This window comes from Pan troglodytes, chromosome 6, assembly GCF_028858775.2.
Source record: "Pan troglodytes isolate AG18354 chromosome 6, NHGRI_mPanTro3-v2.0_pri, whole genome shotgun sequence".
Lineage (NCBI taxonomy): Eukaryota > Metazoa > Chordata > Mammalia > Primates > Hominidae > Pan > Pan troglodytes.
Genome location: NC_072404.2, coordinates 26,130,135 through 26,274,313, shown reverse-complemented (window position 1 = coordinate 26,274,313; position 144,179 = coordinate 26,130,135). Strand labels below are relative to the sequence as shown.

Sequence of the window (144,179 nt, the reverse complement as noted above, 5' to 3'; positions counted from 1 at the left end):
TTAGAGTGATATGATACAAGAAAGACTTGATTGGCCATTGTTGGCTTTGAAGATGGAAGGGGACGATGAGCTAAGGAATGTGGGTAGCCTGTGGAAGCTGGAAAAGATAAGAAAATAAATTGTATCCTAGAGCCTCCGGAAAGGAATGCACCTCTGTCAGCAACTTGTTTCTAGCTCAGTGAGATCTGTTATGAACTTCTGAACACCAGAACTTTAAGATAATAAATTAATTCATGTGATTTAAGCCACTAAGTTTGTGTTAATTTGTTACAGCAGCCATAGAACAGTAATGTATCCTCCAAATGAATCTCATCAGCAATACTTTCCCATCCAGAACTTCCCTGTAAAACACTTGAATGATTTTGCTGTTCCTTTTAAAGTGAAGACCATATTGCTTGATAGGATCTATCTACAAGGCTCTGCCTGGACTGCCCTTCCACAGCTCTACAGTCACATCTTCCAAGCTCACCTTCAATGCTTGTCTACACTCCAGCCACACCAGCCTTCATAATATCCTATGGTTCCTTCTAACACAGGGTGTGTTGCCCCTTTTCTTTTCAATTGGTTAGCTCCTGCTCTTCTTGCAACCCTCAGGTGAAAAATGACTTTTTCAAGGAGGCATCTCTGACCTTTATAACAAACAGTTTCTGATTCAAACCTGTGATAATGCTGGATAATGAGCCTCTCTTGTAAACAATTATCAAAGGTGTGATTTCACATTTGTTCATGTGGTTGTTTGATTAAAATCTGCAACCTTTATGTAATTGCCCAGTTCTTCTTGCTTGCTGCACAGATAAAACCAATTCACTGAGACAGTGATATCGCAGTAGAGAAAGAGTTTAATAAACATAGAGCTAGCCAAGCAGAAGGACAAGAATTTATTACTCAAATCAGCCTTCCCTAGAAATTAGAGGCTAGGGTTTTTACAGTTATAATTTGGAGGGCAAGGAATTAGGAAATGGGTGCTACTGATTGGTTGGGGATGAAATTATAGGTGTGTGGAAAACAGTCCTCATGCACTGAGTCTGCCTCTGGGTGGTGGTCACAGGACCAGTTGTCTTGAGTCATGGGTCTGGGTGGAGTCAGTCAGTGGCCAGAATGCAAAAGTCTGAAAAACACCTCAAAAGACCAATTTTTGTGAGGTTATCTATAGGAGCAATTGGGGAAGTCACCAATCTTGTGACCTCTGGCTACATGACTCCCAAACAGCAAGGAATTATAGAAAAGGAAGCTGGGGGACAATGACTGGTTGTTGTTTAACTATGCCTACATTTTAGCAGAATTCAGGCCTCTCTCATAATCCTAATCTCATGGGCTTTCACTAATTAGTTTTACAAAGGAGGAAAGGAGGGGGTTAGTTTTAGGGAGGGGCTATTATCATCCTTGCTTCAAAATTAAACTATAAACTAAATTCCTCCTGTGGTTAGCTTGGCCTGTGCTCAGGAATTAGGGAGGGGAGCTTGCCTGTGAGACTAGAAGCAAGAAGGAGTCAGCCAAGCTAGACTTCTCTCACTTTTGTGAAGGTGGTCTCATGCTTAGCATGATTCCGGGCATGCAGCAGACATTCAGTAAATATTTGTTGAATAACGGAATGAATGAATGTAGCTGGATCTCCAGAAGATTGAATCCCAGAGTTGTTTTGGTTTAATCCCTTACAGAATCACCCTCAGGGAGAGAGGAATTTTAATGTTATTCTCTGATCAAAGGATACGCTAGAAAATAGCTCTACGAAATGTTAACTGTGTTTCCTGTGGGATTTTTGGTGAGAATTTTTCCATCATGTTCCTCAGTTTTCTGTTTTGAAATAACTTTGCTTTCCCAGAGAGAGTAATCTGTTTTCTTTCTTTTGTAGCGGACAATTAGGATATCAGTGCAAATCCATAACTTTCAGAACCAAAGCACACATAACCCAGCTGCTGGAAGAATTGAGAGCTGATGACTTGTAGCCAAGGCCTCCTCCCATCCATGCCTCCATTGCCCTCTCATAAAGAGAGCCATTTGGGTCAATGTGACTCACTGCACTCCAGGAACAGCTTGCAACCAATGATGGCACAATCTGGGTAGTGGGGTGAGGGGCATAAAGGTTTTTGTTATTCCAACGGGAACAACTCTGCAGAGCCATCCCTACTTTAGTGCTACCCACCAGGGAGCCTTTATTTGCTGGCTTCACAGCCCAACTCCCCTCTCGACCCATCTGGTTTTCCTCACTCTCCTATAGGTGCTGTTCCCCAGAGCACTCACCAGGAAACCCCATCAATACAAATCTCTCTCTAAAAATCTCTTTCCTAGAGAACACACTTATAACCTTCTCTTTCTCCAAAATGATAATTGAGTGATTATTTCCTCCTTTTATTTTTCCTGGAATATAAGAAACCCAGCTAAAGAAGCTCAGATAGTTCCCTTGACCCCCTTCATGGGTGGGAAATGGAGTGGTTCATTTCACTCAGCCCAATCGCTGGCCACTCCTCGTGGGAGGGAGTGTGTGGATGAGTGAGTGTGGGAACCGGAGTGAATGAACACTGAAACTGGCTGGTCACTTCTCTGTGGAGGGAGCAGGCTCTGTGTGGGCCCTGCCACAGCGTCCAAGTGTTTTACAACCAATGCTCTTTCAGCTCTGCCGTCTGGGGATGGCCAAGTGCCAACCAGCTCAGTGGAGGCTCAGGAAGGCAGCCCCTGCCCTCTTGGCACCCGAGTTCTTGTCTGGTGTCCAGGAAGAATCAGGTCACATGAACTGTTTGAAAGCTGATGAATGTGGCCAGGCACGGTGGCTCATGCCTGTAATCTCAGCACTTTGGGAGGCCAAGATGGGTGGATCACGAGGTCGGGAGTTCAAGACCAGCCTGGCCAAGATAAAAAAAATTAGCTGGGCGCAGTGGCAGATGCCTGTAATCCTAGCTACTCAGGAGGCTGAGGCAGGAGAATCGCTTGAACCTGAGGGGCGGAAGTTGCAGTGAGCCAAAATCGAGCCTCTGCACTCCAGCCTGGGGGACAGAGTAAGACACCGTCTCAAAAAAAAAAAAAAAAAAAAAAAAAAAAAGTTGATGAATGTGGAACACTTTATTGAGTGGCACTTTATTGGGTGGCTCTTGGCAGAAAGTAAGGTGGGAAAGGGAATGGGAAGGTGATCTTTCCCTGAAGCCTGGCCTCTCTCTGATGCTGCACCATCTGAAGTTAGCCATGTCTATCCATAGTCTCTGATGCTTAATTGCTTCTTTGCTCACTGCTCAGCCACTTGTATCCTCGACACTCAGTCACTTGAGTTGCTCTGCCTGCTGAAGTCTTTTATGGACACAAGATAGGGGTGGGGCAGGCCAAAAAGGCAATATTTGGGCAGAAAAACAGGGTCAGCTGTTTTCATTTAGGGCTGTGGTTCCAGGCTTAAGAGTGGGGTTTAGCTAGGAGCCCAGATGTTCTGTATCGTTTCCCTTCTCTGAAGAGGCACATTTAACTGCCCTTAGAATATGGACAATGACAAGTCTTAGCTACTTCCTGCTGAAAGGGGGCGTTGTTTGGGGAAAATGACAGCCAGATTCCTCCCAGAGGTCTACCCAAGGATCCCCAGCAAAAGAAAGCCATCGTCTGAGGCTCCAGCTGCCTGCCTCTTTGGAGTTTGATGGCCTCCAGGCAAGAGAAATAAACAAGTTTTACAAGGTGACGTGTGCGTGGGTCAAATATGTGTATTATGCAGGGAAAGAATTGGGTGCCAAAGATTACAGAAATAAGAAGCAAAACATACTAATCATTCTGAAAACAATATTGTGCCTCGTGGTATAGAACAGAACAAATGTAGGAACAGCAAGTGTAGGCAAGACTATAAAGAGGATATCCATGGAAGGTTTATTATTAACACTTATCTTTTGAGATTTTTAGCTTGAGGTCTCCGATCTCTTCACATTGGTACTTTGGGTGCTCTTCTGGGTTGACGGGTAATCCCGTCAGCTTCTCAGGCCTTTATTTGGGTATAATGAATCCAAGAATCTACTTTAGTGACCTTTACTGCCGCAGGAGTAGAAAGTACAGTGTAAGGTCCCTCCCAGTCTACGCCAGAGAGGGAGAAAAGGAAAAAGTGTTTTTACCAGTACCAGGTCCCCTGGGTTGAACAGAGGTGGCCCTAGTTCATGCGACTGGGCCTCCGACAGTTGTTTCAATTCCTGTTGGAAGTGAGCCAAAGAGGTTATAATGTTTAATTAAGTAATTAAGTCGGAGTTCTCTTGGTCTAGCAAGAGATCATTGGTGAGAAACGTCTGTCCATACATCATCTCAAAGGGACTCAAACCTAGCTTTGAAAGGGTGGTGAAGATAGCTTGTCGCCCATTCTGAAAGACAGGGAATGGGGGGGTCCTTCAATTCCCTTCCTTCTTTCAGCAATAACCCAGGGTATGAGGGAGAGAGAAAGCAGGCATCTCCTTTCTCTTCTGTCTTTGTATCCCCAAGTCCCAGCAACCTTGGCGGGTGCCACCCGTGCGTGCCAATGTGGGTTGCACCCATGAAGCAGGGAGGGCCTAGAGAATAGGAATTATCCACACTCACCTATGCCTCTACCTCCCCTACTATTGACAACCTTCGAGTCCCTGGGCCTCATTTATGCCTTGGAGCATGACCTCCTTCCATGAAGCAGGGGTTTAATCGGCAGGAATTAGTCCCGCCCACTTACACTGTGCCTTTTGCCTGGCTTTGGAGCCCTCAGATCTGGTTTTCCTTTCTAGGGCTTCAATCTGAAGCTTGGAATCTAGTTTGAGACAAAAGGTTATTTCAGGAGCTGTGCGGATTCATTTAGATTAAGTCCTAGATGGGTCTTGCCAAATTTGCAGTTCTCAGCCAGCAGGGGTCGCTCCTTTGTTGCCTCCCAATCATAAGCAGAGTGCTGAGGTGGGAAGGGGATCCTCTCTCACTTGGAAAAGAAAAGAAAAGAAAAGAAAAAAAAAACAGCTTAAAGTGCATAAGGAAGGAGACCTGGGGAAAGACCTTCTTGCTCTATGGAAATGGGTTCCTTTAATCACTGTATCCCTCACCTGATAAGGACCCCTCAGTCATGGGAGGAAAGGCTTCGCTGGCGCTGGTGTGCTAACATATCTGCAGTTTAACATTGTTAAAGAAGAGATAGGAGCAATTTGAAGCCGTGAAAGAAGAAAAGATACAAAGATACCACAGCAAAGTCTGAGGGTCTTGGCCGATGCCTGTTAGGGTGGTTGGGGACAGAGTTCAGTCTTGGGACCTTCCAACAACACTGAGGAGTAGTCTCAGCCAGATTCCTTCGGTTCCTCAGCACCTTATTCTGGTCCTAGTCAACAGCTAGACCTCTGTGAAGGGAAACAGAGTCACAGAACCAACATTCCTTTCACCCAAAAGAGAGACATTTCCATATGAACTCACTTGTCTGACATAACCTGGGTGAGCCGGCAGATGAGACGGGTTAGTTCCCTTGACCCCTCTGTGGGCAGCACCTGGAGTGGCTTATTCCACTCAGCCTGTCGCTGGCCACTCCTTGTGGGAGGGAGTGTGTGAGTGAGCAAGGGTAGGAACCAGAGCGAACAAATGCTGGAACTGGCTGCTCACTCCTCTCTGGAGGGAGCAGGCTGTATGCGGGCACTGCAGCAGCAGCATCCAAGCGTCTTACAACCAATGCTCTTTCAGCTCTGCCATCCAGGGACAGCTAAGTGCCAGTCAGCTCAGTAGAGGGTCAAGGGGGCAGCCCCTGCCCTCTAGACACCTGGGCTCTTGTCCAGCATCCAGGAAGAATCAGTCACACTCACTGTTGAAAGGTGATGAATGTGGAAGACATCATGGAGCGGTGGCTGGCTCTCAGTGGAAAGGGAGGCTGGAAAGGGGATGGGAAGGTAATCTTTCCCTGAAGCCTGGCCGTCTCTGGCCAGGCCCCTCTCGGAAGACACACTGTCTGAGGTTAGCCATGCCTATCTGTAGTCTCCAACACTCAGTTGCTTCTCTGCTTGCCGCTCAGCCACTTGTATTACTCTGCCAGCTGAAGTCTTTAATGAGCACAGGATAGCGGCAGGTTAGGCCAAAAAGGCAATATTTGGGTGGAAAAACGGGATTAGCTGTTTTCACTTAGGGCTGCAGTTCCAGGCTTAAGGGTGAGGTTTGGCTGGAAGCCCAGCCCTTCTGTATCACTAGCCCCCTTTTATTTTTCCTGGAAGATAAGAAACCCAGCTAAAGAAGCTCAGATGGCTCATATGATCTACTTATTCACACATGCGGCCTAGGCTGTCTATTGGCATACCTGTTTGTCCAGATGCTCTTTTTATTTATATTGTACCATTATTTTATTGGTACCTCAAGTCTGAGGGAGAAGGCAGGATTTCAATGAAGGCAAACAAACCAAATAAATAGGAGTATAATCTGTTCAGAACACCAAAAAAAAAAAAAAAAAAAAAAAAAAAACCCACTAAGCCGCAGAGAGTTGGGTTTACTTTGGGCATGTAGAAATTCCTTGCACTAAAGGGAGGTAGATGTGCCCTGATACCGGACATCCTGGTTGTTCTTTCTCCAGTGGCCTGCCATTAGGGTATGCTCATGACTGCTTGAAGTAAAACCCAGACAGAAAAAGGGTGTGAGTGCATTTGTCTTTTTCTTTAAATTTGCCTCTTGCCTAACAAGCAAATTGGGAGGAAAAAAAATGCTAGCTGTAAAATGGGAAACTCAAGAGGCAGATGGTCCATGGCTGAGTCAATCTTCCACATCTTCTCCCTCTTAGACAGTTGCCTGTAAATAACCCTCATCGTGATTTCGATTCTGCACCAATTCAAGCCGTGTATCTCGTGAGAAATGAAGCAGAATGCTGTGTTGCTCTTATAAAGTGGGTATGACTGTGTCAGTTCCTCATTTTTCAAACCCTTGTAACCAAAATTACCAGACACAAAAATAGCGTGAGGATTAGATAGAAACATTTCTTGATACTGTTCAGTTCATTTACATAAATCTCATAGGTTCACCATTTTTAACAAGGAGAAAACAAAGATTTTGGTACTGTGTTGTGGCTGGAGTAGGGGAATTATTGGGTATGCTTATGTATCCAATAGACTGCTTCTTAATCCCCTATCAAAGACATTTGTATTCTTTGATCTTGTTTCCTCATTTGAAATTTAATTTCATAAAGTAAAATCAGAAACATGAACTTTCTTGATAATGGTGAGGGAAATTCTGAGATCTTTTTCCCCCCTTACAATGCAGGTCTTCCTTGAGAACACTAAATCCTTTGATAAGAGAACAGTTTACATAGCCTAAGGCACATTTAATCTGGTGCACTACTCGTTAACAGCAAACTATTTGCTGCCAGAAGTCCTCATATGGTATTCAATGTAGACCTCAGAGACCATGATAACCAGCACACTTACCTGGGTAATGTCTGAGTATCCTAGCAGAGAAAAGAGTTGGAGTGATTCTATAGATTGTTTCTCCATAAAATAGAACTGATCTAATAATTTAAGTTAGCAAAGAGCTAAATCATAAGAAAAAATTTGCTTTTTAAATCAGTTTACTCTGATAATGATCCTAAGAAATGTGGCTTCTTTTAGAAGTAAAGTATTTAAAAACAAACAAACAAACTTGGGAGATTAAGATAATTACTTAGCAAAGTTAAGATGTTGTTCTGGAATGTGGCTTGCAGAAATGAATCCTGATGCAAGAACGTCACCCCAGCCCCTAGGAAGGTAACAGGAAGAAGTGGTAATAAAAGTTTTGACCCAATTATATTTTTTAAAAGCCCTATCTCATTCTCCCAGTTTGCCTATAAAATCACTAAGTAGAGAATGGAAAGCAAAAAATAAAAGATTAAAAAAACTTAGAAGAATGTTATTAGGACATGGTATCATTGCCTGCATTGCATTAGGACTGCAGTGGGTTCTGACAGTAACCTGGTCAAACATCACAGGTTAAGGGCATAGTCCCCTACGACTGCCCACATCACAGACACCAGCTGAAAGTTCAGGGGACCCTAGGTCATCCTCGCTTCTGACCATCTGGCTCCAAATTCAGGGGTTCTCATTACCCCTTCCAGTGTGATAATTTGCTAGAATGACTCACAGAACTTAGGAAAGTATTATGCTTATGATTATAGTTCTATTATAGCAAAAGACATACCAATCAGAAGCAGCCAATAGGAAAGATGCATAGGGCAAGGTCTGAGATGGTCCTAAACACAAAGCCTCAGTTGTCCTGTACACAAGGAGTCAGCTCGTGTTACCTTCCAGCACATCAATGTGTAACAATACTTATCACCAACCAGGAAAGTTCATCCAAATTTTGGTGTCCAGAGTTTCCCCTGGGATTTCATTATGCACGCTTGATTGATTGAATCATTGGCCATGTGGTTGAACTCAATCTCTAACCCTGCTCTCCTTCCCAGAGGATGGACTGGTATCACCTAGCTTAAAACCTCAACTCTCTACTCATGTAGTTGGTCTTTCTTTACATCTGGCTTGACCATCACTGTGAATCACTGAATTAGCTTAAACTATCAAAGAACCTACCAGGAGTTAACTCATTAGTATAAGCACAGGTGTGGTCCCAGAGGCCCACCGTGAATATCAGAGACACTCCTAACACTCTGGCAGTTTTAAGGGTTTAGAAGATAACTTCCAGTAACCACAGAGAAAAGCCAGCCAAATTCTTCATTTGACAAAAGGAAACCAAACTATAGGAGAGTTCCCTCATAAATAAAAGGACATAGAAGTTTGACATAACATTTAAGTTTTTAGAGTATTTGTGTAATTATGAATACCTGAATAATTCTGGGGCACAAATTCTGTCTGTGCTTAATGAGCAAACTTCAAGGTGAAAGTATGGCATTCATTGCCCCAAATAGTAGCAAATTGCGTTTTGAAGAGCTTTTTTATTTCTGAGAGTTTCAAGTAGCCAACATCCATTTTCATTAAACAAAGAGTGGCTTGAATTACCAGGACAGCAAAAAATTATGGAAGGTGTTAGATGGCTTTATGCGATAGAGAATATGACAATTTTTTTTGGTAAAATGTAAAAAAAAAAAAGTTTTATTTTGATTCAAAATATACCTCACTGTATAAATTAATCTAATTTTTTGAAAGTAAATCAACATTTATTTTGACTTATTTTATGTTAATCACCATCTTGCACAAGAAATATGGTCCACTGAAGGATACTGAAAAACTAATATGTTCCAATCTATGATTAAGACAGTGATATTAATTCACTGAGTTTTATATTTAAATGTTTACAATTAAATATTTGTATAATGCTAATTTTATTTCTTTTTTTCTAACAAGCTACTTTACAATATATGGAATTTTAAGGCCTGGCTGCTGAATAAGCAAATCACAGATATTGTTCATGTGGATCCAATTATGAAATAAGTACTTCTAGCTTTATATTTTAGGATTTTTCATTTTCTACTTAAACATTTCCAAAACATTAGGTGGTGTTAATCTTATTTCATTTTCCAAAAAGATAATCACAAAAGGTATTCCTGAATTACTTTGTAAAGTCTTAGCTCTTTGAGCCCTAAAGCAAGCTTTTAAGCTTCAGTCTTAAGCAGTACCTAAGTCTAAAGGTAATCATTTTCTCAGGCATTTTTAGATTTCAGAAAGGTACTTCCATTTGGAAAACCCCCAAAATAATTTTTCCTCAAAGATATTCAGGAAGATGGTTTGCACAAGGGCATATTGATTAAAGAAAAAAAGTACTGACATGAGAATTAAATGTGGCTGGAAAAGTTACTTAAACGAAAAGCATGTAAGGGTTTCTTCCACTTCTTTTCTTTCCTTCCTCCCTTCCCCTCTTTTCCTCTCCTCCTCCTTTCCTCTTTTGCTTATTTTCAACCATATGATGCTTAGCAAGAGAGAAGTTTTAAGTTTGCAAATAGTAGACATTTCTCCTACTTGTTATTTATAGATATTTAAAATGTTGTTATTCGTCTAACTAAAGTCATCTCCTTGTTAAGTTTTAGCACCTTTTGAAAAAAAAACATTCAAAAATCTTAGATCACTAGAGTGAAGAGTAATAAAGCTTTTTATTTTTGTTTGTGTTAAGTTCCAGAAGCAGGAAAATGCTTCATTATTTGGTTGGGTAATAATGAAATCCAGAATATTCTACTATTCATATTCCAAGCATGCAGCCCTGCGCAATTCAGGAAATGTGCGGGTATTGAGCCAAGCTCCTTGTAAAAGCATTTCTCATTTGGTTCTTGTCATCAAGTGAAGTGGAAGCAGTAGGCAGATCAAGACCTGGGAAAGGGCCAGGGTGATGAGTGGAAAGGTCACTTGAGATCAGGGCCTTCCCTAATAATCATTGCAAAAGAAAGGACACTCTGGTATTTCTCCAGATATTAGCAACTTTGCTCATCTCTGACCTCCACAGGCCTAGAAACAATTCTCAGCTTTTTCTTTCTCCCAGTACATTCTCTGCTTTCTCAGTTAAGACATCATCTTAATTAAATATCCTCCTAGAAAGAATGTGATTAGTGAATTCACACTAGTAAGTTAAACTGACTGAGAAAAGCCAACTATCTCCTTATCCTCCCAAAGGATATTACCCCTCAGAGATGACACTTTGGTTCAAAGGAATAAAGGTTTAATAATAAAATTTTAAAAAGGCAAAAGAGATGATGGCCATTTTGTAGATGGTTTGATTATAACCTGGCCAGCAAGAGAAAATAACAGAAAAAGATTAGAACTAAAAGAAACAGATGAGATATGATAACAGATTTATAACAATCAATAACTTCCTTAGATATAATTTATATCTAGTTAAAATAAATAATGATGAGAGAGGGTGGGGATTTTTTTTTTTTATTGAATAGAAAAAAGGAAAGTTTATAACACATCCAGGAATAATCTTCCAAAGCATGTACATGGCCTATGAATAAAGCTGCAATAATATATTGAGAGGTATAAAAGAAGAGTTAAATATGCAGAGTTATATAAGATAAACTTGTACAGGAAAACTACTTTTGTTTTTAAAGAAGCCAATTCTTGCTAAATTAATTTTTAAAATCCTAACATAACTACCAATAGGACATTTTTTGGGGGGTGATTAAAATAGTGAATGCATGTAAGGTGCTTAGAATAATGCCTGGCACTTAATCATTTGTGTTTCTCCTTTTGTGAATTGTTCATGTCCTTTCTTGATTTCCCTATGATGTGTTTATCCCTTTAAATTAATTTCCCCAAGGTCACATAGCTAGAAAATAAAAAAAAAAATCATTCTAATCTTTTCCTCATCTATCAAAGGAAGATAATAATCATATCTACTCCTAAGGTTATTTGAAGTATTAAATGAGATTAGGTAGGCAAAAATGCTTTACAGAATGCTTGGAACATGGTAAGAATTCAATGTCATTTAATTTAAAGTATTGTTGTATTTACAACTGGTTTATAACTGTTATAAATATTGAATGCATAGTATTATTATTTTTTAAAGGGATAAACGTCATACAGAAATCAAGAAAGGGCATGAACAATTCACAAAAGAAGAAATTCAAATGATTGTCAGGCATTTATTCTAAGCACCTTACATGCATTCATTGTTTTAATCCTTACAATAACTCTATAAGGTAGGCACTATTATTATTTTCATTTTTATGAGATGAGGAAATGGATGCACAGAGAGGCTAAGACACTTTTGCATAATCACACAGTTAGTAGCATAATATTTATTTCTCAGGCTGTTTCAGTAAATATAAAAATATAATTTGAAAATTCACTTGCATGTCAAAAAACCTTTTAACCTATTTTAATAATTACTTTATTATTAATAATAAAATATTAAAATGTATTTTGATGGAAATTGATTAAATTATTTCCTCTCATGCTCAGCAAACTTAAGAAAAGTGTAAAAACTAAATTTTTTTGTGTGACTTGAGTCATTCTATTTTATTTAATTTCTCCTACTAAAGAAACTACAAACATTTGGTGCTTGTGGAGAAGGGAACTGGGTGACGGGAGATAGGATTAGGAGGAACACTTTCAGAAACTGAAATCTTTTCAATGATGGTCTAAAATACCAAAATTACTAGTGATAAAAATAATATTAAATGAACAAGCTTTGGAATCAGGATTATGAGTTTATTTCATAAATTACAATCAACTTTTAATTTATACAAAAGAGAAGAAAATCCCTCTGTAAAGTTCAGTTCCACTATTTAGATTAGGAGGGCATTGCATTGATATGGCTTTTATCCCACTCTTAATTTTCATGACTAAATAATCTATGACATAAAATATTATAAAACCAGCTGCAGGTAATATGCCATTCTTTTTCCCAACAGAAGAAAACACTTAAAGATATTAAATATGTAAGAATCCTTTGCCTTTCACAGCTTCCCCTTGTTGGGTACGTGTTTCCTTCTGATAAACTACATGTTCACAGTCAAGTGACACTGATTAAATTATAATGCAAAAAATTTTGTTCTCTTTGTCGTATTCCTTTATTAGAGAGCTAATAACCAATTGAATCCATTAAAAGTTAGGATTTGGTAATGATAAGCAAAAAATAAGTAAATAAGAAAACTAAAACAAAATAATAAAATGGAAAACCAGCAACCTAAAGACAGTAAAAGAATAGGAAATTATATGTAGAAAATTCACCTACTCGTGCTGGGCACTGTGGCTGACACCTGTAATCCCAGCACTTTGGGAGGCCGAGGCTGGCGGATCACTTGAGGTCAAGAGTTCGAGACCAGCCTGGCCAACATGGTGAAACCCTGCCACTAGTAAAAATACAAAAATTAGCCTGGTGTGGTGGTGGGCACCAGTAGTTCTAGCTACTTGGGAGGCTGAGGCAGGAGGATCACTTGAACATGGGAGGCAGAGGTTGCAGTGAGCCAAGATTGTGCCACTGCACTCCAGCCTGTGCAACAGAGTGAGACTTCATCTCAAAAAAAGAAAAGAAAAGAAAATTAGCCTACTCAGTTAAAAAGTCTCAGGTATGGGGAGGCACTTCGTAGTTTAGACTTACATGACACTAAGAGGTTCTAAGTGTGAGGAGCTCAACAGTAGTATCTGGAGCCTGCTGGGATCCTTACTTACGTGTGGCAGTTCTTCTCCAGGCAGAACAGCAAGGCTGAGAGTCCACAGTGGAGATGGAGAAGCAGGATGTTTTAAGGGAATGACCTTGATGCAATGGTAATCTTCCAGTGTACAACCAGGAGAACTATCCCAGAGGTCACAGAATAGAAAGATTCAGAGACTAAACTGAAACTGTAAAGTTTGTGGTTAATTGAATCAACGTAAAACAGAGGGAGATGCAAGAAAAAAGATATGGTGTAGGTGAAGACACCGGAGAGGGTAGAGGGTTAAAAGAACCATGCTATGTGAATTCTGCATCACGCAATGTTTCTAGGTCTTATCTCTCTTTCCACCTTATCAGCTCTCTCTATTGTCTGCATGATTACAAGAACCAGGTTTGATTGTGAGCAAGGGACTCAGCAGATGGACAGTGCCTGGAGTCAACACTTGCACTGTAGAAGAGACACAGGGGCAAATCGGCTTGGTCTCAGCAGTAGCTTCCACATTAACTTACTGAGCAGCTGTGGATTCTATCTGCACATCTCAGGCAGAGGATACCTGGCCAGAATGGGTGTCACCAGTGAGTTGAGGCAATTTAAACTCTCGTGCCTATTCAGTGTCCCATGAATATTATATTTGGCCTCTCTCTGAACCCATCAACATTTAACACACCATGAATTTTTGCTGCCTTTGGGCTTTCCATCCTCACCTTTGTTTAACACACTGATGTGCTGCTTTCTTTCCCTATGTCTGACATAGTTCACAGGTCATTAACTTGCTATCTATGCTTAATACCTACTATAAGCTTCTGTGTCTCACAAGCTCCTTTTATACTTACATTTATATTGAGTATTTCTTAAGAGTTGTATCAACTCTATTTGCTTTTCTTGTCTTTTACAAAAGAATTGAATATTGTTAAATAACACAGCAGACACCCCTTACAAGGAGGAAGGTATGAACAGAGAAGAAGAGCTTGGGGATGTGCAGAGGGTGGACTTCTGTGTGTTTGTGGAAATTAGTTCCACAATGTGGATTGCCCTCTGGGAGCTGACAGGGAATGGGCAAGGTATTCCTCTTCCCTCTGGGTCCTTCCTATATTCCCTCTCAGTTCTAACATTCTGGACTGGGTCTCTATTGGTTTTCATGGATGATTTATAGCCAGGCACTGAAGAATACTCTCTACATAGCTGTATACTTTAAAAACAGTCCTTTCATAAGCTATGTTATGCTGTTCATTCCTGTACCATTACATCTTTCCCTGGAGCTAATAAATTATTTACTTTGCATCCACAAGGCTTAACTAGAAAAACGTACCAAAAATCAGAGTGTCCAAGTATTGAAGAAAGGGGAATACAGACTTTGCCAGGCAGATGACTCCTAAATTGTTCAAGGTACAATTTAGACACAGTATTTTGATTGTGAGTAAGACATAAAACTGGAATTCATCAAGTGTCCTAGCCTGTCATTCCTATGACTACTCATTTGTGTTTTCTGTTCAAGCCATACATTTGATTCTGACCATTCAGCCCTGTAAATTCCAGCTGAACTTTAGCTAAGTTCTAATATAAGAGAGAAAAATCCCCACTATTACTTACAGTATAAGACTTTCTTCTTTGTTTTTCATCTTGGATCATGGAAATCACCAAAGTTTTACTGTTGTGTCTTAAGATTCTGATCCGAGGGGGTGGGTAAGTGCTAATCCAATATATTTGGTAATTTCTATTTTACCAGGCAGTTCCTCTGTAGTATGTCTGCCACACTAAGACAAATACATTTTAAAAATAAATATTTTGCAATTTGAATTTTCTTATCAAGGTAACTTAATAATCATCTGAAGACTGTTATTAAGGTCAAAAGCTGAAGATGTCCAGACGCATAAGTAACAAAATACTTCCATGAAAACAGATGCCAGTTTCATCATAGGAAACCTGACTGCTAAAAGCTGCACTGTTCCGAGTTACATACTGTTTTAATCCCAAAAGTTGGTTTTAACCAAGGTGTATTTTATTCTTAATTTTTAATGGGAACCAGTTTTCTATATTTTCGATAAATTTTTCTATTTGGAGAAATTACGAGGAAGATTATGAGGAAATATTCAAAGGTTTTAAAAATTAAAGTTTCTTTTTATGAATATTTGATAATGAAACTGGTTGTGTAAAGTGATGCAAAATAGTGCTAAATTGATGTTAATGTGTTCTTGTGAGCATGTATTTTAGAATTTGTGTACTGAATAGCACTTTTCCTTGAGTGAAAGGAAGCTGAGTGTTTCTGGGGTGGGAAATTACAGAGCAGTGAAGATTTCAATGCAAAGAATAAGTATATACAAGATAATATATATAGTTAAATTCAGAAATGTCAAATAGGTTTTATTTTTGTATCCCATGTAGTAAAAAAGCTTAGCAAAGTGGCTCATACAAGGTGCTACTGTGCATTTGTTGAATAAATGAATGTAACATTTTACCTTATTATTTTATCCATGTTTTTGCAAAGAATTTTGGGTGAAACAAGAGGTTCTCTTTTTCTCTGCAGTAACACACAAGGGAAAAAAGGACCACAGTCTTCCAGAATTGTTCCAAGAACATTAAGGAAGGGAGGAGGATTATCTGTGATTATACATTACTGGAATCTCCCCAGAACTAAAGCAATTCCCTGTGTTGTTGTCCTGGGAGAAAAATACCGACTGTGATCCTCAAACATCATTCTACCCTGCCTCCTAAGTACTCTCCCCCACTGACTCTTGTCCTCACTCCAGGCCTCCCTTACCCTAGCAATTTCTCCCACTTCTTGACATGGCTAATGAAAAATGGATTGGAAGAGTGTTCATGTCCGAATGATTGGCCCGTAGAGACAGAGTTTAAGTAATTAGAGATAGCTTCATGGAGGAGGTGGAATTAAAGAGATGGGGATTTGATAGGTGAAGGAAAAAGAGCATTGCTTGTCAAAGGTTAAGCAGCATAGTGAGAAACCACAGCTTAGGGGTTGTGATTGCACCTCCTGCAAAATATGGATGCATAGGTAGAGTGAGGTTATACCATGGAGGGTTTTTAAAGGAGTTGGGTTGGATCAGAATTCAAAATAATCAATAAATATAAAGCACCATATCAACAAGCTAAAAGAAGGACAAAAGCCATGTGATCATGTCAATAGAGGCAGTAAAGGCATTTGACAAAATTTAGCATCCATTATGAAACAACTCTCAGCAAATTAAAAACAGAAGATAATTTCCCCAACTCGATAATAAAGGGAATATATAAAAAGTCTGGAGCTGGTAACTTAATAGTGAAAGTCTGAATACTTTCATCTTACAACTGAAGACGATGCAAAGATGAAAGATATCTGCTTCCATCATTCCTATTCAACATTGTACTGGAGGTCCTAGCCCCAGATGATGGCTAGGACAGATGATTTATACAATCATCCAAAACTCTACAAAAAAGCTACTAAAATTAATCAATGAGTTTAGTAAGGTCACAGGATAAAAGGTCCATGCATGAAAATCGTAATTCACTATAGTGACAATAAAAAATAAAATTAATAAAACAGTACCATTAAAATAGCACTAAAATATCAAATACTTAGAGATAATTCTAACAAAGTATGTGTAAGATATGTATGTTGAAAGCTATGTAAAATTAGTAATAATAGGTTCAGGGAGTACATGTGCAGGTTTGTTACGTGGACAAATTATGTGTTGCTGGAATTTGGTATACAAACAATTTTGTCACTCAGGTAATCAGCATAGTACCTGATAGGTAGTTTTTAAAATCCCCATCCTCCTCCCACCCTCCACTCTCAAGTAGGCCGTGGTGTCTATTGTTCCTCTTTTTGTATCCATATATACTCAATGTTTAGCTCCCACTTATATAAGTGAGAACACGTGGTACTTGGTTTTCTGTTCCTGTGTTAATTTACTTAGGATAATGGTCTTCAGCTGCACCCATGTTGCTGCAAAGGACAGGACTTCATTCTCTTTTTATGGCTGCATAGTATTTCATGGTGTATATGTACCACATTCTCTTGATCCAGTCCACTGTTGATGGGCATCTAGGCTGATTCCATGTCTTTGTTATTGTGAATAATGCTGCGATGAACATATATGTGCATGTGTTATTATGGTAGAATGATTTATATTCCTTTGGGTATATATACCCAGGAATAGGATTGCTGTGAGGAGGGTCAGGATCAAAATGGTAGTTTTTTCAGTTCTTTGAGAAATCTCCAAACTGTTTCCCACAATGGCTGAACTAATTTACGGTCCCACCAGCAGTGTATAATGGTTCCTTTTTCTCCACAATCTCGCTAGCATCTATTATTTTTTGACATTTAGTAAAAACATTTAGTCATCTATAAGCCATCCTGACTGGTGTGACACTGTATTTCATTGTGGTTTTGATTTGCATTTCTCTAATGATTTGTGATGTTGAGCATTTTTTTCATGTGCTTGTTGGCCATGTGTATGCGTTCTTTTAAGAAGTGTCTGTTCATGTCCTTTGCCCATCTTTTAATGGGGTTGTTTGTTTTCTGCTTATTGATTTAAGTTCCTTATAGATTTTGGATATTAGACCTTTGTCAGGTGCATAGTTTACAAATATTTTCTCTCATTCTGTAGGTTGTCTGTTTACTCTGTTGACAGTTTGAGGGTGTATTTGTTTCTGTTCAGAAGTTCTTCAGTTTAACTAGGTCCTATTTGTCAGTTTTTGTTGCAATTACTTTTTCCTAGGTTTCCTTCTAGAGTTTTTATAGTTTTAGTTTATACATTTAAGTCTAATCTATCTTGAGTTGATTTTTGTGTCAGGGAGAGGTCCAGTTTCAATCTTCTGCATATGACTAGCCAGTTATTTCAGCATCATTTATTGAATAGGGAGTCCTTTCCCCATTGCTTGTTATTGTCAACCTTGTCAAAGATCAGATGGTTGTAGGTGTGTGGCTTAGCAGGCTTTTAAAATAGAAACTGAAAAAAGTATTTAAAAATGTATATGGAAAAGCACATTACCTAGAATAGCTAAAGAAATTTTGAAAAAGCAAAGCAAAGTTAGATGATTCATATTACCTGATTTCAAGATTTACCATAAAACCGGAGTAATAAAGCCAATGAATTTTTGTAGAAGGCTAGACATATAGAACAATGGAATAGAAGAGAGCCTAGATATAAAAACATGCACATGTAGTTAATTGATTTTTGACAAAGGCATCAAAGTTATTTCACGAAGAAAGAATACTGTTCCTAAAAAATGATGCTGGAACAATTACACATTTGAAAAAGGAACTCAAACCATATTAAAAAACAACTCAAAATGGATCATATGTCTCAATGTAAAACTTAAATTTATAAAACTTCTGGAGAAAAATGTAGGAAAATAGCTGATGACCTTTTACTCTGCAAAGATTTCTTAAATGTGACACCAAAAGCATGAGCCAAGAGAAGAAAAAATAGACAAATTGGATTTCATCAAAATATAATACTTCTCTAGAAAGATGTGATAAAATTTTTTAAAATGTCAAAAACCGGGAGAAAATATTTATAAAAACTTATCTTACGAAGGACTTAAATCCAAAATACACAAACGACTCTTTTATCTGAAGTAACAAAAAACAAATAACCAAATTAAAAATTCAGACTAAAGGTTTGAACAGATATTTTTCCAAAGAGAAGATATGAATGCTGTGTTATCTATTATTACATAACAATTTACTACAAGGCTTGGTGTCATAAAATTATGATAAACATTTTTTATCTCACAGTTTTTGCAGCTCAGTAAAAGAGGAGCAGCTTTGCTGGTTGTTCTGATTTTCATTGACGTTGTAGTCAACATGTTGGCCAGGGCAGGAAGTCATTTGTACCTTAACTGGGGCTTGAGGATCTGCTTTCAAAATGGCTCACTTGCAGCTGGGTGCTGGCTATTGTCAGGTGGCCTGTGTGCTTTGTCACATGGATCTCTCTATAGAGTTTTTGAACATCCTCATAACATGGCAGCTGGCTTCCAACAAGGTGGGTGAGCCAAGAGAGATCAAGGAGGAAGCACCAATGGCTTTTATGACTGACCTCAGAAGTGACACACCATCATTCCTGCATATTCTGTTTGTTACACAGCCTACTAAATTTAGGAAAAAACTACATAGGATTGTGAATATCAGTATCTAGGGATCATTTGAGGGTTCATTTTGGAGGCTGGCTGCTGCAGATAACAAAAAAGCACATAAAAGAAGCTCAGCACCTTTAGTCATTAGGGAAGCACAAATTAAAACCACAAAGATTCAGTAGTACGCACCTACTAGGATGGTGTACTAGTCCATTCTCATGCTGCTGTAAAGGACTGCCCAAGACTGGGTAATATATAAAGGAAAGAGGTTTAATTGACTCGCAGTTCTGCATGGCTGGGGGGGCCTCAGGAAACTTACAGTCATGGAAGAAGGGGAAGCAAACACATCCTTCTTCACGTGATGGCAGGAAGGAGAAGTGCTGAGCAAAACGGGGAAAATCCCCTTATAAAACCATCAGATCTCATGAGAACTTACTATCATGAGAACAGCAGCATGGGGGTAAGCACCCCTATGATTCAATTACCCCCCATGTGGTCCTTCCTATGACACATGGAGATTATGGGAATTACAATTCAAGATAAGATTTGGGTGGGGACACAATCAAACCATATCAGATGGCTGTTTAAAACCTGACTCTACAAATGCCTACCAAGAATGCTGAGCAACTAGAACACTCATACATTACAGCTGGGAACATGAAATGGCACAGGCACTTTACAGAACAATTTGGTGGTTTCTGATAAAGTTACCATACACTTACCATTCAATCTAATAATCCTACTCCTAGGTATTTAAATGACAGAAATATAAACACATGTCTGCACAAAGAGCTATCTGAGAATGCTTACGGAGCCTTTACTCATCATCACCAAATATTGGAAAACTGCAAATAGTCACCAACCAGTGAGTGGATAATCAAATTGCAGCACATTCATACAGTGGAATCTTACAACTCAGCAATAAAAATAACTACTTGTACATGCAAACATGGTTGAGTCAATAGCATTATGAAAAATGAAAGAAGCCATACACAAAAGAATACATATGAGATAATTCCATTTATGTGACATTCTGGAATAGAGAAACTATAGGGAGAGAAATCAGATCAAGGGTTGCCAGGAGCTGAGAGTAGGGAAAGAGGATTGATTACAAAGGGGTATTGGAATATTGATGGAAATATTCTGTATCTTGATTGTGGTAGTGGTTTCACAACTATATAGGCACATTTGTCAATATCTATCTAACTATACTCCTAAAAAGTGAATTTTTCTATAGAGTAAATTATACTACAGTAAATCTGACTTCAAAAAAGGAAATGTAATTTATTTATTTGTTTGAGATGGAGTTTCCACTCTTGTTGCCCAGGCTGGAGTGCAATGGCACAATCTCGGCTCACCGCAACATCTGCCTCCCAGGTTCAAGCGATCTTCCTGCCTCAGCTTCCCAAGTAGCTGGGATTACAGGCATGCGCCACCATGCCTGGCTAATTTTCTATTTTTAGTAGAGATGGGGTTTCTCCATGTTGGTCAGGCTGGTCTCAAACTCCCGACCTCAGGTGATCCACCCGCCTTGGCCTCCCAAAGTGCTGGGATTACAGGCGTGAGCCACCGTGCCCGGCCAGGAAATGTAATTTAAATATTATGCTAGCTTCCATATTTTAATGTTTCTATGAAAAGATTAGGTTTGGGTCAATATTAAGAAAAAGGCTATTTTTTCTAAGGGGAATTAAAGTAAGAAAGCTGTTGGCTATTTAAGAGAAATCAGTGATATCATGGAAAGGGAGGTATGTTACGGTTCTTCAGAGAAACAGAACAAACAAGATGTGTATTTTCAGAGAAACAGAACAAACAAGATGTGTATTTCCAGAGAAAGAGATCTATTTTAGGGAATTAGCTATGTGATTCTCGAGTCTTGGCAAGTCCAAATTTTGATGGAGGCAGCTGGCAGGCTGGAAACCCAGGAGAGTTGCAGTTTGAGTCCAAAGGCAGTCTGCTGGTGAAATAGAACAGCCGAGGCAAATGAAGTCCAAAGGTAGTCGCTGGAGAATTCCCTGTTGCTCTGCAAGCTCAGCTTTTTGTTCTCCTCAGGCCTTCAACTTATTAGATGAGGCCTACTCACAGCATGGAGGGCACTCTGATTTACTCAAAGTCCACAATTCAAACGTAAATCTCATCCAAAAAACACCCTCACTAAAACATCCAAAATAATGCTTGACCACATATCTGGGTGCTGTGGCCCAGTCAAGTTGACACATAAAATTAAGCATCACAGGATGGAATTGGTTGACTGGAAGGGGCATAAACAGCCTTCTAAATTGACAGATATGTTAAGATATAGTGGTGGGGTTATGTGGATGTATACATTTGTCAAAACTCCTCAAGCTGTAAACTTAAGATTGGTGTGTTATATGGTATGTGAATTCCATATAATGAAAAAAAATTCAAAAGTGGTCCTGGGCAGCTATGTCATCACTGATATGATATCTCATACAGTGTGTTTGTATGTGTGTGTGTGTGAGTGTGTGTGTTGTGTGTTAAGGATGGAAGATAAGTGATGGAGAGTTTCCCTCCTGTAACATTTTTCTCCATTTGCCTCTTCCTTATTCTTGAACCACCCACACCGATTGTGAAACTCATTGACACATTCACCCATCAACATATTTAAGACCGCATTTACTTTCTCTTCAATTCTTTGGAAGTGTGTGCGTTTCTTCTTTTATTCTGCCCTTTTTTTTTTCAAGTGATTGCTGACTAATTAGACTATTATCTCCCCATTACCAGAATAGATATAATACGTATGCTTATTCTTACTAAATGACTAAGAATCTAGGAAGAACCTTAAATTGCATATTCATTCATTACTAATAAGAAAAATTGAAAAGATGGCATATATAGCTGGTATTCTAGTCATTCAATTTTGACTTAATGAGTTTTACATAATCTTTGTTCCCAAATAGAGTTAATGTCATCAAAGGACAAGGAAATGAAACTTCAAAACTTAGCAATTGATTTTTTTTTACAATTTATTAAGGTCAAAAGGAAAACATGGTGATTGTTTTAAACACTGGAAAACATTCTGCATTTCTATTTTTTTAAACATAGAAGTTCTTAATCAAACAAAAGGAATCCTAGGAAATTGCTAAGTGAGAAGTAAACAATACAGTTGGCCTTCCAGATCCTGGTGTTCCACATCAGCAGCTCCAACCAACGGCAGATTGAAAATATTTTTTAAAAACAATTAAAAATAACAATACAACAAAAAAGCACAAATAAAAAGCAATACAGTATAATAAATATGTACATAGCATTACAGTGTCTTAGGCATTATAAATAATCTAGAGATGATTTACAGTATACAGGAGGATGTGCGTAGGTTATATGCAAATACTACACCATTTTATATAAGGGGCCTTAGCATCCTTGTATTTTGGTTTCCTCAGGGGTCCTGGTACCAATCTCCCACAGATACCAAGAGAAAATTGTATTTGAAAATTTAATCTGTAGATTAAGGTAATCCACTGATTTTTTTTTTTTTTTTTTTGAGATGGAGTCTTGCTCTTGTCACCTAGGCTGGAGTGCAATGGCGCGATCTCAGCTCACTGCAATCTCCGCCTCCTGGGTTCAAGCGATTCTCCTACCTCAGCCTCCTGAGTAGCTGAGATTACAGGCTCCTGCCACCACGCCCAGCTAATTTTTTGTATCTTTAGTAGAGACGGGGTTTCACTATGTCGGCCAGGCTGGTCTCGAACTCCTGACCTCAGGTGATCCACCTGCCTCAGTCTCCCAAAGTGCTGGGATTACAGGCATGAGCTATTGTGCCCAGCCAGTAATCTACTTTTTTCTAAAAAAAAAAAAAAGGTAATCTACTTTATGCAAAGTAATCTCATAAATTTCAAATGTATCAAAATATAAATTCTAATTTTAAGAAAACATGTTAAACAGCTTAATTGAAAATATTTTATAAAAATTTTTGGTTTTTTTCAGATTCTTTGGTCGGGGGAGAGGGAGTTGTTAGTTATATCCAAAATCATTCCTGAAAAGAGTCTGATATTATTGATTTGCTATTTGAAAGGAAAGAAAATGGTACTTATATATTCTGTTTCAAATTAAACTCTAACCTGTGGAGTGAGAATAAACACTTAATTAGAGTTAGAATGGACATACCAAAACCAGTACTAGACATTTATTCCCTTTAGTTTTCCTGGGAGGAGATAGGACCCAGGCCACAGTCTTATGTGTTATTAGCATTAATCTACGATGAAGACTTTCTGGCACAAGCCAAGCATCAGACTTCTCTGTCTCTTAAAAGTAAGGAACACATTTCAAAGCTCCTCATGGTTCCCTTGAAGCCCCACCAAGCAGAAGGTTAGGTGGAACATCTTCAGACTGTCCCCAAAGAGAAGTGGAGTGGAGGCTCACAGCAGAGAGGTCTCAAAAAATGTTTAAACGATCTTCCTCTCCTCCTATCTCTTCCCTCTTTATATCCTCCATGGCTTGAGGGGTCCAGAGTTCTATAGCAGGTTCTCAGTACCATTTCCTTTGAAAATCTGAAATTGTGGGAGGGAGGGCACACCTCACCTTGATATCTTAGTATAACAATTAGTAGGTACCCCAGTTGAAAGTGATGTAGGTAGAGGCCCATTCTAGCATCCCATGCCCTTGTTGCCCACCTGATTACTGGATCTGGCAGGGATTAAAAGTAAATTTTCATGACAAATTTCTACCCTGGTAAGCTTTCTCAGGCCTATTAAATGCCCCATCAAAAATACATAAGAAATTGTGTTTTCTTGAAAAAAGAAAACTTTTTGGGAAACTGTAAACAAAATATTTATTCCTTGCTAACTAATATTCTAAACAGAGACCAAGCAAGTTTACAAATGAATATGGTATGGAAATAAATAAATAAAGGAGGAATTTTAATTTCCAGCAAGTATTATTCTATTATCCCTGGTAAAACCTAATAATCTTCAGAAAGAACAGAAAACACCTACTGCTTAATCTCTGTGGCTTATTAATGAACAGTTCTTAGAAGAGCACTGTGATCATAGTCTGTAAATCTTTTCTCAATCACATTCTTTGAGGTGAGGTCCTGGAGCTAACTTTATAGCACCCTCTTACTAGTAGGCCCACCTGGACTGCTGTCTGAAATGAGAGCTAGTTACTCTCTGTAGGTAAAATAGTAAACATTTGTAAGAGAAGATGGAACCCTTCATCAAAACAATTTATATCCTAAATTATGCTTTGGCCTATTTCCATTTAGTATGTTACTAGAAAAATGTAACAGATACAGACATCATAGCTCACAGAAGCCTAACATAATAGGTGCCTAGATACTTATCGTCTAGTTGGAGTATCATGGAAAATTATGTTAGACAAAATTAAACTTTCTAGATTTAGGCTTTCCATTAATCCAAGTCCCCTCTGACTCCTCCCCACAATTATTGACTGATGATCTCTCATCTTTTGTCCTGGCTTTATTTTTCCAATAATGAGACACATATATTTTTTTCCCCTGATGTTTCACTTATTCTCTGGGTCCGACTGACCCTTACACATATGTCTCTATGTTTTGTTTCCCTTTTGCTAGTCATTGGCACTCAGAGGGTCATTTTCCCTTTTCCAAGCCCTCATTAAAGCAGACTTACTACCAGAATAAGAGCAAAATTAGTGAAATAGAGACAATTTGGATGCGTGCTTGTAGAAATATATATATATGTGTGTATATATATATATATATATATATATATATATATATTTTTTTTTTTTTTTTTTTTTTTTTTTTTCCCTGAGACAGAATCTCACTGTGTCAGTCAGGCTGAAGTACAGCAGAGTGATCATAGCCCACTGAAGCTTTGATCCCCTAGGCTCAAGTGATCCTCCTGCCTTAGCCTCCCAAGTGGCTGGGATTACAGGCATTTGACACTAGGCCTGGCTAATTAAAAGAATTTTTTTTTTTGTAAGAGACAGTCTTGCTATGTTTCCTAGAACATTTTCTTCCCCTCAAGATCAGATAAAGTTTTGTCTGGGGTCAGCATAATCTGTACCTTTTTGGTCATCTGATGTTAGTTTTCACTCTTTGCAAGTGATTCTCAGGCATCAGTGGGCATTAGGGTCACTTAAAGAGCATGTTAAAACACATTGCTGGTTTCTAATAAGCTTCCGGGTTGGGAGGGGGGAAGAACATCGCTGGGCCACAGTCCCAGAGTTTCTGATTCAGAAGGTCTTGATGGAGACCAAAAAATCTGCGTTTCTACAAACTTCTAGATGATGGTGATGCTCTTGGACTGGGAACTACCCTTTGAAACTGTGAATTTATAGATTATCTTGTATTTAATGGGGAAAATGTTAATGGTAAAGTAAGATTTTTTAAGTGAATAATTATCTCCTTGACTTTAATGATGGTAGAATGAATTTCATAATCATGACAAAGTAAAACAGCAAGAGCATGCCAAAGCCCAATAAAGAAGGAGTTTCCCTCTCACCAGTCTAGTCTGAGTGACTAGGCCCTGAGTATGAAATAATGCACCAGCCCACATCAGTGCTAAAGGATTACCACGTTGAAAGACAAGATATCACTTGTTTTTCTTGTGCAGACCACAACTGCTTCTAATTATGATGAAAAAGTTCATATATAAATAGTTACATCAAAAGTGATATTATCTTTCAATTAGGTTTATTTTGATAATATTTGAAAGCATGATCATTGACATGGTTTAAAATTTCCCAGCTTTGTCTGGTCCAATATTTTGATAAAGTTAGAATTTAGTCTAAAAGACATGGATTGGCAAGACCAATGTGATTTGTGAGACCAGATTGGGAGTTTTATCCAGTTTGGATAGAAGCCTGTAGTGTCTTTTGGAGTTGGTGCTTCAACTAACTCCTTTCTTTATCACCTACATCTAGCCAGTCCCCAAGTTCTTTCAAATCTTCCTTTTAGCAATAGCTCATATTTCCTGCCTTTCTACTTTACTTCTTCATGAAAAGCCTTTATGCTCATTTCACTAACTTTTTTCTTTTTCTTTCTTTATTTTTAAATTTTATTTATTTATTTATTTATTTATTTATTTATTTATTTATTTGGAGACGGCGTCTCACTCTGTCGCCAGGCTGGAGTGCAGTGGAGCTATTTCGGCTCACTGCAACCTCCACCTCCTGGGTTCAAGTGATTCTCCTGCCTCAGCCTCCCAAGTAGCTGGGACTACAGGTGTACACCACCAGGCCCAGCTAGTTTTTGTATTATTAGTAGAGACAGGGTTTTGCCATTTTGCCCAGACTGGTCTCGAACTACTGAGCTCAAGTGATGATCCACCCACAAAGTGCTGGGATTACAGGAGTGAGCCACTGTGCCTGGCGTCACTGACTTTTCTTTGTCACAATTTGAAATGTCTTCCTACCGTACATCAGATGCATCCAAACCTTCCCAACATAACAACATAAACATTTCTTTCTAACCTGGCTCCTTCTCCTCTCCATTACAAATGTACAAGTCTCCCCCAGTCAAAAATAATTTAACTAGTCCCTCCTTGTTGAATATTGTTTGATATTTTGTATCATATCCGCTCATTCTTTTCTCAGCGAATATAAGGGCTCTCAGTGAATATGATCGTGGCACATTTATGGGACAATATTCACCTATTAAAACAGCTATAAATCTTAACATAGATAAATGTTTGATATGTTTTTGGGAAAAAAACCTCTTTATACCGGACTATAGATCATATATTTCTTAGTCACCAATATATTAATATATACATTTGTTATATATATATGTTTTATATGTATTTAATATATATATGTAATTACATATATTGTTACATATATTATATATGTACTTTTTTCCTGAAAAATATATGGCAATGACCAACTCTGGGTGGTTGGATTAGAGTAATATTTTTTAAATTTTAATTTCTAGGTATTTTTAACCTAGATATTACAGTAAATATGCATATCTGTATAATGCATATAAATACATTGTACAGTAAATATGCATTATCCGTATAATAGCAGTTATAAAGTGCATAGAAAAATAAAATGGAAATATGCCTACATGTAAAAGTGATTGCCACTAGGAGGTTGGATTTCAATATTTTTTCTTTCGAATACTTTACTTCAAATTATTTTACACTAGTATTAAATTGTATTTAAATTTAGTATTAGATAACATTTAATAGCATTGAATATTTAATAGTGTTAACTACTATTTGGATTTAGTATTTGAGTATAAAAATTAATGCTTCAAATTATATTTAGTTTATGTAATTATATGTCAACCAAGTTTAACTCCAATAATACCACTTTTCTGTGCAAAACCTTTACAGTTTGCTCTTCCCCAGTAACCAAAGCTCAAAATTCTTAGCCTGGGAATCAAGCTCTCCATAACTTAGGACCTGTAGGTTACTGCCTTTTGTTATCTAATGCTGTATCTCAATACAATTTCAATGTTCTTGGATGGAGTCCACACTCTTTCCTGCGTTTGGTTATACTTTATCATTTGTAAAATCTCCCGGGTTACCTCCCCTTTCTTCATGTGCATACTCACCTTTCTTGCAAGGCGAGGCCAAATGCTGTCTTCCATGGGCTTTCTCTTATTCTCCTGGCTCTCCTAACTCTGGAATCCGAGTACCTTTCACCATCTTAAAGGTTTTTTTAATTTTGTCATCTTAAAGGATGTTGTTTCCCTGTGTAGTATTTGTACACATATATCAGCTCCTCAGCTTTATTTGTTGCATATGTTTTATGGGGTGTGGGGACAAAGGTTAACTTCTGATTGTTGAGCTAGTAAAATCTGTGCTCACAATAGATAAGTTACTTATGGAAAGTAAAGCAGATCTGGGTATGAATCCTGCAGTAAGTGCAGCCACTTACTGGCTGCATGCTTTCGTACAAGATCCTTAACCTTTCTATGACTTATTTTCCCTATTTGAAAAATTAAGGAAAATGGTACTTTTTGCTCCTGAGGATTCAGTGAGACAATTATATAAAGACAACTTCATTGGTTACAGTAGAGATTATCTGCTATAATATCAAATGCAATGGTTTAGGTAAGATTGTTTTCCTACCAGAGATGTCTTGCGGTGAACAGTCAATGGGTAAAGGGGAAGCTCTAAGAATTTTAGCACAAGGCTTCCTTTGCCAGGACTGCTGCTCCAGTTGTTCCAGACAACAGAAAGGAAGAGGAAGTGAGCCCCAGGGCTGCGCATATCACTTCCTCCTCCATCCCACTGGCCAACATTAAGTTCTGTAGCTGCATTCAGCTACAAAGGAGTCTGGGGGTCTCAACTGTGTGCTCTGCTGCAACTCAGGAGTTAGGTTCTGTTACTAAAGAAGAAAGGAAGAAATGGGTCAAATAACACTCAATAAAAAAATCAGGATTCTAAACTTGAAAGACTGCAGTCAAACACAATTGAGATGAGTTCTCAAAACTAAAGGCCTTGTGAAACCTGCCAGTAAGTGTCCATCTGGTCTCTTTAGCACAGACCTTCTATCGAAAAGTACTGTATTAGTTTTCACACTGCTGATACACCCATATCCAAGACTGGGCAATTTACAAAAATAAAGAGGTTTATTGGATTTACAAGTTCCACATGACTGGGGAGACCTCACAATCATAGCAGAAGGTGAAAGACACACCTCACGTGGTGGCAGACAAGAAAAGAGTTTGTGCAGGGAAACTCCCCTTTTTCAAACCTTCAAATTTCATGAGACTTATTCACTATCACAAGAATAGCACTGGAAAGATCTGCCCCCATGATTCAATTACCTTCCACGGGTCCCTCCCACAACATATGGGAATTCAAGATGAGATTTGGGTGGAGACACAGCCAAACCATACCAGGTGCATTACACTTTATCTTTTCCTTCAAATTATTAAAAGCTCCTTAAGAACAGCTAATCTGTCTAAATGTCTTATTTCATTTTTAATATATCTATCTGTTGGGAGCAGGCCCCAAAATCTGGCCATAAACTGGCCCCAAAACTGGCCATAAACAAAATTTCTGCAGCACTGTGACATGCTCGTGATGGCCTTGATGCCCATGCTGGAAGGTTGTCAGTTTACCAGAATGAGGGCAAGGAACACCTGGCCCACCCAGGGTGGAAAACTGCTTAAACGCGTTCTTAAACTGCAAACAATAGCATGAGCGATCTGTGCCTTAAGGACATGTTCATGCTGCAGATAACTAGCCAGACCCATCCCTTTATTTCTGCCCATCCCTTTATTTCCCGTAAGGAATGCTTTTAGTAAATCTTATGACTGGCTTGCTGTCAATAAATATGTGGGTAAATCTCTGTTTGGGGCTCTCAGCTCTGAAGGCTGTGAGACCCGATTTCCCACTCCACACTCTGTATTTCTGTGTGAGTGTCTTTAATTCCTCTGGCGCTGCTGGGTTAGGGTCTCCACGACTGAGCTGATCTCTGTATCTACCACATTCTGCTTTATTCTCTTCTCTAGGGTAAGAAAAATCACAATACATGGGTATTCAATAAAATTCAATTAATTTAAGCCTGACTCTTGAGAATACGCAATTGAAGGTTATGAATGTGTCACACCTAAGGTGGTGGTAGAAGTCTCTGGCACATGGAAAATGCCTGTTTTAACTTTTAGCTATTTTTTTCAGGTTTTTGTCATTAGAATATTTCTTCTGTTTCTACTGCAAATAACTATCAAAAAGGAAAAGAACAACTAGGATGGCCTCCCCTGTTTATCATTGGCCCTACAATTTTCTAGGAGTAGTATCTTTTTGGAATTATGTAATGTCCTCTGCTAATGACAGTGTATAGATGCTATTACATTTCCTTGGGGGACAAAGTACTGTTGTCTGGAAGCTTTGAGATTAATGTAACATAAAGTAAATAAGGAAGCGTTTTGCATATTCTTAGATTTTTACATTTTTATTTGAAAACAGAGAATTTCATATTGATTAACACCTACTACTAAACAGAATGATGCATTAATTAAATGCCTTGTCCTTACTGTTATAAGCTCTGTTAGAAAAATAAACATCTCACAACACACTACAGTGTCAGCTCTTTAATAAATACATAAAACAGAAGTTAGTAGTCAATCAGAGTTATATGAACAGGTTCATAGTATATTATGTGAAAGTATCATATTCTCCAATATTCTGTATCATTTAAGACAATTTAAGTTACGTATAATTCAAAGCCAGAAATAATAAGAAATATGTTCAGTGATAATTTGCTTCTTTCTTAGAGCTATTTTATATTCAAATATTTAATTTAAAAATATATTCTATATTAATTTTTACAAACGCAGTATTCGTTAGGTGAAACAAAATAAGTTTTTATGTTACTGATAAGTTTAATACATTTCTAATTTTTTTCAGAAGTTCAAGAAACCATAATGAAGTAGCTAATGTAAAATAGTTTAAAAGCTATGTTAAATATACACAAAATGAATTTCTATATTAATATGTGCAAATGTATATTTTCTTATAATTTAGAATTAAAGTACTTTATACTCAATATTCTTAATAAAATTTATGTACCATACTTGTCATTGCGTCGACTTCTTATCAAAATTTCACATTTATCTGTAGGAAAATGTAAAGTTGGTAAAAATTGTTTACACAAATCACACATTTTCCATCCTTGACAATTGCAGTGTTTTTTTTTAAATATTGCTGTATTAGACAATTTTAACTGAAGTAGGTTGTAGAGGCTAGAAACCTGATTAATAGAGCAGTGTTAGACAATTCTAACTGAAGTAGGTTGCAGAGGCTAGAAGAAACCTGATTAATAGAGTTAGCTTACAAAGATAAATTTTATGCAGAAAAGTATTCCAGGTAGATAAAAGAGTAGTGTTATTACTCTCAGGTTTACATTAACAGCTGCCCAGATAGCTGAACAATTATTTCATATAATTCAAATAATTTAAATATGCAGTTTTATAACAGTCGTTACATAAGCTTGAAGTTAAAGTGATCAGAGCCAAGGGGGAAAAACCCACAAATGATAAAGAAGAATAAAAAGTAAGAGGACTCTAGAAGAAAGTTGTTTTTCACAGCACTGATTGTTTTTATCATATTTTTCTCCTGCCATTGATACAAGACATGTAAGATGCTGCAAAACCTAACTATGACAGTTCCATGTAATATTTTTCCAGTTAATTTTGTTTAAAAGTGAGATGATAATATAAAAGGATCTCATATAATAGAATAAAAATAATAAAAATTTGTTAATGAAATGTAGACACACCTACCCATTCTTGTTAGTTAAGTTAGGGTTTGCTGAAATCATTCGCACTCACGTAAAGTATAAATGGGGACCTGAAAGAGCTTTTGTAAACTCAAGATATGCGGGATCTGAGCTGATAATCAGTTAGGCTCCATGTTGAGTTGTGCGTGACTCAATTGTCCTTAAATTTTGCCTTCATATTTTGTCATAAATGGGCTCTCAAATCTTTATAAGAAAACAAAATTTGCCTAGATGCATAAACATTTAGGTAAAGTTGGATTAGTGTAATATTTATTCAAGCATAATTTTAAACACTGCATCTGAAGTGCCAACAGTTGCAAGAAATGTCACAATTTCAGAGATGTTAAATTGAAAAAGTGATGTCTTAGAATCAATGAAATATAAATATGGATATGTATAATCAGTTATACATAAAAATTTGCTATAGAGGAATTATAAAAGAAAAGGAAAATTATTTGAAAGAATGTTAGCTATATCTCAGTGGTCTGCATTGCATAAAATGGAGTTCTTGAGGTCAATATAAATAAGGATAGTTGTAAATTAAATATTGAGTCAACATAACGGAATGCAATCTGCACATGATTGAGCTCCCATGTAACTGTATTTCACTTGATACCTTTATGAAAACATATATATTCCAAATCCTTCAAAATGAAAAGAAGCTCAAACAGTTGTGAAAATTTAGAATTCTTAGATTTTAATGGGTCTGTCTTTGTTCAGGGGCAAAGACTCAAATGAGCTTTAAGATCAATTAAAGATGTCTGGAAATGAAGAACTTCATTATACCATTAAATTCAGTTATTTTTCACTATTAGGCTTATTAAGCTTGAAGCTTTAGGAAATCTCTTGGGAAGAGTGAGTGGAAAAAACAGGAGTAAGAAAAGGAAGAAAAAGCCTTTGAGTCTAATCTACTCTACCAGGTTCCAGGAAGAATATAATTCTACAGAGAAAATTCTTCATAATCTATCATAATATATTTCAGTGTCTGATGGCTGACTCTTGTCTTGCATAAAGATATCTTCAGTGGATATTAAGTAAATATTAAAAATATATTTCAGATTCATTCTTTGAAGGATTGCATCTCATGCATCCACAAATTTTAATGTTGAGTTTTGGAAAATTGCCTCCAGAGTTATCTACTGTGTTTAATCTTAGATTTTTTTTTTGTTATTTTAATAAACCAAAGATAAACTGAACATTTAAGACATAATCAGATTTTTAGTGAATTTTTAAGTCCTCCAGAAAAGTCTATGACTTAATAAATATTAGCAAGTTTCCAAAAATATAACAAATGTTTATAAATACGTGTGCACTGCAGTGCAATGGTGTCCCCAGAGAAATAAAATGCATAACAAAGCAAATGTTATGTTGTAGTGTATGTATGGCACATTTATAAATCATTACATACTTTAGGGCACAAAAATGCTGCAGTACTAAAAGCGTTGTTCAAGTTCTCAATTCTGTTAACAATTTAAAATTTCATTAATTGTGTTTAATATCAATGAATCTCAAAAGGCTCCTGTGGCCGTATTAGTTGAAAATAGACTCTATTTACATACATTATTTAACCTAAGAGTACCCTGTGTTCCCTTACCATTTAATTAATTCTAACTAGTCAAATATTAATTCTCATCTCACAAATCATTACACAGGAAGATATCAATTATTCAAGTAAAATACAAGCCCTACAATCTTTAAAAATTAGCTTTTTAAGTAAAAACAAAAAAGATAAGCACAAGACTTTGCAAGCATAACCACAATCATCGTCTAACATTGAGTTGCCTACAAGGAAGTTTGTCCCTTCCTATGGTAACAGCCTTGGTCCACTATAAAGTTAGTGCAAACAAGTGAGGGTGTAGAAAAAATATAAACCCTTGATTTTTAAGGCTTTCATTTTGTTATACTCTTTTTGGATAATTCATTCCATACGGAAATTTGTTTATTGTTCATAAATATCATAATGTTCATTTCAAAAATTGTCATCATCTTAATGGCTATCTTACGCTTTTTTCTTTTGGAGGGTTGTCAGGCATCCATCCATTTTCCTTTTTAAGAAGAATGTTATGTGTATTAGGCTACTAAACCCAATTTTTACATTATTTTTAGTGATCAAAGGTTTCTTATACAAGTGACTCACAGTACTGAATTATGTCAATCTCTCATTTGAGGAAGGAAATGCAGTTCAAGTTAGCATTGAAATTGCTTGGCTGTAGAGGACATCTAACAGAGCTGCTGTGTTTATTGGCTCCAGAACAACTTATTATAGGTTTTTCAGTTCTCTTTAGGGTAGAATATGAGATGGGGTTAGTCTTCATCAAAATGCAGTATCTAGTACTTTAACTCAAGTGCCGGAAGACAGCAAATCTTGGAAGTTAATTATAAAAAAAAAGATATTTCAGATAGATTCCTTTGTTGTCATGGGCAAAACTGTATATCCACACAGGATTGTTAGACTGCTAGCCAATAAAATCAGACTAAGTCCATAGGGTTAAGGTAAGTGTAAAGAAATTTCCATTGGGGAAGACAGGGCTCATGGCCCGTGTATCAAGGTCTCAAGCTGAGCACTGGAGAACTCCAGGGAACACTGTTCATACAGGCTATGGTGCGAAGGAATTCCCCTGTAGGTATGCCATGCTTCAGTCTCTTAAGAAGCTGATTAGCGTGAAAGACTGGAAGCTAATTATGGACAATTCAGTTTGAATTATTCTTTTCTATTTTGCTTTGAACTTTCCTCATACACTTAAGACATGAGTAAATCACATTGAAAAACATTTGCCAATTGAATATTTTAAAGATTCAAGAGGTAGCATGATATTGTGCAATGAACACTGGCCTGGCAATGAGAAGATAAAAACTCCTTTCCAATGTGGCTACTTTATCACTTGAGTGTTTTTTGAGAAATCGTTTAAGTTTTCTGAGGCTCAGTTCCCTAACTCACTAAAAAGGAGAATTAGCAGCCTGGCATGGTGGCTTGTGCCTGTAATCCCAACAATCTGGGAGGCCGAGGAGGGTAGATCACCTGAGGTCAGGAGTTTGAGATCAACCTGTCCAACATGGCAAAACCCCGTCTCTACTAAAAATACAAAAATTAGCTGGGCACGGTGGTGGATGCCTGTAATCCCAGCTACTCAGGAGGCTGAGGCAGGAGAACTGCTTGAACCCGGGAGGCAGAGGTTGCAGTGAGCCCTAATTGCGCCATTGCACTCCAGCCTGGGTGACAAGAGTGAAACTCCGTCTCAAAAAAACAAAAACAAAAACAAAAAAATAGCTTATTTCTAAGATATCATCTATTCTCCAATTTTGTACTTTTATGAATTCTGGCAAGAAGGGTTGGAGTGATTCTGGGAAAGAACATCCTTAGGCTGCCTTGAAGGGAGAAGATAATATAGCTTTTCATTTAAAAAATGCTGATATCTACTTGCAATCAAAATCTAAGAAAACATTCAAAATGTGGTACTTTGCTTGAGGCAGAATTTCTAACTATCTTGTGAATTAATGATAAGATAAATGAAATGGCCAAACAATCCCTTCAGTTTACCAGGTAAGAAGATACAAAACTCCACACCTGTGCACAATGAAGCTATTCAGGTTTTGATGATACTTTACAGTGTCCCCTATTAACATTCAGCTTTTAAAACTAGTATTCTGATAAAGTGACATTGTATTATTAGTTTTTTATGGCAGTAGTAACTTAGCACTTAATTAATCCAGTCATCTGTGACATATATAAACTTATCCTGTAAAAAAGAAAACAAAACATAAAGGCAAAGAGGAGAGAATGCTGGAATTAGTATCCATCTTGCAAAAATAAGCAAACCATAAACACACATGCATAAAACTACACACTTTAAAAAGCAATAATCTTTTAAGATTAAGGTTGTATCTGTTCACCTCTTGAAAGAGTGAAACACGAATCATTTATTCATCTAGCTGTTCTTGTCTATTCAACCACCAACTGTTGAAGTGTTTGGCAACCTTAGACTATACTTGCCAGATTATTTTTTTCCTCACATGTCCAGTGCAGGGATTACTGTACCCTTGTAGTGACACAATGCTAAACTCTCTCACAGCATTGTTCTCTCTGGGAAGCGTAGGGATAACAGGTACCTGTAAAGTGTAATCAGTGCTCTTCAGAGGATCTACATTCTATGCTGATCTAAATAAGTTATATATTACAGTAAAGTGCTACAACGACACTAGTCTCAAACAGTAGTAAGACACATTTTTCTCTGAAAAAGTCAGCAGCTATGTGAGTCACATCATCATGAGGATGCTTGTCAGTCTTCGTTCGAGTGTACAACCAGCAATTGGCATGACCGTGAGCAATTTGTCTCCTCCTGTGACTTTTAAAATTATAATCTTTAGGAGCAATTATTAACAATTCCAGTTTCCCATTAAGTGTTTAAAAATCTTTTTTTAGAAGTTGCACCTGAAAGTTTCATGAGCATTTAATTTGCTGATATCCATTTTTATTTCTTCAGGCTTCTCACGTCGGTAGGTGACTGCTCTTGTGCAAACACTTTGCAGAATCAACTTATCCTTAATAGAGAAGAAATATTATTATTAACTAAGGGCCTAAATATTGTAACTAGGCAATAACATACTGTTAGCAGTTCTTTTTTAGAATTCACTGACCTTTTTTGAGGCTGACACTCTGTAATCTGATGAGGACTTAATTTTATTACTATTCCATTGTAGTATCACCTGTCTAATGATCAGGACTTTAAGCAACCCAATCAAGAATGTAACTATGAAAATGATGAAAAATATTCTCAAGTAGCTTGGGCTGGAGAAACATTCTGTAATGAAGCAAACAAATAAATGGATTAAAAATTGGAATAAGTAAATCAAAGAGTCTATCAAGTAAATAATGTTCACACCTCAATTAATAGTGCCAAAGATATTTGCAAATCTACATTTTCAAATCAGGGGATTGAAATTACCTTTGATTCAAAACCAAAAGCTCTCTAATTTTTCTTGCGCGTTTACTATGAAAATACTTTCAATAGAAAACCCTCCTTTGGAAAATAGCCATGATTAAGGTATTCAATCATATTATTCCTTTGCAGCTTGATTCTTTAATTGTATTAACTGGAATATGTCCATGTCCCATAACCAAGCATAATTTTATCCAAGACAGAAAGAGGACTAGTTTTTGTGGTGTGTACTGTTGATCACTAAATGGAAAATAGGATTTAAAAAAATTATTGAGCAGTTCTGGGCCTTAGGATATGTTTCTCTTGTTATGCTTGGTCTTCATTTGTTCCATGCCAGTAATGGAAAATAAAGTAAACATCTGCAGAAGCTAAAATCAAAACTACTCCAATAGGTGAATAAATAGTTCTTCAGAAATTGAAGTGTAAATTTTCATTCTTATTATACATGGCTTCTCCAGGAAATAGGAGTGTCCAATTTGGGACAACATGAAAATATCATTCTTCATTTTCATTAATTTACTTTTTACTAGTCTGTTAACTACACCTATTCCATTTGCCTCTAAACATGCACTGTGTATTTTAAGAACAAATAATGCTTAGGACAAAGAATTACTAACTGGAAAAAGAAAAGTTGTGTTAAGAGGAGGGGCATGCTGGATCTCATTTTAGCACCAGATCTTTGGCACACCCTCACAGCCAAAGATCTGGTGCTTGAAAGTCTACAGGCTCTGTTGCTGCCAGAGGCATTACCCTAATCTAACAGGAAGATGGTTGCACAATAGGCGAGTATTCCATGGAACTCACCAGCTGCCCCAGATTCATAAAATTACTTTGTGGCTAAAGAGGTATGTGTTCCCCTCCCTACTCTCCAGAGTTTGGGGACCTCATCCAAAGTTGCAAGGTGTCCCTGAGAGGGCCACTATGGAGGTGACCTGCCAAGGCTTAGCAGAGTGGACCGCCCAACCAATCCTGGGTGATTTGGGTCAGAATTTCCAGTGAGGACTAAGTATGTTTTTGAATAAGGCCAAGCTCAGTGATAAGGGAAAGGGTTCCTCTCAAGTGGGAAGACTTAATTAAGCCTATTTTTTTTTTTTTTTTGTGATAAGGTACTTTGAAAGAAAGGTCAAAGGCTATCCCAGTGCTACAACTGGAATGGAAACACCAAATGCCAGTGCAGGTCTCTGTTGCTACAGGTCTCACAGAGAGAGAATCCAAAATATTCTGCTCAAAGTTGGTGTCTTTTGAGGCCTCCACAGTGACTTCGGGCTCATAACATACATGTCTTTTGTTCTGACAGGCTGTCATTTCCTCTGGTTGATTTAGGACTACTCAATCAGCTAAGGCAGATCATCAGAGGGGGCACGTGGCTTGATCCCACTTACTGGCTTCTCGCCTGGTGGGAGCTCAGCCAGAGAGACTGAAAGGACAGCCTTTAAGTACGACTGAGTGGATAGATAATAGAGGTGCCTAACAAATGCCCTTTCCCTCTCCTTGCACAATAGTTGTGAAGGGAGGGGCGGCCCCTAGCTACTGACACATTTTAGAAATATTTCTAATAGGTTAGAACAGAGGGCATTTTCGGAGCTCCAATCTGCATGCATATTTAAATGCTGTGAGTGGTCAAACATTCATGCCTAGCCCATGCTTTCCTTAGTTTAGGTCAGGCCGGGGCTTTTCCTAAGGAGCTTTAAGAGAATACTTTTTGTAACAACACTTAAGTCAAAGTAGTGTTTACTTAACATAATAAATGACATGTTGATAGTAAGGCCCTATTTATTAGAAAGGCACTTGGCTTTCTGGAGTGATTGCTGCAGCTCCAGCTGGCAGCACATGGGGCTTTTTTCAGAGCCAAGTTCATTATGGGGTAAGATTAGTGTGGATGTGAGGGGAAAAGGAAACAAAACTCTGGAGAAAGTTTACTCTTTTGTGCAGTCTCTCTAAGAGCCGGAATTTTTCTTACAGGTTGGAGAGACTTGAAATAATAGTTGCAATGGGAATGTTTAATAAAGATATAATTTCAAGGTTAGTTTCTAATGCCCGTGGAGTTCCACACCTTACCCCTGTGCAAAGTAAGGTTCTGGGTTCTAAATAACTTTAGTTTTGTTTTGCTTTTGTTGTTGTTTTTTTAAACAGCTTTATTAAGTATCATTGATATACAAAAACTGCACATATTAATGTATACAATATAATGAGTTTGCGATTCAGGTTTTTAAATCTCCCAGAGATGGTACCCTATAACCACTGAGTATGCTTGCTATGGTGTGGCTGAGTGGTTAGTTTTCCCCTCTCATCTACACAGCTGAATTCCCATGCAATGTACTTCCATGGAAAGGCATCCAAATACATTGGCTGTCAAGCCCTCAGTGACCCGGAAATATGAGTTCCCCATGTAAACTCATTTCACTAAGAGATAAAATCTGCGGAGCCATAATTTTCCTTCATAATCCAAACTTGCTTCTAGTTCTGAACTTCCTCATGTCTAATCAATATTTGCTTTCATGTTTCAGGTGAAGCCAAAAAATTCTAAGTAATGATGATCTGCTTTTACAAAATATGTAACTTCAAAAGGGCCATTCCTTCCTAGTACTTTTCATTTTGATAAAAATATAGCTTAAGGATGAATGATTATAAATGTGACATAATGAAAAGGGTACGGAACTTTTAGTTTGAAGATCTTGATCTAAGACATGTATCTTAACATTACTAGTTAGGAGATAGCAGCCCTCATACAAAATTTCCCTGAGCCTCAGTTTCCCCATCTATAACATGGAGATTATACCAATCTCAAAGAGTTGTATGACATTTAAATGAGCCAGTGAACATGAAGGAAGTATCTAAGGTAGAAGATGACACAAAAACACACATTTATTATTATTATAAAGAATAAAGCAATGTTTCATAATTTAAAAATAAAGCCCTCAGTCCTCTTTTTTTTTTTTTTTAAAATGGGGTTTCTCTCTTGTTGCCCAGGCTGCAGTGCAATGGCATGATCTCAGCTCATTGCAACCTCCGCCACCTGGATTCAAGGGATTCTCCTGCCTGTGCCTCCTGAGTAGCTGGGATTACAGGTGCCCGCCACTGCGCCTGGCCAATTTTGTATTTTTAGTAGAGACGGGGTTTCACCACGTTGGCCAGGCTGATCTCAAACTCCTGACCTCAGGTGATCCACCCGCCTTGGCCTCCCAAAGTGCTGGGATTACAGGTGTGAGCCACCACACCCGGCCCAGTCCTTTCTTTAGCATGGTTAATTATGGGTCTTTTGGGGGAACATCATCCTCTACAGACACTCTTCTGTGCTTTGATTATTAAGCTTTGGCCTACCTGAAGTTTGGTCGACATAATGCTGTTGTTCCATGAGAGCACATGAGGTTTTGCACTGATCAAGTATAGCCTGAGACAAATTGTGAGGGTGAAGGCATTGCATACAATTCCTGCAAGGGGAAACAGAAGTGAAAATATTTATTCTTTAAAAAGGTGGTGGACTATAATATTTTCTGCAAGAAAAAAAAAGACAAAATAACAATGCAGAAACAATTCAAATTTTGATTATGTTCATTAGAACTAACTCCATCATTACATCGAAGGATTGCATTTCCAAATGATTTAAATAAATTATCATGCATAATTCTAAAAAACTTACTTGAGCTACTAATCTGAGAAAGTCAATGGTTTAAAATGTTGAATAAAACAAACTGGAAGTTACAGTGTTTAGATTAGAAGTCTTTGTGCAGATCTCAAATTGTTACTGAAAAATTTATTGGCACAAAACAGTAATGTCACCTTCATTTAATATATAACCTTTCATTTATATATCACTTATTTCTAGGGTGCATCACAGACACCATTGTTCTTTATCATTAAAATATTAAAAATAAGGCCGGGCGCAGTGGCTCACGCCTGTAATCCCAGCACTTTGGGAGGCCGAGGTGGGTGGATCACGAGGTCAAGAGATTGAGACCATCCTGGCTAACACGGTGAAACCCCGTCTCTACTAAAAATACAAAAAAAAAAAAAAAAAAAAAATTAGCCAGGCGTGGTGGCGGGCACCTGTAGTCCCAGCTACTCGGGAGGCTGAGGCAAGAGAATGGCGTGAACCCGGGAGGCGGAGCTTGCAGTGACATGTCACTGCACTCCAGCCGGGCGACAGAGCGAGACTCTGTCACAAAAAAAAATATATATATATATATAAAATATAAAACATAGCAGTAACAGCTAACATTTATTCTATGATTGCCATGCATCAAGTACAAAGGTGAGTTTTTTTATATGAATCATTTGATACTTTCACAGATATACAGCAAGGTATTATTACTATCCTCACTTTTGATATCAGGAAACTGAGGCACAGAAAATTATAACAACTTGTCCGAGATCACACTATTACTAAATAGTAAGCTGGGTAGCAGGCAACCTCTAATTTCAAAAAAAGCTAAGGTAGTGAGTGTCCAGATTTACTCTGATGCTTCCACAGCTATCCAGGGGTCAAAGATTTGAATTCAAGTCTTCTAATTCATAGCATTTCTCATTTAATTCTTTTTTAGCATGGCGGTCACAATGTATCTGGCAACGTTTAAGATTAAGGAAGTCAGAACAAAAAAGGACAAAAGTAGCTATTCTTTGTGTATGTTTGGAGTCAAAGAAATCATACCAGTTTTCCTTGCAGGCTGTATAACAGGTGGGGCAGTGTTCACAGAAGCGGCCGATGCTCCTGGGATCGGTGCACTCACACCTTCCACACACACACGTGCCTCTTCCACTGCACACTTGGCCCTTTGAATTGACACAGTGCTGGGCTGCTGCTGAAGGGCACTGGCATCGGTCACCTTCCCAGCCACTGAAGCATTGGCATCTGCCTGCTTCACACTCTCCATGCCCTGTGAGGAAGACACCGCAGGACCTATGTTATCTGGATCACTGACTTTGTAAAGAGTTTTCAACCATGGATTCCTGTATCATCTCCATGGAAACGCACTGACAGTCCAATGAATGGGAACAGCATCACTTTTTCACTGGTCTGACACAAACAGTGCTGGATTTAGGAGGATCTGTTTTCAAAGCTGTTCTACTGTAGATAATCTCCCCATGCTAATGCACTCTGCTAACAAGCACGAAGGGCACCCCTGCTTCAGTGGCTGCCAGACTACTTGAATGTCATTGCATATTCAGTTTTACATTAAAAACACACATATCAAGAAACTGCAAAGGCCAAAGTAACGTTAACTGCCTGACTTGAAATTAGAAAAGATACAGGTATTTGATATGGCTTCCATCACCTATTCTCTCAGTCTTCTGATGTTGCTGAAGGCCTAGGATAACTTTGCAGGACTGTGAGGCAAACTTTTCTAGTGCTTCAGTACTGCTAGTGCCATGTTTAAAGATCAGGTCTCTTGAGAAGTTGAACAATTGCATTCACATCCTCAGTGCATTATTTAGTAAGTTAGCAGAGCAGATCCTCCTCTGTACTGTGAGCTGTTCTTAGATGGTAAATGAAAAAAAGAAAGAAAGATGGTGTGTGTGGTGGGGGAACATTATGCATGTGGGGTGAAGGAAACATAGTTACACATAGTTAAATGGATTTTAGACAGTAAAAGTGTCCAAAACTTAATATGCCAGTGTGCACTAGAAATCGTCAAAAGGGGGTACATTTCACATAATGATATAGGAATTCTGAAGCTTAGCTAGCCACAAACCAACCTTCCTCTTTTCTCCCTCTCTCCCTTCCTTCCTCCTTTCCTTTCTCCTTCCTTCCCTCCCTTCCTTCCTTCTATCGCTCTCCCTTCCTTTCCTTTCTTAGCTCCCTCTCTCTCTTCTTTTATTGCTGAGCACCTCACAGGGTAATTGTTCCACAGATTCTACTGTAGGACCAGCTCAATTTGCTAAGTGTAAAACTAATGAGGTCCAGGCCAGACAAATGTCGGCCAAACCCTCTGTGCTGTGCAGGCTTATGCTGACTCCTCGCCAGCAGGCCTGTGAACATGTGTTTTTATTCCCAAAGGAGACTAGTGGAGAAAGTACATGTCAGTTACAGTCTGCACTTACACAGAAACAATTCAAAGCAGATTCTCAACTGCTTGTGGGTCAGTAGTATCATACTCGTATAGAAAAGCTAGTACATTCGATATTTCACTGCAAACAGAGACTGGGACAAATACGCAAATGTATTTGAAACCCTCTTGAGAGATTGACAGCTGTGGGACGTGACTTCAGAAAATTCTTTCTCTTCACTGTAAAACAATATTTTTCCTCCCTATAAAATACAGTAGACAACTGCTGGTTCATTCTGAAGTCATCTATAATCCATCCTACCCATGATGTCAGTTACAGTTGAATAAATGTTTGTATATTAAGATATTCTATGTATGTTATAGAATAAAAAGACAATTTTCCATTGCACATTTAGGTGATACAGGCCAAATTTTCAGCTGAGACTACATTATAGCATTTATTTTTTATAGGTTTGTTACGCCCCATATGCTTATGATGACATGTTTCCATTCGTCAATAATTTAACAAATATTTATTTACTAAAATGCAAATACTAAAAAGATGTTTTTCTCAACGAGTAAATTTAGCACATTGTCACAGGAAAATTATCACAGAACTCAGATGACAGGTAGTTTATTTAATTCATTTAAAAACAGTATTTTGTTTTAGTTTGCTAATGTTGATTAGATTTTCTGGAATCTAACCTGTAGGTGGCAGTAAATTGAATGGCCCAAGAGTAATCTTCGTATTTTTATTTTAATTTATTTCATGTTTAAAATTTGGTCTGTGTGTGGCCTCAAGGACGAATCTTTTAGATTACTTAGTAAGGCAGTATTTTCTTGAAGAATGCTGTCCTTTGGCAGTTTTGTTGCTGGTGGTGGCCCAAAATAAACTGGAGAGGCTTAAATTACTGCCAGCTTAGAATACCATTTATAATAATGCATTAAGGATTTTCATATGAATGAAAAGTATACTCTTATAGCTCACTCCCCATCATCCTGACAGAAATAAAATCCTCTGAGCAAGTTGGAGGGAGTGACCATTTACCAGAATGAATCAGATCCTTCTAGAAGAATACTCTGATTCTTCTGGAAAATGTGTCAGATATCATCAGCATTTCCTTTTCTGGTATATTTCTTTCCAAGATCAAGGAAAGCATGAGAATAACAATTAATTTTAGGTTTTTGTTTTGAAGCATTTCCTGTATAAAATAGGTTAAGATATAAATATCAAAATCACGTACTATAAATCTGTTGCCATGCCCTAATTTCATGGACTTTGAAACTTTGAATAACAAATTCAGATTCAGTTTTGCTAATTTATAAACATGTGATTTAAAGATACTTTAACGTCTATGCTGGTGTAATAGTGACAAGTAAAAGCTGCCTGTATATATTTATACTCACCAGCACACAGATTTCCATGGTGATATGGACAAGAAAAGTCATCCTTTTCACAGTATTTTCCATACACTTTTCCAAGCTTAATTTTGTGACATGAACATTTCCCACAGACACAAACTCCTCGACCACTGCAAACAGGTTGATCCTTGTGTGACTTGCAACTCTCAGAAGAAAACTGATCTTCATCAAAATGACATTTATTCTCATCACACTGGAAACACTTGGAATCTAGAAAAGTTTCATCTACACACTTTCCTTTAGGTCCTCTGTTGTCCTCACACTGACAGCTGCAGTTTCTGTGTATATGAATTTTAGCGGTTTCATTAAAACCAATAGGTTTGATTATTGCATAGTTTTTTCCTCCTGTGACATCACATTTTTTCATTGTAACTGTTACATTGAAAAGAACCTAAATTTAGGAGGAAAAAGGAAATATATTTATATACCTTAATTATTTTTAGTACCAATATTATATCTGTTAATAACTGAATTGATAAGAAACCATCTTAGAGAAATTAACGATATTTGTAAAAGAAACACATGTAATCTCTTTCATATATATGCAACATCTCTTTTTAAAGTCATTTATTTTCCAATGAATGAACTTGAGAGTTAAAGAATATAATAACTAGTAATCCCTATATTGCACCATTAAATAGACTTGAGTGCAAGCCTATTTGAAGCATCTACCCCATCACTGATGATTAATTTCTTAGCAAACATGAGAAAGAATAGGCCATTTTCTAAATTCAGCCATTAAAATGTGGGGTACCGAATATTTGACACTAGAGATAGATCACATAAACCCAAGTAAAGGGCTTCTGCTCTACTGGTTTAAAACCCTGAGATGAAGCCTGGCACGATGGCTCACACCTGTAATCCAAGCACTTTGGGAGGCTGAGGCAGTTGGATCACTTGAGGTCAGGAGTTTGAGATCAGCCTGGCCAACATGGTGAAACCCTATCTCTACTAAAAATTCAAAAATTAGCTGAGCATGGTGGCGCGCACCTGTAGTCTCAGCTACTTGGGAGGGAGGCTGAGGCAGGAGAATTGCTCGAACCCAGAAGACAGAGGTTGCAGTGAGCCGAGATTGCACCACTGCACTGCAGCCTGAGTGACACAGCGAGACTCTCTCTCAAAAATAAATAAATTAAATAAATAATCAAAACCCTGAGATAAGATGTCCAAATGAACAATTTTAATTTTGTTCCTATTTTCTAGGAGCCCAAGTAAAGTTTCGGAGTTAAATTTGAGTTTATACAGGGTTTCAGTGGAGGAAAACCTGTGGCTTTCTCTGATGTTACTCAAAAGAAAAATGTTTAGGACTCTCATTTTCAAATCTTAAGACCTCAACGCAGGTTATCTATTTGTCTCCGTGGAAGAAGATAGCCCAGAACTAAGGAGCTGTGCTGGCAGGAATTGGTCAAATGTTTTCTTTTTCTCTATTTCTTCTTTTTGCACAACACAATTGATTCAATATGTCTATTTATATTTGTTGGCTCACCTTACCATCTTTAGGTACTTTGGTAAATAAGAAGGTATATTTCTTTCACGTTGGATTGAGATCCATTAAAATTTAAAATTAATTTGCGCTGAGCTTTTTGGTTGGAATATATATCTATGATATAATAATATAAAGTATCTAAATTTGGCTTATATATACATGAAACATTAGAATTTATTCCATAATATTAAAATCAATACAGTTGGTGTTATGCTTAAAATGCTTTTGTCTTTGAGAATGCTGAAGCTTAACAGATACATAAGTTAATGTGGCCACTGCCATCTCTAACAGTAGATCATACTCTGGGGTTTCTATAATTAAGAGGTCATATGACTATTCCTGAGAGTTAAACTATTTATACTACTCAATTGAAAATGAAGGAAAGATGGCATGTAAGCAAATGAAAAGAAAAAAAACAATGTAAAAGCTAAGAAAAACCATTCTTCCAAAATGAGATTTTGAAGGAAATAACTATTTCTAAGACAGTAACCGTTTTTTCATAAAGTAACTTAGTGCTATATTTGCTAGTAAAAAGTTTTCTCTGTAGTTTTAATGAAAAGCCAAAGTGCATTTTGCAAACTGGTATATGATGTCCTTTGAACAAAATCCACGGAGTGATCGTAGAAGAAACCACAGAATTAGAAACTTGCAATAATTAATTTAAAATACACAGCTCTAAAATTCCTAAGATAGAAAAACACATTCTAACTAAAGAGAAGATTCTCTTTTATTCCTTTTTAGAATCTTCTATCACTTTCAATAACTTTTTCCTTTTTTCTATAGCATGACATTACATAATTAATCATCATAGCACTTTAGATTAAAAGGGGTTGGAAATCTTCTAGTCCAAGTCATTCATTTAAAAATGAGACAATGCCTCATGACGTAAATGACTCACTCAAAATCACTTCACCCAACAAAGACTCCCTTAAAGAGTATGCTTCTTTGTGTTACTCTCTCTGTTGTGCCAATCCTTGGAGAATCTCTATCTCCTCTGGTGCTGTTTCCTGATACTGTTACAATCTGGATCTCTCTCCTTTACATCCCATTTTTTTTTTTTTTGGTAAATGATGACTCTTCCCATTTTGTATTGTTCTTAATAAATTTCACTACCTCCTTCCAGATAATTTAGATAATTATGAGTGTACTGGGGCAATCACAAAGTGAAAGGTTTTGAAATTCTTAGCCTTTATCAACTGTTCTATCATTCCCATTCTTTTCTGTGGTATGTGACTTTCAATTTTACATTTACTTTGAGAATTTGTGAATATGAAATCAAAAAGACATTATCATTATTATAAGTACAGACACTACTTATTTGAGAATATGTGATTTCCTAATTTATACCGGTCATGACACCTAAGTTTAAAGTTACTATTGATACATAATTGTTTCATATTACACACACACGCACACACATATACATATTAAAACCTGAGAGTTGGAGAGAACAATCAACTGAGCTAAAACAAGTAGGAACTTTGAGGAGAGACAATGAAAGTTTCCTTGAAGTATAAATAAGATTCTTAGAGTCAGTAGTAAGTAAAATTTTTCAGAATGGTTTGCTTTTTCTGTAAGAAAGTATGCCAGACAACTTAGTTTATTTTAAAAGGGAAAAATGCACACCCACATACTTCATCATTGCTCGTCACGTTTCTGCATCCTTCCATGCCTGGCTTTCTGGACCCGTCTGGACAGATGGCGGTAATGTTAAAATAGACGCCTTGTACCTGGTTTTCCACCTGAACTTTCACTTCTGAAATGAGCTTCTGCAGAGACATTATTTTTAAATTACATACGAGAGTAGTTTCAAATGTCAGCAACAAAGCAGAATCAAGCTTATTAAATCATTATAGATTTAATTTTAACTAGATCAAACAGTCTGTTTCTATAAAAGGATGAATAAAAACAGTGTTTCCACATAATGACCCAATTATATTTGAAATACATAAGAAATACTGAAGGATTAGATTATCTGCATTCAAATTGTTCTATTTTTTTTTTACATATTTCCATGACTGCATTTTGAGCCCTTCAAAGATATTTATCAGTCTGTTAACAAAACAGTCATTTTTAATCCAGTAATAACTATATTTTATGATAAAATGTAATTAAACCTTGAGAACACATATATCATCACAAAGGGTAAATCTTGACACCTTAAAATGTGGAAAATGCTTCTGCCATATAAAGCTGCTAAAGAAATATTTTTGTTTCAAACAATTGAGACTATCATGATAGCTAAAATGACTTATTGACACAGAATTGACAAGTACATTTTAGGGAGGCCATTTCTACACTGAAGGAGCAAGAATTACTGGACAGATATGGTTCTATAAGGCTCTCCAAGAATGGCTTAGAATTTTTCCCAAGTCCTTGGGACTTGTTTGTGTCAGTCAAGCTTGCTGCAATCCTTAATACCAAAATAGGGCCTCTTACTGGGCAGAAAACCATTCATTCATTTATTCACCCATGTATACACTCATTCAATAAATATCTATTTAATCTCTATTGTGTGGCAGGCACACACTAATTTCTTTCATTACAATCTTCAAATTCCAAAGGATCCAGCTACCTTTAATGTATACTTCAGATCTGTGTGCATTTTATTCCATACAACTAAGAGTCTACCACATGCAAAAATCCTTCACTTGCAAAAAAAAAAAAAAAAAAAAAAAAGGAAAAATGAAGTATGTGCCTAAAGAAAGAGAGTGAGCAGCGGGTTATGAAAAGAAAAATAATTTCCAGTGGCTTCTAATTCTTTACTTGAGTGATTTCTCTTCTTCAATGGTATAATCAACAAAGAAACACGTGCTTACTGACAAATAATTGATCATGGAATTCTGGTAGCGTATCTTTAGAACAAGAGACTTCCCTCTAATTTCTCAAAGTAAATATTATTTACAGTAGGTAAGACTATGTCTTCCAGAGAGCTCATACACACTGCAACAATTGATTGTATAATTTTGGTAAATCAATATAAACTTCCAGTGGTATACAAAGATGTTCATATGTGGAAAACCGGCAGATCAGAAGGAAATGCCTAACGGAATGAGCATCCTCAGTTTACCCTTCTAAAATTCTGCTTCTCTTAAGATCTTAGTTGGCCTGGTGTGGTGGCTCACGCCTGTAATCCCAGCTCTTTGGGAGGCTGAGGCAGGTGGCTCACTTGAGATCAGCAGTTCCAGACCAGCGTGGCTAACATGGTGAAACCCTGCATCTACTAAAAATACAAAAATTAGCCGGGTGTGCGTGATACGCCTGTAATCCCAGCTACTCTGGAGCTTGAGGCAGGACAATCACTTGAACCTGGGAGGTGGAGGTTGCAGTGAGTCAAGATCTCGCCACTGCACTCCAGCCTGGGCAAGACAGAGTAAAACTCCATCTAAAAAAAAAAAAAAAAAAAAAAAAAAAAAAAAAAAAAGAAAAGGAAAAGATCTTAGCTAGTTAGGCCAATGTTTTTCAAGCCTGATGTGAAGAAAAATCCTTAAAATTTTGCCCAGTTTGGGGATTCAGAAATCCAACCCCAGACATAATCTTGAGCTTCCCTTTTAGTATCTAATAGGTACAGAGGCAGATTCTATATAATTCTTCAATGGATTGTGAATTGATTCTGTTGGACTGTGAAGACAAAATGAAAGTTTAGAAGATTTTTGATAATATAAACATATATAAAATAATAACAGAATTCCAACTTAAGGAGAGTAGTTAGCCCCAGTAAGTTTTTGTTGGATTTAATATTATTTTTCCACTGTTTACGGTTGATCAGAACTACACTGGGCTAAGGCATTGCCTACCTATGCTAGGCAAAATAACCAAATGTTGCTGTCTTCTTTGCCACTGGGGCAGTCTGACACACAGGTAAAAATCTGTAAATTTATATACTTTGTTTGGAGTAATAAATGGGTTCATACTAAAGAATTTAGAGTGGTTTCTTACAGCATAAGCTCTTGTCTTATTTTGATTATTCTTGGGAACAGACTACTGATGGGAATGAATTGTAGACACATTTGATTTTCTGTGATAAGTCCCTCTTCAGTCTCACTGTTCTTTTTTGTAACAGTGAGAAAGATGTAATTTAAGATGCTCTTCCTTATTTTACTCAACGTACTTTTCAGACATAGAAAACTATCCTCAGTGAAAACAAATCAAGCAAGGTTTATTTTCCTTTTAGAAGATGAAAGTTTAAACAAGTTCTTAATTTTTTTTTTTTTTTTTTTTTTTTGAGACGGAGTCTTACTCTGTCACCCAGGCTGGAGTGCAGTGGCGCAATCTCGGCTCATTGCAAGCTCCGCCTCCTGGGTTCAAGCCATTCTCCTGCCTCAGCCTCCCGAGTAGCTGGGACTACAGGTGCCCGCCACCATGCCCTGCTAATTTTTTTTTAGTAGAGACAGGGTTTCACCGTGTTAGCCAGGATGGTCTCGATCTCCTGACCTCGTGATCCACCTGCCTCGGCCTCCCAAAGTGCTGGGATTACAGGCATGAGCTACCGCGCCCGGCCTAAGTTCTTCATTTTATATATTGTGTCTACTTCCTGCCTTTCTCTTTTGTGCCCGAGCTAAAGGAAGGTGCTGTCTGGAGAAAACGAGAAGAGAAACCAGAGGTTTTTCCACAATGCTTTGGCTACAATTTAACTATTGAACTCTGCATGTTAGGAAGGGAGTCAGAGAATTTGGGAAAGAGACTCTATAGTTGGCCCATAAATTCAAGGTAGCATAAAGCATATCTTTTGACACACTGTAAAACAATGAAAAACAGGTGGTATCGCAGAGGAGGAAGCACCTGAGGCTTGAAGTAGAGGAACACCTGGATTCTGATCCCACTTTCTTCTGCTTATTAGTTGAACAACCTTTGATGAGTTTGTTTCACTTTCCTGAGTCTTGGTTTCTACTAATATACAATGTGGGTACTAACCACCTGCTTTATAGGTCAGGTGTGAGGACTAAATGAGGTCATGTATGTAAAGTGACTGGATCTTAGTGGTAAAAAAGTAGCAGTCACTATTATCACAACATCTTAACAGAGGTGGTTCTATTCAGGAATGACGCAGGTTGAAAGAACAGATGTTTCTTTAAATTCTTTGCATTGAGGCATTCACTCTTCATAGGACTGATGACAGCATACAACCATCAACTCAAGAAAACAGAATATCTACTGAGGTGATTCTTTTAATCAAACTCTTTTGATAAAAATGCTAAAATAATTGTTGAACAATCAAGTGGTTGATCATAGAGACCCCAACCGACTTCTCTTAATAATTGCTATATCCCAGATAGTTTAACTGCCCTGGCAGATTATTGCCTTACGTAACTGTGGACTTCTACTTTATCATTACGGCATAGGAAATGATGCAATTTCATGGTAATAATATACATTCTATAGCTATGACTTGATGATTCACTGAGCACTGGATGTAGAAGGAAATTTAGGTAGCCTCTAGCCCAATCTCTGTTGACTGTCAATGAGAAAAGTGAGGCACAGAAAGCAGAAATGACTTTCCCAAAGCAAAAAGCTAGTTAGTGGTAGGGCCAGGGATGAACTTCAGATTCCTAATTCCTAATCTAATATGCTTTCTACTCCTCCTCTCGAGATGACATGGCACTACTTGTACCTTGTCACAGAAATTGAGGTAAAAATTTTATTTAAAAAATTGCATCTAATATATACATACCTGATAGGCTTCCACTACCAAATTATTGAGGTTTGCAGCCTTTGATTCTATTTCACCAGCAATGGTGCCCGGCAAGAGGGGTAGAAGATCCTATAAAACATATCAGTAGCATTTAAACAATGACAATAGTATGTAATGGGTTAGCAACCAACAAATAGTAAATATTTTTGTAGTTATCAGTTGAAGGTGAACCATTAAATGAATGAAAACCTATAAGACACAAGAAAAATATAAGCAACCTAGTAGAGCAGCCAGAACATATACCCATGTAGTGGTTGTGTGTGTCTGTACATGTGCATGACTGTGTGTGCATCCGGAATCACTGTACATGATGACCTAAAAATCCAATCGAAATGCAGATGAGCATCTCCCAAATTTCTTCCATGGAATGTAAAGCCCAAGAGATTTTAAACATACAAAAGTTTTGAGGGCAAATAAGCTTGGGAAGTTCTGCATATGGTTTCTTCCACTTAGAAACATAAAATGCACATTTGCAAATTAAAAGTTTCAGAGTAGGCCTGCAATCTAGAAATGATTTAACATTATTTAATGCAGCATTTCCCAAAACTTCTTTAGTTAGGAAAAATCATAGTCACAAGTGGAAACTTCATGGGGTATGTGTTCTTGATGGATGCTGCTTATTATGGAGAAGACCGTAGGTATTTTTAGGGAGAATGAGCAAAGGCTTTAAAGGTCTGCATGAATCGAAGATGAAGCAAAAATAGAAAAAAGCCAATCTGACTAAAGGGCACATATTTATAGGAAATCAGATGGTAAAAGTTTTGAAATCCATTTATTCTTGCATTTTATCCTATTCACAAATATCCTTAAGTTCCTGCTGGATGCCAGCCATTACTTAGACACTAACAACTTGGTATCTCAAGTCATAAGGAAAAATGTATCATTTATAGATTTTAAAAATTCATTTATTAGACTTTTATTGAGCTCCTACTTTATACACTTTGGAGATGCCAAATCACTAGGTCACATAGTTTCCACCCTTAAGGATCTCACAAGCATATAAATGACAATTTCTTCACTAAACACTGTACATGTGAACACGTGAAACAATAGAGATGTGCACAGACCCTAATGAAAGGGATACCTGGCCAGCATTTGAGAGCTGGGGAAGGTTGCCAAGGACTATTTTCTGGAGGAGATGACTTATAAGCCATGCCTTAAAGTATGAGTAAGAGTTAATAAAGTAATGAGGGAGAAGGGCTTCCAGACATGAGAAGCGAGGGTGGGCAGCAAGAACAAAGGCACAGAGGAGAGAAACAGCCTGGCTGAGTGTTTGTGCACAGGAGGATTAGAAGCATGGCCGGAGGGATGAGAAGCATCCCTGCAAGGCAAGGAACAGTGGGGCAATGAGGCCAGAAAGGCAAGCAGAGACATGGCCTCATGTGCCATCTTAGAGATTTGGTCCTCTAATTCAGAGGGCACCGCTGAAACCTTTTACTCAAGGGAGTACTGTGGTCACACTTGTGACTTCAATAGATCATTCTGGCAGCCAGATGGAGGATGGATTATCAGCCATGAGGTTGTTAGAACCCAGGTGAAAGGTGATTGATAAAAAAGATCTCTAGGCAGTCAAAGGAGGTGACTACAAGGGCATGCATGGGGCTCACACTGGAGCTTCCCAGGCTTTGGAGCCAGTTGATTCTGACTTTGTGCATAATTTAGTTAATAATAAACCTGGTTTTATGGTTTATCAGTTAATGGCAAATTTTTAAAGGAATAGGAAGAAACTGCTAGAGCCAATAATGCTGCCAAGAAATAATGTTAGAGAAACAGCAAAGAGGAAGCAAAAGCTATAAAAAGCTGCATGGTATTTCAAAGTAAACTATTAAGCTTAGAGGTTAAGAGCAGAGGATTTGGGTTGTTAGAAACCCTTGGGCAAATATTTAACCTCCCAAAATATGATTCCTCATCTTTAAAATGGGCATATTAAGATGACTGCCCTCATTTTTATGAGTTGCTAAGAGGATTACATTAATAAGTATTTACAAACTCAATGCCTGACAATAGTTAAGTACCCAATAAGTGGAAGCTGTTACGATTGCTAATAAAGTGGTTTGGGCCATTTAATTTTGGCCAGAGTCCTACTTCTGCAGATGTTAGTTTGTTGTTACCTTAAAAAGTGGTTCCATGGTATATACATTTGGGGAAACAAGGAATTAAATAAAGTTTCACTAAGTCAGACACAGAAAGAAAAATAGCACATGTTCTCACCCAAAAGTGGGAGCTAAATAATGTGTATACATGATGTAGAATGATAGATAATGGAGACTTGGAAGGGTGAGGGCCTGGGAGTGGGGTGGATGATGAGAAATCACTTAATGGGTACAATGTGTGCTATTCGAGTGACAGACACCCTGGAAGCCCTGACTTCACCACTACACAATCTACACATGTAACAAACTTGCACTTGTACTCCATACATTTACCCTAAATAAATAAATAAAGCTTCACCATAGATTTCCAAAGGAAGAAGTGTTATGATTAAAGTAGTGCTTTCAGATGATAAGGTAGGAAGGTAATAGGGAAACTGGTAGGGGGAACACCAGCTTGTGGCAAATGGAAATGGGTTCAAGTATTTATTGAAGCCAAAAAAATGTAATTTCTCTGCAGTTTTGAAAAATAAGTAGAGGGCACTGGGGACTGGCCACTGAGGGGAAATGTATAATTAGGGAGCAAATGGGAGAAGCAAAGATAGCAAAGGAGATGAGGGAGACCAAGTAAACAGAGATGCGCAATGAAAATTAGGGTGTCATAGCTTCATGAAAATGAGAACAAGAGAGTTTCTAGGAAGAAAGAGCCTTAAAGATTGTGAAAAGAAAGCTATAACGGGGTTGCAGAGGAACAGTTCTATGCTGGGGGGTCCATGGCACCTCCAGTGTGACACAGTTGCTGTCTATTTTGCTTGAGGGTCTCACCTGGCCCAAAAGACTCCAGACACCACCAAGATTATTCTTATGTGTGAAGGCTTTGACTGGCTCAGACACTTCGATGGCCCCTTTTGGTCCATTATTGAATGACCTAGACCAAAGCTAGGTGTGTCAGTGCTATTTAGAATTAAGCTGATATTCTCTAACTTTAACCTGTTATGAGGATGTGCTCATGTACCAGAATAAGAAAAAGCAATCTAGACATGCAAGATGCAGAGATGGATTGTGAACTACTTTTTGCCTGATAAGTCTTCTCCACTATTGTCACATTTGAGACCACCCTAAGCATCAGGCTGGACTCAAGTGTATCCAATACAATTCTCAGTTCTCAGATTTGGTTCTAGATGTTACAAACCTAAATAGAATTTGTACTTAAATGCTAAGTTTAGACATTGTAAAGGATACTTTAGTAATACAATATAGAATTTAGATTGTACAAAGTATAATAATTCCAGAATCCTTATCTGTGGTTCTAAAGAAATGTCTTAATTTCAATTACCAATGAAAAAAATTTAATTTTCACATTTTCAGAGTTAACATACCTTATACCAATGAAATTGCTTTCCTTGAACTGCAAAGATGACATTAATGTTGTTGTCTATTAATTTCTCTGAAAGTTGGCCTAGTGAGGGATGTTCCTGTAATGAATAATAAAGTAAATAAGGGAATGAAATTTCATAGCTCCATCCTATTCAAACATCTAGTATGAAGAAAACTGTATGACTTACATAAAATTGTACCTGGGAAGGACTATGGTTTTACTAGAGACATTTAAATTTTTGAAAACATAACATCAATATCCATGTATTAAAATATTTATAGACAAAAGTCCCATAAAAACCTGTAACTTAAAAAGATGAAGAGAGCTGAATTCAACTAACTAACAAAGAGTGAACAGCATCTCTTTAGATTAACACTGGACTCCAAATGATGTAACTGACAGATAATTTAATATTCAGAAATAGAGACACGTTAGTGGCAATCACATTCTAAGGTGAAATTCAGTTACAAGTATTGAACTGCAAATATGTATGCATGTATATGTATATGCCTATAAACATATATATACACATACACATTCAAACATCCACATATACTATATATACACATTTGATATATAACATGATATAGTTATATAACATGATATAGTAACGCTCTTGAAGCAGAAAATGCTCTACTCAAGTCCTAGGTTTGTCACCTTACAACAAAAGTTCTCAATTCCATCTTCTGTAATATGTGAATGATACCTGCCTTCCATGATTGCTGGCAAGATTAAAAAGATAATAATAGTATGTGAACTATTTAGTGCATTTTCTTGCATGCAGTAAGTGATCAAAACTAATAGCAATTCTGATTCTTATTTCAACTGCTTATACAAGGTATAGATTACAGATTTCTCAACTGATCATTATGCTCAATATTTTTGTTGTATGATATATTTTATACCTGCTTTACTTTGATAAATAAAATTTATGTTGTGCCAACTTTGGCACTCTTTGTGGTAATGAGAAAGTTAGAGAAGAGTAGGAAAATTGAAATAAAATTTAGTTTAGAGAACATGAGAAATCTGATGATTACATAAATGGCTATCTAGAGTTATATAGTTAGGTATATTATCGGTAATATTTTTTCTATAAATACTCTTCTAGAAATTAAAATGATTGTCTCGAATAACAAGTTCATAGCTAGATACTTATCAGAGAGATGATGTTAAAGTTCACTGGCAGTAGTCTCTCCTCATTCACTGGTGCCTAATGGCATAAGCCAAAGATTAGTATGTAACTGAGCCCAATTAGTATCATAACATTTAAGTTCAAATTACTCCATAGTTTTTGCTTCCCACTGCACTCTCCAATGTTAACTGTATTTTCTTTAAGGAAAAATCCTGTTAAACCATCTTGGTAAACATTTCTGTATTGTGACAACTATGTGAACTTGGTAAAAGGGCTAGACTAACTAGTTTCACTTATAACGTAACTTCTAAGTAACAACACTTTATTTCTCTGTCATCTATAATTGTTGTGATAGAAACAAATCAAATTTTCATGAGTTGCCTTTACACATGATATGAAACCAACTAATGAAGAAGCTTAAAAAGTATTAACACGTGGGTCTGCATAAGAAAAGTTTTTCTCAGAGCAATTCTTAAGAATATAATTTTAAAGCAATGGAAAAAAAACTCCAAAAACACAAATTCTGCCAGCTAAATTCTTATTACTTGTTCCTAATAAAAGGCATAATCTTAAAATAGATTGATGACAGTTTGCATAATGCTAGTGAATAAAGAGAACAAGCAGAGGCAAGGTAAATCTATCTGTATTGGAAATATTTTTTAATGACAACAACTGCTTTTCAAGTATTTTTGCTTTGACAAGATAGTCACAGCTTGCTAAGCATTCACCCTTCTTAATTTTTGGAAACATTTGTATTTTAAGGACAATTTAATACATGTTTTCAACCAGCTTTTACTTAACTGACATAAAATCAATATTTAAATGGCACTCTAAAATGTAAGCAGCTTTTGAAGACTTCTTAATCTCTTCCCCTTTCCAAAAACAGGAAGTCACTTTGACCAAATGTACATAAAACTTAAATCTAGAAAGTTCTAGTTTGGTCAGAAGCTTATTAAGAAGATCAGTCGTGGTCATTAGAGAAATGCAAATCAAAACCACAATGAGATACCATCTCAGGCCAGTTAGAATGGCGATCATTAAAAAGTCAGGAAACAACAGATACTGGAGAGGATTTGGAAAAATAGGAATGCTTTTACACTGTTGGTGGGAGTGTAAATTAGTTCAACCATTGTGGAAGACAGTGTGGTGATTCCTCAAGGATCTAGAACCAGAAATATCATTTGACCCAGCAATCCCATTACTGGGTATATACCCAAAGGATTATAAATCATTCTACTATAAAGACACATGCATTTCAATACTGTTCACAATAGCAAAGACTTGGAACCAACCCAAATGCCCATCAATGATAGACTGGATAAAGAAAATGTGGCACATATACACCACGGAATACTATGAAGCTGTAAAAAAGGGTGAGTTCATGTCCTTTGCAGGGACATGGATAAAGCTGAAAACCATCATTCTCAGCAAACTAACAAAGGAAAACAGAAAAACAAACACCGCATGTTCTCACTCATAAGTGGGAGATGAACAATGAGAAGACATGGACACAGGAAGGGGAACATCATACACCAGGGCCTGTCAGGGCTTGGGGGGCTAGAGGAGGGATAACATTAGGAGAAATACCTAATGTAGATGATGGGTTGATGGTTACACCAAACCACCATGGCACGTGTATACATAGGTAACAAACCTGCACATTCTGCATATGTATCCCAGAACTTAAAGTATAATAAAAAAAAGAAAAAAAAAGATTAGTTGAATTTTCAAGCCTATAAAAACAGATTTTTTGAGCCCTAGAGAGAAATCTCTTTTAAAAGAAAATTCCAAGTACCTCAAGGCAGATATTTAAAAATTACAAATGTATAACAGATGTTTAAATAAACCACAGTTGACAGAAGACCTGTGGATTAATGACCATTGCCTAAGCCCCTTCCCCTTTCCTTCATGAAGCAGCCTATCTTCAAAAAAGTATTTTATCTTTTATTTCACTAGCAGGAGACACGCTCCTTCTCAGCCAACTCTCCTGTTCTGGTGACATCACTGATCCTGAACTCCAACTCCCTCTCTGTCTAACCCATTACATATTGTTTCTGTAAACTCTGAAAATAATTAATAGAGATAACAAGCACTTCAGGGGTAAAAGGGAGAAGGAAAGCAATATGCCAAGACAGCTGCTAAGTAATTAAGGCTGTGGGAAGTAACTTATAAATGTCAGAAGGAAAGAAGAGGTAAGAAAGATTCATTGGGGGCAATTTTGGGTAAAGAGATAACTGTGTACAGATGTATGGGAGAATTTTAATAATGTGTATATCTACGTGGATAAAAAAGCATTTAAGATTCTCTTTATACAAGTGGATCCATAATATAAATTTTTATAATAGAATATAGAATTTATAGTATGGAATATTGTAATAAGATATAAAAACCAAACAACTTAAATAAAAACCTTTTATCTGCATGATTTTTTAGAGGAAAGAGGCAAATAGCATAGAAGTAATCAGATAGCAGACATTTATTTAGAGATGAAACTTTCAATGATGTGTCAGTCAACATCTGTCCTGATAGTTAATTTTTTATCTACATAGTTGTACCGTGATAACTGCATAGACCAGGGTTTCTCAAGAGTAGTGCTACTGACAGTTTGGGCTGGATATATTTTTTATTTGACAAAGGGGCTGTCCTGTGCATTGTAGGATGTTTAACAGCACCCTGGTCTCAACACAACAGGTGCCAGTGGCACCCTCTTTCCACAGTTATGACAGTCAAAATGTCACAACTTGATGAAATTGTCCTCTGGAGGGTAAAATCACTCCAGCTGAGAACCACACCACCAGCAGGGGCTCTGAAAACAGATCATCTGGGCTTCAACTTCTGGCTCTGCGATTACTAGCTATGTGACACTGGGCAGCTTGTCTGAACCTTGCTGGGATTCAGTTTCCATAGGTATAAAGCAGGTATAAACACTAGTATCTACCACTCAGATGGTGGAGATTAAATAGGTTAACTTCGTAAAGCCTTCACTTACCGTTCTGTAATTATTAAGACCAATGATGAGTAGCGGTTCATGTCAAACAGCTTAAAGTCTACTATGGACACTGCTATATAAGGGTGTGTGACCCAAGACAAGATGCTGATCCCTTTAGCACCTTTTTCCCTCCTCATTTATAAAGTAGAAGTAAAGCAATATCTACATTTCACTGGAATGTTGAATGCTGTTAACTGAACATAAAGAGACAAACACCATAGGTCTGCTCAAGAAAAGACAGTTTTTAACAAATGACTGCTTAATAAGAGAGATTTGGAGGCCTTTCCTAAAGGCAAGATATGCTCTTGGATGTGCTTTCCTTGACCTATGTCAGTTGCTTATCTTTCTTACCTGGCCCTGCAGATGTTTGAGTTTGTGGCTCCTGGCAAATATGACATCAGTTGTAATCACGATACCCTATTTACTGAAGAAGGGTATGCATTGATTTTTGTAAGTTTTTCAATAATAATGGCAACAAAAAGCTTTCTGCTTAAGTATGACTTACCTACAACATCTAATTTAATGAGAATATTCCATTCTATAAAAATTTTTATCAAAGTTGAATTTTATTGTGTCACTTTTGCAAACCATAATTTTACCCCATTTGAAAGGCATTACACAAGCAGAGCCAGGCTACTTTGAGTCTGGCACAGGTGATTTCTACATGCAATTTTGCTTTCAATTAAAACAATTCCAACTAAATATTGTTTGCAGAGATCCTTTCCAGGCCACTCTTTTTGAAAATATGAGAAGCATTCAAATTAGTTCTCCTATAACATTACTATTAAAATGTTCTCAGGCCAGGCGCAGTGGCTCACGCCTGTAATCCCAGTACTTTGAGAGGCCAAGGCAGGTGGATCATGAAGTCAGGAGATTGAGACCAGCCTGGCTAACACAGTGAAACCCCGTCTCTACTAAAAAATACAAAAAAAAAACCCAAAAAAACAAAAAAACAAAAAACCATTAGCCAGGTGTGGTGGCTACTCGGGAGGCTGAGGGAGGAGAATCGCTCGAACCTGGGAAGCGGAGGTTACAGTGAGCCAAGATGGTGCCACTGTACTCCAGCCTGGGCGACACAGTGAGATTCCGTCTCAAAAAAAAAAAAAAAAATGTTCTCATGGTGTTCACAATTTGAAGCAGATCATTCAGCAAGCTGAAATCAGGTACTTTATAGTCTTTCGATGCCCCAAAAGATGGAACAGTTGTTTTTAAAAGCTGCACATGGACTTAAAACTTTCTAGTTGTATTCCATACCTGGCACAAAATAAGTGTTCAATGAATTTGCATTTTTATTAGTATGCATCTGAGACAAACAAGCTGAGAAGCAGAAAAAGATTTAACATTTTCTGAAGTAGAAAAGGCCACGTCTTTGTCGGGAAACAGCAAACAAAATTAACAGATCTCTTTATTAAAAGATCACAATTATCTCCTCACATGGAATTCTGTCTGATCTCAACATTAGTTATAAATGTTTTCCAGACTTTGAAAATGTCAGAAATATCCCTTTCAGAAGGAATAAATGTAATAGCGTTATGAACGTTTGTTAACTCAGGTAGCAAAGTTATGGATTACATTAGCAAAGTAGCTTCTTAAGCTCTCTTTATTCATCTGCAGTCCTGGAAAAATTAAGTATAATTCCAAGTAGCTAAGATTCATAGTAAAAAGAAAGCTTCCTAAATGGCATACTTAAAAGTCAAGTACATGTTGAAGTTGCATGAGGAGAGGCACAGTGTTGACTATTTTTGCCAGTGAGAAAGCAAAACTGTTTAATGCCTAATAGGCCTTCTGCAATTCTGCCTCCATGCTATACGGTGCTGATCGACTCAGCAGCTAGCCTATCCAAATGAGCCTGCAGGAAAAGGAATGAACTATGAAGCCGGCAGTAAGGGGATTCTGAGGAGGTATATGATAGGAGGGATAAAGAATCACTGGCCTAATGTGATGAGGCATATAAAAGGCTGCATGGAAAAACACCAAGCCTAAACCAGTAAATACTAGTGAATATATGGTATGCACTAGTACATACAATAGGAATGTGGTAGGATCTTGCCAATTTGAATCTCGCTATTTAAAACTGTGAGTCACATCAACATCTGAAAATCCCATTGATAAGGTTCACTGGATGACCTCCACATACTTGTTCCTTGGTCTTCTTTCATTGTTACTGAAGACCTTCATGCTATTCTTGGCCTCCACCAAGGGGTGGGTGAACAGTTTCTGGGAGGGCTCTGACTAAGGGTGGAAATAACCCTGGAGAAGCTGGGTGGGGAGACAGGGTGAAATTCCAAACCCTCAGTATTAATAATCTACTACATCATTAATAATTTTTGTATTAACATCTGCCATTTTAGAAAGAATGTCACATTTCAAATTGTCATTATTACTGGATAAATTATAAAACTATACTATTGCTAAAGTTTTTTTATTCTGGCACTTGATCTTGATGAAAAAGCAGTGGAAAATGTAATTTATTCAATAGTGTAACATCATTTGCCAGCAACCATATACAAATATCACAATGTGTAAATATAAATTATTTTATATTATATGTTGTTTTATAACTTATGCAAGTCAAATCATCTGGTTATACTTTCATAAGACTGCAACCAGAAAGACAAGAAATGACAACAAGAACATTATTTTTCTTTTTCTTCTGCGTTTCAGTCAACAGACTGTGGCAAAGTAAAGAATGCAGATTTTAATATAAGATTGAGACAGGCTAGGGCCAGCTCTGCAATTTATTAATGTTTTAGCTGTTTATCCTCAGGCAACTTACTTAGCTTTTCTGACCCTCAGTCCTGCTGTTTGTAAAAGGAGGCTAATTATGACTACCTTATAGAGTTGTCGTAAAGATAAATTTGATGCTGTATGCAGAGTGATTGCTACAGTGCTTTCAGTTGAATACATACTCAATAAAATGGCAGTTGTTATTAGTCTAGGGTTCACATTGACCTTCAGGAAATAGCTATATGTATAAGCAACAGAACTCTGTCCCATGTAATTTAGACATATAAAGGGTTTTTTAATCAGTTATTTCCTTTTATAAATACAAAACCCAAGAATCTTGGTTCAGACTCTTGAATCAAGAAACTCAGATACCATTCAACATTATTGGCATTGGCTGCTGGAGATAAAGCCAAGAAGCAAAGTGTTTGATTACTTGTCTTAAACAAAATTTAAAATTCCTCCATAACGGCCAAATAGGGGAGGATAGAGGTCATTTTAAAATGCACAAATAAATATGCCTGGAGTCAAAGTCAAGGTAGCTTTCAATATAGAAGATTCCAAAGCAGGAGCACATCTTGAATGTATAAATTCATGGCCAAGGGATCAATCAAAATGCTTCAGCTTCTTTTACCTAATATGTAGGCAGTGACCCTACAGATGAAGGGAATGAGAATTTTTAGGAAGATAATCCCTTAAAACAAAGACCTGGGGTAAACAAAATAAAAGTATCGTTCTAAGGTGTTAACAAACACATTATTCCTTGGATTACTCAATATACTACAGCAGTGACATGTGGAAGGGTCATTCCTTTAAATACTAGGAACAATGACCAAGAAGGTAAAAGGTCTTGATGTAATCATCCAATTTCCCGATGTCATAAGAATCCAAGCCCTATCTAAAATTCCACTGGACTTATAACTTATTTCCATAAGGTTCTATAACATGGTATATGCCTAAAATTATGACAGCATTTCTTTGCCTAGGAAATCCTCCCTAGATGAGCAATAGTATCCTTTTAAATACAATTATGGAGAGATGACTTCAGTGACTTGGCAAAACTTCAAAAGAATAATACAATTTGAGAATAATGTCATTGTTATTTTCTTCTTAAAAAAATAAAAACCTTCTCTTTGTCTCACAATAGAATAATTCTTCCTGTACCCTCTCCTACTCCCCAATAAATAAATTAGAACTCTACCATCGATCAAAAGAGGTTAAATAGAAGGAAGGATAGATAAGAAATGACTAAGTAGAAGTACGTGGGTCTGTCAAAGTGAAATAAGGCTGAGTAGAAGAGAATTATGGAAAGACACTATTGGAATAACTCCAATTCTTGAATTTTTGAATTCAATCTCTAGTTACCTTTTGAAATCTTTATATTTTGATACTACTTTCAAGAAACTAAAATGACCAAGGGTTGAACCTGTTTCATATGGTAATACAATTGCCACTCTAGAATTTCAACAGATTGGGTAGGGTATTGCAGATGAACTGGTGATCTACTTAAAATTTACCCATGGGAACCACACAAATTTCAGCATAATTTTCATGCTTTTGATACTGTGATTCCCAAACTGTGTGTGAGGTGTCTTGGTGCACTGCAGCACACTCCCAAGGGTGGCAGGAAATAATTTAAATCTTCAAGAGAAATACAGTGACATTCAGCATGTATCAGGTACCAATGAAGAACTAGTTGGAGGGAGTTCATAGTTTTTAAGATTACATTTGGTTCTATTCTTTTAAATGACATTAATCTTTGCCAAGCTGGTCAACTTGAAAATCAACATGGAAGAAGAAATCAGGGTAGTGATGACCAATCTGATTTCAGGATTTGAAAATTTCTGAAGTTACTTACTAAAACTGAAACATGTATCTCTACACTTGATACATTTGTATTATTTTTAAGGAGATACTAAGTTGTTAAGACATAAATAGTTGAGTTATTTGGACTTAACCACTTAAAAAACAGAACTATTAGGTATTTCTTTTGACCCACGGGTGTCATGGAATAAAATCACTGAGAGACTAGGGTCTCATGAACTGAGAAAGTTGGAGAGGTTCTGTTTTAACATATGCAAGAATATATAAATAAGTGTCAACATCAGAAGTAAATGATGCTTTGGACTGTTGATTCTTCACAACTAGAATTAGATAATGCCAGGGAAGATATGGTTCTAGGTGATTATATTAAATATATGATTCAGAGCTTATACTAACCCTCAGGAAGCAAGCCAGATAGTCACTGATTTAAAAAGAGACCTTAAATAGATAAGATGCAGAGAGGTAAAGTACAAAACAGAGAAAGCCTGCTTTGTTTGACTCTCTTTTTCTCTTGTCTTTTTTCCCTGGTTTCTATTTAGTTTCTACCTATTGTACTGTGAGGTTTCCTCCTTAAAATGTTTGTAGATATCGACCCCGTAGACCTGGTCTATTTGTATAAAGCAAAGGTATACTTTTTTCCCCTGTCTTAGAATTACATAAAAAGTAAAATCTTGTATCATTTTTATTTTCAAAAATTATACAGTGCTTTGTCATTCATCAAAGAGTCAGCTACTAGAAACTGTCAAACTGTTTTATTCATATATTTTATTGATCAGTATTTATAGATTGCACTGTTCCATAAATTCTCTCTCATGGCTTATCCTTGTTCTGTATCTTTCTTTTGTAGGTAATTTCCTGGTACAAAAATAGTTGAGTTGCCAATTTAAAATTGTACTTTAACCGAAAGAGTCATATCTACTAAGCGGTTACTGCTACATTACCATGGTTGTCGATTTGACGTAGACGTTGTTTTTCAGATGGCAGTTTCCGTCATTGGGCACCACTATGCCTGCCAATTTGCTATCAAGAGCGAGATGAGATGTCTGATCTGTCATCACCAGCAGCAATCTTTTAGCCTCTTTTCGCCATCCGATATGACTCTTAAAAATAAACATGTAATTAGACTTTGTACAATAACACAGATGTGTACTGTGGTTTTTACCTCAAGTAAACATTATGTTTGAGTTGACGAACAGTAAGTCAGGCTAGAACGATGTGCGTGGGTACAACGCTGCTGCATAAATAGCTTTAACTTTTATTTGTACATCCTCTATTTTCCCACAGCCATGTGACCACACTAGTTCCTGGCTAGAGATTTCTAGTGTTCCACTGGAGGAAGAATAATATAGATTAAAAAGTAGGAGAGGCCAGGCACGGTGGCTCATGCTTGTAATCCCAGCACTTTGGGAGGCCGAGGCAGGCGGATCACGAGGTCAGGAAATCGAGACCATCCTGGATAACACGGTGAAACCCTGTCTCTACTAAAAATACAAAAAACTAGCCGGGTGTGGTGGCGGGCGCCTGTAGTCCCAGCTGCTCGGGAGGCTGAGGCAGGAGAATGGCGTGAACCCGGGAGGCGGAGCTTGCAGTGAGCTGTGATGGCGCCATGCACTCCAGCCTGGGCGACAGAGTGAGACTCCGTCTCAAAAAAAAAAAGTAGGAGAACAAGCTGAAGTGAGGAGGGCAACAGTCTACTTCTAGTTCCTCCTTGGAGTGTGGCGCATGAGAAAAGCAGCCCTTTTGGAAAGAATTTTCGCGTTCATAACCTATTCTTTCCCTTTTGTCTTTTCCTATTTAAATCCCTCCCTGAATTTAGCCCCTCTGTCCCAAACACATACCGAAATGAATCACCTTGGTGAGGAGTAAAAGATAGTAAGATATGTTTTCTTCTACACTACGTTTTCACTCCACAAATCAAAGAGAAAATAAAACTTCTAAATTCTTTGAAAGTTTTGCATCTTAGCAAACACTCGATAATGTGAAACGTCTTACTTCACAGACAGCTGCCTGAAGCATGGCGTCAAAACCTCCTTCTGGTGTATCTATGTTTCCAGAGATCTTCTGTCTATGAACTGCTCTCTCAAACTCAGTGATGTTCTCTGTCAAAGACAGCACATGGATGTATCCATGGGGAGGCATGCAGTCTAAATTGTAGTCACTGTGTGGGAAAAGAAGAAGTGTAAAGTTTATTTTGCTCTTCTTAAGCATTCTGGAATACTTAACAGTAAAATTGTACAGTTGTGTGAAAAGGGAGTACTTCTTTTGTGCCAGGGAAATTTTATACGACGAAAATCTATGCTTATAAAATTAGAGATGCTCAATGCTGATGACAGTTTCTTTGCAAATAGGAAATAAGACTATAAGCATTTGGTATTCAAAAAAATAAAGATGATTAAACATGTTTTTTAATATAGGACAGTCAAAGGCTTTCAATATTTAATCTGCGCTGTGAATTTTTAAGGTGAATATAAGAATGTGCAGTGATTTCTTATCATTGAACGGCTGAGAAACACTTCTGGAAAATGCTTTTGAGGAATTTAGTTGAAATATGATATTAGTTTTTTTTAATACTGCACTAATTTTTAAAGTGATGCTTGGTGGAATTATTGATGAACAATCAATATTCATTAAAATTATTTTGAGAATCTATGATACCCAGAAAGTAAGAATGATTCCTCCTGTACAATTCACCTCAAGAAGGCTTATGAAACTCCATTGATGGATGCATCAATCCTGTTCCGGTACAACAGATGATAGAGCTGTTTCGGTAAATTGGAATGTGTATTGTAAAGTAATCTAAGCAATTTGTAGAAGCAAGAAAGATAAAGTCTTTTATGAAAAAAGATCCATACGGATTTATTTTTCTGAAAATTCCACAGGCTAATGGCAATATTGTGTGAGACACTTGTATTTTTAAGGTTAATTCTTCTTTCATAGTGGGACACATGTTATTTAGAATCAGAAATCTAAAATGATAAGAAAAAAGGCTCTTTCTAAGCAATCAAATTCTCATCTTTTGACCCACTTTCTTTGTGATAACTGAGATTTCTTTGTAGTCACATCGTAGACAACATCATTATCCCCAGTCACAGTACAGTAATGGAGAGAGAGATGACGTGTTGGCACAAACTCTTTAAAATGTGTCAAATCATAATTCAGCAATTTTGGAGCAATCAAAAAATAAAAATACAGAATTTCCAAAGAGGTATTTATATACATGGCAACCTAACTATTGAAGCTTCGTTCAAAGTTACTAACATTAGGTAGGGTTTTTTGTTTGTTTTTGTTTTTGTTTTTTTTGGTGATAAAAACTGACTAAATATTTAAAGAAATATAAAATAAAAAGCCCAATCTACAGGTCATCTCAGAAGTTTTCAGATATGAAGAAACCTCCCCACCTCACCAAATATTTTTATTCTTATTTTATAAGATAAAAATATAAAATTTGGTAAGTTCTTTACATTAAAAACAAAGTGAGATTTTATAAGCAAAAAATTAATTTAGCATGTCCACATCAAACCCTAGATACCTGCATTGATTATGAATCCTTTCGGGGTGGATGCTAATGTATGGTGAAACTGTTTTATCAACGTATGAGCCAAATCCAAGACGAAAGTCACGGGAGAAAAATGCCATTTTTCTAGATAAATCGTTTCCAACAGAATTTAATTTTTCTATATTATTGTGCATTGATGCTGAGACATCAACAAGATAATAAAGATCCACAGGATATTTCTTCAGAGGATGAACTTTCAGCATAAAATTAGCTTCGGCTCCTAGTTCAATAGAAGAAAAACATCATGTAGTCTTCATTTTAAACTTTTCAGGATAAGCTCTTAATAAATTAGTCACATTCTAGCACCTAGCACAATCATCACAAATTTGCACATAAAATTTGGAATATGCTAGTGTAATTATAATAATTATAGTATAATTATTATTCTAGTATAATTATAAGGCAATTTGAAAACCATACCAATTTATTGGTCTCCACATCCTACAGTTCATTTCCCACAATTCTATAGGCTGAATAGGGATAATAACAAATGGGCCAGCTCCATATAAATGTAACAGGGTATTGTATCATTATATGAACCTCCATTGCCTTAGTAGCTAGAAAAACACAGTGCAAACCAGCAAGCGGCATTCGATCTCAAGACAGTGAGGGGGATGTACTTGTGGAATGACTTGAGGAAAACTGGGAAGGTATCTTTAAAAAAAAGGTGATCTCCTATTGGATAAAGGCATAAATTTATTCCTTTGGGTTAAAGTGTATTTACACAGGAGATGAGAAAACTCTGGTACTGTGTAGTACAACAAGCTATTCAAAATAATTAGTACCTCATCACTAGTTAGTTGGTAAGATTCTTCCCATCAGTTAGCCAAGTGAAGGAATGAGACAGTGGGCTAAAGAATGGTGCCCTGCAGTGCCACATGGAGGACCTGGGGAAGGTAGGGGTCAGCATTTGTCCAACACACGGTAGGTGTTCAATGAACACATGCTGAGGAGGGGGCCCATGAGCGAGGCACCCACCTTGGGCAAAACAACTGGATGAGGAGAGGGGGCTGCCACAAGGACAAATGTCGGTAGTCCCCGCAGGGAACTACAATTTTATTTAGTTCTCTGTCATATTACTATTTGATACAAGGACTTGGGTTGTCCCCCCTAACCCTCTATAGAGTTGGTACCTCTACTTTTAATTTCAAGTATATGGTGAAAAGGCATCTATTTAAATGTAAGCAATTTGTAATTTGTAAATTTTACTTTTTTAAACTATTAAGCAAATGCTTTGTAAGTCATTATTTTTCCATAAGAATATTCCGAATGGAAAACATTTTTTAAGTAAACATTCATTTGTATACATAATTTACTTATTTAAAGAACCTTCTAATTTATCAAATTATATTTTTGGTGTTAGTATAAAATAGCAATATTTTCTTTTCGATTATTTCACAAATCAGATGTTTTTCAGCCAAATTACCTACTGTATTCAAAATAATAAGGTTTTGCTGGTATATAATAATAATTATGGAGAAAGGGACTACTCATTCCTAATTTGCTTTTTCTGTGCAGGCAACCCCTTTAGTGTAATGCTCCTAGGTTTTGGCCCATATTTGAAAGGAGAAATAGGGCACACATGGCCCAGCCCAGTCCATTCTCTCATCCCTTGCCTTCAGAAGCTAGGCTGCCTCCTGGGAGCATATCCTATATTCTGCTCTGCTTTTGGGCTTCTGTTGACAGAAAGAACTGTTCCTGTGGCAGTGTTCTGCAATTTGAGTGGAGAAATTAAATTCAGGGGAATGTTAGACACTGGTACACTGGGCCAGATCGATGAGAAGTAGAAATTCAACACTACTGGGAGAGCGGTTCATGTTCAGGGACTTGAACCTTGATGTGTGGATCAGCGTTTTTTTGTTTTTGTTTTTCACTCAGACAAAAAGTGTCGACTCTCTCTAGGCGAACTGCTGTTGATGAAAAGTGTTGCTATCTTTGTAGATTTAAAAAAGATTGTTTTTGTAAACCGGCCACATGGTATCATGGTATTTTTATCTTGGTGAATCGTTGCAGTTTATGGTGGCTCTGTCTAAAGATAAATGGCTGTTTTCAGAGGTATTGCTAGATGTAATCGATGGTCAGCATATTGTGCCAGGGACCCAGCAAGGGTATAGGTTGTTGACCTCAGCAAACAACCAGAGCCTGTACAGCATCAGCAAGGGCACAGTCCTTGGAGGTAAGCTATTCAGGGCCCTCCAACCAAATGCTAGCCACACAAGGGCCCTCAGCAGAAACCAGCTGCTCATAGCCTAGCAAGCAAATTCCTGTCTCGCTGGCCTCAGCAAAGAAGAAAGGCTGTGAGAAAGCACTGCCAAATGGTTGGGGTGTGAGAGTGTGGGCTGCTGTGGCTCGATTTTGGATTCTATAAATTCTGGCCTTAGCACGTATACCGGGGTCAGCTGAGGCCTTGGTAGAGAAGTTTCTAATAAAGAGGAAAAGAGTATTTCCATACACAGGCCTTTTAGTAATCGCTAGCAAGAATAATAATTGATACTTTTACACTGCAAGACCCTTGAGCTTGCTGTGAGGGTCTAGCTTTAAGTAGTCAATTCAAGGTAAATAGACCTAGCTAGGCTGACCCCAAATCGTGCTCTGCTTGATAAGGAGGAAACCAAAGGGGTCAAGCTTGGATTACCATGTCATGCCCATTAGTTTGAGATAGTCCTCATAATATGCTCTCAAGTTGGCTTTGGATCATATAATTATAAATAAAGGAGAAGACTCTTGGGGGCAGGTGTCCTAGGCATCAGTATTCCACAGTAAGAGGACATAGAAATACCTTTTTGCAGCACTGTGGATATTGTGTCCCTAGTTAACACCCCCACTTAACCTTTGTACGTGATCTCATCATAGAGCCACTTATAAACTATTTTGGACAAGATGCCTGGGCATAATTTTGGAGGAGAAATGGAATAGGGTACAAAACATGGGCTTAGAGTGACCCTGGAAATGATTTAATTAATGAAGTGCTATGACCCATATCAGGGTTTCCAGGAAAATCTCCACTTCCCATCAGTGGTTTCAGAGTTAGTACCAAAGGAACTCTAGTTGGCATGGGGACGTGGCTATATGAAAAGGACAGCAGAAATGTCCTGATAGACCATGGATCCCCGCCCTGACAGGGACAGCACCCTCAGTTTCATCACGTGCTTAATGGCAATATCCATTGGTTTTAAACAGAGCCTGGAAATGTTAGGGAGGGGAAGGAAGGGAAGGGGAATGATTGCTCCTCACTTTTCCTCCTTCCTCCCAAGTAGGACAAGCCCCATGACAATAACCCCCTCCCACATTCACTCCTCCTCAAGCATAATATATGATTTTCAAAGCCATTTTACCTAAAGAATTTTATTAATTTTGCACAAGCCATGTTGAATACATTTCTATTAATACTTTACCACTATCTGGGCTATTCCAACTATCAGGTATTATTAAACAGTTATATGTAACTGAATTTGTTATATAAAGATTAAACTTAACCTGGCATGTGCTCTCCAGATATTTTTAGTTGTAAGGCACCATGGGTTAATATTTGTATTGAATATTAATAGATGATATGTCAGTGTTCCCTTTTTAATTTCACATTAAATTAATTATAGCTGTTCTTGTCATTTTAGGGGGTTTGGGTGTTGAAGATAAAGGGTAATGATTACTTTAAATTTCTGGTATCTTTCTTTGCCAGTCTCAGAAAGTAACCTAAGTAAGTTTCTACAACAGAAAACAAAATTCTGGTGATGCTTCAGTTGTTTTTTTGTTCATGTGCTTTGTTGCCATACTTCATTCTTCTCAATAGTTTTCTGTTTTTGGAATACAAGTAAATGTGAAGAATCTATTTGGGTGTGTGTTTATGTGAATGTCTTTAAAATATCATTCAATTCTTCTGAATGCAGAGCTATCTAATTTTCCTTTTTTTTTTTTGGAATTTGAATCACATTATCTCACCAATTTTAGGTCTTTTTTCCTATATTAAACAATCAATTCTTACCACTAAACATAGGTAAGACCAACTTTGAGGAAAATAGTTATAATTGACTATAATTTGGGACCGACCATAACATTTCCTTTTTTTTTTTTTCCTTTATGAATGTAGAATTTCAAACACAAGGTAGAATCAGGTTAATTTCGACACTATGTTCAAACTCATTACTTTTGACCCAGTGAAGGGTTTTTAAGAGTTAAGAATCTAGTAGTTTAGTTTTCACTCACTTTCCTTACCTATTATTCATCAAGTTAAACATTTCAGTTGAACTCTAGCATGCCAGAATACTGGGATATATTCCTATCCATCCTTGCCCTTCATTGTCTTTTTGCCTGGATTATTTCCATAACCTCTTCATTTGTCTACCTCTATCGTCTCATTTTCCAGCCATCATTATCTATACCACCGAGTCGATCCTTTTAAAATCCAAATTACTTATTTTTTGTCAACAGCTCTCCACCAGATGGCCAATGCCCAATGGCTAAACATGTCAGATCTGAGTTCCTACATAATACTTACTCTTGTCTACATCTTTAGCTCTAGCAAAACAAATCTGCTTTACTTCCCCATATACAGCCTACAAATGCATACTCCTATGCCCTGCTTGTGGTCCTTCCTCTGCCTGTGGTGGCCCAACCTCTTCTTCTTCATGTAATTACCAGTTAAAGACACCACTCAGTAATCTGCTCCTTCCTAAACTGAGCTGAGGGCCCCGCCCCTGTGTTTCCATGGCAACTGGATCATACCACCATTTTAGTGTTTACCATACAATTATGAGACTCTAGACTGGACATCTTTATATATATATATATATATATATATATATATATATATATATATATATATATTTTAGCAGCTAAGAGCTACTAAATAAGGTAATCTATGTAAAATATTTACCCTAGTATTGCCTATATAGTAAATGCATATGTTAGTAATTATTACTTACTACTACTAGATTCTAAGCAACACTAGGGTAAGAACTGTTTCTTCATCTCTGAAGCCTCTGTAGTTGGCACATACATAGTCCCCCATAAATGTTTTATAACTAAACTATATTTGAAGCACATTTTGGTTCAACATTTTAAAGGGCCCACATATTTACTACAGAAAGAAGCCAGCGTCTAGAATTTATTTCCCACAGTGTAGGCAGAGCTTCCACAGAGTTTCTCTAAGAGGAAAAGAGTATCATCTGGCTCCCAAATCTTCCTGCCACCACTTATATTATCTCCAGGAAAGCTTTATCCTCATGCCTTTTGAGATTCTAAGAACTCAGACACTCATTTCCTTCCATTAATTTTAACGGGAAGAAGTGAGTCTGTGGCAGAATTAGAAAGTAGACATGGAGGAGAGTTGATGACCTACTTAGAGCTATTGCCAGTGATTGGTTTGAATACAAAGAATAAAAAGTGGTTAAAATGAGTTTTTAAACTACTCAAAGAATGGTGTGAGCATCTCTGATGTACTGGGCACAACGAACATGACTGCACACTAGGAAAAGATAAGTAAAAAAATGATCTGCGTAAGATGAAATTTTAAAACCAAGAGAAAATGTGGAAAGCTGTAAGTGGAAGAATGATAAGCCAATTTCTATTCATTATACTTCAGCAGGGGAAGGAGAAGGGCCCCCAAATGGGACCAGTTTATAATGGCAAGGTACAGACTCCAGTACATTTCCTAATTTCTGTGGGAAATAAAGTGAGGAATGTGTGCCAGGGGGTGGAGAGAAAATGTGCAAGTTCTGTTTTGTTTTCTAAATTTTGAAATTAAGAAACAGGTGAAGCATATCTGGAAAATCTTACTAAATCTACACTAAATTAGAAGATTCTTTTTGCACATTATTAAAACGAACCAAGTTTGAAACATTTTCTTAAGTTAATGAAATATAGGTTAAACTAATCCTTATCATATACATTGTATTATTTCTGAATTAGAATTAGAGAATTCCCTTCTCTGTCCTATTTTCCTAAAGAGTTAATATCCAGTTTCCTTAGAGAACATCAACTAGGATCAATAGTCTATTTCTGTTATCATTTTCCATAAGATTCATAAGTGAAAATAAGAAAAAGTATAAGAAGTGAAAAGTAAAGAAAATGTCATTTTTTAATGTCATTTACAACATCCAGCTAAAATATAGTCCTACTAACATTTTTTAAGAAACCCTAGTCAGTACATGATGTAATAAATATATTCATGAAAAATTCTTAACAGATGCTACATTGGAAGTCATAAATTTTTATCAGAGAAGAATAAAGTGATAAATCAAAATTAATATTAAGAGCTCAATGCATTTTCCACTTAGGTATGCATTATATCAAGCCCTTGATTCTGATTCATCTCATGGTGAAAAGGACTTTCACATCATGGAGTATGTTTCTATATATCTGGGGTTGCCAACATTTAGCTTTATATATTATGCCCTAAGACGGATATGTCTTTGATGTCAAATTCATTTTTTAAGAACATATTTTCAGTTTAATTTAATAAATATTTGCTATATATGGGGGTTATAAACTAGTTCTGCCTCATGGAGCTCACAACTATGTTGGAAAGATGACTTACACACGTTAGGCAATTATGCTAATTTGCACATAGAAATTCAAATAGTAATGGGAAATTTAATAAAATCAAGCTCCACAATGACTGACATAAAATTATTTCTCTTTTTTCACTCTCCTACTCCCCATGATCTCTTCCCCACTGCGTTCACTTACCATCTCCTGTTGATGTCTCCTGTTTCTCTTCTATCTCCAACCCCTATCTCTCCCATCTCCAACCCCTATCTCTCCCCTGAGCTTCAGCCTCATATAGCTTAAGTCTCTCTCTCTCAACTCAAGACATCCCAGTTTAAATCAACACCACTTCATTCATACAGATTTCCCTACCACACTAAGTTGCTTGCCAGATCCTGGGAGTCCCACATGGCCTATCAATCACCAACTCCTGTGGATTCCACCTCTCCATTCTCTCTCAAGTTTACCTAGTTTTCTCCTGCGTCATTACCACTATCATTGCTTGTCTACAGCACTGAAACAATTTTCCAACTTTTGTACTGTTCATTTATAGTCTCAGAAGGACCAAATCATCATTATATCTATAAAAAAGAACAAGCTAAACTCATTGAAGTGTATAAATTATTTGTAACATACCAGTAGAAAAAATGCAACTTATAATTTTCAAACTTATGTATTTAAAAAAGAGCAAGACATTTAAAAGAATATAGTTATAGTTATTAGAGGCAAATAATATATAATAAACCTCTGAAAATTAGCATTCAATTAGAAAAATAGGCATATTTGTATGGAGACAGAAATCACACACAAAAAAAGAGAGATGAAGATGATTAATACCTTAGGAAAAATGTTCAAACTTTCTAGTTCTAGGAAAAAGGCAAAAGAAAACAGCTAATGGACTAAACAAATAGGAGACATTAAAAAGAATGAAAGCAGGCATGGTTGACTGATGAAAGGCTAAACTGAACATCGAATTTTTTGTGTGAATAATGTAACAATCTACATTAAAAAGTAAATACATTGTCATACATTTGACCTAGCAGATCTACTGCCAGGAATGCATGCTAAATAAATATGTGGTTATATACAAAGATACATGCATAGTAAGTTTCAGTGAAGATGTGTTTTAAAAAACTGCATTCAAATTTGACTGGGATTGATTGTCTTACATTTATTGATTCACTTGGACTTTGTTATACTTATAGACTATATAGAGAACTGTCATTGTTATGATATTATATTCAGGAGCATAAAATTCTTCTCCATTTATTCATATTTTCTATTAGGTAGCACAATGGATCTTATACTTTTTTAAAAGTTTATTCCTAAACAGTTTACATTCTAGGTTGCTTTTATGAGATAATCACACAATTGATCATTTTTCTTCATTATATTTAATATTACAAAGGAAATTCACTGATTTTTGAATATTTTAAAAAACAACCTGCCAGAGTAAAATTTAAAAAAATTCAATAGTTAGTTTCACTTGATTTGCTTGGATTTTCCATAGCATGATAATTTTGCTTTATCTTTTCAAAATGTTTATAACTCTTATTTCATTTTTAAAAATGTAATCATATTTATGTATACTTTTGAGAAGGATTTTAACATATCCTAAGGGAGTATTCTTCGATTTTGGTTTTGCCAGAAATGGGCACTAAATTTTATTGAATTATTTTTTATTATCTATTGAGATAACAATATGTTTTATCTCTTTTTGGCAAACTAACATCATAAAAATACATCAATTCCAAAAATCAACTATCTTTGGTTTTCTAGCTTAAGCCTATTTGTTTGGTGATATTGTTCTTCTTATCACATACAGTTAATTTGATTTGCTAAAATTTTATTAAGAATTTGATAATAGGGTTATACTAACCTTGTAATAATTAAGTAGCTCCTAGGCATCCCCTAAAGTGATGTAAGAGTTTAGGCTGGGCTCGATGGCTCACTCCTGAAATCCCAGCACTTTGGGAAGCCGAGGCTGGTGGATCACCTGAGTCGAGGAGTTCGAGACCAGTCTGGCCAACGTGGTGAAACCCTGTCTCTACTAAAAATACAAAACAAATTTGCCAGGCATGGTGGCAGGCTCCTGTAATCTCAGCTATTCAGGGGGCTGAGGCAGGAGAATCACTTGAACCCGGGAGGCAGAGGTTGCAGCGAGCTGAGATCGCACCGCTGTATTCCAGCCTGGGTGACAGAGGGAGACTCCGTCTCAAAATACTACTACTACTACTAATAATAATAATAATAATAAATAAGTAAATAAATAAAGTAGTGTGAGAGTTTATATACCACAGAGATAATGTATTCCCTCAATATTTGAATGAACATGAAACATTTCTGCTCATGAAAGCATTTAGACCTAATGTTTTTAGGGAATATTTCTTATTAAGGGAGGTAATTATAATTTTTATAATTATAAACATTTATAACTTTTTAAACTTCTTGTATATTAGGTTTCTTAGGGTTCTCTATCTTGAGTCAATTTTAGACATATTTTCCTAGAAAATTATCTCAAGACTTAAACAGTTTATTATAGATTTTTGTGCTTAATATTTCCTAAAGGCTTCTTTCTGAATTTTTTCTATAATTATGGTTTACATAATTAGGTTATTTGATTTTTTGCCCTCTTTTCTTAATTAGATTTGCCAACAATTTATCTATTTTGTTAGACTTTACAGAGAACCAGCTCTCTGGTTCTCTGGATTTATACATCCATTTTATTCTTTTTTTCCTATTTAGCATTTCATTAATTTTGCTTTGTTTTTAAATTTAGGAACTCTTTTCTCTGTTTTTCTTATGAATTTTTTTGTTTATCTTCTTCTTATATCTTTGGACGCTTAGTTCATCTGGATTCATTTTTCTTTAATAATAAAAGCACTTAAAGTTGTGAATTTTTGTAACAATAACATCAATAAAAACCCGTATATTTTGAAGTGTTTGTTATTGCTATTATTGGCTTATAGGACTAGAGTTTCAATTTATTCTTGGAGATAGAATTATTTAGGAGAGGCTTCTCTGAAACTTGCTGTTATTTAATATTTATTTATTATTTTGTATTGACTTAAAATTTTATTACACCATGCTTGTAGATATTGGCATATAAGAACAGTTTTATTTTTAGAATTGTGTTTTCCTGCCTAAAGTGTAATTCATTTCTAAAAATATTCCATGGACTTTTGAAAATATTATTTATGTATCAAATGCTATCGACTGAATTGTGTTCCAAAAAATTCATATGTTGGAGCCCTAACCTCCAATGTGGCAGTATTTGAATAGGGGGTCTCTGAGAGATATGATTAGGTTTAGATGAGGTCATGAGGATGGAGCCGACATGATGGGATTAGTGCACTTCTAAGAAGAGATACTGGAGAGCTTTCACTCTCTCACTCTTTTGCATGTGTGTTCTCTCTCTTGATCACTTTCTCTCTGCCCTGTGTGGACGTAGCAAGCCAGGATGAGACCTCTCACCAGGAACCATATCTACTAGCATCTTGTCCTTGGACTTTCCATCCCCTAGAACCATGAGAAAATAAATTTCTGTTGTGTATGCCACCCAATCAATGTACTTTGTTATAGCAGCCAAACAGACTAAGAGACTGTTTATTATTTTTCAATTCTATTATATAATTCCTATTTACTTCATGTGCAAATATTAAGGTGTGGGTTTTTCAATTCTGCTGTTTTGAAAATCCTGTTGAAGGAAAATGAAGAGTGAAGAGGCAGGAATTGAGAATTCTGAAAGATTTGCAGGAAAGATGATATTAACAACTTACTCTTAAATTCAGGTGTGAACTGGGAAGTATTTTCAGACTCATTTGAGTCAGAAAGCTGAAATATAATTGAATTACATGTGTGCTGAAAGGGGCGATGGCCTGGATTAAGATCCTGAAGAATCAGGTAGATTAACAATGGGAAAGGCCCTAGATTATAGTTTTGCTAGGGATATGGAAATGCATAAGAAATGGGGGATGTTAGGCATAATCTCAGGCTCATATAGATCAGAAAAACTGGGATTACAAACCTAGTAGGATAACAGTAAAATTTAAAAAAATCATTAAAGATGGTTGGGCAACTATAACGTTAAAATACAGCTTATATTCAGTGTGCACGAAGGAGCATAACAAAAATAAATAAATAAAATGCAGCTTATAATTTTCAAATCTCAAGAATTTAAAAAAGAGTAAGACATTTTTAAGAATGTAGTCATATTTATTAGAGGCAAATGATATAGGTTAAGCTTTATATATAAGCTGCTGAAAATTGGCATTCAATTAGAAAAATAGGCATATTTGTATGGAGACACAAATTACACAAAAAAGAGAGATAAAGATGGTTAACAGCTTACAGAAAATGTTCAAACTTTCTAGTACTAAGATAAAGGCAAAAGAAAACACAGGCAAGAGAGAGGCATGTGTAATTATAGGAATATCTAAGGGCAGAGTTTAGTGGATGTATTCAGTTGGAATTAGGTGTACAAGAACGTATAATTTTTGTTTCACCCGGTCTCTCTTTTTCTAAAAAAGAATTTATTTACGACACTAAATAATTTTTTGCAATGGAAGGTGGGAAGAGCTATAATCTTACCAATCTAATTACTTTCATTTTTGTATATTCCTTTCCAACTGTTGCTCACAATGTCCATACTGGGCTGTGTCATTATTTAATATGGGAAAGAGCACAGTTTTAATTGGAAACTGGGAATATGCCCAGGGCCAAGAAAGTAATGGATTTTGTTTTTCTGATAATCAGAGTCTGGAAGAAATAGCACAGTTCTGGAATGGGGAAGGGAATGTGTCAAGAATGGTTATTTAAAAATTAATGACAGGACAGGACCACCCACAATGAAATGATGAAGGATTGGATACAATTGTGAACTGCGTTAAACTACATGCATCCAATTGAGTGGTGCGCATCTGTGTACCTTGATTTATCTTACTACCTGTAGTTTTTACACCAGGATTCTGTAGCACTGAAGGAAAGTGAAAGCGAATAATGTCCAGTGGCCTACAACATAGGCCAAACTGTGAAATACACTGTGAAGGAAGGGGAAGTACAAAAGAGGTATAGGAGAAAAGGTGTATACTAATCTCAGGGGCCATCACAAAACTGCCCAAGGTAATTATGATAATCATGAATTGCAGCTTTGTGATTAAAAGTCTATTACAAAGTCTCTAAGAACTTTGTAATAAACTTTTAATCACAAGTTGGTTGTGATTAAATCACAAAAATTGATTGCTTGATTGATTTAATTTTGGAAGATCCCTTCCAAAAAGGATCAGTCAAGCTAACAAATACTTACGGAGTACTTACTACATGCTAGTGCTCTGCTAGGCATTGGAAAAACAGAGTGGAATAAACATGTCCCCTTGCTCCTAGGGCTCGCAGTAGAGTAGAAAAACACAATTACATCACAACCTGATCAGATTATGTGAACGGAACACATAATTAGAATATAGTGTGGTCAGGTTTGCAGTGTCCGAAGACACACAGCTGGCTGCAGGCACTATAAAGACTAGAATTCTAATTTCTTGATTCTGAGTCCACTGTGGCTTCTACAAGAACAATACTGCCTGCCACATAATATTAAAAATGAGCAAATTAAAGTAAATTACAATTTCAAGTTAAGAATCATTATAGATTTATTTGAAAATGACCAAACCTGGACGCAGCTGGATAGACACTTCTCCTGGTGTCACCTGGGTATTAATTTCATTTTCAGTGGGTATTTTAACATGCACAGATGGGTATTCTATTGAATCAACTGAGCAGCCTTTGCTTATTAAATTGGAAACAATATCACAACGTTCACTTCTTGATCCACCTGAAATGAAATCCTGTTTAAAAGAAAGAAAATCACTGATGTTTTTAGTGTATATCATCTCAATTACATCCAAAGAAAATGACATAGCAAATATTGCATTTTTGGTATTTTATATCATTTTAATTTCTTCTAATCCTTATGTTTTTACTTTTTCTACAAGAAAAACACAAGCAAAAATCCTACTCCAACTTTCTGCATCTAAAACCTATTTGAGAAGGAAAAGCTCAGACTGAAGTTTCTCTGGTTGGCTTTTTTTTTTCTGTTTCAGAGACAGAGTCTCCCTCCTGATCCAGGCTGGAGTGCAGTGGCACGATCTCGGCTCACTGCCACCTCCATCTCCCAGGTTCTAAAAATTCTCTTGCCTCAGCCTCCCGAGTAGCTGGGACTACAGGCACACACCACCACGCCCAGCTAACTATTGTATCTTTTGTAGAGATGGGGTTTTACCATGTTGGCCAGGCTGGTCTCAAACTCCCGACCTTAGGTGATCTGCCTGCCTCGGCCTCCCAAAGTGCTAGAATTACAGGTGTGAGCCGCTGCGCCTGACCTGGTTGGCTTTTTATTGGTTGTTATTTTCATCAATTTAATATAGTATTCTGGGGATATATATATATGAAAACTTTTTTTTTCCTACTCACGCCTGGGTCTTTTTGACTTCCAAACATAGCAATTTGCACAGAAGTGAGAGAATTCTATCATATTCCCTTTGACAGTGAAACTTTTCCTATCATATATGCTGTGAAAGTATAACTATGCTCCGAGCCTACGCTCTGAACTCTCACTACGCATGACACTCTGCATCAGACACAACAGGTAGGAGAGGAAGGGAATTCTTCAAGACATATCATGTCTTTCATAGATGTTAGAAAGGAACATGGGGCATTAAACTAGGTAATATTGATGATGCTGTTTCTATCCTATTTTCCAATTACTTATGTAGTGTAGAAGGAAAGAGAAAGCAAAGTATATGGAATGGCAGATTAACATGCTACATAATAGTGCAAGCAAACTGGATACATCCTGTCTAAATTTTCTAGAGACCTTTTACTTTTGACTAGCCTTGAAAATTATTCAAGCCAGGTTTACGTTGTTACCATTTATCTAACCTAATCATGGGGAGAAAAAAAAAAAAAAGCCTGCCTCTCCCTTGCCTCTCCTTCCAGCCTTGCTGGTTGAGGAATCATTGGCATCAGTCACATCCGCACCTAAAGGGTGAGGGATCTTCCAAAATTAAATAATGCATTCTTCCTCTCAATGACGTCAGATCAGCCTGCAGGGAGTGGACAGCTCCTGTTAATGGCATGGATAGTGGCTGAGTCCTAAAACTGGCTGCTTTCCTGAGGTTATGTTATTAATGCAGGCAATCCTCCTAGTTTCCTAACCCTGAATGAGTTGTTCCAGAACCTTGTCAAAGTTCTATATATAGTCCTAAATCCCATTTCTTAAGCCATGCCTCTGTGCCCAATGCTTCCCACATTGCTTCATTTCATCCTCACAAGACTGTGAGGCGGGTTCAATTTGTATTTCCATTTTAGAGGTATGGAAATCTGAGGTTCAAAGTGATTAGGTAATATGTGCAAGTTTATAACATTAGAAACTGGTGGAACTAGGATTTGAATCCAACTCAATGTTTCTTCAGAGCCTGCTCTTTCAATACATAAACTAGGCTGCACTGCGCTATATAGAATATTTGGGAACATGAGCACCCAAGTGAGTTTCTGACTGTTTTCCCTAAGATCCCATCTGAAGAATGTCACCAACAGTGACAGGTTTTCCTTCTCCCCTCCAGCAGCCACCTCCTTTCTCCTTGACTTAGCTCTTTCTATCAGACAACTGATTCCTCCGAATACTCAAAATCCCTCCTTCTATGGCAGGACTGACAGCTATTCTCAGAGCTGTGACTCTCCAGATTATTTTCTTCCAGTCAAAGGTGTGACAGGGAGAAGGGGTCCCTCTGAAGCCTGATGTTCTATGGCTAACATGTTACATGTGGCTGACAACTGGGCTTCTGTACTATCTTTTGAAGGCTCTTCCAAACTACCCTCACTAAAGCATTCAGCAGTTGACAGCAAGTTGGCACAAACTTCAGGGCTCTAAGGATTTTCCTTAGTGAAGCAGTAGAAATCTAAAATGAAGTACTGGTTTGGGGTCAGGAAATAACAAGCCATGAAACATTCTTGACAGAGAAAAACCTGGAAGCAGACACCAAATTTGAGGTTATAGAGACGAGGAAAGGGAGATGCTAGAATAAAGTGAATTCTTTTGGTCATTTGGCTCACAGGCAGTGATGGGATCGGACCCAGAAACTCTGAAGTTGTCCTCTCTATGACATGCCTGGCTTCACGGGTTCTGATGAACCACTTTCTAGTTCATGAATGACATCTGGTTTTCTCACTGGTGGAGCCCAGAGTCCATCTGGGAAGCCTTTAGGCTATCAGTAGGGAGACTTACTTTCAGACATGCCTACTGTTTCTTGAACCCCTCCCCTGCTTCTATTCTGACTTGCTTCCTAGAAGAAAGTGATATCCACCATCTGTTGCTACCTTATAACTTTCTTTTTTCTCCAAGAAGTAATAAAGGAGGTTGGAAGGATGACAGTAGGCACAGTTGTTAAGTCAGAGGAGACAAAAGCTAGAGACTTATCTCCATGTCAAGCAAAAAGCCATTAAAGACCTATTTGTTTGTTCCAATTCCCAGGAGCTACATAAGTAAATGTAAAATTATTTAGGCAATCTCATACAAGAAGAAACCCCAGATTAGCAGATCGCTTCTTCAGTGCAATTTACTAGATACAGGCAGTTCTAACTCCAGATTACTGATAAAAGAAGAAAACACAAAACAACCCTAGAGCCAAGAAAGATGGAATGCATTGTAATTGTTTTACTAACAATTTTGTTATTAGGATTCGTTTCTCTTGGTAGAACAGAAAAACACTTACTTTGAACAACAGGATACATAACCTAATGCCTCAAGCTGAAGCAAGAATTCCACACCAAAGCCTACTTAACTATCAAAAGTTACTAGCTGTGGTTGCCAATTCTCTCTATAGAACACATGGAAAACATAAAATGGTTTGCACTTCATTTCAAAATTACCATAATTTTCCTAATAAAAATGTTGTGATTTATTTTATATTCAGCCAGATATGCTGTTTCCAAGCATAAAACCAAATTAAATTTTCCTTATGTTCAGCAGTATCTTTATTTTTCCTGATGCACCTTCAAGGCACAGAATATTAGGAAAATGAAGTCATGCTATAGCTCAAGTCAACCATGAGAAAAAGAAAAAAAAAAATGACACACCTCTTGAACACACCATCCACATTCTGGACCCAGCGCAAGGCACCTGGCACAGGATGCTGCATTTGAAGATGCACATCTATTGTCTTCTGCAATGAAGGAGAAAACAGTTATAATTTACTCTCAAAATAGAAAGCGTATATAATTCTAGACTAAAATGAAACAAACAAATGAACAATTGAAACAAATGAAAAACTGAAACAAGAGGACCTTTTATTACAAAAATCTGACAACAAAGATATATAATTTATTGGAAAGAGTTGACCGGCTCATTGTAATTAATAGATACCTGGATAATTATGATTTAGTTATGAATTTGGGAGAAAGAAGAGTGACAAAAATCTGATTTTGGTCAGGTTTGGGGGTCTGGCTTCAATTCTGCTGCAATAGTAGAGGACAAGGACCTTCCACATTTTTTAGAAAGTTTAGTAAGTTTCACTGTATTTCCTATTCTCTGAAACAAATAGGTGCTTTGCATTCTAGAGTTTTTCCTACAAAAATTATTGTTTATAGACATAAATCTCAACATATAAATTCACATTAAATCACAGTGAATGAATTTTCTGAGAAACAATCTTGATGGGCATACAAAGTAATTAACTTGGGAATTCTAACTGTGTTAATATTGATGATTTTGGCTTGAGGAATACCAGAAACAGACATACTGGCATGATTTAGTATTTTAGAATTAAAGTGGTTAAACTGAATGAGTTGTTTTAGTTAATTTAATTTCTTAGACTGGAGGACTTAAGATCTAAGATCATGACCAATTCACATTTCCATAGATTCCTGCACATGTCCATAATATTTTAATAACATAGTAGTGCCTAGAAATTATTTACCTTTATCCCTCTATCCACTAACTGCTGAAACAATTAAAATAAGGCTCATTAGTATAGGTTAAAACACAAACTATGATACAGAATGAGTCATACATCATTTTATCATGAGTTTTTAGTAGAACAATCTCAGACTTCCTACAGTCTATTCTTTAACATAAGATGTTCTAAGGACACTGGAATTCACGGTGTGATCTGTCCATCTCACTCAAAGTAAACAAAAGGGACATCCCGGATATAGGTGGATCACAGACAGGAAGAGAAGAGACATATATAAGCAAACAGTATCACATAGTATAAGATGCACAGAGAGATTTCACCAAAGTGCTAGAAGAACAGGGAAAAGGTGCCTCTCACTCTGCTTTAGAGAGGGATGAGTAGGGGTGGAAGAAGAGGGCATATTTAAGGATTGCTCCCCAGAGGCAGTCACATTTAGTATCTCTCTTTGCCATCTCATTTTCTTTCTTCTAATCCAAGTTTATCTCTTTAAAAAATGTATTACATATAAAAGAAAACTATGTGTGCATGTGCACACTCATGCACATGTGTGTATGTGCCCAATCACACATGGACATGGACATGGTAATTTTAAAGGGAATAGAGACCACAGAATCTCTAGCTAGCCATATTCCAACCATTTTCTCTTTTTTTCTTTCTCTCTCAACTTTCCCCAACACTCTGGAAATACAAGATAAAAGCAGTTCTGACCTGGAGGTGGAAGGGGATGAGAGGGGAAGGTAGTAGGAGAAGAGTAGAGAGGGAGGAACTGTGTTTACTCCTGTGTTTGCAGTTAGAAGTGCTAACTGGGGTAGTATGGAGCACCCTTCCCTGTATTTCCCCAGACACTCAATGGAGTAAGCAGGAAACATCTTTCCCTAATACCTCTAATGTTCTATTATCTCCTCTATGTATCTCCTTCTATGCTTTGTCCTTCACTTTATATCAACTTTGTGTATACATTGTCCAAAACTTCTTCACTTCACAAATCTTTCTAGACCTGGCCTGGAACTCAAAGAACTAAAGTGAACTCTAATATTTTGTGCTTCCTTTACCACCAGCTTGGCTACCCAGAGTATGAAAATTCCTTAGCCTAAAAATTTTCCATCTGTTGTAGGCTGCCAAACTGTAAAATCTGCTTACTACTAAAATGTTCAGAAAAGTGAGTGACCTTTTTAGTTTTGTTTCCAGAAAGAAAGCCAATTTAGGTGTAGACATTAACCACATTTGCAAACTGCTATGGTCTGAGTGTGTCCCCCCAAATTCATATGTTGAACCTTAGCCTCTAATGCAATAGTATTAAGAGCTGGGGCCTTTAGGAGGTGATTAGGTCATGAGGGCCCCACCCTTCTGAATGGGATTAAGGCTCCAAAGCTTTTAGATCTCTTAGTCCTTCTGCGCTTCCATCATGTAAGGACACAGCAAGAAGTCCCTCACAAGACACTGGATGTTGGCACCTTAATCCTGGACTCCCCAGCCTCCAGAGCTGTAAGAAGGAAATTTGTATTGTTTGTAAATTACCCAGTCACAGATATTTTGTTTTAGCAGTACAGATGAACTAAGACACAGACCTAATTTGACTTTCGCCAACTTGTAGCCTTGACTCAACTGAAACATGAAATTAAGTCTATTTCAGTTCAGACTTGACCAAGAGTTTCACTCAACAGGTAAGACTTTTGTGTTGGCAGTTAAGACTGCAATCTCAAAAAGTGGATAAAGAACACGAACAGACACTTCTCAAGAGAAGACATTCATGTGGCTAATAAACATATGAAAAAAAGCTCAACATCACCGATCATTAGAGAAATGCAAATCAAAACCACAAGGAGATACCATCTTATGGCAGTCAGAATGGCAATTATTAAAAAGTCAAGAAACAACAGATGCTGGCAAGGTTGTGAAAAAAAAAGGAATGTTTTTTCCAAGTGATTATATACAATAATATAATTGAAAAAACTCCAAAAAAAAAAAAAAAAGACTGCAGTTTCAAAAGTAGATCTACCATTTGATTCAGCAGTCCTACCATTGGGTATCTACTCAAAGGAAAAGAAGTCATCATATCAAAAAGACACCTGTGTTTACATGTTTATCACAGTACAATTCACAATGGCAAACATATGGAATCAATCTAAGTGCCCATCAGTGGAAGAGTGCACAAAGAAAATCTGGTATATATATATATATATACACACACCATGGAATACCACTCAGCCATAAAAAAATAATAATGTCCTTTGCAGCAACTTGGATGGAATTGGAGGCCATTATCCTAGGCAAAGTAGCCCAGGAATGAAAAACCAAACAGTACGTGTTACTTTCAAGTGAGAGCTAAGCTATAGGTACCCAAAGACATACAAAATGGTTTAATGGACATTGGAAACTCAGAAGAAGGGTTTGGGAGAGGGCTGAGGGATGAAAAATTACCTATTGTGTACAATGTACACAATTTGGCTGATAGAAACAATAAGAGCCCAGACTTCATCACCATACAATTCATCCACGTAATCAAAAACCACTTGTACCCCTAACGCTACTCAAGTTAAAAAAAAAAAAAAAAAATTAAAGGACTGTAGTCTCATGGAAGGGAAGCTGTGGAATCTAGGACTCCAGTCTTTGTTTCTAACAATTGTCTGACTCTGTTCTAAGTTAACCTAGTACCTAGTTTCAAGCTCAGATAAGGCTCCTACTTCCCTAGTACACATGGCAAAAACAAATTCACAAGTGAAAATCTGTTTTCTTTGTATTCTGATTCTTTTCTTTAAAAAGTTCTAGTTCCCATCTCTAATCTCATATTTCAGACACCTAACGATGATGACCCAGAGAGAGAGAAATGTTGGTCCTGTCAATACTTCCCAGGTTCCAGGGCTGACATTTCTCAGGTTCTACATAGCTACAGGAAAAAAGATCCCATAAATGGATCTGGAGAAGGTGGCCACATGGTTCTGCAGGACTAGAGGAAGGTCATAAATTGAACTGCATGGGAAGAGTGTCAAACATTATTTCTGGAGAGTGTCATGGTTATACTTCACAGAAGACATGCCGGATACACTTTGGCATGCAGCATTTTAAGAATTTTCTTTCTAATTTAAAAATATGCAAGTAAGTAAAATACCAAATATACCAATATCAACAATTACAGGAATTCTTTTCACTGAATGTTCAAAGTATAATGAATGCTATTAGTCAGTGTGTGCTAGGAATTTCTTTTCTCTCTCCCACACACACACACACTCTCTCTCCTTCCCTCCTCTCCCACAACACACATACAAACACACCCTTCTGTGAAAGTAAAAATCTCTACACTGCATATACAGCAAAGCATGACTGCTGTTTACAGACACGGACAGTCTGTCTTCAGCTTCTGGGTCTACCTAGTTCATTTGCCCTCCCATCCAACATTACAAGAAAACTACTTTCCAGCAATGGTTCCCTAGCAGCCTTCAGCACTGCACTGACACCTCATTAGAGGTTGTGCCTGAGTGGGTTTTCCCACTTTATGATTGCAGTTGCTGCTTGTTCAGCTATTTGCCTAGTGATGTTGCAATATGCACCTTATTCTTTATATTCGAACACTGCATTTTAATAAGGATTATTTTTTATTGATCCCAATGGAAATTCTTAAGCCAATGGAAGAAGTATTATAATGTGCTAAAGCACAGATCCTCAGATCCTCCTCTTGTGCTCATTTGTTTTAGTTCTCAGTGCCTCATAAAGCCCATGTTATTAAAAAAAAAAAGTACTGCCTTAGTGCTATCCACGATAGCAAAGACATGGAATCAACCTAGGTGCCCTTCAATGGTGGGCTGGATAAAGAAAATGTGGTACATATACAACATGGAACACAACACAGCCATAAGAAAGAGCAAAATCATGTCCTTTGCAGCACAGTGGATGCAGCTGGAGGCCATTATCCTAACCAAATTAACTCAGAAACAGAAAACCGAACAACACATATTACCACTTATAAGTGAGAGCTAAACGTTGGGTACACGTGGACATAAACGTGGGAATAGTAGACACAACTACTAGAGGGTGAAAGTAGGGAGGGGAGCAAGAGTTGAAAAACTGTCAGGTACTACGCTTAGTATCTGGGAGATAGGATCATTAGTACCCTAAACCTCAGCATCATGCAATATACCAGGTAACAAACCTGCACATGTACACTCTGTATCTAAAATAAAAGTTTAAAAGAAATACTTCTGGCTGGGCGCAGTGGCTCACGCCTGTAATCCCAGCACTTTGGGAGGCCGAGGCGGGTGGATCACCTGAGTTCAGGAGTTTGAGACCAGCCTGACCAATATGGTGAAACCCTGTCTCTACTAAAAATACAAAAATTACCCAGGTGTGGTTGCACATGCCTGTAGTCCCAGCTACATTCTTTGCCTTGCTATAGCTGTGTGAAAATTTTCAGGAAAGAGCAGGAAGAAAATAGAAATAAAAATAGTTAGAAAATTGACATCCATTGTGACTCACAAAAAAAAAAAAAAAAGAAAAAATGATGCTAATATTTTTATCATCTGGAAATCTGAGAAAAATTGGTTTGGGGCCTAGTTCTTCAGAAGTATAACTGTACCAGCAGTTCTGGAGCCCCTGGGGCAGTTTTATGTCACATTGCTATCTCCCATCTAGAGAAAGTAACCAGGTAGGCCGGGAATGGTGGCTCACACCTGTAGTCTCAGCACTTTGAGAGGCTGAGGTGGGCGGATCATGAGATCAGGAGATCGAGCCATGTGGGTATCACAGTGAAACCCCGTCTCTACTAAAGATACAAAAAATTAGCTGGGTGTGGTGGCACACACCTGTAGTCCCAACTACTCGGGAGGCTGAGGCAGGAGAACTGCTTGAACTCGGGAGGCGGAGGTTGCAGTGAGCCAAGATCATGCCATTGCACTCCAGCCTGAGCAACAGAGCGAGACTCCATCTCAAAACAAACAAACAAAACAAAACACAAAACAACAACAACAAAAAAAACCTGCCTTGACAGAAATCAGAAAAAGATTTAATTGCATATTGTCAATAAGTGTGTATATTCTAAGTAATTCTATTTCTGGATTTGTTAGCATGTGCTGTGTGTCTTATATTTTCTCATTGTCTTACAACTGTTGACAACAGGTGTGATGAGGTAGTATTGCTAAATAGTTACTGGGAGGAAACTTCCGATGTTCCATAGCACAGCTACTTACTAAGCTAGTTACCTAAACTCTCCAAGTCTCCATCTCCTCCTCAGTAACAAAGGGCTAACTATAACCATATCAAATTGCTGATGTGAGGATGAAGTAAGGTAAAGCATCCCAACAGAGTGCTCAGGGCATAGTAGGCATTCGATAAAGAAACTGTTGTAATGTCATTATAATTAATATTATCTATGTTGGGTATATTATCTATATACACATACACACACATATATATAGACACATACATACGTGTATGTTCATGTGTATATTAATCTCTATGTTCAAAAAAACAAAGATGTTATGTGTCCTCAAATTTGTTGTAAATGTAACATGCTGTCTTTAAAATGAAAGTCCCTTGGGTGATAAAGTTTTAAAAATACAGCTAATATATAAAAATGGCTATTAAGTAAAAAGTACTGCATTTATTTAGTAAAAAAAAGATTCTTAAAAGCCCATAAAGTTGAATATATACACATCCATCCAATCTATTACAAATACAATTTTGGCATGACTACAAACTGGCTTGCTGAAGATCTCTTAGAACACCTGCATTTTATTCAGATTTTGCAACATGAACATTGATTTAAGCTGAACAAATTTTAAATTATTTCCCAGAATTAAATGGTTATGACATAGGTGAAATGACCCCTATAGCTATCTGTCATAAAGTATAATAAATATCCATCATCAACAGGATAGAGTACACAAAAGTCAGGAAAAAACATATTCATGACACCCACTTAGGTATTCTTTGTTTTTGATGATGCCATTCATTCATATTATTTTGAAAATATTTAGTTGATAGAAGTGACAGGGGAAAAAATGGACCAGCAAACTCCCCAAAACTAAAAAGGACAGTAGAAGTTTCAGTGTTTAGAATGGGATCTTTCCATAAATCAAGTGATTGGATCAAGTACAAGTTTTTAGAGACATTTCTAGTTTTTTTCTGTAGTAAAGTCAATAAAATTTCAACAACATTTAAAGGATGTTCATGGTTATCTGGCAAAAAGAACAATTACAACTGATAAAGACTGTAGTACTTGATATTTAGAATCAATTATTCTGGAGTCTTCTGTTACTCCTAGACAAAATGATTTGTGAGAAATGCATTTTTTCCAGGCAATATCCCTTTCCTAATTGCATTTACTATACAAATTAAATTAAATTTGAATAACTGTATAAAGCTACTTCCTTAAAAAATAAAACAAGTTAACACTGTTGTAATTAATACATGTTCTGCTTTGATACCAGTCAAAATCAGACGAATTGAGCATGCTTAAGAGTAAAGCTTAGAGTATAACTGGGTTTTCCTCCTTCTAGATATACATATCGTAGTCATGTAAATATACCTTAAAATACATTACTTGATTACTGAATCTCTCTTTTGCAGAGAAATATAATATATGCTATTATTTAATATAAAAATTATAACAAATAAATACATTGGCATTCTAATCACTTGCCAGGACCTAGTTATTCCAAGTTTTGATTTGAGGTTTCCTAAAGGCCCCTACAAAAATAAAGGGAAGGAGTAGGTGCTTAGGCCTACTTCTTTGAAAATAAGGTACAGGAAACAAAACAAAAGTCAGTTAAATGTTACGAGGGATTAAGTAAATGGGCGTGAGAGAAAAGGAGGAAACATAGAAAGCTCTCTGGAAAAGGTGGATCTGAGTAGGGAGGTTCTGAAGTGGTAGAGAAGATATATTACCGGGAAGTTAGTGCCTGAGATGATCCCTCAAAACAGGGGGAGCAAGGATCTATTTGCTGAAATAGACAAAGAAGCAGATGTCATTCAAATAATGATAACACATCTGTGGAAAAACTTTAGTTACTTAAGTACCACCAATGCTTATTTAAACTGTGCTCATATAGAATTAATTGAACAAAATTCATGAAATTCAAAATATTTGTAGTTGGCTCCTGAATTATGCTTTCAGGAAATACTACTCTCTTGCAGTATCGCCCAGCCTAGGCTGGCACATTCCTCTCCTTTGCCTACACCATGGTGTTTAATTTGTTTCAAACTTGTAGCAAACAAGCATTCAGACCATGGAAATGAAAATAAGTATCTTTATGGGGCAAACTATTTTCTCTAAATAATTTTGCCTCTACTTTCACTTAGAAAAACCTACAATAGTATTTATGTTTAGTGAAAACCAGTTTGGATTCCTCTCTATCTTGCCTTCTCTGTTTGCTGGTCCAGTGATTAGGTTTGATAGTCTGAACGTGTATTTGGAAGAGAAGGAGGTAGTACAGTAATGTTCAATTCTTACATAGTAGCTCAGGAGGAAGCTGGGGGAATGAGGACATTACAAGAAAAAACAATTGTTTTAATTCCCGTGAGAAAGACCCTGGAGTAGAGATTGTTAGCAAGTGATTTACTGGGACGGGCAGTGAGGCATGGCAGCAAGCATATACGTTGGTGCAATGGGAGTGTGGCCTCAACCTGACCCCTCCCATAGCTTTGAGCCCAAACGACAACACAAAGTTGTCCCACCTGGAAGCCTGGGGCCTGTTTTCTACCCCATATCAGACAGTCACTGGCTGCAGGCAGCCTGGTACGGGGAGGAGTGGGGTTGGAGCGGGTTGATGTTCCAGGCATCTCTAAGCAATGTGGCTCCTTTTGGTGGAGGGCAATTCCTTTGAGAAAGTGACAACTGTGAGCCATAAACGGCCAGAATGCAGAGCAGCTGGGGATGGGTGCACCAGCCCTATAAAAAGAGCATGGGTGGGGCACTAGCAATGTCTATACAATAATCTCCCCCAGAGGGTGATAAATGATTAGAGTATTGTCACACAGATTGCTGTTTGCCTGCCTGTTCTTAACTAACGGAATCCTAAATTTGTTGAAGGTGGCATTGAGAGGAATTGAAATGCCACAATTCCCACCTTCTCTTGTAATGATGATGATTGCATAACTAATGATGATGATTTAAATGGAAGCAGAAGTTTCTGAATGGGGCTTCTGTGAAAGTTTTCAAAAAAGTTTTTTTGTTTTCCTTTTTATTTCCCTTATGCCCATCCTGCCTCTTTCTGCCTGGAACATGGCTGTAATGTCCAGACCTGCAGCAGCCATATTCAGACTTGAGGGAACTTGTCTCATAGAAGCCGAGGCTAAACACAACCGGAGAAAAGGAGCCCAGGCCTCTCAGAATACCAAGGAGTCCCTGTATCTGCTCGTTTACTCTCAGAACTGGGTCTGATGTGAAAGGAAAGCTTACTCGAATCTTACTTAGTCCTGTTTTCAAAGACCCTCTTACTTGCAGATAAACACAATTCCTAACTGATGAATTTTCATCTGAGTTTTGAAAGATAAATAAGAGACTCTAACAGAATAAATGTAAATGTTTTAAAAGCAATGTCAAGCATAAAATTACTTTATGTGAAGTAGATCATCCATACTAAAGAGATATATTTCTTCATGTTTGTTTGTTTGTTTTTCCTTGGAAAAGTAAGAATACTAGACTACCAGTTCCTGGGAGGAAAGGTGCTTAAATACATTTTCTTTATATACCCAGTATATGAGCCTTGTACATACACTCAATATACTAGAATACACTCAATAAATGTGTAATTAATCAATAATATTCTAAGTAGAGGTTAATTTGACAATTTAATTCCTGAGTTTTTATGAGTCTTGACTACATATATTCTTAAGTAATCTTCATTTCCAAAACCTATTTATCACAAAAGGCAATGTAACTATGTTTACATAATGATACATAACTAGATGAATTCATCTTTATGTTTCCACAAACACAGATTACCGTTTTCTTACCCTTGGTCTTCTGATATTGTGTAGTTCAGCTGAACTAGCTTATTTTTAAAGAAGTTAATGAAATGATATTAAGTTAAAATAGTCTTTTTTTAATGCCGCCATCCTCAGGTACAAGATCACCAAATTCACTTACTTTTCCTTGTTGCACAGATCTAAACCAAATTTAAATTCATTACATGTTCCTTGTCCCTTGAAAGGTGAGTATCCCCTGACTGAGCAGAATTTTCTTGTAATGCCAGTTAGGAAACAGCACTAAATATCTTTGGTTCTCAATAGGTAGGTTTTTAAGGCTTTTATTATATATAATCTTTATGTTTCAGGGGCAAATTTCAACTTCTCCTGTTACATAGTGAGTAATTTATGTGATTACAACAGGCCTTTACGCTAGCATAAAGATTTTTGGAGAGCAAAAGAAAAACAAACAAGCATGTTCAACCTTGGGCAGGTTAAGAAATGTTAGGGCAATGCAATGCATTCCATTAGTCTGCCCTGCCCTGTTTAGGGCAATCCCAGCATGAGTCAGAGCTTAAAGTGGGCTAGGATGGCATAAATCAAAACTCAAGGTCATGAGGGAATTTACAAGAAGAACCATTGTGAAGCCACTAATGACACCCATGGTGTTGAAATGGGCCACCACAAGAAGCCCAGTCAGATGGGATCATATTAGAACTTTTTATTGTGATTCATTTATGCCCATCATAATCAACTGTGCATTGAAAAAGCTCTGATTGCTGCACACATGGGGTGACTATATAATTTATGAACTACACTGAGACACTTTTTAACCTGAAAGGGGCACTGTTAATTGTACCGGTGCAAGACGTGTAAACTGAAACTCCTCAGGGAAACTGAAGTCTAAGGTTACCCTAAACACAGAGTATTCCGGTGTTGTTGAATGAGAAATCAAAACAATAAACAAGGCAATTCATGATGAGTTTACAGGAAATGTGAAAGGAGAAAGAGAACACCATGAGTTAAAGATACACTCTCTCAACATAAAGGTAGACTTGAGGCTGGTTTTGAAGGATAGGCGAAATGCAGAAATCCAGTTAATAGCTGTTTGATTATCTTCAGATTATATCTTATATACATCTTTACATGTATATTTGATGTGGAAAGAAGATGACCAAACATAAGGAATGTTTGTCATTTGTGTTTGAAACTGATTTTTCAGTCCATATTATTTCCTAGGCAAAGCAGTTTCTCTTGGCAGCCAAATGGTCACTCAACATACAAGAAGAGTAGTTCTTGAAGAGGAATAAATTCAGTTTTGCAGTTGCTCATTTAGCTGAATACTTCAATTTGTCTTCTGACACTCACCTGCTGGGAATTTTCAAGAATGGCAGAAACAGGAAGAAAGATGGGGGTCAAAACCGTATCATCTATCTGTACAGCTTTTCCTACATTAGACTTAGAACTTGAAAAAGGGATCAAAGTATCAAGATTCAAGGAGGGCCCCCAAGGCCCCTCGGTGGCAAATTCTGGTTAAAGCTGCATTTGTCTAACTTGGAAAAGCAGTATTAGTCATGTGCTTTGTTTCTTGTTTTCACTGGAAATTTTCCATACATTCCAACTGTCCTGTTTATGAGGCACACTCCCTTTCTATAAAAGCCAAAATATTCACCGGTTTCCCAGTCTGTTCCTCTAAATAATGTTTTCAGTCTAACACACTAGAGTTCCAGGGGCTCTTCCTATTTTCATTTCCAACTCTTGGCAGGTATAGGTTTCCTTTCTCCAACTTAAAAAAAAAGCACTGTTATTCATGTCCAAACTTCAAATGCCATGGTTAAGGAGGTTAAAAAAAATGCCCTAGGATAGTAGGAATGCATTTTCTACATTGTATCTTTTAAACTTAAAGTCACATTGCAGGTGTGAACTTGATTACAGTAGCAAAGCAACACTCTATATTGTAAGAGATTTAGTGCTAAGTAAAGAACAAACACCGGTAAATTAAAACCCAATATGAATTTTAGGTCACTTAGGATTTGGTTTTCCTGTAATCACATTTCAAAATTCAAAAATATATTTAATATCTTTTGACTCTGCACTTGAAAATTAAATCTATACATACAGGACAATAAAATTAGAGAAAAATTTTAAAAATCAAGTATCTATTACACGATCACACTGTGTTGGCCCTATGCCAAGCACTTTATATAAATGATCTACCTGAAGCTTCATAAAGCTCCCATGAGGAAAGTTCTGCTATGCCCATTTTACAGATGGAAAACTACAGCTTAGGGAGGCTAAGTCTCACCTAAAGTCACAGATGTGGTAAATACAGAGACCAGGTTTGAACCCAGTTCTGATGACAGAACCTTTTCTTGTAAACACTGTCTTAGGTGGAATAGAGAATAACACAAAAAAGAAAATTATTCCAAAGTATGACTGAAAACTCCTGGCTAATTAGTACTATTATTAGTTCTTAAATGATGACTCAGCAACAATCCCTAGTACCTCCAGAAAATTCTTTAATACAAGTAGTAGGTCATTACTTTTCTTATCATCAGTGCTAAGGTAATCCTATTTTCCCACCCTAAAGATAAGAATGTTAGATTCTCCCTAGTAAGATTATTTTCCATCCTTGGAGTCAGAGACTCTTCTAAATACTTTGGTACCCTTTTCAGAATTCATTTTCTTTCTATGCACAGGGAAACTGAGTTTTAGCGTGAAAGCCCCAGCCTGAAAACCTCACTGAGTGCATAAAGCAGACTGGCTGGCACTTGTTCAGCAGAGGGGAGAGCTGTCCTTTTACAACCATGTTTCTCCAGGCTCTTGCCAGGGGACAGCTCTGAGCTGCATGCTAATTAGGCAGTAGCATAGGAAGTGGTGTTCGGAGTTGCTGTTTCCATTTGTGAATTTCTAGCTCTGTCTTGAAAGCCAAATCTGGAACAGGGGAGAAGGCAACTTGTTCTTGTCCTAACCCTGCCTATTCGCTGGCCTCGGCTTCATAAACTAACTGCTGAGGCTTTGCTTCCTCGTTGATGATGTAGGAAAAATGTTCCCCTCATTGTGTGCTGTGTTCCTCCACTGAGCTGTGAAAACAGTTTGAAAAGTAGAGTGCAACTTACAATGACATGATTGGTGGAGAACATTTGCTTTATAGCATGTACAGTTCTGTGAGTTTATGGGACTGTTTTAAGATACAATTTATAATAGGAAAGATTTATTTTAAAAGGCCACCAAAGGCTGGGCACAGTGGCTCAAGCCTGTAATCCCAGCACTTTGGGAGGCAGAGGCGGGCAGATCACCTGAGGTCAGGAGTTCAAGACCAGCCTGACCAATATGGCAAAACCCCGTCTCTACTAAAAATACAAAAATTAGCGGACATGGTGGCGGGCACCTGTAATCTCAGCTACTCAGGAGGCTGAGGCAGGAGAATCGCTTGAACCTGAGAGGTGGAGGTTGCAGTGAGCCGAGATCATGCCATTGCACTCCAGCCTGGGCGACAAGAGTGAAACTCCATCTCAAAACAACAACAACAACAACTTCAATACAGGGAATTGTTTTTGTTTTTGTTTTTTAAAAAAGGGGCACCAAAATCCCTATACATTCAATAAAACAGTTACCAATAATGCAGACTGATTATTCCCTGTTTTGTGTTTTGGCACTGTCAGCAAAGAGGCATGAGCAAATCTTTGGTGGGTGGAAGGGTTCTGTACGTTGACTGTAGTGGTACGTAGCTTCAGAGGTCTATACATCTGGCAAAACTCATCCACTGACATTTTAAATAAATACAGTTTATTGATGTACATTATATCGATAAAGTTTATTTCCAATTAGCACTGTAAATTAACTTAGATGGAATATTTGTTAGATAAAAGACAACCAGTGCACAATGAAGGAATATATTTCTTTCCCGCCAGTATATAGCAAAACATTAAACTATGATTTTTAGAAAAAAAGCCAGTGACATCTTATGTTTTTATTTTGTTGTTGTTGTTTAATACAGATTAGACAGTGGTTAATTAAAGTTGTTTATCCCTATATGGCATTTGATTTACATATCCTTTTATATTCAGATTAATTTATTTTAATGCTTTTTCGTATGGATTGAACTTGTTTGTGAGATAATAAAAAATCTTTTCAAATTCAAAACTTATTTGTTATATTCTGCTTGCAATTTCTTGCCAACTCTCGGCAGCCTAAGAAATTGAATGGAGTAGGTAATGACACCAATGTAAGTTTAAGTATCTTAGTAATTAGTACTATTAGGTTGGTGCTAAAGTAATTGCGGTTTTGGCCATTGAAAGTAATGTCAAAAACCGCAATTACTTTAGCACCAACCTAATATTATGATCAATAGTAATACTAATATAGCTTGAACTATACATCAATATTACACTTTATATCCTGTTCTCTAAAGTAAATCCTCTTCTATCCTCAATGCCAAATATGACACTAAATATTTGTCTTTTCTAAAATTCACTTTATTTGGAGACTCAGACAAAAAGGAACTCTGAATTATTATAAAATGTGTTAACTCTATCTTATAGGATAGATAATCTTCCGTAATACTTTAATATCTTATAATTTTCAATTAATATTTGTTCAGTTTAATATAATCGGTAGAAATTTGAAAAAATATAGCACAGGAGAAGTGGTAAATTCAGAAAATTTTATATTGGTACTGTGTTATGAACTATAGTCCATATTGCCCTATAGAATTCTTATTCCATCTTCTCCATATTTCCCCAAATGGTCCAGCTACTGTTTCTCCTTCATCAAAAGTTAGTTTTATGCAGAGTTCATCATTCCTTGGGGAAATGTTCCAACCGTGCTTTGCAAACATATTCTCCTTGTTCCCACTGGCTACTTATGAGATTCTCCCCAACTTCCATCTTGCAACACTTATCAATCTCTATTCTTTCAAAGGTCACAGCTCTTATTTATATGCTCCCCCATCTTTGTTATCAGCACCAGAAACAGCTAAATTTGCAATGTATTCATCACCTTGCTCAAGGTTATTCTGCCTTACCCAAGTCACCCCCAACACCTCACTACCTCCACCATGGACAGAGCCATTAGGAATCTCTGGGGCCAGGAGCTGCAGCAGGAAATTCTCATGAGCTATGGAGGAGTCACTGGATAACGGAACAATAAAACAGTTCTTAGGTATGAAAAACCAAAGAGAAGCAGAATAAATAACAAATTCAAGAGGAGCCAGAGGATGAGACAGAAGGCAGGCTACTGATTCAAGAACTCTAAAACATGGCGTTGAAAGTAAACAGGAGGTCAGGCACAAATGGGGTGATGTATCCTAAGCAACATCTGATTATCTGAGGCTGCCTTATGGGGCACTGCCAGAAACCTATTAAGAATTGGGTTCCCTCCAAATTTCTTTCTCACCTCATCTAGTTCCTAGACCCTGCTTTCATTAATTTCTTGTTGACTTTCCATCATATGTTTTCACTTTCACTGTTCTAATTCTTTCTCATCAAATCCATAAGAACTCATACCAAGTCCTCTCACTTAAGATATGACCCTAACTTTACCATTATGTTATCGAGAAAATCTAAATAATATTCCTTCTTTTCAAGTCAAAATTGTCTTTGTTCTCTTATTAGAAAAATATCTCTCCTCATTACCAAGATAATTTCCTCTAGCTTTCTAGTTAATTGCTCACTCAAAGGCAAATAATATTTCTTAATTACATTTAGCAACTAGCACTTAGCAATGTTTAAATGTCCTGTCTTTCAACACTGAGTGGGCACTCTATCACTTCTCTCATTCTCAAGCAACTCCCCTTGTGATGTCTTTGGCTATTTTCACATTGCTCTCTCAACTCTACAGCTTGATGACTATGAACTAACAAGATTCCAAGCCTCACTTCCTTGAACATGACCACCAAATTGGTACCTTCAGTTCCAAACTCTCACCCAAGCTTCTGTCTTGAACTTTCAACAATCTGCTTGGCAACCCACTCAGATTCCAGCCACAACTTCAAAATCTTCGAGTCTCAAACATTATGTTCCTCTTCCTGACTTGAATGATCTATTCCATTAATTACATTATTTTCCCATCTATTCTGATTTAAATCTTTGTGGTCAACCTTGACTCCTCTCTCTACCACAGCCTCAACAACCTGTCAGTCACCAAGACTTTTTGCTTTTAATTTACTGTCTTTAGTATTTCTCACTCCCTATTTCCATTCCCATGGATCCATCCTAGTTGAGGCCTTCCTTATTGATCATTTGCTTTAATGTAACAACGTTCTCAGAATCTCTTACAAACACCATTTACCACTAAAAATCACCACATACATTGTTGCCAGTTTCTTTTGCTGATACAGTGATCACATTACTACCCTACTAAACAATCAAATCAAAACAAAACAAAATGCCTGGAATTATTTCCACCACCTGAGTAGTAAAGTATCTCAGTCCGTTCAGGCTGCCATAACAAAATACCTTAGATTGGGTAATTTACAAATAACAGAATTTATTTCTCGCAGTTTTGGAATCCGGCAAGTCCAAGACAAAGGCAGCAACAGATGTGGTGGTATGGCGAGGGAGCCTTCCTCATAGGTGGCACCTTCTTGCTGTGTCTTCATATGGCAGAAGGGACAGATGAGTTCCCACAGGCCTTTTTCATAAGTGCACTAATACAATTCACCAGGGTCCTATCTTCATGACCTAGTCATTTTCCAAAGGCCCCACCTTTAATGCCATTACATTGATGATTAGATTTCAACACATGAATTTTGGAGAAGCGAAAACATTTAGACCATAGCATAAAGTTCTAACAAATCTACCTGCCATTAACTCCAAGGTGCTCTCTTTTGCTTTTCTCCTAAAGTCCTATGTCATGGTCAATGTACATGCCTCCTCTCTGCCTGTGGAGCCCCCTTCAGGTATAATCGTCAGGTGTTGCATACTTCTCAGGCAATCACTTTAATGATCTGGAGTCAAGAGTGTCTTAAGACACCCAGAGAAAGTCCATGTTGCTTTTGGCAGGAAACGGGGTGGAGTCAACGCCTCACTTCAGAACTAAGTCAGGCTTCCTCAGACCTTGTCTCTTCCTTCCCTAAGAATTAAGAGCAAGTTTCAGAACCTCCCCTTGCCCCTCAACCACTGACAGTATCATCACCACTATCTACCTTGAGATCCCAAAGACTAATCTCACTTATCTCTGTTTATTGTACCAGTTTCTACAAGAAGCCCAAGACTCCCAGATGCACCCTTATTCCCCCAACACATTCTAATCCCTAGAAGGCTCTGCACAGCCCTCTTTTCTCATTATCTCCTATTCCTTTACAACTCCAGAAACCCATCCCCTGTGCCCTCTGAAATTCATAGTCCATTTCCAGAAGGACTGCCCATATCCCAGTCCCTTATCTGAATGTTCTCTTGTCTTGCTTGAACAGAAGCCTGGCTCTCCCCTGAGAACTTGTCTTCCCCTGACCTCATGAGTAATCGCTGATGTTTCTCCCAGAATCCTAACAGCCTTGAGCTTGGAGATGTATAAGTGTCTTCCTGAGTCCTCACTGCTACTCACAGGCACTTCTCCCTCTCTCATCCCCCAATCATCCCACCCCCAGCTTTGACACTTGTAACTTACATTATGTCACCCACCATCCTGAATTGCTGCAGGCATTCACTGACATTTACCAACCACAGGGAGATGCTTTCTCATTTTTAGAAAATGTTGCCTCCTTGCTTGATATAATTTTCTCCAACAATACTCCTATGTCAATTCCTGACAATTTTTGTATATACACACATCATCTTTGCAATACAAGATGCATCAGCTCCTTATTCTCTTCTCCTATAATTATTTTGTCCTCCACCTTGATTTAGCTACTTTGCTTCCATGTTAAGAAATTTAGACCTTGTAATTACCAGTAACTGCAACTTCTCTACAATTCCAGTTTCACATATCACCCTGTCTGACCACCACCTCTTGTCTTACAAGCTGATTCACTCTGCCTAGGCTCCAGATACCAACAATCTGCCACTACCAGTCCTTCGATCCTACTATGCATTAAAAATTTCTCACATTGCTTCATAGCCTCTCATCTCTCTACCCTTTCTCCAGTTATCCACAAGGCTAACTCTCTTACTGTCTTGAGGGCTTGGCTCAAACACTGGTCTTTTTTCATGAGGCTTACTCCATCTAATCTACTTGAAATGGCAACTCTGTCTTCCCCCAACCCTGCTCCACTTTTCCCCATAGCACTTACCACCTTTGAACACACTAGATAATTATGTATAACCATGTTTTTTTTTTATTTTGTCTGTCCTCCTCCAAAATATAAGACTTATGAGGACAAGAACTTTTGTCCTTTAGTTTCCTACTGTTTTCATACTTTGAATGGTACTTGCCACACACTTGTTGAAAAATATTTATTAAATAATTAGCACATCTTAGATTTTAAAATTATAGAATTTATTGGATTACAATGTCAATATCCTCCTAGAAAGTTATATATTATTGAGGCAGATGATATATTGTTCATATTTCTCTCCCTGAGGCCCTGGGAATTGGCTCAGCACCTTCTCAGTGAGACCTTCCTAATTATCCTACTTAAGATCATACCTCCTTCTCCAGTATTCTTGACTACCCATCTGGGTTTCTTTCTCTCTACAGAAGGTGCTAGATACTTAGTGCTGTCTGGTGTGCTATACATTCTCTTTCTTTAATTTGTCAAATGTCTTGTCTCTCTCCATTAGAACGAAAGCTCCATGAGAGCAGATCTTTTTGTTTGGTTCCCTGCCATATCCCCGAGGCTTAGAGCAATACCAGGCACAGTGTAAGAGCTCAGTATGTATTCACTGAAGGAGAGGATGAATGGGTGTCTCCCCTGCATTGCCCAAAACATCCTATGTGCTCTCTCTCTTTCTGTTTACTTCTGTGACATTCAGGTAACTTTCTCCCAATGCTGTCCCTTCTCTTGGTCAACTCTGGAACTCAGCTCAGGGTGCGTCTCCCTGGGGAAGCTTTGTCCTGCTACCGCACTTGCTCCTCTGGCCATTCTGCACTGCTCCCTGCACACACACAAAGCACTATTGTTTCCTACAGGTTGTCCCTGAATTTCACCATTGTGATGTCCTCACTCTACTCATTTAATAAATTAATACTGACACTTCTGTTCTTCCTGTCTTTACACACACATTTAAAAGTTTCTTCTAATAGCTAAGAACAATGCAACTAATTATATGTACTATTGGAGACACAGCCTGGATTTTGCTTTATGCTGATGCATTTTAAGACCATCTCACAAAATACACTATGCCTAGAAAAGGTGGACCATATGTATTGTAAAATCTAAATAGCTGGAACCTTCCATTAATCAGGGCTCTAAATTTTAATTCCCTCCTAAAAAATGAGAAAAATTAAAACTAAGTATCAATCTTTAGAAGAGACGGCAATGTTCTGTCTTGCATCAGAACACATTTGACATATTTCCTGTCTGAATCAGAAGCCTAAAGCTCTACAGCACTAATGGCCCAAACCACCCATCTCTGCCCCACAGCACTATCTCGTATTGTATGCCCACACAGTTCCTCAGGCTCAGCCACCCCATCTCCTTGATACCTTACTTCCTCTCTGTCCCCATAGCAACTAGTCCAATGTGAAATGCACTGAGCAGCTGCTCAAGCAATGAATTCATTTATTGATTAAATGGTAATGGTGAAAATTTGCAAATGTGATCAAAGGATAACTGCAAGGCTTTTTTCAAATATCAAAGTTTAAATGATGTACTCACCAAGCAAGGAAAGTGTATACACACATATTAAAAAGATGTTCAAAAGCAAGAGTCAGAATATAAATGGCCATAGAATTTAATTAATTAAAACATCACCTTTCATAGGCACTGTAGGTGACCAGGATTCTCCTATAACTATTTTTTACCTGCTCATAGGTAGCTCTGTTAGTATTATCAAAAGCTACTTGATTAGAGGAAGAGAAGGGGTCAATATTTAGTCAAAAGAGAAAGGACATTATCACCTGGGAGTGGAGAGCAGAAAACTCTGCTTCTTAAGGAATTTTGAGATTGTAATAATTTTGATGGCTTCTCCATCCCTGAATTTTTTTTTGTAATTATTTAATACTTGCAATTAAGCCATGGCATTGTGCAGGGTTTTAGGGATAGGGCACCTGCTTGTATTCCTGTTGTAGAATAACAGCAAAACCTGACATAAGACAGAACTTAACAAGAGTGCTATGAAATGGAACAGGCAGGGTACAGCAGGCAGCAGATAACAGGACGATGTCACCTCAAGGGGGAGTGGGAGGGCCAGAGAAAACTTCCTTAAGGAATTTCCTGGGCCATTTTATTACATGATTGCATCTTTATTCTGTCTGGTTCCCAAATATACATTATCTGTTAAAAACCACACAGTATTGTTAGGTTACTACTGAGAGTCAGCCCAGGCAGCCGGATCAATAAAAACTGGCCAAACGGCAGCAAACCTGTTCAGAGACATGAAATTATCTGCCAATATCCAACATCCCATTTCTAAACTTTGACGTCTGAGCCCCTCTGTTTCCTACTTAGCTTTTCCTTGGACCTCAGATCTCTTTTGTCTTCTAACATTTAACCCCTTTCAGGTTCAACTCTGCCGTGTCTACTGAAGACCTGCAAGCTGCCTTTGAAATATACAACCAATTTATATTTGAATGGGAAATACAGGAGTTACACCCTCACCATGACTGAGGCAATAGGATGTCTCTTCACCTTCTCAGACCCACACTGCATATACATTGATTATGCAGAGACAGCTAAGTTAATCTGTTTCTTCTGGCCTGGAAGGCTCTGCCGTACTTCCGAACAAATGACAACCAAACTCCAAACTTTGTGTTTCTAGGTTTCTGTGCTCTCACATGCAGTGTGAATATCTGTGGCCATTGATTCCTTGGCTCTTGAACAACCTAAAGTGCCCAGATTCCCACCACCTTTCACTTTTGCACACCAATAATTCCGAAAATAAAATGAATGAAAAATCTTTTGCCAAATGTGCCATGGGTATAGAAGTTACTGGCAAAACCCTCTCAGATTCTGTAATTTCCAGCCAGTCTCCCAGTGTTTATGTGGCACCTCTTGAGATCTTTTGGATGGAAGAGTTGACTGTATATCTAGGCAACATCCAACAACCTGCTCTTGTGTAACCAACTCATTTAGACCATCCTGGGCCACTTACTGTACAGCATCCTCAGAGGCCTAGAAAGGTGAGTTTGCACTTTTAAGGATAATGTTTTTGGGAATCCAAATTCCTCCTTAGGAAATTCATGTGTAAGAGTGCCACTTAGGCTGGAGAGGTAAGCTCCAAAACGTTGAGGTAATTCTATATTTCTTGGGACTTTCAGGGTATTTAGTTCCTAGATTGTCAACACAGAGCCCTAACAAAGATCCTCAAGTGGACTGACCGGTTAGTGGGTCCTCTGTCACTAGGGCAGCTTTATATTATACAACTTGGAGGCCAATTCTGATGTCCTCTGGAGCTTGATGTTCTTTCATATCATGCTAGAAGCATCTAGTTTGTTCAAAGGGCCAAGAATACTCTGGTTCTGCATGTGGGCTTTTTTTCATTAAGATTAATCCCAAAGGAATTGATAATTATGCAATATAGGAGAAAATATCACATACCACCTGGGCAGTATCTGAGAAGTTTGCCCTGTGAGAAGGAGGAGTATAACATCCAGTGATCGTTCTGGCTGACCCAACATTTCTACCCCACCAGTAGAAAGCAGTCAGAAGTAACACATCTTTTTTTTTTAACTCAAACATATACCTAAGAGGCAGAATTTGTCCAAAAAGCCCTGATGTCTGACTTTTCATAATGCCCAAAAGTCAATCTCTGCCCAGACAAGTCTATAACCAGATAATCCAACCTCAGGCAAGTGAGTTCTGGCATCAGTGCTATGCTGACCCCCAAGTAGCCAACTGTCAGCCCCGGACAGCCCTAAAAGAGTGGGCGGGCCCAATCTCCAGCTGGCTATGCTGTCTTCAGTGGGCCACAGGCACGTGCTCAAGAGCCCCCTTCCCTTCTCCCATGTGACCACAGTCCCATCAGATGTTACAGAGTATCATGTGGCCTTGGATACCTTCTTTACAAGGCATCAAACATGCTATATCTTCTAAACTAAAGACTGGTAGTAATGCCATTTAGTTCTCATATTTTCAGTATCAACCTGACGTCAGGCTCTCTGATTATATACGTTGGCCCTCACTTTAGGGCCCTTGTTCTAGCTGGTAGTGACTGACACACTCATCAAAAGCGACCTTTTTAACCAAAACTGAGGATGTCTGAAACTGTAACTCCCTTCTTGAATGTTTCTTTTTTTTCTCAGTGTTGCCACTGTCTAGATGAATTTTCTTGGAAATTGTGCCCCATCTGTCATTTCTAGAGCATTTTATTTTGCACTTTATGATCCACTTGTCTTCAATTCCCCATAAAAATCCAAACCAAATGCACAAAAACACAATGGAGCAATACCTTGGGAGGTATGATTTGTACTAAGAAAGAGACCAGCCAGTCATTTTGCTGCCAACAATGCAGTTCTGCTACAATAGTGTCTTTGTTTCCAACTAGAACAGCCAGTTCTACAGCAAGTCCTGGCCACCCCATAACTTCTTTGCATCCTTTGTTCTATTGCAGTCAATGAATACCTTGCATGACTAAGCCTACCCAGCCTGGCCTCTTTGCACCTCTCCAGCAGGCAATTAGAAAAGACATTCCCTATTTGGTACTCCTTAATATAAATCCTGTCAATCCAGTCCTTGTAGAATTTTGAATTTTCCTTTTAATTATTTTCTTTGTTTGACCTCATAATATTCTAATGATCCTTTACAGCATAGTGGTAATCCCTCATTCCATAAGGATGAAGCTTTTCACCCAGCCCCCTTCCCTACCTAGTACCTGTAAGTTACTAAGAAATAATCCTAAATATATGGTCCTTACTAAAATCAGGAAAAAAAATGCCTTTACCTGGGAAGCTGTTTGTGGTTCAATTCCAAGGAAAAAACCCTGGTACCACATGTACACATGAAACAGCAGTACTTTTAACTGTGGCTTCATTTACTATCGGCAGATCTTGAAATATCAACCCGCTTTATCCTAAAAGGAAGTTGAGTCCAAAACCATGGAAAACACCAAAACATTCCTGGCCCAAATCCACCACACATCTCACATACCTAATATGACATATTTGGTACAGTTCTTCAGAGCTGGAATATTTCTAGTTTTTCATCCTCCTGTCTTCATCACCAGCCCTTCTCTCCACTTCCAAACTCAGTCTCTTCCATAGGCTTTGACTTGAACTAGCCCTTGACAGCTACTCTGCTTTCTTACCCTGTACTATCACGAGACTGTGAATTTTTTGGCAATCCTCTAGAATAAACAAACGATACCAATATTTATCTGGAATAGCAACAGATTCTGTCCTTAACAAATGTAACAGTATTATTTGATTGCAACAAAGCAAAACAACAATAAAACACCAGGCAGATAGCGCACGTCTAAAACCATTATAGCAGTGATGGTTGGCTCATTGATGAGGTCAGCATGAAAGGCCACTTCATAAGACCCTATATGCTGTTTATAAAACGAACTTTTATATTTTATTTTATTTTAGACAAAGTCTCGCTTTTTCTCTCCTAGACTGGAGTGCAGTGGCACAATCTCGGCTCACTGCAACCTCAGCCTCCCGGGTTCAGGCGATTCTCCTGCCTCAGCCTCCCAAGTAGCTGGGATTACAGGTGTCTGCCACCATGCCCGGCTAATTTTTGTATTTTTAGTAGAGACAGGGTTTCACCATATTGGCCAGGCTGGTCTCGAACTCCTGACTTCAGGTGATCCACCCACCTTGGCCTCCCAAAGTGCTGAGATTACAGGTGTGAGCCACCGCGCCTGGCCTAAAATGAACTTTTAGTACTTTGGATAATGGCACTCAAAATAGAAGCATCTTTAAAAATCATCTTAAAAGTATATATCTGATAAGAACACTTTAACAATGCAATTTTAAGTTAATAATCTTATTTTTGTTTCCTAAACTAATATTAGTTAAGGACTTTTTTCAATAACTGCAGGAAGATAATTTAAATATATCTGCTTAATATTAGTAGTTTCCTAGCAAGAACTGATCTTAGCACTTTTGTTAAAAGGTGGGTCTGTTTTAATTAAATTATAAAATCCCAATGGAAATCATTCTGACTTTCAATACACTTTTTTGGTGTGTAAATCAAATAATTTACTTACTGGGAAAGAGGAAATAAGGTCACATTAAGATTCACTTTGAGTTGAAAAATAGTCCTTTTACTCCATGAATATAGTATGGCACTGCTTTTTCTATATAGTCATTCACTTATAGATATTAAATATCAAATATATGCCAACTGAATAATTTGACCAAATTAGGTCATTCATGTCCGTAAAATGTTCTTTCCTAAGTTTGTTTTTTTTTTTTTTTTTGAGATGGAGTCTCGCTCCGTCGCCAGGCTGGAGTGCAATGGCACGATCTCGGCTCACTGCAACCTCCGTCTCATGGGTTCACATGATTCTCTTGCCCCAGCCTGCTGAGTAGCTGGGACTGTAGGTGTGTGCAACCACATCCAGCTAATTTTTGTATTTTTAGTAGAGACAGGGTTTCACCCTGTTGACCAGGCTGGTCTCGAACTCCTGACCTCGTGATCCGCCCACCTCTGCCTCCAAAAGTGCTGGGATTACAGGTGTGAGCCACTGTGGCCAGCCTTCTAAGATATTTTTTAAAATAATAGAGGGAAATAAGTAAAACTAAGACTATGCATACATTTGACTCTCATTATAACATGATTTGCAAGAGAGTAAAATGTTGTATAATCTGTACACATCTCAAAGATTACCAAAAGGGATTTAGTTATTAAAATATAAAAACACTTTGACATGAGGTAGTCAAGACTACCAGACTACCTTATGCAATGGTCTCTGGTGCTTTCTTTGTCTCCCCCGCTCAATAATATTTGTTATTTATTTATCTATTTTTGAGATGCAATCTTGCTCTGTTGCCCAGGCTGGAGTGCTGTGGCATGATCTTGGCTCACTGCAACCTCCTGAGATCTAGCAATTCTTGTGCCTCAGCCTGTCAAGTAGCTGGGACTACAGGTGCGCACTGCCATGCCCTGCTAATTTTTGTATTTTTAGTAAAGACGGGCTGGTCTTTACTCCATGTTGGCCAGGCTGGTCTCGAACTCCTGACATCAAGTGTTCCTCCCACCTCAGCCTCCCAAAGTGATGGGATTACAGTTGTGAGCCACTGCAACTGGCCCCCAGTAATATTTAAACTAGTAGACAAGTCTGCCCCTAACTGTTTCAGGGCCAACAACAAGAACACAAATAGCAGTGAGCATAACAGACTACATATTTAACAGCTACAAACCAGGCAAAGAAACCCATAGGTAAAATAAGTTCTACCTTCCTTCCTTGATAAATATATATGCATAATGACCTGGAAGGCTAGGTCTGAATTTGGAATATTCACCTCCAGATTTCTAGTTAGGAACTGGGCAGTGTGTGAAGCGTTGCCTCTCCAGCCATTATCTTCCCCTCTTCTCTCCCACCTCTAAATTTATTCTGCAGCACAGGTAGCCTGTTGTTTACCTGCATGGACACTTCAGCTTGCATGTCCAAGCTCTGTTTACTTCTCCTGCATCAGTGTCCTTGGCCATCTTCACCTAGGATTTGGCACAGGGGTGACTCAGTTTACCCCCAGAAGGCAGGCCATAAAAGTAGCCTGAGGCTGTTTAGGCTAAGAATTCTGGAGATGATCTAGAGGGGGTGACAGACTTTACTTGAGCAAGCCCCATGGACTCCCTGCCCATGGTTGAGGTCAATGGCCTGAGGACAGCTAGAGCTGAACCTTCCAAGGTTCAAGGTAGGGACTCCTCTCACCTTTGAAAAGCAATCTATATGTCTATAATTATGATTCAGAATGCTGACTCAAACCACACAGATCAGAATTCTGGGACCATTATTTATTAGTTAAGAGATCTGGAAGAAGTTATTCAATGCCTCTTTAATTAGTTTGCTTACCTATACAATGGGAATAACAGTATATAACTAACAGGGTTGTAAGCATTAAAGGATATATTATATTTTCAAATAATGTGTCCAGGAGGGTGCCTGGCCTACAGTAAATAATACACAAAACTTAACTATTGTTATTTTTTAACTCCAGAACTCAGTATAGTGCCTGTCACAAAGCTGTATGTGCTTTAAGAAAGTCTGAATGAATAGTCATTAAAGGAGTTAGAATAGCTTGGATTTTTTATTAATTTTTTAAGTATTTAGTCGAAAATGACTATAAATTCCAGTTTTTGTAATTTTTGAAGTATTTAGTTGAAAATGACTATAAATTCCAGTTTTTGTAATTTTTGAAGTATTTAGTTGAAAATGACTACAAATTCCAAAATTGTACTAATTACAATTTTGTAAAATTGTAAAATCAATTTTAAAGTTGATACCAAGGGTAAAGAATTAGGATTACTTTTTATATTTTATTATCAACAATAGAAATCATTGTCACAGAAAGTTTGAAAACAAGACAGACTTTGAAAAATAAGATTAAAGAGTACTAAGTCTCAGCTTTTAATCTTTGCTAATGATTTGTCCAGAAGGTCAAGAGACTGCTTTCTGGTATGGGCTGGGAAAACAGAAACAAGTGTCCTTTATGGTGTAACCCACTTTTAAAAGAAAATTTTATTTCTCTAAGTTCAAATTCTAGTGAGGCTTAGAAATGATTAGGGAGAATTTGCTTAGCTGCCCAATTTTAGATTGCTCACTATTATCCTCAGGTTATCTATGGGGTCATTTACTCCAGATACTTTGTGAAGACCTACTGTGTACCAAGCATTGGACACACACAAATACAGGCAGCTTCTTCCCTCAGGGAGGTCACAGGTGGGTGTGTCCATAGCAAAGCTGGGAGGAAGTTGTATGAGGAGCCTGAAGACAATGGGGAGCTAGGGAAAAGTTGTGAGTAGAAAGGAACAGGTGGACAAAGGTTTGAAATGATGAAGACTGATTAGGAAGTTCATATTATGAAGCATAATTCAAGCTTTCTCTACAATGTTCAAATCCCATCTCTCCTACTTACTAGATAGGTGACACTGGGCAAGTTACTTATCTCCTCTGCTCCTGTTTATTTGTTTCAAAAACAGGGACCTCTCTCACAGTGTTATTATGAAGACTGGACAAGAAAATGGAGTTTGGTTTTGAATGCGTTAGGGTTTTTGCCTTTAGGCGTGTAGTGGAGACATGGTTCACACAATTTGCTGCACCTTCTGGAGGTCAGGTTTAGAGATAAATATTCTGGAGGTGTCAATGTGGAAATGGTATTTAAGACACAAGACTGGGCCGGGTGCGGTGGCTCACGCCTGTAAGCCCAGCACTTTGGGAGGCCGAGGCGAGCAGATCACGAGGTCAGGAGATCAAGACGATCCTGGCTAACACAGTGAAACGCCCTCTCTACTAAAAATACAAAAAATTAGCCGGGCGTGGTGGCGGGCGCCTGTAGTCTCAGCTACTCGGGAGGCTGAGGCAGGAGAATGGTGTGAACCCAGGAGGCGAAGCTTGCAGTGGGCCGAGATCGCACCACTGCACTCCAGCCTGGGCGACAGAGCAAGACTCTGTCTCAAAAAAAAAAAAAAAAAGAAAACCAAGACTGGATCAGAGAAGTTCTTAGGAGTGGGTCCTGAGCCACTACTACATTTGGAGGTTAAGAAATGAGGAAGAATCAACATCAGAGATGGAGAAGGAGCTTAAACCAAGACAGTGTGGGTCCAAGAAGCCAACAAAACTGTTTCCAAGGAGGGCAAGGTCAACAGTGTCAAGTCACCAGCAGATGATACATCAAGCAGGATGGAGATTAAGAATTAGCCATCAGATTTGACAATGTGGAGGTTACCCTGATCTTAAGAGAGTGGACTGCAGAGGTGATAAAGAAAGCCTGATCACAATGGATTCAAAGAGAAGGTGAGGAGAAGAATCGGAGAGAGGAGTTACGGACAACTCTTTCAAGGACTTATAGCAAAAGGAGAGAAAAAATAGGAGATAAAAAGGTTTTGCTACATATATGGATATTGCTTTAAATGATACAGTAGATAGGAGAAAAACTAATCATGCAAGGGCAGGCAGATCCTTAAAACTGAAACTTTACAAGGTATACCTGCTGTGATTCCATTGGAATAAAACAATTAACATCTGTCAGGGGAAGCAGATTTACTCATGTTTTTCTCTGTTCATATACATGCGTATCAAAAAGCTATTACATATCCATACTTTTAGAATAAAAATATTTTTAATGGAACTATAATAGAACTATTGAAAAGTAAATGGTTGAAACTGTGTCTTTCCCATTCCTCGTGTCCTTCTCTTTTGCAATTGCTTCCCTTAAAAATTGTGAACATTCTTGTTGCCCTAAGTTTCAGTTTTTAAAGAAATTCATGCTTGAAGATTAGTTACAGTGTGTTCCTCCTCCAGTAGTATTTTTATTTACTGAAATATTTTAAAATAAAATGATATGAAAAATTTCTTTCAAAATATTTAGTTGGGAGAAGGGGGTGAATTGGGTACCAGCAGGAGCACAGATGAAAGAAGTTGGCTTTGAGTTGATGGTTAATGGAGCTGGGTGATGAGTATATAGTGGTCCCTTATACCATTCTCTCTAATTCTGTATGCATTTGAAAATTTCCATTATACCATGTTAAAAACTTTAAAAAATCATAGGGTTAATACCATGTTTAACCAAAAAGAATCCATTAAGTAGTGAGATTACAGATAATTTGGTAACAAGAGAAGAAGTTATTTTGGGGCACAGGAATTTTCCAAAGCATATCAGCTACTTTGCTGTCAGTTTAGAGGGCAAACATGTATGATTTTTAATTGATCAGAAAGTGTCTCCATTGCTTCAAGATAGAATTAATTTGGGAGCTTATTATGCAAATAATTTAGAAGGCTGAATTTTTTGTTAATGATACCTTGGTTCTTTTAAATATTCGATCACTTTAGGTAAGCATAAAGAATTCTGGGAACACTTATGCTATGCAACGCTTTGAGGGGAAGTAATGATACGGTCACAAAATAATGTTAATCTAGTTGATTGTTGTTGAAAATAATAAATAATTGATAGTTGAATAAACAGAAGGTGAAATTTCATTGCAATACACAGAAGGTGAAATTTGATTGCAATAATAGTTACCGCTTTTTTAAAAGAAACTGTGATATCTGAAATTTGTTACACTTATATTGCTATATAAAAATTTAGGTAATGAAAGTTCTTAATCTTTTAAAATAAGTAAATGTGGAAACAATGTTGCTACATTAACTCTTCAAATATTAACCACTAGATATACTTTATGTTTTTCTGGTTATTTATTGACCATTTTACAGTGCTATTATTTCTCTAGCTGTGGGTAATCTTCACCAGAGACAGTTAAAAAACAAACTGCTATAATTTTTTCTACATCAGAAATCTTTGGATTTGATTAATAACATCCCCCACTGCTCACTATATATTTGTTATTAAAAGTCCACTATATGTTAGAGACCTATAAATTCTGCTTTAAAAATTAAACCCAAAGTTATGCTGGTCTTATGCAGCTTCTGGTCTCCTTTGTATGGCTTTATTGCCCTCAACATTTTCCTGGTGTAAACTACCGAGCAAGGGAACAAGATTTCCTTTGTAACTGATACCTAAATTTCTATTCTGCTTTAAGCATCTAATTTGCACTGTAAAGACATATAATTTGAGACTTGTAGCTATATCACAAAAGTACAGCAGTTTATGCTGATCTCTAATTTTCTGAGTTATACTGGCTATAATTTACATTTTTTGCATGTTTTTAACTGCCATGCAAATCAGTATACATCAGAAACCTTTGTATATTGACAGAGACTGGGAAAAGGATGCCTTGTTCTGATTTCAGATAAGCATTCCCTTTTCAGGTCTGCAGGTGCAAGTAGGCCCATTCATAATATTTCCTTCAAATCAGTTTTAGACGCTGGGTAGAAATGCAATGCTTTTTCACAAGAGCCTGACTAATGTTTATAAGCACAGTTAATGGTTTTTAAAAATGTACTTTAAATAGTAAATTTTAGAGGCAAGTAGGACTTTTTCCTTTGCCTATACGTTGGGAACAAAATACACTGTGTTAACACAAATTTCGGTCATTTTACTAGTGTGTATGTGTGTTTACTAAATCTAGAAAAGCACTTTATTACTTATTGAAACAGGATGAAATTATGCTTAGCGGAAAATTTGCTGCAACAAATGCATGTTTCTTCCATTTAAGAGATAACTGATAATGAATGTTACTTTTTCCTTTGCCTTTTCACTATTTTGAAATCAACAAACAAGCCAAAAAATAACCACAAGATAAAGAGATTTACTCTAATTTCTCCATTTCAGATAACTGAGCAAATCTCCCTGAAACAAATATTAGAAAACTGTATATGCAACAATTTCCTAAAGATAGCTGGATGTTTCCATATATCTCTATATCTATATATATAAAACCTACTTATAAGGTTATGATTTGACTGTTTTAATTAGCTTCAGGCAAAACCTTGACACTTTAAAGTATAGGAGTAAATTTTAACCTACAAAACAATTACAACTATTAATTAAACTCTCCTTGAGCCCAACAGGTCAGAGAAAGGCTCTAATATAATTTAAGGACTTGGTGACCAAGCAGAGAAAAAGTGAAATTAAAAAAAAAAAAAAAAGAAAGTATGACAATAGTCACTGCATTAGCAAAAATAAATGTTGGGCCTATATTGAAAACCATTAAGAACTCATCCTAAACTCATGATTCGTCCTATTACTTAGTTGTAGAATTTTCCAACAATCCAATCTGGTATACCACCTTACATTTGATTTTGTTTCATAAATCAAAAGTCCTAAAACACCTTCTCATATGCTATTTGACTTGAACTTTCCTTTGTGATTTAGAGAAGGCAGGTATTATTAATAAACCTCGTTTTACAGATGAGGACAATGCATTTCATAAAGAGTTAACCTCACCACATTAAGGTAGCTCTGACACAAATGGTTTGCCTGGACAGAAAGCTGTTCATCCTGGTCCAGAGTTCTTTCTGCTTCTCTGTCTCAGAGATTGATCTCAGTGAGGGATCAATTAGATAGTATTTTTTTTTAAGCCGAAAGGATGATGACTTAAAGCATTAATATCCCTCCAGTGTGGGTAATTCATTCAGATTGAGCACTAATGATAGCAGAAACTTGTATGCTGTCCTTTTCTGGACTCAAAAATTGAAGACTACTCCCATTATAACCAACTTATCTACAGCCTCGAGTTAAAGGCAAGTTAGTCGTTAGTGGACCCAAATGTTAGAAAGATAGGGAGGACATTCTGTACAGACGATGCCCTTAAGAATGGACCAGGGCCCCTAAATGACTTCTGTAAACAGGACACCCTCTTTTCCAAAATTCCTTTCTATTAGGGCTTCCTCAACACCTAGGAGTATCACACAGTGTCTCCTCTGATAATTAGTCCTTGCTGTCGCTCCAGGGCAGAAATGCTTGACACCTGGCCTCTAGGCCATCTGTGCTGGAGGACGCTGCCCCGCACCCGCCCCCTTGAAGTTCTCTGATGACCGCAACTTACCTGGCCGGGATGCTCTGGCCGGGCAGCTCTTCGTGCCAGCCCAAGACCTTTGGGGAAGAGAAGAAAACAAAACAAAACAAAACAACTTACCACCTTGGCCCAGTCCAAGAACAAGTGAAAACACCCAGGCTGCCCAGAGGAACGAGGCGGGACCTCGCCGGTCGTTTTGCAGGCAGACAAATGCAGCGGTAAAAAAAGCCAGGGCCGAGCCGCACATAATGCAAAACAGCCCGCCCCGCGCCCGCCGCCTGGCTGCCTTCCGGACGCGCGCTCGCGCCTCCCGGGCGCACCTCGGGGCCCGCGGGCCGAGTGTCGCTAGGACGTTTTCCGCAGGCCTAGCAGGCGGACCCCGCGGCTCGGAGCAAGCGGTGCAGGTAAGCGGGCCCGGGCACCGCTCGGCATCTCAGGGCCCCTGCGGCCCTCCCGGCTCGGCACGGCGGGTCCCGCGGTCTCCGCGAGAAGCACCTCCTTCGACGGCCAAGGGCCCCGGCGGCGACTGGAGAGAGGGCTCTGCAAGGGCTCCGCAGCCTGCTCCGGGACAAAGAAAAGAGCTTTTGTTTCTCTCCAGCCGGTGGGGCTTCTGCTGCATAAATCAGCTTAGCGAAGAGCCAAACACAATCAAACCCAAACAAAGCCCGAAGCTGGGGGGGAAAACCACCCTAATGTACATTCACTGGGTGATGCTGGATCTGTGGGAGGGGACGCCGGCGAGGTCGGGGGAAAAAAGTCTATGGCGCATCAATCAGCGCAGTTTCTTCCACAGGTGGGCAGGGAGGCCAACTCCATTAGTTGCAGCTTTGCAGCCCGGTCTGCGGAGCAGCGGGCAAAGACAAGTCGGCAGCGTCCTGGCTGGCAAGGGAGGAAGCTCGGGATGCCAGCAACAGGGGGAGGCGGCTCTGGGAGCGCCCTAGAAGCACCCGCCGACACCCGCAGGCACAGAGCGAGGCATCGCCGCTCCCTCCCTGGCGGGGAGTGGGGCCTGCGGCTGCGAGCGCAGGAGGGGAGGTTCCGCGAGGTGCCGGAGCCCGGCTTCGCGGGGCGGGGGCTGCGTGCCCTTGTCCTTTTCGCCTCAGTGCGCGGCTCAGGCGTCCCGCAGTCCAGAGCCCGAGTTGCTGGCGCGCTCTGGGGTGCACACGGCTAGGATGCGAGAGAGGCGAGGCCGGCGATGGGCGGGAGAGGGGTGGTCCTGCTCTGGCCCCCCGGGGGGCTCCAGACCTGCGGGTAGCCGGGTGCACTCTGGGCAGAGAGTTGCTAGGAAACCTCCCCACGCTACCGGAGCGCCTCGCCTCGGCTGCCCGCAGGCGCGGCTGCAGCCCGGGCAGGAGCAGCAGTAACAGCTCGGAGCAGCGTGGGCGGGACATTGGTGAGGCATGAAGTCACCGCGGCCCACACTCGCTCTTTGTTTTGCTCACTCCAGCTCTTTTTTTTCCCCCCTTGGCTCTGATAGTTGCCATTCCCATCGTTCACAAGAACTCCTGAAGCGTAGCCGCGCAACAGGAATGGCACGCCTCGTTCCCTTCTCCCTCCTCCCCCGAATCCTTGCACCCCAACGTTCGCGGGGGTGGTGGGAGACTCGCTCAGCGCCAGCGGCAGCTGCGAGCAAACCCCAATCTCTCACCCCCGCGCTGCTCGCCGCTTTGTTCGGAGATACTCACTGCCCCGCAGCTGCTGCATACAAAGTGGAGTCAAGGGACCTCCCCTGCCCCCAACGCCCTCTACTCAGCACTTTGCTTGCTGTTAGGAGCTCGTCCTCTACCCCACCACAAGGCTGCCCCGGTCTCCCTAGCCTTTGGAGAGTTGGACCAGTCTGCAGGGGCTGTTCCCGGAGCGACTGGCCGAGATTTCTCGCTGCCCCTTCTCTGCTCAAAACCTTAACCCTGGACTGGACAGCCCTGTTTTTCCCCAGCGTCTGGTGGTGGCTCTGGGCTTTTGCAAGTTACAGTGGGTCTTTTGATCTTAAGCGTCACCTTCCCAGTAAACGGAACAAAAAGTTACAGACAGCAGCAAAGCGGGGAGAGGGGAGCTAAGGAGAGAAAGTGGAAGGCACTTCTGCCTGCTTGCAGCTCAGAAATTTAGGTGCAAGTAGGGTGCGGGTGTTATGCTGGGCAACTGTCCGGGAAGCAGCGCGCCTCCTCGGGTCCTGTCATTACCACGCTAAGTCGAGGGAGGGAACTCAGTCCCCCGCATTGGAAACAAGGCAGTGTTTCCAGTTTAACACGGTGATGGTTCTTTTTTCCCTCTAGGGGCAGGAGCGATTCCCATTCGAGAAGTTTGACCTCTCATTTTAATACAACACCCGCCTCTTACAGGCATCAGACCAGTCCAGCCAGGTCAAGGTGAAATATGCGGGAGTTTCCCCCCTTCTTATTTAATAGTTTCCGTCTCCTTATTTGTAGTTAAAAAAAAAAAAGTAGGAGGCGCGGTCTCTCTCTTTCTTTCTGTTGACTGAGTGAATGGAAAGTACCTGGTTAATAAACCACAACATCGAAACTCCCCCTTTCAGGTGTGGACCTCACAACGGGGTGCACAGAATTAGTTAAGCAAAGCAGGAACCCAGCTGGAAAATTAAACGAGCCCTGGATCTGCAAAGCAGGTCCCTTCGAGAGACCAAAGCCGTGATCCCAACCTTAGCAACATAATTCTACTGGAGGTGATATACTCTAAATAAATAGAAATAAATCCAGCTCCGCTTTAATATTTATTTCGTTTCCTTAGTTCCAAGTTTGAACAGTTATAGTTTTGTTTTTTGGTTGTCTTAAAGGAAAGGCCTAAAAATTAGTTAGGATGGGTGTGAGGACTTGAAAATTTGAACACAAAAATATAATAATCAATATCTGATTCGTGACTCTTCCATTGGGCAGCCTGGGTATTTTCCAGGGATTATGACACAGACCTACTGAATGCAGCCACCCTTGAGACATGCAGTGCTTCAATCAAAAAAAAAAATTAAATCCCTAATTCCCATAAGGACATGTCAATACACTTTAAAGTGTCTATCATATCACCATTCCATAATATTCTAAAATACAACTCTTGTTGCTGGGTTGTAAGTGGCAGTTACAGTAATAAATAAAATATAAATGTATGCAAACAAGAAAGGATGTAACTTTATGAAATTGATGAGGTATGCACTAATTTTTGTAACTCTATGTTTTGAGATGTTGATATATATACTAATCCAGAACAACCATGTAGCAAGAGGAATAAAATGAAGTTCAGAAGTCTGTTTCGGGAAATTTTGAAGCCCTTTGGAAAGAAAGATTTCTACATTTTGTTACATGAAATTCATGCAAATATATGTCAGGTGCCAGTGCTATGGATTTGTTGAAGAATAAGCACAATACCATTTATTACCACTTCTCAGTTGTAAAGAGGCTGTAACTCTGGTTGTCGAAGTAAAATAAAATGAAATCTCCTAGATGTGACACTGTGACCCCTGCCAGTTATTTACAAACAAGTTATCTGCACATTTTGGGCTGTAAACATAAAAGTAAACTCTCTGAAAGACTGCAAATCATCTTTAGGGTTTTCTTAAAGTAAATACAACTAGTGGCCCAGGAACAAAAAGTTTGCTTGTTTCCAGTAAATGTCACTGGTCACCATAACTCATCCTTTTTCCTATAAGGAAACGTACAGCATACTTTAAAGAAATGCAGTATTGTTATCTTCGTCGTATTACCTGAAGAATTCTAATAAAGGAAAAATGTTTTGGAAGATGGTGACTTGATTAATTTGTTTTTCTGTCATGTTCTGCTATATTGCTTTGAAATTTCCGACAGCTAATTTTTCATCATTTGTGGTAATGAGAGGAAATGAAATTCACAGATAGTCTAAAAATAACATTTTAGTTATTCATTCCAGGCTTCCTATCATTAGAGTCTTTGAGCTGAGTTACTAAAAAGTCATAAAATTAAATGACTTAAATTTCTTCCCTACTCCTTTAACCTTGATTTCTCACTAAGTGAGTTTATGGCGAGAATGAATAAGCTATAGATAGGTAGCAGGAGTGAGGGAGACACTCAGACTGTTTTTTAAGAAATGGAATCTTGCTATCTCACTATGTTGCCCAAACTGGCCTTGAACTCCTGGTTCAAGTTTGAACTCAAGCTATCCTCCCACCTCAGCCTTCTGTGTAGCTGGGATTATAGGTGTAAGACACCACATACAGCTGTGGCTATTCACACTTCAACTAGATGTGCCCAAATTATTGATCTCATAGTGGCACCTACAGACACATTTGAATTTTAATGTTACATCTTTTTGAAGTTGGGATCAGAGCCATTCAGTACGTTTTGGGTGGGTATTCACAAGTTATCTATAAGCTTGCCTGAGACATCTCAGAAGATGATTAATGGTCAAACCAGTGAGATATATTATTGTGACTATGACCTCTAGCTTCTTCTAATGATAAAGTACATAAATTGCTTGAAGGTATTTTTCACTGAATTGTTACATAAGACAGTGTTTCTCATACTGTAGACTGAAGACTGCATACAACACAATCCCCCGTAGAGTAATTCTGAGTTCTAATTCCTTGTCTCTATTCCAGGAGATTCTGAATCAGTAGATCTTGTATGGTGCTCAGCAATCTGCATTATACCAAGGTCCTCAAATGGTTTTTATATGCTCTGAAGTTTAAGAACTTCCTACTTTAATGGGTTAATACAGAGACTCCTTAAAGGCCTCATGAGTGTTTAATAACAGAGATCAGTGTCAGGTGCAAATTCAAAGAAAAATGAACTGCTGGAGCCAATGTCTCTTGCCAAGATAGTTTATGGATGACTCAATCTGTGAGATATTAATGTTTTCTGAAACAAGACTTCCATGATTAAGCTTGGGAAATGCTGAATTAAAGTCAAATTAAATCTCTTACTGGAGGAATTTCCGGAAACTCAATAGAGCAGCATGCCATTAGATTCTCCAAAGGAAGAACCCTGTATGCAGAGAACATCTCACAGATTAATTTTCCTCGAAGCATGCTACAGAGCTAGCCCCATTTTACAAAGGTGGAAACTGAGACAAAGACTGGCAAAGAAACCAACCTCACTTTTTCAAGGCAATTCATGAGCAGGCAGAAATCAGAGCTCTGATTCTCCTCAATCATCTCATATTGTGATGACTTTTAGTTCCAAGTAAAGAGTCAGATTATGGCTGTTCTAAGTAAAAAAAAGAAACTATTGGCTGGGTGTGGTGGCTCACACCTGTAATCCCAGCACTTTGGGAGGCCAAGGCAGGAGAATCACCTGAGGTCAGGAGTTCGAGACCAGCCTGGCCAACATGGCAAAACCCCTCTCTACTAAAAATGTAAAATTAGCCTGGCATGGTGGCACACACATGTAGCCCCAGCTATGTGAGAGGCTGAGGCATGAGAATTGCTTAAACCCTGGAGGTGGAGGTTGTGATGAGCTGAAATTACATCACTGTACTCCAGCCTGGGTAACAGAATGACACACAGTCTCAAAAAAAAAAAAAAAAAAAAAAAAAAGGAAATTCTTGAAAGAAAATTGGGAGCCCACAGAATCACAGAATCAGCAGGAAGCTGGGAGACTACGACTAACCAAGGCCAGAAAACACGGAGGCATAAGCAGTAGCAGGAAGTGTCTAACTCTTAAGAACAACTTTGAATCCTCCCTTTGCTTCGGATCACTTGCTCAAGATTCAAAATCCTTGTTGGGAATATCTAGTTTTCAGAATTTTCATCATATGTTAGTACACTGGCTTTCTGGGTGTGGGAAAAGGAGAGAAGGGGCTCTCGTCTTCAGCTTTCTTGGTAGAAAATATGGGTACTTTTGAATGAAACATTTTATCCGTGCATAGTCTAATCCTGTGCACAGACCCTGTGCATAGTGTTATCCTTTTATAGCATGCAGTAAAATAATGCTTGTTTAGTCTTTAACTCATCGTCAGAAAGATGATGTCTGCCCTGGCTCACCACTTCATCACACACAACTGGAAGTCTGTGTGCTAGAAGTGCTAGGGAATGAACAAAATTCCTGGGTGCTGTCTTAACTGTGCACCAACCAGATGGGAAGTGAGGTATAAATACCCCAGCTCCCCTGTTTCTTGTATGAAGTCACTTTAGGCCTTGTGTTCTACGCTATTTTTGAGCTAGTTTTTAATTTTCAATCTATCATGGATTGATACTTAAATAACATAAAGTAAAATGAATTATTGGAAAAATGGGTATCACTAAAATGTCAAATTGCTATAAAAGTTTCTTAGTACTTTTAATTTTTATACATTCTTTGTCCTGGGCCAGTCTCAAACAGTAGAAGGACTGGTACTGCCACACGTTGCATTTTGAGTAATATTTAGCACCATTTTCCAAAGTTCCCCTGTAGGAGTAAGCTATACTTGGTCACAGTGATAATTGCATTCAAATAGATCCTTCGTTGGTTGTCTTTCCTTCCTTCATTTCCCTGTGACCCCCAATATTTCCTGGTGTCATGGTCCTCTTCTGGAGAAAACTACATTAAGACAAGCAATAAATGTGACTGGAAACTAACCGCTGGTGTCCTGCATGTATGAATTTAAATTCTTTTCTTGTCTGGCTATAAGACAACCACAGTGCAAAAAGCACATGGGCTTTGGAGTCTTATGAAGTAAATTTGAATCTGCTACCCAGTAGCTATAGAATCATAGGTAACTTATTTAATTTTCTGCAGCCTCAACTCATTTATGTGATGACTATATTAAAACAACTATCAAAATTACAAATTAAAATGAAGTATCACTACACTCCTATTAGAACAGCCAAAATCCCAAACACTGGCAATATCAAATGCTGACAAGGACATAGGGCAATCCGAACCATCATCACTGCTGGTGGGAATGCCACTTTGGAAGACAGTTTGGCAGTTTCTCACAAAACTAAATGATCCAGCAATTGTGCTCCTTGGTATTTACCCAAAGGAGTTGAAAGCTATGTCTACCCCAAAGCCTGCACATGAATATTGTACCAATTTTATTCATAATTGCCCGAACTTGGAAGTAACCAAGATGTCCTCAGTAAGTGAGTAGATAAACAAATTGTCGTACATCCAGACAATAGAATATTACTCAGGACTAAAAATAAATGAATTATCAAGCCATGGGATGACTTGAAGGAAGCTTAAATGCATATTACTAAGTGAAGGACACCAACCAAAAAGTCTAAATGCTGTTTGATTCCAACCCTGAGACATTTTGGAAAGGCAATCTGATGGAGACAGTAAAAAGATAGTGTTTACCTGGGACTTGGAGAAGGAGAGATGAATAGGTGGAGCATAGAAGATTTGCAGGGCAATGAAACTACTCTGTATGGTACTGCAGTGGTGGAATCATGTCATTATGCATTTGTCAAAACCCATGTAATGCATAATACTGAGTGAACCCTAATGTAAACTATGGACTCTGGGTGATAATCGTATGCCAGTGTTGATTGATCGATTGTAACAGATGTGTGATGTTGATAGTGGCTGAGCCCATGTGGCGGCAGGGAGTATATTGGAACTCTGTACTTACCCCTTAATTTTGCTGTGAACCTAAAAGTGCTCTAAAAATTAAAGTCTGTAAAATACAAACACACGCCACACAAAACTACCCTGTAAAATAATTGTAAAAAATCAAAAGAGGTCATGAGCGAAACATGTTAGAATTCATCATATATTATCCCAAGGATTTTTGCAATGGTAATTAGGACTATTTTAATTTCATAATATAAACAACCTTGAAAATACATGAATACTTATTTCAAGACTTGCATATTGTCATAAAAATAACATCAAATATCTTTGGTTTTGCTGAATACATAACTTTTCCTTTTCTGGTAACTATACTATTCTTTACCCACATGAATAGATGTAGTGAGCATGTCTTTTTATAGAAGTCTGTAATCCTAGCATTCTTTATGACAATCTAGTTTTATGTCTCCTTAATCAAACAAAATTGTTCCACAATCTTTTTAGTCTGAAGTCATCTCTGTACAGTTTGATATACAACTGCATGAAAGCTTCACTTACTTGTATGTGCCAGAGACACATACGCTTAATACTGCCTTTTATTTAAAATTTAACATGTTTACACTAATATGTAGCTAGGGGGGTAAATGAATATGCAATAAGTATTAAGTATTGCTTTATTGCTCAGATTTCTAAATGGACAGCAGTATAAAGGACCAACAGCTGGTTCTCTCAAATAGAGGTATCAGCAGACATTATAAAGACAACATTTCACCATTGACATAGTTCATCTGTTGAGCCACCGTGGAATGTGGACTGATTTGCACATCATTACACAGCTAAAGGCCTTTCTGAACTTCAATAACTCAGAGGGAGCTCACGACTAAAATTCTCCCTTTCAGCATTTTCTCATGATCACATAGCCTCTGGAGAGTGAAGTCACTACAAAATTTAAATTATTCTAATCAAATTCACATGGAATTTTTATACTTGGAATACTGCCATTCTCAGCCCCCTTCTCCAATTTCAAAATTACTTCATGTTTCACCTTGAAGAATGTGACCTTTTAACATAGTGAGGAAATTCTTTGCATTTTAGGCACAGGATATTCAATTTAAACATTCATTTAATAAATATGTAAATATTTATTGAACATTTACTATGTGTAAAGTGATGGGCCCTATGGAAAACACAAGCATCAATAGAACCCAATCCCTTTTTTGAAAGATACTATAATCTGATTTGGAAACAATATGTAATAATAATAAAAAAGATGACTCATTTGGTAAATTGTTAAAAGTAAGATAGCTCAGAAATAGAACCCAATATTAATAGCAATTTAATATAACGTAAATCATGCATCAAAAATCAATGAAGATGTGATAAATAATAAATGGTATTGGGACAATTATTAGCTATTTGGACAAAAACTTAATCTAGAAATTTCCTTTATATCAAAATATATTCATGATAAACTAAAGGACTTAGTGTAAAACTAGGACACAATATAGGTCAGTATTTTCTGGCATTGGCAATGAAAGTTCTTTCTCCATGTAAAAATAATTTATCCAATTTAAAGAAAACAAATGGACACATTTGATGATACTTTTTTTAAACCTTAGGTATTTATAAATATTGCAGAAATGGGTGAAAACACATACCATAGAATATGCTCATACAAACGTATAAGAAAACATTTAGTCTACAATAGATAAATGTGTAAAGAGGATAGGGAATACAGATGCTTAAAGAAATGGAAAAAGCCCAGCTTTACTAGTTACCAAAAAAATACTAATTTAAGAAATGAGATACTATTGGTACCCATCAAATACTCAAAGACTTTAAAAAGCACGGTGGCTCACGCCTGTAATCCCAGCACTTTGGGAGGCCGAGCTGGGCAGATCACGAGGTCAGGAGAGTGAGACCATCCTGGCTAACACGGTGAAACCCCGTCTCTACTAAAAATACAAAAAATTAGCCGGGCGTGGTGGCGGGCACCTGTGGTCCCAGCTACTCAGGAGGCTGAGGCAGGAGAATGGGGTGAACCCGGGAGGCGGAGCTTGCAGTGAGCCGAGATGGCGCCCCTGCACTCCAGCCTGGGCGAGAGTGAGAGACTCCGTCTCAAAAAAAAAAAAAAAAAAAGACTTTAAAAAATGACAGTATTTAGTGCTAGCTAGGTTAAAATAGGAACTCATTTATGGTGAAATTGTAAATTGGCTCTAACTTTTTTTGTAATCAGCTGGCATTATGTAATAAAATCTTTAAAATATTTGAAATACAATTCCCATATCTGGGAATTTAGTCCTCTGAAGGTTCAGAAACATAAGAAATTTATTTATAAAGATCTGCTTTTCAGCATGATATACAATTGCGACATAAAATGAAAACAATATTTTTGGCCATTTGAACCCTTTTCAAGCTAAAGTAGCAGGGAAGTCTATCAAGATTTTAAGTGTACCCCAGGTATCATTGTCCCCTTTTACAGATGTATGCTAGACAACCCCTGTCTTTCATTAGTTTACAAATTATATTAATCCTGTCTTAGTGAAGCATCTGAAATCTTTTCTATTCCCTTTACCCTCTTTACTCCTTAGTAAAACTTCATAGTTCAGGCTTTTTTTTTTTTTTTTTTTTTTTTCGGGAACTCTTAGCCCTCCTTTCTCTACAGTAGTAGGAGAGTTTTCCTTTGGAGACAGAAATCTAAACTTTTTGTCCTCTTCTTAAACCCTTCTACGGTTCGTTTAATGCCACTCTCCAACCTTTCTCCTAGGCCATGAAGAGACCTTTAGCATCAGCTATGAAACCTTGGACATTCTGGCCCCAAATCACATTCCCAGTACCCTTTTCTATGAAATCCTCTGCCCTTTCTCAACTGTGTTTACCCTAGGCTCTTCAGAAGAGAATCCTGGTTTTCTATAAGCACTTTCACTTACCTTTTCATAGGCTTCATTCTTGGCCAGACATGTTTTTTCCTCCACTTTTTTTTTTTTTTTTTCTTTTCTCATTTGTCCTACTTGATTGTCAAGCATCATTTCTATTGCCACTTCTGCAAGGTCTTTTCAAATTCCTCCGGGCATGATTTACAATGTCTTTCCTTTTAAGTCATTAAACATTTTCTCATTTAAAAAGTAGTATGTTTTTATTATAGAAAACATTACATTTTCATGATGAATCTTATTTGCTTTATTTTTATGTACCTGTGTTCATACTAGATTTATCTTTTTTCGTTGTACTTTTTGTGATTATCTTTCTATGTTACATATTATTCCATAATGGCTGTGGTGCCTAGTATACTTAAATATGCTGTGCGATTGCACCAGATTCGTGGCAGTGAAATATATTTAGTGTACTCAAATTTGGCAGTTTGAGGAGAATTTTCTAATAACCATGGGATAGGGTGTTAGTGATAGCACAGTATCCCTGAGTTAGAAACAGTGTGCATGGGGACAGGGCGCAGAACAGAATGCATCACTCTCCTTAGGCTTCAAAAGACAAGAGAAGCATTTATTACTGAACCTTAGGGAGATTGAGTTATGTGAAGAGGGCCACGTGAAAGGCTGTTTTACCGTTTTACCTTTGTTCAAGAATGGTGGCCAGCCTGAGGCTATCTGCGGAAAGGGGACAGGGAAAATAACTACTCCTACTTCATTCTTCTTCTCATCTTCAATTTTATCAAGACATACCATTAGTAAAGTTCATACCAAAACCAGAAGGTAGTGGAGCCACAGTCAGAGTCTTAGGAAGGCTGGTCTCTTATAGCGGAGGGCAAATTGGAGAGAGAAGCTGGAGGGGCAAACAGAAGACACTTGACATACCTCAATGTTGGAGTGTGTTCTGTTTATAGTTTTTGGCCATTTTATTAATAAACATATTTGCATGCATCTTTATCCAAATTTTTTAATATTTAGGATTCTTTTCTTAGGAAAAGTTCCCAAGGTAAAATTACTGGGTCAAAGGTTGGATACATTCTGAAGGGTCCTAACACTTACTGCCAAATAGCTTTGCTTTTCCAAGAGATTGTACAAATTCATCCTCCAACCAGAAAACCACGAAAGCACTTTTTAATTATATTTTAAACCCTGGGGAATGTAACCCTCAGGAAAAGCTTTCTGACAACAAGTAAGAAAGAAAGGGTGGGTGTGGTTGGGAGGAGAGTTGCTAGTCTGGAGTTAGAAGAAGATAGGGCCAGCCAAAAGACCCAAAGAAATAAGAATTAAAGGACTTGATGAGATGCTTTGTCCAGTTAAGATCCCAGTGCTGGGGATGGATTGTGTACTTTGAAATGGCTTTTTAAGTTAGCCTTCCAGCAGGAAACAGAAAGCAGACAAACTGAGTAGTTGAGGCCTGTAGGGAAGGTTTTCAGAAAAGGAACAACCGGTGGTGTATTCCTCTGGGACTTGTAATAGTGGAGAACCTTAACATCCCTGGCTTGGAGGAACAGTAAAAGACAATATTTCAAGGGACACACACATACACTCACACATGGGGGATGGGGGGCTGTGTAAGGAGGAACTCCAAATAGGAAGAAGGGATTAAATCAATGGACCAGCAGGGGGAAAGTGGGGCAAATAAATGACCTGACTTGCATTTCTCTCCACCCTCCAAACTCCTGCCAGTGCTCCCAGATGGGCCAAACTCAATGGAAGCTAGAGGTAAAGTAGTCCTTTAATGCATTCTATACCAGCCAGCTTCCTGGGGGCACAGAGTGGGTAGAGAAGGAAACTGGATGGGCAAATGGAAACTATCCAACAGATTTAGGTTTAAAGGATATCAGATGGCCAAGGGAAAAGAAATTAGCTTTATTAAGGTACCCATAATCTATCTTGGCAAGGTTAGCAAAAGAAATACAAAAATTGCTAGTCTAAATTTTACATATTTGATTAATCATTAAGTGTTTGTATTTTTGCTGACTAAGGTCTCTTTGCTCCCAAATATACTCCTAATTTTTCACTTGGACTCTTTGGATCTTCTTGATTGACTAGAAAACGCAAGTCCCAGAATCAAATACAAAGAATGAAAGTGAAGGAAGAGAAACAAAGGCCATTGCATAGTTCTAAAACCCTGTTGTGGAGACTAGCAAACTGACAGTCCACGGACCAAATGTGCCCAGTAGATCTTTATTTGGCTCTCATAGCATCATTCCACAGAGTGGTTTAAAAATTAATAAATTTTGTGTAAAACTTAAAAATCAGGATGTTTCATAAAGTCCTAGTTTTAGCATCTCTTAATCAGGATATTGAGCACAACTGGGCCTGCATTTCTTCAAGGCAATGAGCTGGAGCTGTTTATCTTCCACCCACTTAAGAAGGGGTCCGAGCTCTCCGGTTTGCTACAACCCTTACCATTCTCTCTTGTCTTCTCAAGAGTCAGTAACCATTTTTTTTGTGATCATGTTACTGCTTTTCATGTACCCAGGCTGAGTTCACTGGTGTATGTTACATGCCCAAGTCCTACAGTCATTTAAGTCTGTGATCCCTGCACTAGTGGCTCATGGACAAAGGGAGCAGTGCCCAGCCTCTGATTCTTTATTTCCTTAGATCAACTCAGCATTTAGCATCAAATCAGCAGGAATTATATTATTGTCAAAGAAATGTGGCATAACGAAAATTTCTAACCTCTCTGTATTTCCTTTAGCCAAATAGTGATTGCCTGTTATCTGATCTGTGTTCTAGCTCTTATCAGTTTCCATCATACCTCTTAACTCTGTATTTTATTCAGCCTACAGGAAGAAGTTTCAAGTTATAATAGCTTCTCTCCTGTTACATTAGATTGGCTTTTATAAAACTGAAATTTTCCTATCTTTTGAGAACTCTCTTTTTCTTGATGTTCAATTGATTTTGAATCTTCCAAATATACTCTGCTGTAGCTCTATGAGACTGACATTTTCTGATTTTCAGGTGTTATTTATTGAATCACTGGTTCTCCTGAGAGAAAAACTTGCATTTCTTCTAGTTAATAAATTTCACTGAATCCTGTTATGACACCTGTTTTTAACTTACCCACTTGGGCCGAGCCTAGCAATATCTTCCTGATGCTCATTATTGCCTCAACTTTTTTTTTTTCTTTTTTTCTTTTTTTTTTTTTTTTTTGAGATGGAGTTTTGCTCTTGTTGCCCAGGCTGGAATGCAATGGCACAATCTTGGCTCACTGCAACCTCTGCCTCCCGGGTTCAAGCGATTCTCCTGCCTCCGCCTCCTGAGTAGCTGGGAATACAGGCACGCACCACCACACCCGGCTAATTTTGTATTTTTAGCAGAGATGGGGTTTCACCATGTTGGCCAGGCTGGTCTAGAATTCCTGACCTCAGGTGATCCACCCGCCTCGGCCTCCCAAAGTGCTGGGATTACAGGCGTGAGCCACCGCGCTGGGCCTATTGCCTCAACTTTTATCAAGAAAAGTCTGACAGTGCTAGATCTTGCCCAGTTGGTTTTTGGTCTCAAAACTAAGTAAGAATATGACTTTTCATCATGGACACTGAGGGCAGTATGAGAGAGGTGCTCAAGAAATGATGTATTTACAACTGGGCAAAATCAAGTTCTGTTGTTTATAGAAAGTGTTCAGTAAGACATTAGGCTTAGTACCTTTAAGAAACTATTAAAAGTGCTGTTTAGAATATTAGAAAGATTATAAGATAACAATATTTTGAAGAGCTTAAGGGGTCAGTTAAAATTATTTTAGATATTCTGTTTGACAGCAAACAATGTATCTCTAGAAAAGGGAGATAAATAACAACTGGAAGCATAATTACCATATAGCCATCCTTTAGAAGGATACCAGAGCTCAAAACACCATTCCAAACACCTTACTCTGTCTTGGTAAAATAGTTTTAGTGATAAGTTAAGGAGTATTGGAGAAAAACTGTCATATACTGGAAAAGATAATTTAGAAGTGGCCTGAGGAAATTCAGATGGAGACATCCAGAAGGCAGTTGGAAATATAGTTCTGAAACTTAAAAAGGGAAGTATGAGCTGTCATTATAGATTTGAGAGTGAAAATATGCTCATGCTTTAAGTACATCTTATGTGCCAAGGCCTAGGCAAAGCATTTTCTATTCATTGTATCTTTTAGTCCTCAAAGGTAATTATGATCCCAGTACTATTATTATCACTGTTTTTTAGAGGAGGAAACTGAGTTACAAGGGTAAAATTATATGCCCAAGATCACATTGTAAATGGTGGGCTTAGGATTTAAAGCCAGGCAATGCGATTCAACAACCTATGCTCACAATTATGACTGCTTTCCAGCACACATGGGCACTTACTCTGTACACTTAGCACTCAAAACTATTATAGATATTCAGCTTTCTCTGTTGTAGATAATGAGCATTAATATGACATTAAGAATTCTTTCTGGCTTTGGCTTTAATGGGAAAGAGTTAAAAAGTTACAATTTGTTAATTATTGAGAAATTTATTAAATTGGTGTTTTCCTTCGATGACTGGATTTTGAAAACAAAAACATAGTTTTGATTTTTTTCTTTTTACCACAAATGTAATAACATGTTCAGAAAATCTCATTGTCATGATAAAATAACACATTTTACTGAGGTAATTATTATAATAACAGGCTATTTCACATTTTTTCCTCTCCACCCAAGTCATTTTGTTTTTAATGAGCCGACTTTTATCTGCTTAGCATCTGAGGCAGATGGCAGGACAGTTGCCTAACTGCCGTTTTTTTTTTTTTGGTTGGGGAGCGAGGTTAAGTCCTATGCAGAGAGAGAGATAAACCTCAGCAGAATAACCGACTATCAGTAAACTATTGTCATCATCTTGAACTATGTAAATATATAAATTATTTGCTTTAGCTTGACACTCCAGTAGTAAAATTCTAAGAATATTGAGTAATGTTTTTTATATTCATCTTAGGTAATTAATGGAAAATCTAGTAAACAGAGCTTATTTTATTGGTGAAGAGGTGCACAGCAGACTGAGCTTATTATGACAGAATTGTTTAGCATTTACTAAAAAATGGTACTACTTAGTGGCTTGACAAGAAACAATTAATTCTTAAGATTTGCTTCCGTCCCAAATAAGTGCGCTAGAATGAAGGAAGAGTCCAGCTCAGGTCTTTTTCTTGCCAGAATATGGCAGACTAAGAGCAGAGGACTATGTAAGGCAGAGGTTTTCAGTAGGGGAATGGAGCCAACAGAATTACCCACTGGGATTTTTCAATTTTGTTTTCTAGATTTCCCCAATCTCCCCTTTGTGACCTAACCTGAAACAGGTTAGGAGTCACAGTCTCCAGGTGAGAAGTGGCCAATGCCTCAGTTCTCATGCTTAGCTACTCATTAAAATAAACTAAGAAGCTTTTAAAAAATACTAGCATCCAGTATTTCTAAAATCAGAATCTCCAGAGTTGGGGATTGAGCAGTGATATTTGAAAAAAAAAAACAAACAAAAAAACAAACAAACAAAAAAAACAAGCAAACTAACAAAAAAAAAACCCTTGCCAACTTATTCTAATTTGTAGCCGTGGTTGAACACCACACGCTTACTTGTTTTAGTCCATTTAGTCTGCTATAACAAAAATCCTTAGCCTGGATACTTTATAAACAACAGGAATTTATTTCCCATAGTTCTGAAGCCTATGCAAGATGAACATGTCAGCTGATTCAAAGTCTGATGACAGCCTGCTTCTCAGAGATGGTGCCCTTTCACTCTGTCCTTGCATGATGGAAGGGGAAAAAAAGTTTCCTTCAAGCCTCTTTTAAAAGAGCACTAATCCCATTCGTGGGAGCCCTCATAACCTAATCTCATCCCAAAGGCCCCACCTCTTAATATCATCACATTGTGGATTAGATTTCAACATATGAATTCTGGAGGGACACAAACATCTAGGCTGTAGCAATAGTGTAGGTTGAAAATCCTGATATTCTAACCTCCCCTTCCCCCAGCACACACTATTTCTTTAATTCCTGGTTGAGAACCTTCAACCTACATGATGATGAAGACATTCGTGAAAACCGAGTACCTCACTGCTGGGGACCAGAGCTAGGTCAGAGTCTCTCAACCTTGGCCCCCATTTAGGCTTTGATGGTTCTTTGTTGCAGGGGAGGGGTCGTGCTGTGGACGGTGGGATGTTTAGCCACACCTCTAGCTTCTAACCATTTAGATACCAGTTGTACCCTTCCCCCCAGTTGTGACAACCATTAAATGTCTCCAGACATTGCCAAATGTTCTGTGGGAAGCAAAATCTCTCCTGATTGAGAACTGCAGACTTAGCCAATTAACTAAAGCGGGACCCAGTAAGTCAGTCTGGGCTGGGGGTGGATCTGGCTGGATAGAATATGAAATCCTTAAATGCAAACTGGAATGCATGAAGGTTTACGTGGGGCTTTACATTTTATCTGAAGAAGATGTGGAAGCATTTGGAATTTGTTCTGTTATTTATTGCTATGTAACAAACCACTATAAAATTTAGTGGCTTAGAACAGTGACAACATAAATTTTATTCACAAATCTGAAATTTGGCCAGGGTTGGGTGAAAGAGCTTGTCTTTTGTCTACTGGGGTGGCCCAAAAGCTGGGGGCTAGAATTATCTAAAGTCTCACTCACATAGTGGTTAAAGGCTGGCTGTCAATGGAGATTTCAACTGGATCTATCACTGAAAGGCCTACATGTGGCCTTTTCATGTGGCTGCTTGGCTTTCTCACAGCATAGTGGCTGGTTTCCTAGGGCCAGCATCCCAAGGGAGCCAGGAGGAAGCTGTATTGCATTTTATGAATTGGTCTTAGAAGTCACATAGTGTCACTTCTACTGTAGTCAAAAGTTCACCCGGGTCCAAGAAGAGGTAACGTAAATCCCATCATTTGGTGGAGAGATGTCAATGTCACCTTATAGGAAGAGCATATAGGATGGTATGTACTGGTGCTGTCATCTTTGGAAAATACAATCTACCACAAAGTTGAAAAAGCAGATCACACAATTGCTTACCTAGGGTCTACAACAGTGCTATCCAGGATTGCTCAAAGGAACACCTGTGTCAATCAGCTGGGGTATATTCATTTGAAATGCCAATTTCTGGACCTTTCTTTCAAGGATTTTCATTTGGCAAGTCAGCCGTGGACATCTGGTGTTTGGTTTTTCAACAAGCCCTCGAAATAATTGTTATTCATCTTCAGAATGTTTTTTCTTTATACTGATGCTTTAATCATTTACACATTTTCAGTACACATTTCCACATTTTCTTCCAGGAAACAAGGTGATGATACAGAGATAGCTTTGAGTAATGCAGCTGTTTTGAAGAGCTACTTCAAATATTGCCTTTGGATTTGTAAAATGCACATATTACTTGTCAAAAGACACTTTGAAAGTAGTGTTGCTGATTGGGTTTCTGTGGACATTTGATCTGTTTTTGTTTCCATGCCATGTCAAAATGAAAAAAGAAAAGAGATAATATTATAGTCTGAGTCAAGAAATTTGAAATTATTTCTTGGGTCAAATTTTATATGCTTTTATGAGACACATAAATTCTACTTTTTGGGTCAAATTTTACCGTAAAATGCTTTTATGTTACATTTGAAAACTATACTTTAGGCATCAAATGAAAAGTCAACATTTATAATTATGTAGTTGAAGTTGTATCACAAGGAAGGATTCTTTATAGAAACTTAAAAATGATAATGTATATATTAATGTGGATTCAGTTTTCAAGGGGCATTATGAAACTGTAGGAAATAACATGCTAATGTAGGGAGATTTCCGTGACTTACATGTTGCTGATTAAGCAGCTTCAATGGCCTAAACTATACTTGAGAAAGCAGAGTGTAAAAAGGCCTCTGTGCAATCCAAATGAATGCAAAAATTCATACCCTTTACCTAGAGTCTTTTTCTATAAACTTTCATGAATTTCTGATAGCAGGGTTCCCAGCTTACAGCCAAGGTAAAGCAGTGTGTTAGAATGAGTCAGAAGTTGATAACGACAGTCAGGCACAATAAGAACTATGGGAAACTGAGGCAACAAAATAAAAATGTAGTGATTTCAAAGCAAGGTAGTTTTCAGTTTTTCAGAGTAGGGGAAACTCATTTTTACCTCTCACTATTTTTAGCCATACTACATACTACACAGGTATGTTTCATATACGTTTCTTCACAATACGTTTGAGTTTTTGAGAAGCTTAACTATTTTGAATATATTCTGTTTGAAAGATCAAGGAAATATTGAACAATTTTAGAAAATAATTATTTCAAAGTGGTTAAAGTAAAATAAGCTTTGATGCTTTTAATAGATACACTTCCATTATTTATAAAATTAGTTTTGTGGACAATTTCATTTGCAGAAGATAGTATATAATAAGGGTTTCTCGATGTACAAATTGGTCATTCTATTAAGATATTTTCTTTAAAATTTAAAAAACTGAATTAAAAGCTTGGGTGTGATTTAAAATCTTATATGGAAAACTATGTCAGCTTTTCAAAGTTATGTCAGCAGATGCTAACAAGCTGGGAAGGAACAGCAGAACCACAGGGTCATCTGATCCACCAAGGCCTCACTCCAAAATGCATCACAAATGTGATCACTTGTTTTTGCCTCCACTGCTACCACCTTGTCCATGTCACCATCACCATCATCTCTCCCATCTGTATTTCTGTGATAGACTTCTATCTCCCTTTTCTCTTGGCTGCCTCTAATTCCTTCTTCATGCAGCCAACAGATCCATTTACTTCCTTTTTTAACCTGCTATCATGGCTTTCCATTCTCTTTCAAATAAAACCCCAAATCCTTACCATAGCATTCAAGGCCTTGCATGATTTGGTTTCTGCTTACTTCTCTAATCCCATCCATGACACTCCCCTTGGCTCACTCTGCTTTAGTTCCCTTGGCCCTCTGTTAGTATTTGTCCTTTGCGTACACAATTTCCTCCACCTCTTCCTCTCTATTCTTGGCAGAGCCGGCTGTTTATTCTTCAGGTCCCAGTTTAAAAACTGTCTCCTAGGAGAGGACTTTCTTGACTTACCTACCTATTGTTGGTCTGTGTCTCCCCAGAATTATTCCCTATAACGGTATGGTATTCAGTTCCTTTGTAGCCAGTATCTTTATATGTTTTACCTATTTTTTTGTTCATTTTCTGTTGCCTTCACAAGATCGATGAAGGGAAAGACCAGTCTGCTTTATTGAACACTGATAATGATGGGTGCCTGGCACATAGTAGGTGCCTAGTAAATATTTTTTGAATTAATAAAATCATGAATGGTGTTCTATAAATAAATCAAGGATAAGTACATGGACTATATATTGGAAAGTGCATGTGCTAATGCAACTTGTCTATATGTTTAACAAGAATTTGAGTGATTCATAGATGCTGTATCCATATGAGCTTTGAAATGAGAAGTTTGTAGAGTTCATAACTAATTTTCCCTATGATATCATAAATCCATTCTCCAAAGTTGACTTTGTCAGAGTCCAAGTAAGGCGTTGAAGATATTTAGCTTGATTCAATCAAGTGCTTTTTAGGAGGAGAATAAAGGGAGTGATAATAAGATACGGAGCAAGAATCATTAATTATAGTATCTCATTTACTCTCAAGCGTAATGAAGAAGTTATATCTGTTAATGTTCTTGATGGAATTTGAGGAGTTTTCTATTACATTACACTCAACAGTGGTTCAGTAAATGTGAGTTTAGTTAAATTTCTTTCATTACGGGCCTTAGGTGTGGGGGTGATACATAATAAGAACACACTATTTCTTAAATGCATAAAAATTTTCTGACCATTTAAAAGAACCTTGTTTAAACTGGTTTTTTTTGTGTGTGTTGTGTTGAATGAATTGAAAAGTAGATATAATTATATATGCTGTTAATTTAAATACATAAAGGTGAAAAAACAAACTTGAAGAAGTCTTTTTACCCTGTACTTATGCAGAAACATGTGATGACAACAATTTTATTATAAAAGGAATGCATAGTAGGTCTCATGTAAAATAAAACAAGAAATAAACCTTTAGGTGGCGGCCAAGAGCTATCATTATGAATTCCTTAGCCTGTTTTTATGAGAATTTATGCTCTTGTTTGAAAGTTGTCATGTAAAATGGGCTATTTAAACCACAATAATTCAGTGCAAAGCAAACATAAGGACAAAATTAGGCCTAAGAAGGAACTAGATTTGAATGTTAATATCATCAAATAATTCATCAAATTTTAATTTTGATTTGATTTGACAGTTGGTGTCTTGATTATGATTAGTAGTTAGAGACCCAGTTCTGGGAAGATAATGGTATTGATATGGAGTTACAGGATTAATTATTCTTAGCACTTAAGTAATTGTTTTAATCTTCACATAAATCATCTTTAAACAAAATGGTAGCTTTTTAAGAACTCAAAGAGTGTTATAAAGATGTCAAAACTGTCCAGATGCTTATTGTGCAATTGAAAGCTCCATTCAAAGTTGACACAGGCCCCAGAAGAAAGGTCAGTTATCTAACTCACTTTTGCAACATCTGGCAGAAACTATGACTTGTTGGAGTACCAGTGTGTTCTTCTTCTCCTTTTTTACTGCTCTCCGAAATGAAAGTTTATGATTGTATCTGCCATGTGCCCCTTTCAGTTCTAGAAAAAAAGAAAAGGATAAAATGTTTTTTAAAAGGCATTATGATTTTGTGATGACATGCACTCGTTTCAACTCCTTGTTTGTTCTTTTAATCAGTATGCATTAATCTACTCAAAAAGTTTTAGACATCACTATTAGATATTGTTTTAGAGTAATATTTATGTAAAAATTTTCTCATTAACCATTAATTCTGTTTGCATTTAGATTCATGATACACTTTTTGATAAGGCTTTTTGGCAATATAGACTACATTTGGTAGTTGCTTCTAATTAGTCAGGACTTTTTTGATGAAGTGTTTCTAGTTCAAATCTTGTCACCTTAAGTAGTACACATTTAGCAATGGCTGTGTACACACCCAGCATCATAGAGAAGCGAAAACAAAGTAAACGACAAACTCAGTACACAAGGAGTTGACAAGCTCTCTAGATGCAGCAAGAGAACAGAAACAAATTAAAATAATTCATTAAAAACCACACATTGGTGTTGAGTAATAAAAAAGAAGAAAAGAGAAAGTGTGGGTTGATAGTAATAAAGAAAACCTCCATAGAGAAGATGAATAAACTAGTGAAGTTTCCCAATACACTAATGGGAAAGTAAAGATTGTAATTCTTAAGAAACTCTAGTTCCGTTATTTAATGTCAATATTCCAAAATTATACTTTCACAACATAGATGCCAGAGTAGCATGAAACAGCTCCTTTTCTAAATATTTTCCACTACATTAATCAATGAAGATGGTGACATCCTTTCTCAAAAAAAAAGCCTACTTAGAATGTTGCTGGATTACATAGCAAGCTGCCCACAGAATTATCCAGAAATTATTTCTGTCCTCTAGTAATTTACAATACAAAATTGTCTAGGAAGAAAATTAAGCTAAAAACTTAGAAGGTTGTATCTATGGAATTATGTGATAGAAATGTAATATTTTCTATGTCGCCCTGAATGGTTTTAAAGCGATATTCCCAAGGCCAGGGATCAGGAGAGCCATCTCTAATCTTGACTCTTAGGTTATATATATGGTGATAAAATTGTGGTAAGGAGTCATGATTTCTGTGGGAGCATTTTCCTTCTCTATGAAACCAAAGAGGAGAACCAGAAGATCTCTAAGTGTCCCCTCAACCCTAAAATGTTACATTTTATACATTTACAGAGTAAAGCAAGACTTCATTCGACGTTATCAAAGCAGAAATTTTTTTTCCATCTGATGAGCAAACTCATGGCATAGTTTCAGTGGGAATTGCAAAATGAATCCCACTATATATGAAGCCCCACACATAGGTTGAGAAGGGCTCCCTAGCAGTGCTCAACCTACATGATTGTGTGTGTTGGCTCTATAATCATAGCAATAAAAAAAAGAAGATACAGATAGTTTCTCTCAACTAAAATTTTGTATAATAGTGGTTAGTTTTTAAGTCAACTACACAGTCCCCCAGAAAACCTGGAGTCTTTAATCAAGGTAAAAACTTTTAAATGCAAAATCAGTAACCTAAGAAAAACTCAAAGAACTGATTTTCTTGTAGGTAAAATTTACCGAATCTGTTAAGTGCTATGAAACCAGTATATATTATGGTGCGTCAATGTTTTTTCATAAACTTACAAGACCTAAAACTTACAAAAAATTCTAAAATAGTAGATGAGTGTGTCTTCTTAGTACTTAATAAATGTAATATGAATTAAAATTTAACTTCAAATATGCCAAAAGCATAGAGTCCGCCACTATGCAAAAGGACTTAGTATACATGTATATAGCCATGAAGAATTCAGATATTAGAATTTATATCTCTTTAGTTCAAAGCAATGCATTTAAATCTTAGTGGACCATTTACTTTCACGTGCAATATACTATTGCACACTTTTGAAAATGAGATGAAAGTCAATAAAAGAAAGATGAACATCCAATTCCCAAAACTTAAAAAAAAATCAATTCAAAGTGTATGCCTATTTCATGATAGGAGGTTAGAGAAAACCTCCGTATTGTGAAAGCTTTCATTATTTGATTTTTCATATGTAATAAGCAGTATAAAATGATGGACATGCCTCCTGTCTCCAATACCACACAAAAGTAAGTAAGAAAAAAAACCTTTCTGTTCCATCTCCCTACAATAATAACTTCAGAAAGCACAATTAATCTTGGGATACACCATTATTCTGCTGCTTGCTAGTGGACCATACAATGTGAGAAAGTTATTTTTATCTTGAGTGGCAACAATTCAGCAGGATAGACTTGCCGATTTGAGTCCCACTCTTCACTATTTGATATGGGTGAATGATGTCTGATGTAGACAAGTATAGGAGATGGCAGATCTCATTGATTTTATTCCCTGTGAACCTACAAATGGGACAGATATTTATTTATTTATTTATTTATTTATTTATTTTTAAAGGCAGTCTATTTAGAATGCTGTTTTCTAAGGCAACTTTTTTTTCACATTTTACTATATTAAAGAAATACTTAAAATCGCTTTAATCATAATCCTTTGCACGAAGTCAGTGGGACTGGGATTTAAACAACTAGTGAAAAATAATACACAGAAGGAGTGAGAAAACAATGTCATCCAGCAACAATACATTTTTTTTTTTAAGTTGGAGCAAAATGCCGAACTTCTAACAGAGGGGCTGCAAAGAGAAGAAGAAAAGGTGGTCAGAAAGAATATAAACTAAAGGTAAATAAGAAGAATGAAAGTCGGGACAATACAAAAATGGCTTAAGATTGAAGTGGGAAGAGTGTAATGCACAAAAGTGAAGCCGGAGAAAAAAATGATGAAATGTAGAACAGGAACAGCGGCACAGAATGGAAAAAAGGAGGTCAGAAAAGCACAAAGAGGGCTGAAGAACAGCAAACAAAGAAGTAGTATCAAATGGAAAGGGAGCAAGTGTCTAGATTATAAAGTGCGGGGAGAAAACATCAACATTCGGGAGGGAGGGCGGCAGCAGAGTGAAGAGCCAGAGCCACGGGAGGAGCCCAGTCATTTTGCTTTGTCTTCTACAAGTGGCGTTTATGCCACTTGACTGGAGCTTGCAAATGGATGTGAATTATTTTACTGGCATTCAAAGTCCTGCTGTAACGTTGTTAGGAATTTGGCATGGTAGTGTCAGCCTTAACAAAGGCTATCAACTTTCCTCATGTTAAACCAAAGCAGCTAAATTTACATCCTTTTGCAGCTTTCAAGCTTTTTTCAAATGGCATAAACTGGCAATAGCTAGGCTTGAAAAATTCTGGGCATTAAAGAAAGCAAAAGAATCTGTTTTCATTAAAGATAATCTTATAATCATTTGCTCACATTCTTATTGCTTTAGTTTATAGTTTTTTTAAGAAATCAAGTTTACTTGAATTTAGATGGTTTTATGAAAATTCTAAAAATTCTTGAAATATGGAAATACAGTTTGCAACTACAAGGACCAAATTGCTAAGATAAACTATCAAATCACCATTAAAAAGGGCCCTTTGTCTAAGTAGTTACTTTTAAAATTGCTTTTGAGAAAAAAAAAAAAAGGTCTCCTTAAAGTTGCAAATAATGACACCAAGAATGATTTGTTACATAGCAGGTCAAAGTAAATCAGTAGTTTCTTAACTTTGAACTGGAACTAGAAACCTAGATATATTTTCTGTTCTTCCGTTTTCTCCTTCTCCTCCTTAATAGCCTCTGAGCAAATTATCTACTGAGTGAAGTTTTATATCTTCAAGTTCAGCTCTGGTTAGGTGTTCACTTTGTTTCTCCATGGGAACAAACACGTTACCATGGGAACTGGGTATCACAAACTATAAACAGTACTGAAAGCTTTTAGAAAGAACCACGCTTATAGCACAATGTTAACTATACAATGCAAGTGCTAGCTGGCCATTCCAATACCTAGCATATTATGGCATCTCAAAAAGAATAACTTGATCCTGTGCCTTATCAAATGATGAAAAAATAAATAAAACAAAAGGAAGCTATACTTTTTTCTCATTAGAGAAAATGCAAAAGTTTGTTTTCATTAAAAAAGTTAAAACCCACAAAACATATTAATTGTGGTGATTATTTGCATTGACTTAAAAGATACACTTAAGTTTCTTTATATGATGAGTGCTTTTTGCACACTGACATTATCTTACATACCATATCTGCTTTGACATATGCTGGGTCTTAAGTCAGGGAAAAAGAAGTAAGAAAGAACAAAGGGGTTAGCACTAAGGGTCTAAAAGTCGGGTGAGTCACCAGCATTCCAAATCATTATATCCCAGGGTAGTGGAACTATGTTTCTGGGCCAGGAATGATTTATCAGGGGTTGGAATCTGGTGGGGAGGGTATGACAATAGGAATTGCAGGCAATGTTAGGGCTTTAGTGCTAGGCAAGAGAAGGATAAGGCCCATTCAGTTAGAAGCAAAGCTCCAGCCAGTGTCTAGGGAACGGAGTGTGAAGTTCAAGGCCAAATACTAGTCATGAGGCAGGGCCCCTGTTCAACAAGTGATGGTTTAGCTTAGGGTGTGGAGTGGAGGATGCCTACAAGGACAGGCACACAAAAGTGAAGTTTAGGTAACAGCATTGTCGGATAGCTGCAGCTTGCTGACACCCCACAGGCGCTCTGCATACTGGGCCCTGGAATACATGGTTTACTCCAGACTCGAGTTAATGATTGTGGCTAGAGCTTTTAATATATTGCCTGGTTTCATTAACATCATTAACATTGATTCTGCGGATAGGTGATGCTGGCAGCAACTGAAAACAGAAAGGAGACCTGATTTTCTAAAGATCAATCCACAATAACACCTCCACATTTAATGTTTAACGTTGGTACACTTGTAGATAGAAAGAAGCATTTGCAATTCATTGGCAGAGGAAGAATGCCCATGCAGGCCACACATTTGGTTCCATGTTCTGAATAGTATGCTATCATGGCAATTATTGCGTGTTACCTTTAGGTGAGAAAATGTCTGATGTGACATCAGTCTCTTTGATAAAAGCAATGAAATAAACTTCAATAAAAGAGTTAACATTTAAAAAAAAAATGTTCTTAGGTGCCATCTCTTTACCTTGTATTTTTCGGAGTCCTTCAGTGGCTGTTTGGCAGAGGCTCAAAGCAATTTCAGGGAAACAATTTGAACTGAACTGTGTGGTTCATGAAATTTGAGATCAACAGACTGGCAACTCTTCAGCTTTCAGAAATAATGTGGTCATGCTGTGTGTGTCTCATTGCACTTCTGGGTTATGGTTTATTTAGTTTTATGGAACAAAATAGGTTTCCATGTAAAATAGCATTTTCACCTATAAATTAGGAGCAAATAAAACAAAATTAATTTTGATGTAAAAATCTAGTCTCCCCTGTAACCCACATGTAAATTCCCCATGTTATAATTAGAGAAATGCTCTTACTAATATAAGACAAAAGATATGAAAATAAAAAGACAATTGCCATTTTAAAAGGAAGTAGAAATTCAAAAGAGGAAGGTGTGAGGTTTAACAAAACATTAGAATTAAAAATGATACCGACAAACTAAGAAAGAAGGAAAGTAAGCTGATATTTTTATTTTATTTTTACACTATAGAATTGAATGCAATGTGTAATGTCCCTCTTATGATTTGGAAGTTGAAACAAAACTAAAGCAATGTGTTAGAGTCTCTCCTCATGACCCTGTTCATAGCAGTCAGGAAACTTAGTTCCTCCTTTCTTTTTTTTTTTTTGAGACGTAGTCTCCCTGTCTCCCAGGCTGGAGTGCAGTGGCGCCATCTCGGCTCACTGCAAGCTCCGCCTCCCGGGTTCACGCCATTCTCCTGCCTCAGTCTCCTGAGTAGCTGGGACTACAGGCGCCCGCCACCAAGCCCGGCTAACTTTTTTTTGTGTTTTTAGTAGAGACGGGGTTTCACCGTGTTCACCAGGATGGTCTCGATCTCCTGACCTCGTGATCCACCCTCCTCGGCCTCCCAAAGTGCTGGGATTACAGGCGTGAGCCACCGCACCCAGCCTAGTTCCCCCTTTCTAAGCACATTTAAACGTAAGTTACTTAAACATAAAGATAGCTCTTAAGAGTTATTTAAACGTAAAGATTGATCTTAAGAAAATACCACCTCAGTGGTAGATGGGTACTTATCTGACAAAATACATTGTTTTATTACTTCACTGTATTAACTTGTGAGTAAAGAGAATGTTTGCCATTTCTAATATGGGAGGCACAATACTGGGGTTACAAAACAGAACACAGCATAGCGGGTGAGAGTGATAGTTCAATGAATAATGACAATATAGTGCATTAGAAGTAGCTATGAAACGCTGCGAAAGATAAATAATGCTGGACACTAAATAAAATGGTAAGAATTAATATATATTATTACAATAGGGAAAAGAGTGCAACGTGAACTAAGCTCAACAATGACCTGTACAGAGGTGATTAGGTATTTTAATGGGAGAATGAAGGAGCAGGGAGAAGGTGAGTTGGGATTCCATAGTTTTTCAGGAAAATGAAAAATTACAAAAATCCAGAAACGAGGTTAGTCCACGTGAAACCCATCTAGCTTTGTTTACTGGTGTTTATTGAAGTTCGGCTCCTCCCCTCCCACAGAGACTGGAAAACGGGATCCTGGTCTTCAGGTGTTGGCTGGGACAACAGGAAATTCTTTATCAGGCTTGGACTTTAAGTGGGGGGTAGGCTCATCCTAAGTAAACAATGTTAAGCTGTTAGAAACTGCCTTAGTGTTTGTTCAAACTAGAAAGGTAAGCTTGAGTCCTAGTCAACAAGAGAACTCAGAGGAGCCTGACTAGCGTTTGGTCAAGGTGATAACCTTTGCTCATACTAAGGAGAAAGGTGCCTGGGTGGGGTCTCTGAAAACTTCACATCAAGAACCTCTTCAGAGGCCTAATAGGTTTCTCAGTAGACACAATGGAGAATGCCTAGGGCCAAATGATACGTCCTTTAGCAGGAATAGAGTTGTAAATATGGCTTGTGGAGTGGCAGGAAATCAGATCAAAAGGGAATTGGGAGTAAGATCATAGCAGGCTACTGAGTTTGAATTGTATATCATAGTCTAGTGCTTCCCAAAGTGTGGGACTCATTCACAAATAACATTTTGGTTGTATGAGGATGAAGCATGAAATCATATTGTCGCATGATTTAAAAAATTTTTAAATTATCTGTTACCCCCTCTAATTAACTTCCGGAGAAAGGCTTAGATTGATGCTAATCTGTGTCTTAAATGGTATTTTTTTTTTGAGATGGAGTTTCACTCTTGTCGCCCAGGCTGGAGTACAGTGGTGCAATCTCAGCTCACTGCAACCTCCGCCCCCGGGTTCAAGCCATTCTCCTGCCTCAGCCTCCCAAGCAGCTGGGATTACAGGCGCCCGCCACCACGCCTGGCTAAGTTTTTGTATTTTTAGTAGAGATTGGGTTTTGCCACGTTGGGCAGGCTGGTCTCGAGCTCCTGACCTCAGGTGATCCACTCACCTCAGCTTCCCAAAATGCTGGGATTACAGGTGTGAGCCACTGTGCCTGGCCTTAAATGGTATTTTCCAATCAGCCTTTCTAACAAAGAGTAAATGAATTTCTGCCAACATTTAATGATGTAATTTCATTTTCATTAATTTAAAAAAAATAGATTTATTTTATAGAACTAATAGTGATTTTCCCTTTTAGTAAGTAATATGAAGTTTTCTTTCCAAATATATTTACTTAAGTGAAACACACTGAGTCTGTTTAAAGACAAAGATTACGTGTGGTGGCAGGAGGAAGGGTTAGGATGACTCCCTTCTTTCTAGGTTGCTCCAAGAGGGGAGTGGTGGTGTCATTAACTAAGGCAGGAATTATGGAAAAAAAGCCAGAACAAAAGAGAAGAAAATAAAAACCAAGAATAAGAAATGCCTTGCCTATTATTACTGGATGTGCAACAAAGTTTATTTAAACCAAAGTCCTATAACTTCAAGGACATACCCAACCCACCCTCACATTCTCTCTAATACAGCCGATAAAAGCATGCCATAAAACAACCTCATCATTTCTACAACCTGCCTTCTCACAGCCTGCCATCACCCTCAAAATGCTGGGTGTTTTTTTGTTCTGCCAGGCATTTATCCTAGGTTACATCCTTGGTTCTTATGCAATTTGGTCTTGACCTTAAACGTAGAGCTTTCTTTGGTCTTTATTTTACTGCTTTCACTTCAGGGCACAACTGAAATGCTGTATTCAGCCAAGCTTTTGGACCCTTGGGTCAAAGATCCTGGTACCCATGCTCCTCCAGTAACAGGCAGGCTTGTGTATGTACTTTCTCTCTCTCTCTCTCTGTGTCTCTCTCCCCCCATTCCCCGCCTCTCTCTGGGAGGATAATCCCCCCTTTGCATGGGGGATTATTAGTGTGTCCTTGAAATATATTGCTTTTTATGTATCATGCATTAAGATATCAGATGTCAGGAATGCAAAGACTTTTTTCTTCTTTGGATATCAGTCAGTCATTCTTTTTGGAGTAATTTAAATTAAATCCTTCTTTTGGAGCAAGACCTTCAACTTTTGTTTTTTCTTTTTGAAGCAGATCTCTTTGCCTTTTGAACTTCTTTCTGAGGTTCATATCTGAAGCTATTCTCTCTGTCTTCTGAGATGATGTACCTTATCATATAAAAATGTATGCTCTGGGCTGGGCACGGTGGCTCACGCCTGTAATCCTAGCACTTCGGGAGGCCAAGACAGGTGGATCACCTGAGGTCAGGAGTTTGAGACCAGCCTGACCAACATGGTGAAACCCCGTCTCCACTAAAAGTACAAAAACCTAGCCGGGCATAGTGGCAGGCGCCTGTAATCCCAGCTACTCGGGAGGGTGAGGCAGGAGAATCGCTTGAACCCGGGGATCCGAGGTTGCAGTGAGCCCAGATCGCGCCACTTCACTCCAGCCTGGGTGAAAGAGCGAAACTCCGTCTTTAAAAACTCCGTCTTAAAAAAAAGTGTATTGGACATTAGCTCCTTGAAAATGGCTTTTTCGTGCTGAGTGTTCATGGTGAGGTCAGTCTGAATTTTAGTAATTTCAATTGACCCCTTCAAATTGAGTCTTAAATTGTCTAAATTTTTAAGTACAAAATTAGTTTGGTCGTATTTTATTAATCATACCTTATTTGTAATCAAATAAAGTACACCATTATTTTCAACAATTTAAAAAATTTTGCGGAATTTGGAGTTATGGTGTTGTAATAGATGCACATTTTTAAATAAGTTTAAAATTTTTATATAAAACTTATATGTGTAATTAAACCCAAGAATAGCTGTTCCTTTCTGTTAATAGTCTATTTTTCAGTTATGGGTTTACTTTGGATGAAATTTTGACAGAGATACTTGAGAATTAAAGATCTGAAAATGAATTACATTTATAAAAATACACAAGTTCATACTTCCTATATTACATATAAAATATTTTTGTCATGGGATATTTTATGTTAGCTTTAAGACTTCCATTTTTTAAAAAAGATGAGTCATTTCCTCTGTCTGGGAGATGACTGTGAGTGGTAAAAGTCTGGGTACATATGTTAAGGTCACAGAACTTTGTTAGAGCACAGAATCCACGTTCAGTTTCAAATTTCGTCTTGACTTTGAAATAAAGCAATGGTGTTAGATAAAGAAATGAAGGAATGATTTGACTAAGGTAAACCTTCTGTATCCCCGGTTAGTATGTCCTGTAGAAATAGGTCATATCCTAAGCCTTGGACTTTGAAATTTTCATTCTTAGGTCTATAATGAACCAAAATTCTTACTAAGACAAACACTTCTTGCTTAAC

The 144,179-nt window shown here is 37.7% G+C and overlaps 1 protein-coding gene and 1 non-coding gene across 10 annotated transcripts; both read right to left on the bottom strand.

Annotated features, from left to right (window-relative positions):
• Positions 1–29,898: 29,898 nt before the first annotated feature.
• ITGB8 (integrin subunit beta 8) lies at positions 29,899–115,425 on the bottom strand. 9 transcript variants are annotated; one of them, XM_063815257.1, is made up of 16 exons: positions 114,683–114,989; positions 113,468–113,514; positions 89,797–89,852; positions 82,082–82,167; positions 78,618–78,792; positions 66,440–66,686; positions 64,903–65,068; positions 63,852–64,010; positions 54,243–54,338; positions 50,753–50,842; positions 46,716–46,850; positions 43,581–43,986; positions 40,838–41,063; positions 39,511–39,620; positions 35,888–36,051; positions 35,027–35,791 (listed from the first exon to the last, which is right to left on the bottom strand). In XM_063815257.1, the coding sequence occupies exons 6-16, from the start codon at positions 66,667–66,669 to the stop codon at positions 35,669–35,671; spliced, it is 1,905 nt and encodes a 634-aa protein (XP_063671327.1). In that variant the 5' UTR covers positions 66,670–66,686; positions 78,618–78,792; positions 82,082–82,167; positions 89,797–89,852; positions 113,468–113,514; positions 114,683–114,989; the 3' UTR covers positions 35,027–35,668. The 9 variants fall into 9 exon arrangements, with proteins under 9 accessions (XP_016801012.1, XP_063671327.1, XP_063671325.1 ...); XM_063815255.1 differs by having other exon boundaries at positions 113,758–114,978; XM_063815254.1 differs by lacking the exon at positions 114,683–114,989 and adding an exon at positions 113,933–114,456.
• LOC112209897 (small nucleolar RNA SNORD56) lies at positions 68,337–68,407 on the bottom strand. Its single transcript, XR_002944886.1, has one exon. It is a non-coding gene; the product is annotated as a small nucleolar RNA SNORD56 (small nucleolar RNA).
• Positions 115,426–144,179: the final 28,754 nt, after the last annotated feature.

Coding starts and splice junctions, on each gene's coding strand:
- ITGB8 (XM_016945524.4), bottom strand. CDS start 114,828: ATGTCCCGCCCACGCTGCTCCGAGCTGTTACTGCTGCTCCTGCCCGGG. Junction 66,687..78,617: donor GTCTATCCAGCTGCGTCCAG/GTTTGGTCATTT, acceptor CTATTGAACTAG/GAGCCGAAGCTAATTTTATG. Junction 35,792..35,887: donor GAGTGTCAGCCTCAAAAAAG/GTCAGTGAATTC, acceptor TTCTCTATTAAG/GATAAGTTGATTCTGCAAAG.